Here is a 131,625-nt window from a genome sequence, read left to right on the forward strand (position 1 = left end):
TTCACAGTAACACAGGGAGCCATAACAGAGACAACAGAGGGGGACAAGGGGGAGACAGATTGGGAAGTGGAAGGCAGTCAGTATAATCCCCAGGAGGGTGGTGACGATGGGATACCTTGGAGACACGAGGGCCAACCGTAGCAGTAGTAACTTCTTTACAATGTAATGCGCACGGTCACATCACCAGTAATCATACTGGCTCACGGCCCATACCACGGCGGGTAGCCACAAGTTGGGACCCATTACTAATGGGGCCAACCCACTGGGAGTTAACAGGAGGTGGACAAATTTCAGGAAAAGTCACCGAGTTAGGAGAGAGAGATTTAACATGAGTCCTTCCCTTGGCCTGTTCCACTTCCCGAAAAGATAATCTGCCAGACGCAGCCCTCCAGCATAGCACAGCGGCCGATGTTGTCATGACTCAGATCCTAAATCATTTAGGGATCCAAAACTTAAACTTAGTGGCTCTGCTTAATCAGACCAAGCAGCGCCCAGAAGATACCCCCAGAGCCTTCAGTTATCGCCTGTATGATATCTATCAATGTACGCAGAACCAGCCACCCGCAAATGCTGCAGTAGGAAAGAGTCAGGAACAATTTAAATCTATGTTCCTGTGCCAACTCCACTCTTTAGTTAAAACCACCCTGGGCATAGCCATGAGGCCCACCAATCAGTGGACAGATATAGAGACCAGCACTCAAATAGCCTGGGTGGTGGTAAAAGACCAGTTAAAGGTGAAGTCACCAGCCACTGCAAATAAACCAGTGTCAACGGTGGAGGGATGTCAAAACTACCCCTTTCAGGGACAGTGCTTTAATTGCAAGAAGGTAGGCCACCTAGCAAAAGACTGCATCAGACCCAGACAGGCACTGGACCATGGTGCAATGCACAGATACCTCCCGAGGGACGAATCCAAGCTCTCTGGGACAGATCAACAATTGGACCAATTGATAACCCTTATACAAACCCAAATTGCCACGGGGGGAGGGGGGGATGCAAAATCATTTACCGGTGCATGCAATGGCCGATGCACACTCATTAGAGAGACCTCTTCAAGAATCCACCCTATGACAGGTTTCGGCCCCCAAAGATTGGTCGGAAATGGGGTTCCGACGTGATGGTAGCGGGAGACCAGTAGTCCTTGTTGTCTTAAAAAGGGGGCCGGCAGCAGATTATGCTTATCGATTCTGGTTCAGCCGTTACCATCATCCACACCCCATACCCTGAACACCATGCAGCGGCGGGTAAGGATTATATGACCCTTAAAGGGTTTAACGGTGATACAAATACCGCGTATACAGGGAAGGCCACTGAACTTCAGTTGGGAGGCCTCACCTGTAAGGTCCCAGCACCTATGCTGATGACCATCCCTGACGGAAGGGGAATTGTCAGGACTGATGTGCTGGATCAGTATGGCGCGGTGATAGATTACAATTGGGACTGTGTTTGGATGGGATTAAGAGATAATGCGAGTGATAGAAATTTCAGATGTTCACTCGGTTTTTGCTATTAAAAAGCCATCTGAGTATGACACTCCGAGGAGCGAAAATGAAGCTGTGGCAAAACTAATTCAGGAACACCTCGCGCGTTTGCCACAAGCAAGCATGACTGTGGAAAAATGGCAGGCAAAGAGTCTATTGGGGGACACCCCCCCCCCCCCCACTCATTGACTAAACAGTATCCCATCCCAAAGGAGAGTCACCCTTACATCCGAGACACCATAAAATCCCTAGTCCAACAGGGTGTTCTTAGGACAGGCACTTTCACGACCAATTCACCCACATGGTCAGTTAGCAGCTGGCGACTGACTATCGATTACAGAAAGTTAAATTCTGTAACACTAGCCTGCTCACCATATTATCTTAAATTCCAGTTGGTTCCAAATACTTCTCGACCCTTGACATTGCCAATAGATTCTGGAATATCCCTGTACAAGTTAAAGACCAGTACAAATTCGCATTCACATTTGAGGACCTGAGCTACACCCGGACATGCCTGCCTCAGGGGTTCCACAATGCTCCGACAATTTTTCACAAAAGAATGGCTGTAATTTTAAAAAGACTTTTCCCACCCTACCTGCTTGCTGCAGTACGTAGACAACCTATTGCTGGCAACTGACAGCATGGAGGAACATCTGTCCCTTTTGCACGAACTTTTGACATTGTTGGCTCAGGCGGGACTAAAGGTGAATCCCCGTAAGACTCAATTAGTAAAATAACAGGTCACCTTTCGAGGAGTGTCCATTTCTCCAGAGGATCACCCCCCGATTCTCACAGGGTGGAGATAATATAGCAACTGCCATTACCCACTTCCAAAACAGCCCTACGGTGGGGTACCAAAGAAACTTTGTCCCAGGCTTTGCAGAGTGCGCAAAGCCCTTGTATATGATAAAACAGCAGTGTGATGACATATGCCCAGCATAGACTGATGCTCATACCATTATTGTTCTCCCTTACCTTAAACCAGAGTTTTCAACCCATTTCCATTCCTAATATGATACAGTGCTCTATTAAAACTAACTACTGCATTTTTCATTTGGTACATGTATAGATCTCTACCTATAAACACTAGCTATTTAAGAACTATAGCAAAACATAAAGTTAATCCTTGTACAAGAAAATGTCATTATAAAACTCCCTTTAAAATTAAATCTCACTAATATACCTCTCCCATCATCTTCAATGCAATTCCCAAAAAATAAAACAATTAAGTCTCAGAGCTCCAAAGCCACAAGTCATTCAAACAATTTGCATTAGTGAAACTACACTGATAATAAAATGTCAATGTGGGAAACATTTTATCATAAAAGGGGTTCCAGATGAATGTCCTGCAAAATGAAATCTGAATTTTTCAATTTAATTTTTCAAATAGGTTTAATCCCCATTATTCCATTTCATATTGCTGGCGCTGAAGAAAAATCAAGCTCTGTAACACATTTGATACAGTTTAAAACATGTGCCTGCCGACAGCAAGCAGACAGATTTTCCTTCAACTGGATAGGACAACCAAGGCAATTGTTTCCTGCTCCCTCACACTAACTTCATACCCAGCTACTTGCACAGAATGAATCTTTAGCATCCTGTGTGAAATAGAGCTGAGCTTCAAACCCACATCCCATCCATTATCTACATCGTCCTCCACAACATTACCTGCCTCCGCCTGTCATCCCTACTGCCGCTGAAACCTTTATTAACATTTTTGTCGCCTCTAGACTCAATTTCTCCAATGTCCGCTTGCTAGCCTCCTATCCTTCATCCTCCATAAACATCTTATTTAAAACTCAGCTGCTCATATTCTGTCTTGCACCAAGGCTGGTTTGCCCAACAATCTCATTCTTGCTTACTTACATTGGGTCACTGTCCCCTAACAGTCAACCTTCAACTATCGTGTACCTACTCTCTGGAATTACTTCCCTAAACCCCTCCGCATACCCACTTATCCTTCCAATTTGAAAAAATTTTGAAAACCCATTTTTTCCAACCAAACTGTCAGTCACCTCTCCGAACTCTCACCCCATGGCTCAGCACCTGTTCCTTTTCTTAGTTTCCTTCTCCCTTCCTCTCAAGTGCTTTAGGGCATTTTCTATGTTAATGGCACTGCACAAATGCAAGTTGCTGTTAATCACAGTAGTCTTTTCCTCTCATTAATTATATGAAATTAGGTGTGAAATCATCCAAATATTTAGAAATAAGACATCTCTTTTTTCTGCAATGATTTTCTCACAGAAAGTCATGCTGTTTTGTGCTATGTACATACAATAATCACTTACTCATAGTATTATGGGAGCAATATCAGTGTCTTATTATTTTTGTTTACCTATGAACTCAATTAATTTTTTATCTCTATTTTATATATGAAGTTTCTAATGCTGGTAGCTAGGAAGAACGCAGAAGTAGAAGGGAACAGTCCAGGGATCTGGGAGTGCAAGATGTGCAGAGGTGTTGGGATCTGGGCGTTCCTGGATCCAGGAGTACTGAGAAAGGGTTCTGGGATCAATGGGAATATTGTGTTCACAGTATGGAAATTGTAAAGGGGCATTCTGGAGTGTGACAATGGTGGAAACGTCTTGGACTTTAGGCGCACTGGAGAAGATGGATTATTAATACATAAAAATATACGTTTTTGATCAAGTGAACGTGTGATCGTCAGAAAGACATACGCAAAACAAAAATCACATCCCTTATCAATACTATCACTACTTACACAGGCCCAATGTTGTAGTGAAAGGTTGTCACTGCATTAGATACACTGTTTGAATGTTAATGCGGCCTGAGAGGTGACCTCAGTACACTTGGGACAAGGTGCAGCGGACTACCGCAAGTGAGCAGCTTTTGGCCGCACTCACACGCCTACATATCTTTCAGAAACCAGCAACCCACCTGAGCTGAGCACACACACTCATCCCCAAACAGTTACACCAATTTCCCAGTCTACCCGCAGCTCTCAAAGCGGCTCCGTGCTGACCTCATCACGCAGTCGGATCACCATCGCTTACAAGAGCGTCACCTGCCTCTGTCCTCTGCCTGCTACATCGCCACCTAGGGGATGAATGAACTACAACCGGAGTAACGAGTTTAAAAAAATGTACAGCATTACCTAGGTCAAATAACTGGAAACGGTGAGATTGAGGAAAAGCGGTGACGTGACTTGCAAAACTACAGAAATTACTAAAATATTTTTAAAACACAAAATAAGTTAGTTTCCCACACGAAACATATTAAGTACTGGAAGTAAGTGAGACTTTGTAAACTTACTGGATGCTGATGACTTTGGAAGTAAACAAATCTAATTTTGTAAATTCAAACATTAATGAATAGGGCAACAATTTTAGAGAACTGCCTCACCATCTGTCTCAGCACATACACGTATCTGCCTTAGACAATCTTTTTGGTGAGGGAAGAGATGATCATGAATGCCCTCTACACCCTTCACACTAGAAACCTTTCTAGGGAGTAGCATTGACATCCCAGATGAAAAAAGTATACACTATCATCACGTCTTTTTCTTTGCCCCCAAAATCGTGAGAAAAATATCCTGGAAAAGATGCAGATAATAATACATAATCTAATAGAAGGTGATACGTCCTTACTACACAGGACAAATGCACACGAGGCCCATGCTTGAGAGAAGGTCAGTCTGTGACCTGTCCTTTATTCCTTAGCACTCAAGTGATGAAGGTGGGTGGAGCTTCCCCTTTTATACCTGAAGGCCCAGGTTAGGAGTGTCTCCCACCTAGTGGTCAGTGTTCTCACGGTGTACAATTTAGATCAGTTTATACATGGGTTACAATGCTGGTTGAATACATGACATCACCTCCCCCCCAAAGTCTTATTGGGATCACAGGTTGAGTCTCTCTGGTGGTTTACGCTCCCTTGTAGAGCGCCTGAGTTGGGGCTCCGGTTGTTGGGCGCTGGCCTGAGTGCTGTTTGCAGTGCCTCAGGCCTGTCCGGACTGCCCACAGTGACTGGGCTCTCCTCCCTTTGGTTCCGGTGTTCGGTCACCTGTAGTGGAGTGAACTCTATATCATGTTCTTCCTCTGCTTCTTCTATGGGGCTGCTGAACCTCCTTTTTGTTTGATCCACATGTTTGCGACAGATTTGTCCATTGGTAAGTTTAACTACCAGAATCCTATTTCCCTCTTTGGCAACCACATTTGGGCCCTGCAGCATAGTTGAGGACAAAAACAGGATCATTTACATCAATACATCGCGCCCTCGCATTCCTGTCATGGTAGTGATATTGTGACTGGCGCCTGCTCTCGACAATTTCTTTCATGGTGGGGTGTATAAGGGATAATCGGGTTTTGAGCGTCCTTTTCATTAGTAGCTCTGCGGGTGGAACCCCTGTGAGCGAGCGTGGTCGGGATCTATAGGCCAACAGGAGGCGTGATAAGCGGGTTTGTAGGGAACCCCCTTGGAATCTGAGCATCCCCTGTTTGATTATCTGCACTGCTCGTTCTGCCTGGCCGTTTGAGGCCGGCTTGAACGGTGCCGTTCTAACATGGTTAATTCCATTGCCTGCCATGAAGTCCTGGAATTCAGTGCTTGTGAAGCACGGGCCATTGTCGCTGACCAAGATGTCCGGTAGACCGTGGGCGGCGAACATTGCCCGTAGACTTTCTACTGTGGCAGAGGATGTGCTTGAATTTAAAATGTCACACTCGATCCATTTGGAGTAGGCGTCTACTACAACCAAAAACATTTTCCCCATGAAAGGACCAGCGTAGTCCACATGGATGCGTGACCAAGGCTTGACGGGCCATGGCCAAGGGCTAAGGGGGGCTTCCTTGGGCGCATGGCCCAGCTGGGCACACGTGTTGCACCTGCGAACACAAAGTTCCAGATCTGCGTCTATCCCTGGCCACCAAACGTGTGACCTGGCAATTGCCTTCATCGTGACAATGCCCGGGTGCTCATTGTGGAGTTCTCTGATGAACACCTCTCTGCCCATCTGGGGCATGACTACGCAGTTTCCCCACAGTAGGCAATCGGCCTGAATCGAGAGTTCATCCTTGCGCCTGTGAAATGGTTTAAATTTCTCAGGGCATGCCCTGTACGTGGCTGCCCAGTCCCCATTCAGGACACATTTCTTGACTAGAGACAATAGCGGGTCTCTATTTGTCCAGACTTTAATCTGACGGGCTGTCACGGGTGAGCCTTTGCTTCCGAAATCTTCAACAGCCATGACCATCTCAGCACCATGCTCGGTAGCCCCCTCAGTGGTGGCTAGTGGGAGCCTGCTGAGTGCATCGGCGCAGTTTTCGGTGCCCGGTCTGTGCCGAATTGTGTAGTCATAGGCAGCTAACGTGAGTGCCCACCTCTGTATGTGGGCCGATGCGTTTGCATTTATGGCCTTGTTGTCGGCCAAAAGGGACGTTGGGGGTTTGTGATCTGTCTCCAGCTCAAATTTCCTGCCAAACAGGTACTGGTGCATTTTCTTTACCGCATATACACATGCGAGCGCCTCCTTTTCTACCATCCCGTAGTCCCTTTCTGCCTGGGACAGACTCCTGGAGGCATAAGCTACCGGCTGTAACGGACCCTTGGCATTGACATGCTGCAACACACACCCGACACCATAGGATGATGCATCGCACGTTAACACAAGTTTCTTACATGGGTCATATAGCGTTAACAGATTGTTGGAACATAACAAATTGCGTGCTCTATTAAAAGCCCTTTCCTGGCTGTCCCCCCCAGACCCATTCGCGACCTTTGCGTAGGAGCACGTGTAGCGGCTCTAGCAGCGTGCTCAATTTGGGAAGAAAGTTTCCAAAATAGTTCAGGAGCCCCAGGAACGAACGCAGCTCCATCGTGTTACGGGGTCTGGGTGCTCTCTGGATCGCTTCCGTCTTGGATGCAGTAGGGCTGATCCCGTCTGCTGCTACCCTCATCCCCAGGAATTCTACCTCTGGAGCTAGGAAGATGCACTCCGCCTTTTTCAGTCGCAGACCTACCCGGTCCAGTCTGCGTAGCACCTCCTCCAGGTTGTGGAGGTGTTCTTCAGTATCATAACCCGTAATGAGGATGTCGTTCTGAAAAACCACTGTCCCTGGAATCGACTTGAGGAGGCTTTCCATATTTCGTTAGAAGATCGCGGCGGCCGAGCGAATCCCGAACGGACATCTGTTGTACTCAAACCACCCCTTGTGTGTCGTGATGGTGGTCAGCTTCTTCGACTCACTCGCCAGCTCCTGGGTCATGTAAGCTGAGGTCAGGTCCAATTTTGAAAAAAGTTTGCCACCGGATAGCATCGCAAAGAGGTCCTCCGCTCTCGGTAGCGGGTACTGGTCTTGGAGTGACACCCGATTGATGGTGGCCTTGTAATCGCCAGATATCCTGACCGACCCATCCGTCTTGAGCACCGGCACAATCGGGCTCGCCCAGTCACTGAATTCGACTGGCGAGATGATGCCTTCCCTCAACAGGCGGTCCAATTCGCCTTCTATCTTTTCCCGCATCACGTACGGCACCGCTCTGGCCTTGTGGTGTACTGGTCTGGCGTCCGGGTTTATGTGAATCACTACCTTGGCCCCCATGAAAGTGCCAATGCCGGGTTGAAATAATGAGTCAAATTTGTCCAGGACCTGTGAGCATGATACTCGCTCCACAGAGGAAATTGCATTGACATCGCCCCATTTCCAGTTCATGACAGCAAGCCAACTCCTCCCCAGTAGTGCGGGACCGTCCCCTGGGACAATCCAGAGTGGCAACCTGTTCTCCGAATCTTTGTGGGTCACGACTACCGTGGCGCTGCCTAGCACTGGAATGATCTGCTTTGTGTAAGTCCGTAGCTGTGCGTCAATCGCTGATAATTTTGGCCTCCTGGCCTTGGATGCCCACAACTTTTCAAACTGTTTGATACCCATCAGGGACTGGCTGGCACCCGTGTCTAACTCCATTGATACTGGGATGCCATTGAGGAGCACTTTCATCATTATTGGTGGCGTCCTGGTGTATGAACTGTATACGTGCTCCACATGAACTTGCTGAACTTCAGCTTCCAGCGATTTCCCCCAGTGTCCATTTCTGCAATTTCTGCAGGTATTTTGCTCATCTCTGCAAACTCCGGCTGAATGTATGCCTCCACGCCTCCAGCATGAGTTGCGGTTTGAAACAAAAGGTCTCTTGCAGGTCGATCGTCCCTGACTGCCCCTGTTATTGTCCTTGAGTGCACCATTAACAGGTGTTGATGGCCCCATTACTGGCCGCATTGTCCCTTGCAATGGCGTGAATCGCTGTTCAGCTTGCCATTGTCTCTGTCGAACTCCCCCTCTGGGTTCGACTACGTGTTGGGGCATGCCTGACTGCCCTTGTCTGTCTGGAGAACTGTGTGCTGCTTTAACAATGTTGAATCTCTGTCCCAACCATTCCTTAACACAGTACCTCTCGTCTGTTCTGCTAGTGGCCATGCTCGCGTGGTTTAAATCCCAGTTTCTTGTCGCCATTGATACGTCCTTACTACACAGTATAAATGCACACGAGGCCCATGCTTGAGAGAAGGTCAGTCTGTGACCTGTCCTTTATTCCTTAGCACTCAAGTGATGAAGGTGGGTGGAGCTTCCCTTTTATACCTGAAGGTCCAGGTTAGGAGTGTCTCCCACCTAGTGGTCAGTGTTCTCACGGTGTACAACTTAGGTCAGTTTATACATGGGTTACAATGTTGGTTGAATACATGACAGAAGGTTTCCTATAAAGCCATAAATACAATACCAATGCATAACTGCAGCACAACTCATCTATATACTGTGCATGCAATAGTGCTGGTTTTGTTATGTCCTCAGCCTTTTTTTTTTACCAATTGCAGCTATCATAGGGTAGATGTCAACATCCTGTGCACTGTATGTCGCCAAAGCATTAACAAGTTCACTTTGATGGATTAAAGCCCATGGTAGAAATAGTTTATTGAGTGATAATCTGCATTGATTACAATAAAACAGCACTGTTGGTACATTAATTTTATAATATACTACTTTTGTTAATTTCCTGGTAATCAGCTGCAAATTAAATTTCAGTAAACTTGTAGTGATTAAATATAATTTTAATTCTCTAATGAAGATGTCCTCATTCATCGACTCCATCCATGCATTATGCCATAACCCAGGTAGACATGATATAGGATAATTGCCTATTGGAAGTAAGTGAGACTTTGTAGGTTTACTAGATGCTGATGACTTCGGAAGTAAACAAATCTAATTTTATAAATTCAAACATTAATGAATAGGGCAACAATTTTAGAGAACTGCCTCAGCACATACTGCCTTAGACAATCTTTTTGGTGAGGGAGGAGATGATAATGAATTACTATGTTTCGTGAGGGAAAGTAACTTATTTTGTGTTTAAAAAATACTTTCGTCATTTCTGTAGTTTTGCAAGTAACGTCATTGCGTTTCCTCAATCTCACTGTTTCCAGTTATTTGACCTGGGACTACTGTACATTTTTTAAAACTCATACTCCGGTCGTGGTTCATCCATCCCCTAGGTGGCAGCTCCTTCCGCTCCCCGGCCTGCTCTGATGGTGCTCGCAGGCCGGGGAGCGGAAGGAACAGCATGGCGGCATGCCACTCCAGAGAGCAGCACATGCTGGAGCAGGAGAGCATCGGCAATGAAAAGGGACATCATCCAGTTCGGTGATTGGAGCGTGGGCAGGAACAGCAGGAGCGGCAAGGTCAGGGTGAAGGAGCGGCGAGAGATAGTAGAGGGACGTGATCGGGGCCCAGGAGAGGTGTGAGTTCGGGACTCAGAAGAGGCGAGGACCCATGGGCAGCACGGGCCAGCCCACACTGCGATATGTGTGCTCACTAGGTCCATGCAGCAGAGCTGGTCTCCAGTCATCTTGGTTAATCCTTGCTACTGGGCCAAGACTGAGCTCTGTCAAACCCGTGTGGTGGCTGGTGTGCAACAGTCACCACACGTTAAAAAAAATTCACGCACAGGCATCTTCCACCCTTCAAGATTTAGTTCGAACCTGGAATTTTAGGTCCTTCATTGAAACATCTGTGAACTTTTGGACGTGGAAGCAAGTCATCCTCGATTCGAGGGACTGCCTATGATGATGATGATAATGGGATGATGAGATGGCAATGTAACAGGCAGGGGTGAGGGAGAGGGACAGGGCAGTGAGGTCAGCACGGAGCCGCTTTGACAGCTGCGGGTGGAATCTCTGGGTAGAATAACGATGTAACTATTTGTACTGCACTTTTTTTTGACAGACATGCACCCCCGCTCCCCCCCCCCCCCCTCCCCAGGCTGTATCTGTCAAGCTTCGCTTCCCCCCCACCGAATCATTCCCACCACGTGGTGCCGAGAAGCAGGACCTGAGGCCCAAGACTGCCGACCTGATCTCGGAGGGGCCGAGAGCAGCAGCTGCGGGGCAAAGAGGGTCAGCGAGCGGCCGAGAGTGGCGGCGCGGGACCGAAAGCGGCGGCGGCGGCGGGCAGAGAAGCGGCGGGGTGCCGGGAGGGAGGTGGAAGAGAGAGAGAGAGGCTGGGGGAGAGAGAGACTGGAAGAGAGAGGCTGGGGGAGAGAGACTGGGGCGGGGGGTGGGGGGGAGAGACATGGGTTGGGAGGATCGGAGGGGAGAGAGGGAACTCAGGGAAGACGGATCACGTTCTTCCAACCCCCTACTAGGGACATCATTGGAGTGGTTGATATTTAGAAGTCACGACACTGTCACTATTCACTTCATACCCAATAAACCTGTTAACAATCCGTACACAATGGCCCATCTATGGTGGGGTGGGGGGAGGAAGGATGTACTTGCACTGGGATACAGCACTTTGGCTGGGGGAGGGATGTACTTGGACTGGAGTAAGACACTTTGGCTGGGGGAAGGATGTACTTGGACTGGGGTAAGGCACTTTGGCTGGGGGAGGGATGTACTTGGACTGGGGTAAGGCACTTTGGCTGGGGGAGGGATGTACTTGGACTGGGGTAAGGCACTTTGGCTGGGGGAGGGATGTACTTGGACTGGGGTAAGGCACTTTGGCTGGCCCTTGCTGACTTCTGGGATGCTCTGTCCTCTGTTGCTTCAGGAAGTCAAAGTGGATTGAGTTATAATTTGCAAAATCAGTGCGACTTTGGGATGGGCGGTTCCAGTTACACATTCCAGTGAAACTTCAGGGTGTGGCTTATCCTCCAAGGGGGTTTTACAGTACAAATAAGCGCGTCCATAGAATAAGTAGGCAATAATACAATTTGAGACTTCAAATGAAAATAAAAAACTGCTCAAACTTCCCTAATTTAGTCTATGATGTCTTCTAAATCATCAATAGGATTATAGCCAAATAGTCACTCATTGTTCAATATCGAATCTACAATTTTGTTGACTTTTTAAAATTCAAACACCAAAATGGAAGTTGTAATTGTTGATTTGTATTAATAATTACTTACAGCCAAGCTAGCAAAACAGTGTAATGTATCACTGTTTTTAACAAAAAAAATTCTCCAAGGTTTAATGGATACTTCATGAAAATCTGTGCGACATGACCTCATTCCCAAAAAGGAAATGACGGGTAAGTTTTGGTCATCTTCACAGGTGTCAATACAAGTCATATCACACAGCACATTTAATAAATTAATAAACTTATTTGTTGCACTAAAACAAAATAATTTCCAATGATTTTAAGTTTCCTTTGTTTTCTGGAGTTGGGAAATCAAAGTAAGTTAATTGGTGGTGTCACTCATTCATTTGTGATATTGTAAGTATGGAAATATGACTTTTATTTCCATATCATTGCTGCCAAGTATTAAAATAGGTTAATATAGACATAAATAACATTTGTTTTTTATTTACCTCAATTTTGATGAAATGGTAGACTTTACACTGATCAAAATGTTTTTGAATTACAGGTTGAACCTCCCTTATCCAGAATCCTCGGGATCTGGCCTGTTCTGGATAAGGGATTTTTCCGGATGAGGGGTGGTCACGTTAAATTGGATGGTACAGGTAGTGAGCAAGGGGATATCGGGATTGGCTGGCTTGGGACTAGGAGTGCGGCAGACAGATCATGGTGGGGGGAGGGGGCGCGGTGAATCATGGGGTCAGGCCAGCGAATGCGGGAGTCGGTAGCGAGGAAGGTTTTCAATTTGTTCATGTCAGAGTTCTGCGCATACGCCACCCAGTGGCCCGAAATAGTTCTGGACGAAGGATGCTTCCAGATAAGGGAGTTCTGGATAAGGGAGGTTCTGCCTGTATTACTGAACGATCATTGACTGCATGCTCTCTACAATTTATTGATCTGCCAAAAGTCTATGAAGGAAAAACACAAGACTAGAATAAACAAAATACCTCAGTCACAAATCTGAGAATTTTTTTTCATATGTGTGAAGAAACATCATTATTTAAAATCACACCAGTTATGTTAGGAATCTACATATGCAAAACTCACAATCCAGAAGCTAAATTTGTTTATAAAAGTCCCCCAAAAATCTGAATTACCAGCTAGACTGGTGGTGTTTAAATCGTAACTCTGTACCATGCTTTTTAGATTGATTTGAAAATTTAACAACAGTTCACCGAGAACTAAAAGAGCAGGACACCAAAAAAGATGTTTTAACTACAATATAATGAAAATTGACCCTTAACCAGTGAAACTGCAATTCTCATGCCGGCCACAAAGAATCTCCTTAATAATGACATGCACCCAATTGAACTGTGGATATGGATATCCAGAATAGAGACTTTGTTTTAATAAAAGAGAAGTTTGGCATCTCTTTCATTCTACAAGCAGTATACCCTTCCATGGTACAATATGGGTCCTCGGGTACTGCAGAATTATTAGTCATACAGTCACTGGCCATACAATTTTGCATGAAAAATGCAGTGGATTGTACATCAGAGCAGTGATGATGCAGTGGATAACTGATTTTCCAGAATTTGTATACATTTATCAGAGTGCAAAAATAATTAATTTTGGAAAATGCTGTCAGATATACAATAGTAGCATAATCTAGGTCCGATTAAAGAATTTAAGAACCATCAAACTTTACAACACAGAACCAGACCATTTGACCCATCAAGTCTGTATCTATGTTTTTCTCTATATGAGCCACATAGTCTAATCCCACTTTCCTACTGGATTCCCATTCCCTTTAATATTACTCTTTTTCAAGCAATTATGTAACTCCCCTTTAAAGTCCCTTTTAAAGTTCTTATCAACTGTGGTTCAACCATGGGTTCATGGCAAAGAATTCCACATTCTAACTAACCGCTGTGTAAAGAATTTTTTTCCCAACCTCACTCAAATTCTTTTTGTAATTGTCTTAAATTTTTGCTGTGCCCTCTTGTTACCAGCTTGCCTATTCATGGAAATAACCTATTGCTTAATATCTTATAACACTCCATAATCTTGAAAACCTCCATCAGCTCACCCCTTAACCTTCATTAACTAATAAAAAAACCTTAATTTCCCAAGTCTCCTCATAACTGTAACTCATCATCCCTGGCATCATTCCATAATTTTATATCCTTCCTGTGAAAACTGTATGCAATAGTTTAGCCAAAGTGGAAGAACCATGGCTCAGTAGGGAGCACTCTTGCCTCTGAGTCAGATGGTTATGGGTTTGAAGTCCCACTCCAGAGACTTAAAGAAAGAAAGAAAGACTTGCATTTATATAGCGCCTTTCACGACCACCAGACGTCTCCATGTGAGGAGCATTCGTAATAAGGTGGATGAATTAACTGCGCAGATAGCTGTTGATGGATATGATGTAATTGGGATTACGGAGACCTGGCTCCAGGGTGACCAAGGCTGGGAACTCAACATCCAGGGGTATTCAATATTCAGGAAGGATAGACAGAAAGGAAAAGGAGGTGGGGTAGCATTGCTGGTTAAAGAGGAGATTAACACAATAGTAAGGAAGGACATTAGCTTGGATGATATGGAATCTGTATGGGTAGAAGTGCGGAACACCAAAGGGCAGAAAACGCTAGTGGGATTTGTGTACAGACCACCAAACAGTGTTAATGAGGTTGGGGATGGCATCAAACAGGAAATTAGGGATGCATGCAATAAAGGTACAGCTGTTATCATGGGTGACTTTAATCTACATATTGATTGGGCTAACCAAACTGGTAGCAATACGGTGGAGGAGGATTTCCTGGAGTGTATAAGGGATGGTTTTCTGGACCAATATGTCGAGGAACCAACTAGAGAGCAGGCCATCCTAGACTAGGTCTTGTGCAATATGAGAGGATTAATTGGCAATCTTGTTGTGTGAGGCCCCTAAGGGAAGAGTGACCATAATATGGTAGAATTCTTCATTAAGATGGAGAGTGACACAGTTAATTCAGAGACTAGGATCCTGAACTTAAAGAAAGGTAATTTTGATGGGGTATGAGACATGAATTGGCTAGGATAGACTGGCAACTGATACTTAAAAGGTTGATGGTGGATAAGCAATGACAGGCATTTAAAGATCACATGGATGAACGTCAACAATTGTACATCCCTGTCTGGTGTAAAAATAAAACGGGGATGGTGGCTCAACCGTGGCTAACAAGGGAAATTAGGGATAGTGTTAAATCCAAAGAAGAGACATATAAATTGGCCAGAAAAAGCAGCAAACCTGAGGACTGGGAGAAATTTAGAATTCAGCAGAGGAGGACAAAGGGTTCAATTAGGAGGGGGAAAATAAAGTATGAGAGTAAGCTTGCAGGGAACATAAAAACTGACTGCAAAAGCTTCTATAGATATGTGAAGAGAAAACGATTAGTGAAGACAAATGTAGGTCCCTTGCAGTCAGAATCAGGTGAATTTATAATGGGGAACAAAGAAATGGAAGACCAATTGAACAAATACTTTGGTTCTGTCTTCACTAAGGAAGACACAAAAAACCTTCCGGAAATACTAGGGGACTGAGAGTCTAGCGAGAAGGAGGAACTGAAGGAAATTCTTATTAGTCAAGAAATTGTGTTAGAGAAATTGATGGGATTGAAGGCCGAAAAATTCCCAGGGCCTGATAGTTTGCATCCCAGAGTACTTAAGGAAGTGGCCCTAGAAATAGTGGATGCATTGGTGATCATTTTCCAGCAGTCTATCGACTCTGGATCAGTTCCTATGGATTGGATGGTAGCTAATGTAACCCCACTTTTTAAAAACGGAGGGAGAGAGAAAACAGGGACTTATAGAGCGGTTAGCCTGACATCAGTAGTGGGGAAAATGTTGGAATCAATTCTTAAAGACGTAATAGCAGCGCAGTTGGAAAGCAGTGACAGGATCGGTCCAAATCAGCATGGATTTATGAAAGGGAACTCATACTTGAAAAATCGTCTAGAATTTTTTGAGGCTGTAACTAGCAGAGTGGACAAGTGAGAATCAGTGGATGTGGTGTATTTGGATTTTCAAAAGGCTTTTGACAAGGTCCCACACAAGAGATTAGTGTGCAAAAATTAAAACACATGGTATTGGGGTAATGTATTGACTGGTTGGCAGACAGGAAGCAAAGAGTAGGAATAAGCGGTTCCTTTTCGGAATGGCAGGTAGTGACTAGTGGGGTACCGCAAGGTTCAGTGCTGGGCCCCTAGCTATTTACAATGTACATTAATGATTTGTACGAAGGATCTGAATGTAATATCTCCAATTTTGCAGATGACACTAAGCTGGGTGGCAGTGTGAGCTGTGAAGAGGATGCTAAGAGGCTGTAGAATGACTTGGATAGGTTAGGTGAGTGGGCAACTGCATGGCAGATGCAGTATAATGTGGATAAATGTGAGGTTGTCCACTTTGATGGCAAAAACAGGGAGGCAGAATATTATCTAAATGGTGACAGATTAGGAAAAGGGGAGATGCAATGAGACCCGGGTGTCATGGTTCATTAGATATTGGAAGTTGGCATGCAGGTACAGCAGGCAGTGAAGAAGGCAAATGGCATGTTGGCCTTCATAGTGAGAGGATTTAAGTAACCGAGCAGGGAGGTCTTACTGAGGTTGTACAGGCCTTGGTGGGGCCACACCTTGAATATTGTGTACAGTTTTAGTTTCCTAATCTGAGGAAGCACATTCTTGCTATTGAGGGAGTGCAGTGAAGGCTCACCAGACTGATTCCCGGGATGGCAGGACTGACATGAAGAAAGACTGGATCGACTAGGCTTATATTCACTGGAATTTAGAAGAATGAGAGGGGATCTCATAGAAACATATAAAATTCTGACGGGATTGGACAGGTTAGATTCAGGAAGAATGTTCCCGATGTTAGGGAAGTCCAGAACCAGGGGTCACAGTCTAAGGATAAGGGGTAAGCCAGTTAGGACCGAGATGAGGAGAAACTTCTTTACTCAGAGAATTGTGAACCTGTGGAATTCTCTACCACAGAAAGTTGTTGAGGCCAGTTCGTTATTCAAAAGGAAGTTAGATGTGGCCCTTGCGGCTAAAGGCATCAACGGGTATGGAGAGCAAGCAGGAATGGGGTACTGAAGTTGCATGATCAGCCATGATGATATTGAATGCTGCTGCAGGCTCGAAGGGCTGAATGGCCTGCTCCTGCACCTAATTTCTATGTTTCTATGTTTCTATCCCAAAGTGCTTTACAGCCAATGAAGTACTTTTTGAAGTGTAGTCACTGTTGTATTGTGGGAAATGCAGCAGTCAATTAGCACTCAGCAAGCTCCCACAAACAGCAATGTGATAATGGCCAGATCATCTGTTTGTTATGTTGATTGAGGGATAAATATTGGCCAGGACATTGGGGATAACTCCCCTGCTCTTCTTCAAAACAGTGCCATGGGATCTTTTACGCCCACCTGAGATAGCAGATGGGGCCTCAGTTTAACGTTGCATTCAAAAGACGGCACTTCTGACAGTGCAGCGCTCCCTCAGCACTGCACTGGAATGTCAGCCTAGTTTTATATGCTCAATTCCCTGGAGTTGACCTTCTGACTCAGAGGCGAGTGTGCTACCCACTGAGCCACAGCTGACACAGCACAAAAGTCTAGACTGGCACTCCACTCCAATGCAGAGTTAAGGGAGTGCTGCAGTGGTGAAGGTGCTGTCTTTCAGATGAGATATTAAACCAAGGCCCTTTCTGCTCTCTCAGGTGGATGCAACAGATCCCATGGCACTATTTAGAAGAAGAGTAGGGGAGTTATCTCCGGTGTCCTAGCCAACATTTATCCCTCAATCAACATAACAAAAAAAGGTGTTTCTCTCTCCACAGATGCTGCCTGACCTGCTGAGTATTTCCAGCATTTTCTGTTTTTATTTCAGACTTCCAGCATCCACGGTATTTTGCCTTTGGAAAAAAAAACAGATTATCTGGTCATTATCAGATTGTTATTTGTGGGAGCTTGCTGTGCACAATTGGTTGTCGCGTTTCCTACATTACAACAGTGACTACACTTCAAAAAATCCTTAATTGGCTGTAAAGTGCTTTGGGAGGTTGTGAAAGGTGCTATATAACTGCAAGTCTTTCTTTCAGCCATGATCTTATTGAATGGTGGTGCAGGCTCGAAGGGCCGAATGGCCTACTCCTGCACCTATTTTCTATGTTTCTATGTTATTGTCCATCCATTGTGGCATTCAATTGTTTCTTGAGTAATTGTTGGATCTTCATCTCCACTATGCTACCCAGAAGTTCTTTCTTTACATCGGAACATTGGAACAAGAGTAGACCATTCAACCCCTCGAGCCTGTTCCACCATTGAATTAGATCATGGTTGATCTGTGCCACAACTCCATTTGCCTACCTTTGATCCATCTGTTGAGGTAGCACTTCAGAGCCCGGACCTCGTCCGGGTGAAATGCGCCCACGCTGTCTCAGTTGCTTTTCAACCGAGACCACCTCTGGTTCTTCTAATGAGTCGAGTCGGGTAGGTCTTAATTCAACATCAGGTCTTTATGTCTCGAGCATATGCACGGAGAACCTCTCTCTACTGCTTGATGTGGAGCACTCTGCAGAATCTAGAAATGGTTACATTCTTATACCTTTCTTGGTCCCTGTCCATGTGCTCCTGAGGGTGGTCCCCAGGGCATGGCTCACATTCTTTCTCCTTGATTATATTATAGTTGCGTATCTATCGATAGTCGAAGGTACTTGGCTTGCTTTTAATCCATTCAGTACGTCTAGCTTATTTACCTTGATTGCCCACCTGACTCCACATTCTTGAGCCATTACCTCAGAAATAGCGACAATGGTAGTTTGTTAATTAGATCAGTATCCTGTCTGTGTTCTACAACTAGATCAGTATTTCCTGAACAACTTTCTTGATTGAATTTCCATCAAGCTATTTTCCTACAACAATCCCCCCTTTTGGCCGTTGGTCAGCCTGACCCAAGATGGCCAACCTATCTACACCCAACATGGCTCTGTTACTCTCCATCCGGGCACTCGCTATACTGGCCAGACATGCAGTCCGTAGGGTAATAAAGGGGTCATGCTACTTATACCTGTTCCTGGTTTCCCCGTCTCTTCTTCCTCCTTTTTTTTTCCTGATTTTTCCTAAGTCTGCATACTTCTCTTCAATTTTCCCCAGCAATGTGTCATACTCCTCACTCATCTGACATCTAATCTGGCTAATGTCTGTGCTTCCCGCTTTCCACATCTCATACGGCAATCAATTAGCAATATTATTACCAGTACACTTTGTACCACCACTAATATGTGGGAGGCAATTCAAATCCATGGGTGAATGTTAATGTCAAGTCCAAAATTCCAAATATCTTCCCACCACGTGCTGTCTCGGAGGTCTTCTCCGGTCTTCTTCAATTCCTTACTTTCTTCTTTAATGATGTGGTAGTGGTTAACAATAGTCTGAGCCCGATTCTTCAGGTGTTCCTTCAGATGTGGAATTGGCGCCATCGTTGGGGCTATGAACCGGCTCACATCGCCCAGTCCGCCGCCAGTATGTATGCCTTCCATATGTGGACAATGTGCTGTCTGACAATGACTGTGGGAAACTGTGGATAAAGCAAAAGCTTGAGTTTTCAATCACGCATATTGCAATATTGTTCATGAAGGCAGTTTCGATTGTGGACACACAATATTCTCCCTCATCGCAAGGTGCAACAAGGGTTTCATGGTATGTCAATTCCCGGATCTTGGGAGTACTGTTTATCGCCTGGGCAAATCCGTATTTATCCTTATTTTCCGTACCGACCGGGTGTGGACAGACAACCGTGGTACCACAAGTGTGACAACAACTTAAATCCACTCCCACTGTCTCATTGCTCACGATTGTAGCATACTGGTGAGATTGGAAGTGCCGTATCAGGAATTCGTCCCGTACCACTCTCATCGTTTTCCACGGCCCACGGAGGGGCTGGCTTCTGTCCATCTAACTGGGGTACTGCTAGTACTATCCCCAGTACTCCGCTTGCGGGTGATTGCATGCCTCTTTTATATTATATACCTTGGTCGTGGCCCGCAAGGTGCAAGCTTCCGTTTGGTTCTTGCTGTCTTCCTGATTCCCCCTGTCCGTGAGGTTTCAATTTGATATTCAATTTGGTACTTCTCCATGGTTAATCTGTCTCAGGTTATTCCTGATATCCTCTACTAACCATGTTGCACACATGTTACATGTTGGAGTGCGGCCTTGTCGGACTGAGGCATTTAGTAATTGCTCAGTTACTTGATTTATGGCCCGGGCGTGTGCCTCTAAAACTATCATCTGGTCTCCTAATAATAGAAACATAGAAAATAGGTGCAGGAGTAGGCCATTCGGCCCTTCGAGCCTGCACCACCATTCAATAAGATCATGGCTGATCATTCACCTCAGTAACTTTTTCAGGCTTTCTCTCTGTACCCCTTGATCCCTTTAGCCATTGGGCCATATCTAACTCCCTCTTGAATATATCCAACTCTCTGCGGCAGGGAATTCCACAGGTTAACAACTCTCTGAGTGAAGAAGTTTCTCCTTATCTCTGTCCTAAATAGCTTACCCCTTCTCCTATCTGAGCTGCACTCTGTTGTATCTCACTACTCTGTGTCCATAAGCCTCACAACCTGGCCCTTAGGTCATCGAGATTATACTGGACCTCGGCAACATCAAAAGAATTAACAGTAGAGACCCCAGTGTTGTATCCTGTTAGGGCATTGTTTGTAATCCCCCTCTTAACCATTGATCTCCCCTTGTTTCTTCCTTGCTTCTAATAGAACTCGCTTCTTCATAGCCTTATTTATATTTTGTATGTGGTCTGGGCACCAAATAAAGCTTGGTCAGGTTTATTACTGCCTGCACCATTCGATATGGTACATTAGAATACAGCTGGTTTTCCATATTTTCCCCCATGGCCCAACTAAAAGTCAGGGTAAATGAAGTGCAACCCACACATATCTGCTTCCCCTTGGTTACATTCAAATACCCTTGCTTACACGGCACTTGTTTCGTTACGGAGTATACCAGTATCGGGTAACTGTCTGTGTCCGTGTTGGTGCATTTAACATCTGCCTCTCCGCGGAGCATCCCATGGGTTACGATGAGTATTAATATCTTCAAGACGATCATCCTGTGGATATCAAAACACACGCAAATCTGATGATATTATTCAACCGTTAATTGCTAAGGTTACTGTCGCATCATTCACCAGGCCGCCATTGCGCCATGGATCTTTCTGAAACAAAATAGTTAAGCGAGCTGCTGTTTGCATTTCTGCTGGTAGAAGCAGAAGGTGAGTCATAAGGTTTAACCTGAGACCAATGTTTCCATCGCTTTTTTCCATGCCTTTCTACACAGGCGCATGTATCACTAGTCTTATTACCTCGTATGATCCCTGCCATCTAACACCACATAGGCGGGTAGGATTTTTACCATTACCTGACTTCCTACCTCTGGTACCTCGATATCTGTCCCGGTGTTCTGGCTTTCTAGGTCCCGTATTATCTGCTGGTCTTTTACTTCCTTTCGCAACCCATGTAATTGTTTATTGACCCGAAACGTTAACTTTGCTTTGTCTCCACAGATGCTGCCTGACCCACTGAGATTTCCAGCATTTTCTGTATTTATAATTGTTTACACAGTTCCATAGCGCAGCCCTTCCCTGTTTCTGTTATTGCCTTTGCCATTGCCGTATTAAGCATCCAGTTCGTTCTTTCCACTACCCCAGAGCACTGTGGGTGATATGGGATGTGAAGCTTCTGTTTTACTCCCAATAGAGCCCAAGCTTGTTTCAGATCCATTGATAGAGAATTCAAACAGGCTGCAGACAGGTTGCAAAGTTGAGAAAACACAGACTCCATGTCTACGTGCGAGTGAGCACATTGCATTAAGTCATCAATCAACTTGACATTTCAGGACCTTTTGGCAGCGAGCCAATTAGGGGTTAAAAATATATCAATTGAGCCAATAAGGTCAAAGAAGGCGAGTTCATTTCTGTAAATTGAGCTAGGTATAAAAACAGCCATGTAAAAACAGAAGGACAAAGGAACTGGCAATCAGCCAAAAGCTTGTATGCTGCTGTTGGAATAAAGTTATGTTCAACCTACAACCGGAGTTTGCATTTCATTGAAAATTAAGAGATCGAACAATTTTGGCGTCACGAACAGGATCGCTGAGGGAAGAAACTGAATTTTGGACATCAGACCTACATACTGAGGTAAGGACTCCTCTTTATAAAAGTCCTCGGTCAATTGTCTAAATTCACCTCCCCTTCTAGGCGATTCCGAAAGCCTCCGGTTTGCGAACCCTCCGGTTGGTGATCGGCTCGAGATCCCATAGACGTCTAAACTTCGGCGGTGTGTTACTTAATTCATCACCGACCCACTGATTCGGCTGGAAAGCCTACGACTCGAGACTCCAGTAAAGAAATTAGTAATATGGCAGCAGAAGATAAGAGCAAAGAATTGCCTACAACTGTTAAAGGCGGGCGAGCAACACCTGAGGTTTCAATAGATGAAATCCTCGAACAGTTGAAAGAATACATAGAGCAACAATTCGACTTATCTAAAACCTGTATTAAGATCGAACCAAAATACGGTACCTCCAAAGGACAATGGTCCTTGGACGAGATCAAAAGGGTCTGGGGAAAAGCGACCCGTATGAAAAATAAAGAACGAACCAGATGGTCCCTAGCTGTTATGGGACAGATTCGACAGCGGAATGAAATAATAACGCGTTCCCAACATGATAGGGGCCTGACCAGTACAAAGGACCAATTGCAAGCGGTTTGTGAACAGCTGAGTCAGAAAAAGCTTGAACTTGAAAAGTCGGAAGCTGAAGTTAAAGATCTTAAAGGTGAAATTAAAGAATGGAAAAAATCATTAGGTCAAGAGACAGTAATAGGAAAAGGAAAATGTATCGGTCAATTCCCAGGGTACCCATGTTTGAATAAATTAAAAGCGCAAACCCGAAGACACGACCAAGAAATAGAAACGGATTCTGAATCCTCCAACGATACAGGGTCGGAGGATGAAGAATTAGGGGTGCGCTTTGCCCCGTTTAAAAAAAGACGAGTTGTAGTCAAATCAGAAGAGACTGCGGATGAGAGCGGAACCAAAAAAACTAAGAAAAGGGTGTATGCAGAATACTTATTTCATGATCCGGCAGACCCAGAGAAAATTGATAAATGGTCCAAGGAGTTGCCCAATCCAAAGAAAGGGGGAGTGAAAACGTGGGACCAATTGGACCGCTTAAGAAATATATATCAACTTCATCCCTGGGACGGAGTGCAAATTTTGACCATAATAGTGCCAAAAACACAGGGAAGAAAATTGCACGACAAGGTAGAAGAAGCTTTGGGGCAGAATGAGCAAGAATTAAACGCAGGATGGGAGGCGATTAAACACTGGCTGCAAGACTTCAGTCCAGCTAAGACAGACTCGGGAAAAATTGCAGCCTGCCAACAGAAAGGAACAGAGGAGGTCCTGGAGTATGACGAGCGGTTCAGATGCACGTGGCTAGAACATTCAGGTATGAATAATACGGATGAGGAAATGGATGAACAAGTGTTTGGCCCCCTGAAAGCAGCTTTCGTGGCAGGTCTAAAGCCAGAAATGTCCAAAATGCTTAAGGTAGTGTTACCGGACTGGGAAGGTAGAGGAACTACCTTTGCAGCATTGGTGGATCGATGTAACCAATTAGACAGGGATATGGGAGCTAAAGTCCGAGCTGTGCAGGCTTTGGGATGGAAATCCCAGGATTCCGATAAACAGTCATTCGGAAAATTACCCGGAAAATGTCATTATTGTGGGAAAGAAGGTCACTGGGCCAAGATGTGCAGGGTGGAACATCAAGTTCACGGCCGGGGAAGAGGACGCAGCCAGGGATACAATTCAGCCAACAAACCAGGCTTGTCACAAGATAACGACTTCATAGAAGCATTTAAGCGACAGACAATACAACAACAGAAGGAGTTACTTGGGATAGCAAAAAACGATTAGAGTCCGCCCTGGCCCCGCTTCTCGCACTAATACAACAAAGGGGAGATGGGCTATATATAACTGTGAGGGTGGGCAATAAGGATGTGGACTGTCTTTTAGACACAGGGGCGGAATTAACATGCTTACCCCTACAATATGGAGACTTTTTGCTGTTGGGTGGTAGGGCACGTACAGCCTATGGAGTTGGGGGCCATAAAATGGAAATTAAAAGGACAACACCGGTACTTATAGGGCTGGGTCCACGTGACCTAACCATGCCGGTCTGGATAGGCCCAGTAGATCAACCCCTTTTGGGAATAGACGTTCTAATCCAAGTAGATTCATCGTTGCATTTCGAGGATGGTCGGGTGACATGGTCAATTAGAACTTTGAAGAAAGAAAAATTGAAGGAACACCCGATATGGGCTAAAGATAAGAGCGATTGTGGCCTACTCCAGATGGAGCCTGCGTCATTTACCGGGACCAAGCCTCCATGCACTAAACAGTATCCCATCAGTCCAACTGCCATCGCGGGAATCTTACCGGTTATTCAGCAATTGGAGAAACAAGGGGTGCTTATTAAAATGCATAGCTCCTCCAATAGCCCCGTGTGGCCGGTACAGAAATCTAATGAAACTTGGCGTTTGACTGTCGATCATAGGAAATCTAACCCGTGTATTGATCAAAAAGCTCCTCTGGTCCCTCCACCATTTTTAATGCCCTCAAACCGGAACATAAATATTTCTCGGTTATAGATATGGCCAACGGATTTTGGTCGGTGCCTCTGGCACCGGAGGTTCGACAGTGGTTTGCTTTCACGGTCCAAGGACAACAGTATACTTGGACCCGGTTACCGCAAGGTTTGCACAACAGCCCTACGGTATTCCACATGGCTTTACAAAGCCATTTGCAAGAATTACCTCCCCTGTCATCCACAGTCATCCAATATGTAGACAATATCCTGCTAGCTTCAAACACGGAGGAACAGCATGAACAAGATTTATGAACTTTGCTGGACAACCTTTGGCTGAAAGGACATAAAGCCAGCATTGACAAAGCACAAATATCCCAAGAAGAAGTTGTATACCTGGGATAAAAGATTTCACAAGGAAAGAGAGAACTTACCCAGGATAGAACTGCAGCCATTCGGGCTGCTAAAAAACCCACCACTATTCAGGAACTAAGATCCTTTTTGGGATTGTGTAACTTTAACAGAAATTGGATTGCCTCCTTCACACAGCATGCTCAGCATTGAATGATATCTTACAGGGGAAACGTGCCTCGAAAGAAGCCATCACCCTCACTAAGGAACAGCAAGAGGCCTTCCTGAGTTTGAAAAAGGCTTTGTGTTCGGCACCGGCTCTGGGAATCCCCGACAGTGGGAAGCCATTTACCTGTTTGTCCATGAGAAAGAAGGATACATGACAGCTATACTGACACAAGAACATGGGGATCGGCAAAGACCTATTGGCTATTATTCGGCAAAACTGGATGCGGTAGCCCTCGGATGGGGAAGTTGCCTAAGGGCCATGGAAGCTACATGTCGAGCAGTAATGATCACTGCGGGTCCAGTCCTCGACCAAAAGCTGATTGGCAAGTGTCCCCACACCGTACACGCTTTGCTGTCTATGAATAGAATGTCTCAAGTGATGGCAGCTAGATGGGCCCGCTGGACAGCAGTTTTGGAAGCTCCTAATCTCCATATCGTCCGGGCCAGCCCGGTTAATCCCGCAACTATGCTCCCGATGTCAGAATCGAGGGAGCAAGAGGGGGGAGAATGTGAAGAGCATGACTGCGTGGAGATTTTAAAAGAAACAGAAGAAGCAGCCTTAGCAGCAGAGGAGCCTCTACACAACCCAGACCTCATCCTGTTTACAGATGGTTCCTCCTTTGTTGACAATGGTACCAGAAAAGCAGGATGGGCAGTTACAACCTTATATGAGGTAGTGGCAAAAGGATGTTTACCTTCAGGAACATCAGCACAACAGGCCGAGTTATGGGCCCTGTCAGAAGCATGTCGAATAGCAGACGGACAGACAGCTAATGTCTACACAGATTCGCGTTATGCTTTTTGAGTCACTCACGACTTTGGTCTGTTATGGCGGAAAAGAGGATTCCTCACTGCTGCTGGTACACCTATCCGAAATGGAAAAGAAGTCCGAGACTTACTAGAGGCCATACAATTACCTCAGGAAGTGTCCATCCTGAAGTGTAAGGCCCTTACCAAGGAAAATACCACGGAAGCACAGGAAAATACCCGAGCCGACCAGGCAGCTAAAGATGCTGCCTCACAAGGCGCTCCCCCAGAAGAACCAACACAGATGTGCAGATTGAAAGCACTCAGGACTCTGACACGAGACCTTCAAATAATGCAAGGCGAGTGCTCCCGAGAGGAAAAATGGACATGGATTGAAGCAGGAATTAAGCTATGTGAAGATGGTGTCTGGAGATAAAGAGTTACCGACAAGCCAGTCGCGCCACAAGCGCTTATGCCTTTTTTAGCCCAACACATCCACTCGTGGGGACACTTGGCCTCACAACAGATGACGGCACAGTTCCAGAAAAGCTGGTGGGGTCGGGGATTTAAAAAACATGCCCAGCTGGTAGCAGACCGTTGTGTGGTCTGCCAGAAAAATAATTCTGGACCCATCATGGTAATGCCCCAACTGAGGCCCCCTGCCCCTGTCGGACCATTCCAGCATCTGCAGGTTGATTATATATCTCTTCCTTCATGCCAAGGATACACTAACATTCTTGTCATGGTCGACAGATTCTCTAGATGGGTAGAAGCAGTCCCAACTAAAAGAGCTACAGCCAATCACACTGCAAAGGTCTTGTGTAAGGATTACATTCCCCGATGGGAAGTCCCGCGTAGCATTGACTCAGATCAGGGAACACACTTCACAGGTGCTGTCTGCCAAGAAGTCTGTAGGTTACTGAACATTATGTGGGATTTACACTGTCCTTATCATCCACAATCATCAGGACAAGTAGAGAGAATGAATCGAACTCTGAAACAACGGCTTGCGAAATATCACCAAGAAGGAATACCATGGCCCCAGGCACTACCAATAGTGCTATGTAGCATTAGGGCAACCCCAAACAGAACTACAGGTCTAAGCCCATTTGAAATTAGAACAAGAAGACCCATGTCGCTGCAGGAACTATCGATTTGCGGAAAGCTGATGTTCACTTAATGAGTGACACTTTGTTATCATACTGTCAGGACCTAACCAATGCTATTAGTTCTGGCTCCCAACAGGTATCGGCAGCTTGGGGTAATCCACCCGAAGGAGGACACGACATCATCCCGGGAGTCTGGGTCTATGTGAAAAAATTGCATAAAGAACCTTTGGGTGCCAAGTGGGAGGAACCTTACCAAGTGTTATTGACCACCCAGGCAGCTGTTAAAGTCCAAGGAAAGAAAGCCTGGATCCACGCCTCACACATTAAACGAGCACCCGTAACTGAAGCTGAAATCTGATAAGGACAATTATTTTTTGCCAAAATGTATACATTTACTGTATTACTGACTACAGTTATTCTAGGCATTTGCCTACTTCTTACTAGCCGACCCTCTGCACCAAAGGGAAATAGTAGAGTACCAAGGGAATTACATGTAAATACCTTTTTACATATGTCATACATTTATGCCAAACAAAGTAACATTTCTAGTTGTTGGATGTGTGCGCATATTCCTAATCACTCAAAGGGAGGGATTCCCTTGAGGCCAGTTCCCTTGAATATCTCGGAAATGCTGAGTGGATAATTAATCAGGCAATGCGTTTCAGGATACGGAAAACTGGGCACGTAAATGGAAGTCAGCAGGTTACAATCTGACTACCTTTGAACGGGGGTACCAACCATGCTACAATAATTCCAAACGGCCCCCATTTTTTGTTATCACTAATACAACGGTGATAGGAAGACTGGGGGAATCGATCTGTCTGATTAGAAACATCAAAGGAGGCCAAAATATGAGGTATAGTAACTGCTCCCGGAATTATAATGTAATCAAGCCACGGAACTGTCCAAACTGTGCCGATGTGGGAATTCTTAACGTAACAGGAATTCTGAATAAAACAGATGGAAAAGCCTGGACAGGCCCTGGAGTGTTGCTGACAAAGAAACAGCTAACATTCATTGCCTATAATGGCACCTATTGAGTGTGTAGCCACAAGGCCTACCCTTGGCTGCCCCAGAATTGGATGGGATCCTGCTATTTAGCCTACATTGTGCCATATATGTATAATATAAAGTCACTGTCGGAACATTTACACCGTCCTAAGAGAGCTATCACAGAAACAGAGAGGTTCTTTGCCATTCTGATCCCCAGGTATGGGACCGCCAAACTGGCAAGGGAATCCATTAACATGGCATCATTTGTGGAATGGGTAGCCAATGATACTTCAGAGGCGCTAGTTAAAATCAATGCAGAAATGGTAGCAATCCGCACAGTAGCCCTACAGAATAGACTGGCCCTTGACTACATTCTGGCTGAAAAGAGAGGTACTTGCGCCCTACTCGGAACTGAGTGTTGCACATATATCCCAGATAGCTCTGAAGAAATTACCCACTTAGCGGAGCATATCCAAAAGCAGGTAGAAAAACTTAAGCAACCCCCATCATTCACTTTGTGGAGCGGAGCCACTGAATGGCTAGGTTCAATAGGAACTTCATTGCTGGAAGGTTTAATTCTATTCATTGTAATTATTTTACTTTTATATTGTTTGTTTATGTTGATTAAATGTTGTTGCAACCAGGCGGCTGTAGCTGCTGTCCCGCAGGTGAGATACCTTGCAGGTCCCAGCAGACCATCTGTATGTGGCATGGGGGTATGTTATGCTTATGGGAAGGTTGTTTACTGGTTGAATTAAGATATTGATTTTGATTAAATTGGAATGAGGTTAATTAACCTCCCAAAACCAGACTTCCATTGTGGCCACGATGGAATTTGGGTTGATGTAAATTTGTGTGCAAGCTTCTAGTCCGGATATGTAGCGAAACACATCAACAAATTTTAGAAGGAAATTCTATTAACATGTATGAAATTATTTTGTAGAATGTTTAACCAGTGATACCTGATGTTTTATGATTCAGTTTGTGAAAGAATCAAAGGGGGGATTGATAGAGAATTCAAACAGGCTGCAGACAGGCTGCAAAGTTGAGAAAACACAACTCCATGTCTACATGCTAGTGAGCATATTGCATTAAGTCATCAATCAACTTGATATTTCAGGACATTTGACAGCGCGCCAATTAGGGGTTAAGAATATATCAATTCAGCCAATAAGGTCAATGAAAGCGAGTTCATTTCTTTAAATTGAGCCAGGTTTTGCCATGTGTCTCAGAAGGACAAAGGAACTGGCAATCAGCCAAAAGCTTGTATGCTGCTGTTGGAATAAAGTTACGTTAAACCTATAACCGGAGTTCGCATTTCATTGAAAATTAAGAGATCTAACAGCCATTGTTCATAGATGACTTAATTTACACTGACCTTTCATATAATCCTTTCACTACACATCCCATATTTTGTACGGTCTCATTTTACTTGTTTTGATATGACTGCCTTAATCCATTCTAATGTGGCATCATGATAATTTAGATACTTTATTATTCCCCCAACATTCAAATATGTTTCCACTCATCCTGGGACCCCTGCACTAAATATTATTCCCTTTTTGTTGTGTATGCAATAACTGGTTGCACGTGCGTGCAGCCCAAATGCCTCCAACAGTGACGCCATCTTGTGGCCAGTGATCCCAAAAGTACATACATGACAATACCCCCCTCTGATATATTAACACAGTCTTTTGCAAATTGAGACGGTCCGGTGTTTTACACTCCCGGTTGACCGTCTCAGTTGAACTCCAACCTTGGGTGAGTGTTCAGAGTCTGTTGTGACTGGTGGCTGGTGGCTGACCTGGTGGGAGTGGCAATGGCCATGTCAGGGATTGAAAGTCCATTTTCATTGAACATGTCAGTGATTGAAAGTCCCGATTCACTGATGACCACTGAGACCTTAGATGACTGGGGGTAATTTGGTTGGTCATCAATTGTCTTTTCCTCCGACTGTTCCGGTTCGTCTGTGTGCCGCAGTTTTGTCTGATCCATATGTTTCCTGCATGTTTGTCCATTTTTGAGCTTGACAATAAATACTCTGTTGCCCTCCTTGGCCATGACAGTACCAGCGATCCACTTGGGACCCTGACCATAATTCAGAACATATATAGGATCATTTACAGGAATATCGTGTGACACAGCTGCGCGATCGTGATACCCTTGCTGACTTTGTCTTCTATACTCAACATGATTATTCAAGTCAGCGTGTACAAGAGATAGATAGCTTGGTCTTAAGACCTCTCTTCATCATTAGTTCAGCAGGCGAGACCCTGGTAAGCATGTGTGGTCTTGTCCTGTAACTCAGCAGTATGCATGACAGGTGGGTCTGCAGTGACCCTTGGGTCATATCTGCTTTATGATTTGGACAGCACGTTCCACTTGCCCATTGAATGTAGGTTTGAACGGTCCTGACCTTACATATTTGATACCATTGCGTTTCATGAACTCTTAAAACTCCTGACTGGTGAAGCACAATCCGTTGTGGCTAACAACGATGTCAGGCAGACCATGTGTCGCGAACATGACACTGAGATTCTCAATGGTAGCTGTGGATGTGCTGGATGACATGATTATACACTCTATCCACTTCGAATATGCATCCACCACAAATAAAAACACCTTTCCCAGGAAGAGACCTGCAAAGTCTATGTGGATCCTGGATCATGGTTTGGACGGCCACGACCACAGACTCAGCGGCGATTCCGCTGGTGCTTTGCTGAGCTGCATGCAAGTGTTGCACTGATGCATACATGATTCCAGCTCAGAGTCATTTCCCGGCCACCATATATGAGACTGGCAATGGCTTTCATCATTACAATGCCGGGATGTGTGCTATGTGACTCACGTACAAATTTCTCTCTCCCTTTCTTGGGCATAACAACATGATTGCCCCAAAATATACAATCCGACTGAATAGACATTTCGTCTTAGCAATGAATGTAAGGTTTGGTCTCCTCACACATTTGCTTGGGTATGGCAGACCAATCACCTTTGAGGATGCAACTCTTCACCACTGATAAAATCGGGTCCTGGCTGGTCCAGGTCTTAACTTGTTGAGCCTGATGGGGGTTCCTTCACTCTCAAAAGCATCCATAACTAACAAAAGGTCCACCGGTTGTAGCGTTTCCACCTCCAGTGTGGGCACCGGCAGATGGCTCAAAGCATCGGCACAATTCTCGGTGCCAGGTCTATGGTGAATGACATAATCATGAGCGGATAATGTCAGCGCCCACCTCTGGATGCGAGATGAAGCATTGGTATTGATACCTCTGTTTTCAGAGAACAGTGAAATGAGCGGCTTGTGATCTGTCTCCAGTTCAAACCGAAGACCAAACATGTACTGATGCATCTTTTTAACTCCATACACACAGGCTAGTGCTTCTTTCTCTACCATGCTGTAGGCTCTTTCCACTTTAGACAAACTTTCTGAAGCATACGCGACTGTTTGAAGTTTACCCGACTCATTAGCTTGTTGGAGTACACACCCAATTCCATATGACGAAGCATCACAGGCCGATACTAAACGTTTACATGGGTCATAATGTACACTCAGCTTGTTAGAGCAAAGCAGATTAGTGGCTTTCTCAAAAGCTCTGTCTTGAGATGCATCCCACACCCAGTTGTCGCCTTTTCTTAGCAGCATGTGCAGTGGTTCTAATAAGGTGCTCAATTTAGGTAGGAAGTTACCGAAGTAGTTGAGTAGACCCAGGAACGAAAGTAGCTCCGTCACATTCTGCGGCTTGGGTGCATTCTTGATGGCCTTGGTTTTCGCGTCCGTGGGCCTGATGCCGTCAGCAGCAATTTTCCTCCCAAGGATTCGACCTCTGGTGCTATGAAGACACATTTCGAGCGTCCCATTCAGTCCAGAAGATGTAGAACCTCTTCCAGGTTGTTCAGATGTTCTTTGGAGTCACGACCTGTGATCAGTCTGGGAACAGACTTCAGTAGACTCTCCATGTTCCTCTGAAATATTGCTGCAGCCGAGCGAATTCCAAAAGGGCACCTGTGATAAATAAACAGTCCTTTATGCCTGTTAATGCATGTAAGTTTCTTCGACGTCTCGACCAGCTCCTGTGTCATGTAGGCCAACGCCAAGTCCAGTTTGGTGAACGACTTCCCCCCAGCTAGTGTTGCAAACAAGTCATTGGCCTTCAGTAACGGGTACTGATCCTGTTTCGAAACCCTGCTGATTGGTCTCCACAGATTTTGATTGTGCCATCACGTTTCAGCACAGGAACAATGGAGCTGGCCCATTCATTAAATTCAACTGGTGATATGATCCCTTCACACTGGAGTCTGTCCAGTTTGATTTCGACCTTCTCCCTCATCATATACGGAACTGCCCGAACTTGCACCTTGGCTCCCGTGAAGTTGCCGATGCCTGGTTCAAACAGCGAGGGAAACTTGCTCAGTACTTGGGCACATGTATCTTTCTCCGCAGACAATGCCTTGATGTCGTTCCAATTGCATCTAATTTTTTCAAGCCAGTTCCTGCCGAACAGCGTTGGGCCATAGCCTGGGACAATCCAAAGCGGTAACTCATGAACTGCACCGTCATACGACACTTTAATTGTGGCACTGCCAATCACCATTATGAGTTCTTTGGCGTACATGCGCAACTTGGCATTGATTGGACTCAGCCTTGGCCTCACAGCCTTAGTATCCCACAGCTTGTCGAATGCCTTCTGACTCATTATCGATTTGCTCACCCCCGTGTCCAGTTCCATCGATACCGGCACCCCATTAAATTTCACGTTGATCATTATCGGTTTGCTCTTATTTGGGAACTAGTACAGTCCATACACTTCCTCCTCTGGTATCTCAGATTGCTTATCCGGATCCGCGCTAGTCTGACCATCATCCTCCACGTGGTGTGTCACAGCACACTTGCTCATCTGCGGACACTTGCGCTGGAGATGCCCCACTCTCAGACAACCTTTGCAACTATATTGCTTAAATCGACACTGCTGGTGCCGGTGATTTCCCCCACAATGCCAACTCGGAGAAATCGGATGCATTCCCGCTGGTGGACTTTGGGCAGCCACAGGTCTCGTGTGTGCAGTCGGGTAGGCCCTGCCATGTACCGCTTTGCTGATTGCCAAATCAATCATATTTATATTACTTGCCGAGTTTCGATTTTTCACTGATACCTGCTTTAGACTTCTATTCGTCATCATGCATGACTGAGCGATCGTGATGGCCATATTCAAGTCCAACATCTCTACCGCCAATAGTTTATGCAGGATCACCTCGTGGTTGATGCCGATTACAAAGAAGTCCCGCAGCATGTCTGCCAACACAGCCCTGAACTTACACTGTCCCGCTAGACATCTCAGGTCGGCAACGAATTCCGCCGCATTCTGGCCCTTTGAGCGAACGTGCGTGTGAAATCTGTATCTCGAGATGATGATGCCTTCGTCTGGCTTAAGATGGTCCTGTACCAGTGTACACAATTCTTCATACGTCTTCTCTGTTGGACTCATAGGCAGGAGTAGATTCTTTATCAGACCATACATTTTTGGACCGCAAATCGTGAGCCCCGGCGCCAATCTGCGTCGCCGACCTCCTCCATTTTGTTGTCCATGAAGAACTGGCTCAAACAGCTCACAAAGTCTGCCCAATCTTCTCCTTCCAAGAATCGCTCCAACAATCCAATTGTGCTCATTTTTGCATGCAAAGGTTCTTGTTGCCTCGTTGCCAAATGTTGTGTATGCAATAACTGTTAGACTGAGTACTGTTTAACTCCAAGAGGTATGACCTTGGCTCTGCCTTATTAAGGCCCAAAGTGACTAATATACAAAATGGCTGGCCTTTTATACTTGTTGCAGCCCAATGGGCTCCAACAGTGACGCCATCTAGTGGCTAGTGATCCCTAAAGTACAAACATGACACTTTTCTTCCTTAGCCTTGCTCTGGATGCCCCACCATTCTCTTTGCCTGGCTGGACTATCGTTGGGACTCCAGCAGACACTGGGCGATGTATTCATAACACTGGCACAAGATTATTTTGACAGCATTGCCCGTGATGCTACCTTTCTTTAGCTGATCGCAAAATGCTTTAAGTTTGGATGGTGTCCAGTCCAGATCCCACCCCAACTTCTTCATTTTAGTCACGGTCTTCTCATACACTTTTCTTCGGGTCTTGGTTAGACTTTTGTCCCCCTTATCTTTATCCTTTTCTGCCACTTTGCTCTGCCGGTTTAACTCTATCGTGCCTGGTGCCTTTTTGCACCCAAGTAAGTGCATCCACTTTATCATCATCATCATAGGCAGTCCCTCGAAATGAGGATGACTTGCTTCCACACCAAAAAAAAGGATGAGTTCATAGGTGTTTCGAATGAAGAACCTGAACTACATCCTCAAGGGTGGAAGATGCCTGTGCGTGGATTTTTTTAACGTGTGGTGGCCATTGCACACTAGCCAACACACGGGCTTGACAGAGCTAGGTCTTGGTCCAGTGGCAAGGATTACCCAAGACAACAGGAGACCTGCTCTGCTGCATGGACCTAGTGCGCACACATATCGCAGTGTGGGTTGGCCCGCGCTGCCCCTGGGCCCCTGACCCCGAACTCTCACCTCCCCTGTGCCCCGATCACATCTCTCCACAGTCTCTCACTGCTCCTTCACCCCGATCTCACCGCTCCTGCTGCATCTGCCCACGTTATCCCATTCACGTCAGCATTACCATAATGACTTAATATAAGTGCATCCATTTACTGCCTGAGTGACTGCCTACCCCGACCGCTCTTATCCTATTTCCGTAGTGCATCCAAACCTAACGAACACTCATTTAGGCTCTGGTAAGTATTCAAAAATGACTACTTTACCCCCAATGATCTGTCCGTGCAGGTTGTCAGTTTGAAAATCCTGCCAACTATGCCATCTGTTGAGATAACACTTCAGAGACCTGACCTCGTCCGGGTGAAATGCGCTTGCGCTGTCTCAGTTGCTTTTCAACCGAGACCACCTCTAGTTCTTCTAATGAGTCGAGTCGGGTAGGTCTTAATTCAACATCAGGTCTTTATGTCTCGAGCATATGCACGGAGATCCTCTCTCGACCGCTCGATGTGGTGCACTCTGCAGAATACAGAAATGGTTATATTCTTATACCTTTCTTGGTCCCTGTCCATGTGCTCCTGAGGGTGGTCCCCAGGGCATGGCTCACATTCTTTCTCCTTGATTATATTATAGTTGCGTATCTATCAATAGATTAAGGTACTTGGCTTGCTTTTAATCCATTCAGTACGTCTAGCTTATTTACCTTGTTTGCCCACCTGACTCCACATTCTTGAGCCGTTACCTCAGAAGTAGCGACAATGGAAGTTTGTTAATTAGATCAGTATCCTGTCTGCGTTCTGCAACTAGATCAGTATTTCCCTAACAACTTTCTTGATTGACTTTCCATCATGCTATTTTCCTACAACACATATCATAGGATTACATATGATATACAGCACAGAAACAGGTCATTCGGCCCAATCAGTCCATGCCAGAGTTTATGCTCCACCCGTTCTTCCTTCCGTCTTTCCGCATCTAATCCTATCAGCATAACCCTCAATTCGCTTCTCCTTCATATGCTTATTTGGCCTCGCCTTAAGTGCATTGATACTATTTGCTTCAACCACTCCCTATGGTAGCGAGTTCCATTAAGATAATGGTGATAGATCAGGAACGATTTCACTAGTTTAAATTTGTATCCCTGTCTCCTATTCTCACGAATTAATTTGATATAATTTTCCAGAGTTAACATTTCTATATTGGGTCTCAGGCAAAACGCAGCAGTAACAGAGCAATGCAACGTCGATTCCCCCAAATTAGCAGTCAGACATGAGCAGAGCAGCAAAATCCAGCTTTAAAACACATACTATGAGGGAGACTGGCGACCAGAAAAGGTGATTGGTAAAATGGTAAAGATGGATAACATGAACCGACATAGAGTGAACTGTTGTGTTCCTAACACAGATGAGACTGCACACAGGGAGGTGAAAGTAACAGTGACCTCAGTCTTTATTAAGACACTCCAGAGTGAGTAACAGGCCTTAGGGGCCGGCTTATATACAGTGCTCCCAAGGGATGCTGGGATCCCTTAGGACTTCAGGGGATGCGCTCCCTGATGGCAGAACATGGGAGTGCAAGCTTTACAGATACACAACATCACTCCCCCCCAAAGTGAAAACTATTTACAAGGTGAGGCAGTCGGGAGCCTTTCTTTCCCTGGTGGACCGCCTCAGTACAAATGTCTGTCCTGGTATGTTGGCTGTGCCCTCGTTGGGCTGGCTTGTTGTTGGCCCTGCAGGGCTGCTGGGGGAGCCTGGCCTTGCTGGGCTGTTGGGCGTGATAGGTTTGATTTCCTGGTCCGGCATGGTGTCGTTGATCCTTTGGGTATGTGTTATGGTCTGCTGTGGGTTGTTCAAGGCAGTCTGCGAACCACAGTCTTGTTTGGTCCAGGTGCTTTTTGCAAATTTGTCCATTGTCTAGTTCGACTACAAACACCCTACTCCCTTCTTTAGCTATCACCGTGCCCGCGATCCACTTGGGACCATGTCCATAGTTTAGCACATACACAGGGTCATTCAGATCAATTTCCCGTGACACAGTGGTGCGACCATCGTTTACATTTTGTTGCTGCCGCCTGCTCTCTACCTGATCATACAGGTTGGGGTGAACCAGCGAGAGTCTGGTTTTAAGTGTCCTTTTCATGAGTAGCTCAGCCGGGGGCACCCCTGTGAGCGAGTGGGGTCTCGTGTGGTAGCTGAGCAGTACTCGGAATAGGTGGGTTTGCAGTGAGCCTTCTGTAACTCATTTGAAGCTCTGTTTGATTGTTTGTACTGCCCGCTCTGTTTGCCCATTGGAGGCTGGCTTAAACGGGGCCGAGGTGACATGTTTGATCCCATTGCGGGTCATGAATTCTTTAAATTCGGCACTGGTGAAACATGGCCCATTGTCACTGACCAGTATGTCAGGCAGGCCGTGGGTGGCAAATTTGGCTCTCAGGCTTTCAATGGTGGTGGATGCTATTTCAAAAGCATCCACCACCACCAGCAACATTTTACCGAGAAACGGGCCCGCACAGTCGACATGGATCCTCGACCATGGTCTGGAGGGCCAGGACCATAAGCTTAGTGGTGCCTCTCTGGGCGCGTTGCTCAACTGAGCACACACGCGGCATTGCCGTACACAGGACTCTAAGTCAGAGTCGATACCGGACCACCACACATGGGATCTGGCTGTTGCTTTCATCATAACTATACCCAGGTGTGTGCTGTGGAGATCCAAGTTGAACGTCTCCCTGCCCTTTTTGGGTAGCACTACGCGGTTACCCCACAACAGACAGTCTGCCTGAATGGACAGCTCGTCCTTTCGCTACTGGAACGGCTTGATTAGCTCTTGCATTTCAACGGGGATGCTGGCCCAGTTCCAATGCAGTACACAGTTTTTTACTAGGGACAGCAGAGGATCTTGGCTGGTCCAAGTCCTAATCTGGCAGGCCGTGACAGGTGATTTATCATTTTCAAACACTTCCATGACCATCAACAAGTCTGCGGGCTGCGCCACCATCAACAAGTTTTCAGGCTGCGCCATTTCCACCTCCGTGGTGGGCAATGGTAGCCGACTGAGAGCATCCGCACAGTTCTCGGTGCCTGGCCTGTGGCGCATGGTATAATTATACGCTGATAGCGCGAGTGCCCACCTTTGTATGCGGGCTGAGGCATTAGTATTTATCCCCTTGTTTTCAGCGAACAGGGATATGAGGGGCTTGTGATCAGTTTCCAGCTCAAATTTGAGGCCAAGCAGGTACTGATGCATTTTCTTTACCCCGAACACACACGCTAATGCCTCTTTCTCAATCATGCTATAGGCCCTCTCGACCTTAGACAAGCGCTTGGAAGCATAGGCAACAGGTTGCAACTTCCCCGCAACGTTAGCTTGTTGTAATACACACCCGACTCCGTACGACGACGCATCACATGCTAGCATGAGTCTTTTACACGGGTTATATAATACAAGCAGCTTGTTGGAGCATAAAATGTTTCTGGCTTTCCTAAAAGCAATTACTTGATTTTTTCCCCATACCCAGTTCTCACCTTTACGCAATAACACATGTAGGGGCTCTAAGAGGGTGCTTAACCCTGGTAGGAAGTTACCAAAATAGTTGAGGAGTCCCAGGAACGACCGCAGATCTGTGACGTTCTGTGGCCTGGGCACATTCCTGATAGCCTCTGTCTTGTCGTCTGTGGGCCGAATACCGTCCGCCGCGATCTTTCTCCGCAAAAACTCCACTTCTGTTGCCATGAAGACGCACTTTGACCCCTTCAGCCGCAGCCCTACGCAATCCAGTCACTGAAGGACCTCCTCCAGGTTTTGTAAGTGCTCGACGATGTCCCGACCCGTGACCAATATGTCATCCTGAAAAACCATCGTGCGTGGTACTGACTTGAGTAGGCTCTCCATGTTTCTCTGGAAGATCGCTACAGCCGACCGAATTCCAAACGGGCATCTGTTGTAGATGAACAGTCCCTTGTGCGTGTTGATGCAGGTGAGGTCCTTCGAAGACTCCTGCTAGCGTTGCAAATAGGTTGTCTGCCTTAGGTAGCGGGTATTGGTCCTGTAGCGAGAAAAGATTAATAGTTACTTTATAATCGCCGCAAATCCTGACCGTGCCATTGCTTTTGAGTACTGGAACAATCAGGCTGGTCCATTCGCTGAATTCCACTGGGAGATGATGCCCTCGCATTGCAGCCTGTCCAGCTCGATTTCCACTCTCTCCCTCATCATGTGAGGTACCGCTCACGCCTTGTGGTGAATGGGTCGTATCTCTGGGACCAAGTGGATCCGCATCTTCGCCCGGAAAAGTTTCCAATGCCTGGCTCAAAAAGGGAAGGAAATTTGTTAAGAACCTGGACACAAGAGGCCTCATCGACATGTGATAGCGCTCGGGTGTCATCCCAGTTCCAGCGGATTTTGCCCAGCCAGCTCCTTCCAAGCAGTGAGGGGCTATCGCCTGGGACAACCCAGAGTGGCAGTTCATGCACCTCTCATAGGTGATCTTGACCATGACGATGCCCAGGACAGTGATAAGCTCTTTGGTGTACGTTCTCAGTTTCGTGTGGATGGGGCTCAGGGCTGGTCTGAGTGCCTTATTGCACCACAGTCTCTCAAACATCTTTTTACTCATGATGGATTGGCTAGCACCAGTGTCCAGTTCCATGGCTACGGGTAAGCCATTCAATTTTACATTTAGCATTATAGGTGGACATTTCGTCAAAAATGTATGCCACCCGTGTACTTCAGCATCTGTCTCCTCGCTCTGAGGCTCGAAATTGTTTGATCCACCATGGACCAATATTCCGCTGCCACGTGGTGGTTAGCAGGTTTTGCAGAGCTTGCAGCTCGTCTGCAAGCTCGGTGGAGGTGCCGCATTGTTCCACAGCTCTTGCAAACATACTCTTTGAAGTGGCATGTATAGGCTGAATGGAAGTCTCCACAGCGCCAACAAGGTGTTAATTGCCTTTCATACATCCTTTGTTGCGGACGCTGACCTGGGTCACCTGAGGTCTGCTGGCAGTTGCAGACTCGTGGGTTCTGTACATTTTTGCTCGCAAACACAGTTCCAGTTAATTTATGAACATTGCTAGCACTTGTGTGCTGAGAGATTTGTTTGGTGTTATCACTGGTGGACATAAACGCCTGTGCTTTCGCAATGGCCTTACTGAGGGTCAGTGTCTCTACAGTCAAAAGTTTTCGTAGGATGGTCTCATGGCCAATGCCCAGTACAAAAATGTCTCTGAGCATTTGCTCCAGATAGCCATCAATCTCACATTGTCCTGCAAGTCGCCTTAGCTCAGTGACGTAGCTCGCCACTTCCTGACCTTCAGATCGCTGGCTCGTGTAGAACCGATACCTCGCCATCAGCACGCTCTCACTCGAGTTAAGATGCTCCCGAACCAGTGTACACAGCTCCTCATACGACTTATCTGTGGGTTTCACCGGAACCAGAAGATTCTTCATGAGGCTGTAGGTCGGTGCCTCACAGAACGTGAGGAGGACCGCTCTCCTTTTTGCAGCGCTTCCTTCTCTGTCCAGCTCGTTGGCTACAAAGTACTGGTCTAGCCTTTTGACATCGGCTTCCCAGTCCTCACCCTCCAATACCTTCTCCAGGATGCCCACAGTTTGCTGCATCTTTGCGTTGGATTTGTATTCTCGTCACCATTTGTTGTGTTCCTAACACAGATGAGACTGCACACAGGGAGGTTAAAGTAACAGTGACCTCAGTCTTTATTAAGATACTCCAGAGTGAGTAACCGGCTTTAGGGGGTGGCTTATATACAGTGCTCCCTGCTGGGATCCCTTGGGACTTCAGGGGATGCGCTCCCTGGTGGCGGAACATGGGAGTGCATGCTTTACAGATACACAACATGAACCTCTAAATGTACCATCCTGTGTATCTGTCTCCGAAATGTTCCAATATTGCATATATTGGGATGATTGGAAGAGAGTAGCATTTAAAACAGAATTGATTTATTTGTATAATATAATATAAATGATTTTCTGTGACCTCAGAACTGCTGTTGAAAGTTCTGATGAAAGGTCTTTGACCTGAAACGTTAACTCTGTTTCTCTTTTCACATTTGCTGCTTGATGTGCTGAATCTTTCCAGCCTTATAAATATGTGAAGAGAAAAAGATTAGTGAAGACAAATGTAGGTCGCTTGCAGTTGGATTCAGGTGAATTTATAATGGGGAACAAAGAAATGGCAGACCAATTGAACAAATACTTCGGTTCTGTCTTCACGAGGGAAGACACAAATAACCTTCCGAATGTACTCGGGGACAGTGGGTCTAGTGAGAAGGAGGAACTGAAGGATATCCTTATTAGGCGGGAAATTGTGTTAGGGAAATTGATGGGATTGAAGGCCGATAAATCCCCGGGGCCTGATCGTCTGCATCCCAGAGTACTTAAGGAAGTGGCCCTAAAAATAGTGGATGCATTGGTGATCATTTTCCAACAGTCTATCGACTCTGGATCAGTTCCTATGGACTGGAGGGTAGCTAATGTAATGCCACTTTTTAAAAAAGGAGGGAGAGAGAAAGCGGGTAATTATAGACCGGTTAGCCTGACATCAGTAGTGGGGAAAATGTTGGAATCAATCATTAAGGATGAAATAGCAGTGCATTTGGAAAGCAGTGACAGGATCGGTCCAAGTCAGCATGGATTTATGAAAGGGAAATCATGCTTGACGAATCTTCTGGAATTTTTTGAGGATGCAACTAGCAGAGTGGACAAGGGAGAACCAGTGGACATGGTGTATTTGGACTTTCAAAAGGTTTTTGACAAGGTCCCGCACAAGAGATTGGTGTGCAAAATCAAAGCGCATGGTATTGGGGGTAATGTAATGACGTGGATAGAGAACTGGTTGGCAGACAGGAAGCAGAGAGTCGGGATTAAAGGGTCCTTTTCAGAATGGCAGGTAGTGACTAGTGGAGTGCCGCAGGGCTCAGTGCTGGGACCCCAGCTCTTTACAATATACATTAACGATTTAGATGAAGGAATTGAGTGTAATATCTCCAAGTTTGCAGATGACATTAAGCTGGGTGGTGGTGTGAGCTGTGAAGAGGATGCTAAGAGGCTGCAGGGTGACTTAGACAGGTTAGGTGGTGGGCAAATGCATGGCAGATGCAGTATAATGTGGATAAATGTGAGATTATCCATTTTGGGGGCAAAAACACGAAGGCAGAATATTATCTGAATGGTGGCAGATTAGGAAAAGGGGAGGTGCATCGAGACCTAGGTGTCATGGTTCATCAGTCATTGAAAGTTGGCATGCAGGTACAGAAGGCAAATGGTATGTTGGCCTTCATAGCTAGGGAATTTGAGCATAGAAGCAATGAGGTCTTACTGCAGGGCCTTAGTGAGGCCTCACCTGGAATATTGTGTTCAGTTTTGTTCTCCTAATCTGAGGAAGGACTTTCTTGCTATTGAGGGAGTGCAGCGAAGGTTCACCAGACTGATTCCAGGGATGGCTGGACTGTCATATGAGGAGAGACTGGATCAACTGGGCCTTTATTCACTGGAGTTTAGAAGGATGAGAGGGGATCTCATAGAAACGTATAAGATTCTGATGGGACTGGACAGGTTAGATGCGGGAAGAATGTTCCCGATGTTGGGGAAGTCCAGAACAAGGGGACATAGTCTTAGGATAAGGGGTAGGCCATTTGGGACTGAGATGAGGAGAAACTTCTTCACTCAGAGAGTTGTTAACCTGTGGAATTCCCTGCCGCAGAGAGTTGTTGATGCCAGTTCATTGGATATATTCAAGAGGGAGTTAGAGATGGCCCTTACAGCTAAGGGGATCAAGGGGTATGGAGAGAAAGTAGGAAAGGGGTACTGAGGGAGTGATCAGCCATGATCTTATTGAATAGCAGTGCAGGCTCGAAGGGCCGAATGGCCTATTCCTGCACCTATTTTCTATGTTTCTATATTTTCTGTTTTTATTTCAAATTTGCAGTATTTTGCATTGTTTTAGTGTACCATCAACAAGATGCACTGCAGCAATTCGCCAAGGCTTCACTGGTAGCACCTCCCAAACCCGAAACCGCCAGCACTTAGAAGGTCGCAGGCAGAAGGTGCATGGGAACACCATCACCTCCAAGTTCCCCTCCAAGACACACGCCATCCTGAATTGGACATATATCTCCATTCCTTCATTGTCACTGGGTCAAAATCGTGGAACTCCTTACATAATAGCACTGTGGGAGTATTTCCACCACCCAGACTGCAGTGGTTCAAGAAGAAGGCCCACCACCACCTTCTCAATGGCCACTAGGATTGAGCAATAAATCAACATCTCCACAATGAATTTTTTTATACTGACTCGGGAGAATTCTATTTCACATTGAGTGTACTTTTAAAGTAATTAGTAAAACTGCATTTAGGAATGAGTTGAGCAAAATTGGAAGCTGCTATTTTTGTGGGGATTATTCGTGAATCATCTGTGCAGTGCACTGAGGGTGGTGTTCATAACTCGCCCTCTGGGTGGCAGCTTTGTTGTGCTGGATCCTCGATACTTGCAGCAGAGCAGCCTATGGCTTTCAGACAGCGACAGTACCTATCCATCACAAGAAATAGTCGTGAGTGTGCTTGTCAGCGAGATCGATCGCTTCTTCTCTTTCCCCTTTCCGCAGACCACGCCATTTCAACCGCTGGCCTTTTGCATGCTCGTACTGACTGTGCAGCCAGCTCCGGGTCAGAGAATGGCCTCCTGAGCTGTTGTCCCACCGGAGATCCGAGCGTTGTGGTGTTGGACGGACCACCACCGACCAGCCAAGGTAATGTGACCCGACAGCTTGCATGTGGGTGTTTGGTAGGAGATCCGAGAACCTCTGAGGAAACGAGTGCTGATATCGCTTGGTCTAATATGCCAGAATGAACATTTTGGAGACCTGATAGAAAACTGCTATTGTAAAAGGCGATTTGCAGAAAAAATAGCGCTGAGAACATCCGCCTGTTTTTTTTTAATTGCGCGCTTTGCTTTTCACCGGCTTTTTTTTCTCAACTGTACATTTTGGGATGTTCGGCGTTGGGGATTGGTGAGGGTGGAGTCTGAACAGGAGGTAAACTCCTCAAAAATCAGATCAAAGAGGAGGGCGGGGGGAGTGAGCCTAGAGGGCAGAGATTCTGACCAGGACTGGTTCAGTGTTATCCGAGTATCTACTTCTCTACAATAGACAATTTATTCCCCCTCTCCCCCACACTCCCCGCTGGTTATTGGGAAGTATACCCTCGCACGGATTCCATATCCTCTCTCCCTGCTGCAATGCAGGGAGGCAAGAACCGCCTTCACTGCACATGGGAAGCTGCTGTGCTCCACCACTCACATTGGGTGGTTCGACTGTGCTGCGCATGCCCTCAAATTATATTTTTATTCGATACATATGTTAAATGTGCTTATCTTCGGTGTGGGAGAATAGCCAGTAGAGACATATTTTTTTGATTTTCGCAAGAACAGCACACGCAATTGACACATCAACGCCCTTATTCCCACTGTTAATTTTCTTTGCTGCTTCCTTGGCGCACAGTAATATCCTTTGCCATAGAGGCAATTATTTATATGTGAGCTTGACAGTGAATGCTAGCAAGATGCTCAACTTCAAGGGTCATCACAAGTCAGCCCACTCCTGCCGCTTGACATACACATTTCCAGCAGGGATTACTTGACAGTCATAGACTCTTTACGGCACAGAAGGAGACCATTTGGCCCATCGAGACATGCCTGCTCTCTATAGAGCAATCCAGTCAGTCCCATTCCCCCGCCCTATCCCCATAACCCTGCAAGTTTATTTCCCTCAAGTTTCAATCCAATTTCCTTTTGAAATCATTGATTGTCTCTATTAGCCATGAACTCATTGAATGGCGGTGCAGGCTAGAAGGGCCGAATGGCCTACTCCTGCACCTATTTTCTATGTTTCTATGTTTCTATGTATACAAGGACTCCACGAGGCTGAATACTGTGAGCTAAACTTAGTGTGACCTTAGTCTTTATTACAAATCCAGAGTGCCTGAACAACATGGCAGGCAACCTTTTATACTGGCCCTGCACATGTGTGCAGGTGACCATTAGGACTCCGACAGTCGCGCCCTCTGGTGGCAAGTATTACATAGTTACATATATAACATCACTCCCCTTCAAAGTTTTTGGCACAAGTTGAAGCGATCCGGAGCCCTTCGCTCCCTGGTTGATCGTCTAAGTTCAAACCCTGGCGTGTGTGAGTTGGTCGGATCATTGCTGCACTGCACCGCGGCTGGTCTGACCGGACTATCAGGAATGGTGGGTTCATCGTCGTGATTGACAGCGAGGTCGACTGTTGGTTGGGTGTGTGTTGGTGTATCGTCGATGGCGATGTCCTCTTCAAGTCATTCCTAGTTGTCAGTAAATCGCAATTTGGTCTGATCTAAATGCTTTCTGTATGATTGGCCATTTACCAGTTTGATTATAAACAACCTATTCCCTTCCTTGGCCAAAGCAGTGCCAGCAACCCACTTGGTACCGTGACCGTAATTCAGGACAAACACAGGGCCGTTAACATCAATGCCATGTGAAACAGCCGTGTGATCGTGGTACATGTACTGCCGGTGTTGCCGGGTTTCCACGTGATCATTAAGATCCGGGTGGACTAGGGAGAGCATGGTTTTGAAGGCTTTCTTCATTAACAATTCTGCTGGGGGAACCCCGGTAAGCGAGTGGGGTCGCGTCCGGTAACTGAGCAGAATGCGAGACAAGCTGGTCTGCAGGGAGCCGTCCTGTTATATATGCAAATCTGTAAATACCTTGTTTAACCACCAGAGGGCTCATCCCCTGGAGTCCCAAGGGATCCCATAATCGCTTGGGAGTACCTGTACGTAAGGAGGCCTCACAGGCTGGAGAGGCACTCTGGAGACCTGTAATAAAGGACTACGGTCGCACATTACTTTAAGCTTACAGTATCTCGTCAGATTCTTTATTCAAGACATAACACTTCGGTCATGCGTTTCATGCTCTGCTTGATTGTTTGGATTGCCCGCTTCGCTTGACTGTTAGACGCAGGCTTAAACGGAGCAGACCTGACATGCTTGATGCCATTGCGGGTCATAAACTCGTTGAATTCCGAGCTGGTGAAACACGGTTCATTGTCGCTGACAAGGACGTCGGGCAAGCCATGGGTGGCGAACATGGCCCGGAGGCTTTCAATGGTGGCTGTGGACGTGCTGGGTGACATGATTACGCATTCAATTCATTTGGAGTAAGCGTTCACTACTACTAAAAACAACTTTCCTAGAAAAGGGCCGGCAAAATCTACTTGGATCCTGGACCGTGGTTTGGAGGGCCATTATACAAAGACTCAGTGGAGCCTCTCTTGGTGCATCGCTCAGTTGCGAGCAAGTGTTGCACTGATGCACGCATGACTCCAAGTACGAGTCAATGCCAGGCCATCAAACATGCGACCTGGCAATTGCCTTAATCATGACAATGCCTGGGTGGGTACTGTGTAGGTCGCGTATAAACGTTTCCCTGCCTTTTTTTGGCAAAACCATGCAATTACCCCATAAGAGACAATCCAATTGGATGGACATTTCATTTTGGCATCGGTGAAACGGCTTAATTTCATCTTGCATTTCCCTGGGAACTGCCGACCAGTTCCCATTTAGGACGCAACTCTTTACGAATGATAGCATAGGATTCTGGCTGGTCCAGGTCCTGATCTGGCGAGCTGTGACGGGTGACCCCTCACTCTCAAAAGCATCCATGACCAGTAGCAAGTCTGCGGGCTGTGCCATTTCAACCCCAGTGGTGGGTAATGATAGCCGGCTGAGAGCATCGGCACAGTTTTCAGTACCTGGTCTGTGGCGGATAACATAGTCATAGGTGGATAATGTTAGTGCCCATCTTTGGATGCGGGACGAAGCATTGGGGTTTATATCTTTGCTTTCTGAAAATAGCAAAATGAGCGGCTTGTGGTCAGTTTCAAGCTCAACCGAAGTCCAAATAGGTATTGGTGCATTTTCTTAACGGCATATACACATGCTAACGCCTCTTTCTCGACCATACTATAGGCTCTCTCAGCCTTAGACAGACTTCTAGATGCGTATACAACCGGTTGGAGGTTGCCCGATACATTGGCTTGCTATAACACACAGCCGACACCGTACGATGAGGCATCACAAGCTAGCACTAAATGTTTACATGGGTCATAGTGTACAAGTAACTTAATTGAACATAGCAGGTTCCTGACCTTCTCAAAGGCTATGTCTTGAGATTTGCCCCAAACCCAGTCGTCAACATGTTATGTAGCAACATGTGCAAAGGCTCTTAACAACGTGCTCAACCCCCTCTATGGCAAATACCTTTCTTAGGTAAGGAGACCAAAACTGCACACAATACTCCAGGTGCGGTCTCACCGAGGCCCTGTATAAGACCCGTTTATTCCTACTCTCTGTTTCCTGTCAGTTAACCAATTTTCAATCCGTGCCAATACATTACCTCCAATTCTATGTGCTTTAATTTTGTACACTAACCTCTTATGTGGGACTTTATCAAAGGCCTTCTGAAAATCCAAATACACTACATCCACTGGTTCTCCCTTATCTAGTCTATCAGTTACATCCTCAAAAAATTCCAGTAGGTTTGTCAAACATGACTTTCCTTTCATAAATCCATGTTGACTTTGTTTAAGCCCGTTAATATTATCTAACTGTGCCGTTATCACATCCTTTATAATAGACTCCAGCATTTTCCCTACGACTGATGTCAGGCTAACCGTTCTGTAGTTCTCCGTTTTCTCTCGGCCTCCTTTTTTAAATAGTGGAGTTACATTTGCCACCCTCCGATCTGCAGGAACTGTTCCATAATCTATAGAATTTTAGAAGATTAATGCCGCTACTATTGCCATGGCTACCTCTTTTAGTACTCTGGGATGCAGATCATCAGGCCCTGGGGATTTATCTGCCTTCAGTCCCATTAGTTTCTCCAGCACTATTTTCTTACTAATAATCATTTCCTTTCATTCCTCTTGCTCACTAGATCCTTGGTTGCCTTGCATTTCTTGGACGTTATTTGTGTCCTCTTCCGTGAAGACAGAACCAAAGTATTTATTTAATTGTTTTGCCATTTCCTTGTTCCCCATTACAAATTCTCCCGTTTCTGAATGTAAAGGACCTTCATTTGTCTTGGTGCTCCTTAGTTCCACCCAGACTGATTCTACATCTTGATTTTTTGAGCCAATATCCTTTCTCACTACTGCTCTGATTTCATCCTTCACTAACAATGCCATACCACCCCCTCTTCCTTTTGCCTGTCCTTCCTAAATATAGAATATCCTTGGATATTAATTTCCCAACCCTGGTCACCCTGCAACCATGTCTCCGTAATTGAAACACTATCTTATCCATTTACATCTATTTGCGCTGTTAATTCATCTATCTTGTTACAGATGCTTCGTGCATTCAGATACAATTCTTTTAAATTTGTCTTTTTAACATTATGAGACATCTTAACATTATTTTGTACTATAGCCCTAATTGTCGTTTCGCTATTTTTTCTTACCTGGACCCTATTTGTTAGTGCACTCTTTTGTTTGTGTGCTCTGTCCCTTCCTGACATAATCTGGTTATCCTTACCACAATCACTTTCCTGCATTGCTTCCTTTTCTTGTCTCTTTAGCATTCTAGATTGTTCTCTACTGCAACCGTCCTTCCCCCCGCCCCCCCCCCACCCCCTTATTTGGTTTACAACCCTGTCTACCTCCCTAGTTAGTCGGTTCGCTAGAACTCTAGTCCCAGCATAGTTCAGGTGTAGTCCATCCCCACGGAACAATTTTCTCTTTCCTGAGTATTGGTGCCAGTGCCCCACGAATCGAAATCCACTTCTCCCGCACCAACCTCTGAGCCACGCATTCATCTCCCTGATTCTATTGACCCTATGCCAATTTGCTCGTGGCTCAGGTAATAATGCAGAGATTATTATCTTTGTGGTTCTGCTTTTCAATTTAGTCCCTAGCTGTTTAAACTCTCTCAGCAGAACTTCTTTCTTAGTCCAACCTATGTCATTGATACCTATGTGTACCACGACAATTGGATCCTCCCCCTCCCACTCCAAGTTATTTTCCAGCCCGGAGATGTCCTTTACCCTGGCACCGCGGTGGTAGGCAACACACCTCACACTTCTCTGTATTAAATTCCATCTGCCACTTGTCTGCACTATTTGCCACACCTCCAAGTTTGGTATCATCAGTAAATTTTGAAATTTTACTCTGTATTCCAATATCCAAATCATTTATTTATATATATATAAGCAGTGATGACTTGCTTCCACGAGATCACAGGTGTTTGAATGAAGGACCCGATGTTCCAGTCTTGAACTCCAATTGAGGGGGTGGAAGATGCCTGTGCGTGAACTTTTTTAACGTGTGATGACCATTGCACATCAGCCACCACACAGGCTTGACAGAGCTAGGCCTTTATCCAGTGGCTAGGGTTAACCAGGACGACTGGAGACTTGCTCTGCTGCACGGATCAGTGCGCACACATATCGCAGTGTGGGCAGGCCCGTGCTGACCCTGGACCTTCGGCTCTTCAGGGCCCCGTACCCTAATTTGCCGCACCTCCGCCACAATCTTTCGCAGCTCCTCTGCCACAAACATTCAACGCATCTCGCTACAAACTCTCACCGCTCATCCAACCCGACCTTCCCACTCCGCATCACTAACCCCTGGGGAACACCACTATTTACCATCCGCCAGTCTAGCAAAACAACCATTCACCACAACTCGCTGTTTTCTGTCCTTAAGTCAATTTCTTAACCAAGCTGACCCTCCTATTCCATGAGCCTCAATTTTGTTAACCAGCCTTTTATGTGACACTTTGTCAAATGCTTCCCTAAAATCCATATTGACAACATCCATTGCATTTCCTTCATCAAACATCTCTGTTCACAAAAAATTCAAATAGATTAGTCAAACACGATTTACCTTTTACAAATCAGTGCTGGCTCTCCTTAATTAACTTAAACCCCTCCAAGTGCCTGTTAATTTTTTCCCTGATTATTGTATCTAAAACCTTGCCCACTGAGGTTAAACTGACCAGCCTGTGGTTACTAGGAAAGTCCTTACATCCTTTCTTGAACAAGGGTGTCACATTTGACACTTTCCAATCCTCTGGCACACCTCCTGCATCTAGGGAAGATTGGAATATTATGACAAGCTATTCCACGATCTCCACCCTCGCTTCCCTTAGCAAGCTGGGATGGAAGCCACCCGGACCAGGTGACTTATCCACTCTAAAGCATAGACAGCCTTTTCAGTACATCCTGCCTATCCATTTTCACCCCATCCATTACCTCTACCATCTCTGCTTCTACTAATTTTTTTCAGCATCCTCTTCCTTAATAAACACTGATACAAAGTACTCATTGAGTATTCTGGCTTTGCCCTGTGCCTCTAAGCATATCATCATCATCGGCAGTTCCTCGGAATCGAGGAAGACATGCTCCCACTCTTAGAATGAGTCCTTAGGTGGCTGAACAGTCCCTGTCACAGGTGGGATAGATAACCGTTGAGGGAAAGGGTGGGTGGGACAGGTTTTCCGAATGCTCTTTCCACTGCCTGCATTTGATTTCTGCATGCTCTTGGCAATGAGACTCGAGGTGCTCAGCGCCCTCCCGGATGCACTTCCTCCACTTAGGACGGTCTTTGGCCAGGGACTCCCAGGTGTCGGTGGGGATGTTGCACTTTATCAGGAAGGCTTTGAGGGTGTCCTTGTAACGTTTCCTCTGTCCACCTTTGGCTCGTTTGCCATGAAGGAGTTCCGAGTAGAGCGCTTGCTTTGGGAGTCTCGTGTCTGGCATGCGAACGATGTGGCCTGCCCAGCGGAGCTGATCAAGTGCGGTCAGTGCTTCAATGCTGGGGATGTTGGCCTGGTCGAGGACGCTAATGTTGGTGCGTTTGTCCTCCCAGGGGATTTGTAGGATCTTGCGGAGACATCGTTGGTGATATTTCTCCAGCAACTTGTGGTGTCTACTGTACATGGTCCCTATCTCTAAGCCATACAGGAGGGCGGGTATTACTACAGCCCTGTAGACCATGAGCTTGGTGGTAGATTTGAGGGTCTGGACGTCGAACACTCTTTTCCTCAGGTGGCCGAAGGTTGCACTGGCGCACTGGAGGCGGTGTTGAATCTTGTCATCAATGTCTGATCTTGTTGATAAGAAGCTCCAGAGGTATGGGAAATGGTCCACGTTGTCCAGGGCCACATCGTGAAGCTTGATGATTGGGGGGCAGTGCTGTGCGGCAAGAACAGGCTGGTGAGGACTTTTGTCTTACGGATGTTTAGCATAAGGCCCATGCTTTCGTACACCTCAGTAAATATGCCGACTATGTCCTGGAGTTTAGTCTCTGTATGTGTGCAGACGCAGGCGTCGTCCGTGTACTGTAGTTCGACGACAGAGATTAGGGTGGTCTTGGACCTGGCCTGGAGACGACGAAGGTTGAACAGCTTCCCACTGGTTCTGTAGTTTAGTTCCATTCCAGCGGGGGAGCTTGTTGACTGTGAGGTGGAGCATGGCAGCGAGGAAGATTGAGAAGAGGGTTGGGGCGATGACGCAGCCCTGTCTGACCCCGGTCCGGACGTGGATTGGGTCTGTAATGGATCCATTGGTAAGGATCACGGCCTGCATGTTGTTGTGGAGCAGGCAGAGGATGTTGACGAACTTTTGGGGGCATCCGAAACGAAGGACGCTCCATAGACCTTCGCGTTTGACAGTGTCAAAGGCCTTTGTAAGGTCGAAGAAGGCCATATATAAGGGCTGGTGCTGTTCCCTGCATTTTTCCTGCAGCTGTCGCGCTGCAAAGATCATGTCTGTTGTGCCCCGTAGGGGATGAAATCCGCATTGTGATTCCGGAAGGAGCTCCTCGGTCACAGGGAGAAGACGGTTGAGGAGAACTCTAGCGACAACTTTCCCAGTGGCTGATAACAGGGAGATTCCCCTGTAGTTGCCGCAGTCGGACGTCCCCTTTTTTAAAGATGGTCACGATCACTGCATCTGTGAGATCTCCCAGCATGCTCTCATCCCTCCAGATGAGAGAGATGAGGTCATGTATCCGCGCCAACAGTGCCTCTCCGCCATACTTTCGTGCCTCAGCAGGGATTCCATCCGCTCCCGAAGCCTTGTTGTTCTTAAGCTGTCTTATGGCTTTTCCTACCTCGCGCAGTGTTGGGATTTTACTGAGGAGCTGGCGAGTAGCATGCTGCGGGATGGAGTCGAGAACACTCGTGTCAAAGGCAGAGTCTCGATTGAGGAGATCTTCGAAGTGCTCCTTCCAGCGGGCCCTGATTGCCTCGGTGTCCTTGATGAGTATTTCCCCGTTCTTGGCCAGCAGTGGGGTTGGGCCTTCGGAGTTTGGACCGTAGGTGGCCTTGACTGCGATGAAGAATCCTCGCACATCATGGCTGTCGGCCAGCTGCTGTATCTCCTGTACCTTCTTCATCCACCACCTGTTCTTTAGGTCCCGGGTTTTTTGTTAGACCTCAGCCTTGAGCCGCCTGTAATGCTGCTTTGCTGCTCCCGAGTTGGGTTGTTGCTTAGGGTTCAGAAATGCTCTGTGCTTGCGGTCTATTAGCTCTTGTCACCTTCTTTGTCCCTAATAGTTACAGTTTTTCCTGTCAATATTCTCCCACAGACACTTGGTCCAATTGTCCCACCTCATTCCTCAGCACCAGATCAGCAATGCCTAGTTCCTAGTTAGGCCAAGAACATACTGGTCAAGGAAGTTCTCCTGAACACATTTCAGAAATTTCTCCCCCTCCTTTCCCTTTACTCTAACATTATCCCAATCAATATTTGGGTAATTAAAGTCCGCCAATATCACCTCTCTATAGTTCTTGCGCATCTCTGTGATTTTCCAGTAGATTTGCACCTCTATATCTCACTATTTGGAAGTATATAAAATACTGTACACCCAATAGCATGATCATGCCCTTTTTGCTTCTCAACTCTAACCAAATGGATTATGTCCTTGCCGCCTCTCTTTCCAACACTACGATGTCTTCCCTAATCAGTACTGCTACCCCACCTGCCTTTTTTTTCTTCCCTATCTTTTCTGAACACTTTGTATCCATGAATATTAAGCACCCAGTCCTCACCATTTTTAAGCCATGTTTCCGTTATTGCCACTACATCATATTCCCACACGGCTAATTGTGCTTGTAGCTCACCAACCTTATTCGCCACACTTTGTGCGTTTGCATACATGCATTCTAACCCTGTCTTTATATTCCTCGTAGTCCTTCTTAGTCTGTTCCTATCTAATATGGCACTACATCTTTCTCTAGTACTATCCAACACTCTGTGCACCCTATTGCTCTTTTCTACTTCTATATGCTGGTGCCCACCCCCTTGCCAATTTAGTTTAAATCCTCCCCAACCACACTAGTGAACCTTCCTGCCAGAACATTGGTCCCAGTGATCAGAAGCGAGGAATCCTGGCTAATTTCTCCTCCTGAACACAGAGTTGCTGAGGCCAATTGTAATGCCTGTACCGCGTTCAAGGTCAGTACTGGTCAGGAAAGCAACAAACTTAAACAAAACCGTTTTACAATCGACTTCACTCCTTCATTGTGTTGTATCGTGTGTGGTGCCTCAGGGCGGCCAAGTAAATACCTATGTAGCCAGGCTGATTGTAAGAAAACAAGCAGGGATCAATTAAATGAATAATGTGCACCGTTCTGGTCTCTCCATTACAAAAAAGAGTGAGTTTATCCATTTACTGATAAACTCACCGAACCATCAGGGAGCACTCTCATGTTTTTACTACTGCTGTACTATTATTATTACTTTACTATTTACTGAACTATCATGTTTTTAGTGGCATTTTAGGGGGTACAGTATTATAGTGGTTATGTTACTGGACTAGTAATCCAGAGGCTCAGACTACTAATCCCAAGAATGTGATTTCAAATCTCATTATGGCAGTTTGAGAATTTGAAAAAAATGGTACCAGACGATGAAGCTCTTGGATTATTGTAAACATCTCAACTGGCCCTCTCAAATCTCAAACTCTATTGTCCTTTAGGGAAGAAAACCTGATATGCTTTTATATGTGACTCCACCCTCACACCAATGTAGGCATTGAATCAGGACATGATAAGGCAGATCCAGCCCAGTCAACCTTGCAAAGGCCTCCTCATTAACATCTGGGGATTGGTGTCATAGTTGGGGGAGGTTCAAGCAACTGGCTGACATAGTCATAAGCACAGAATCATACCTATCAACCAACATTCCACATTCCTCCATCACCATCCCTGACTATGTCCTGTCCCACCAGCAGAGATGGGTAGACTGTCAGGGGGAGTGGCCCGGGGGGATCTTAACATTGGCTCTGGATCCCATGCAGCGTTATGACTTCAGGTCAAACATGGACAAGGAGACCTCTTGCTGATTACCACCGAGTGCCCTTCCTCAGCCGATAAATCGGTACGCCTCCATGTTGAACACCACTTGGAGAATGCACTGAGGATATCAATGTTTTCTGAGTGGAGGACCTTAGTGTTCATCGCCATGAGTGGCTTGGTAGTACCACCACTGACCGAGCAGGACAAGTATATAGCTGCCAGACTGTGTTTACATAAGAACATAAGAAATAGGAACAGGAGTAGGCCATGCAGCCCCTCAAGCCTACTCCGCCATTCAATAAGATCATGGCTGATCTGATCATGGACTCAGCTCCACTTCCCCACCCGCTCCCCATAGCCCCTTATTCCCTTATCATTTAAGAAACTGTCTATTTCTCGCTTAAATTTATTCAATGTCCCAGCTTCCACATCTCTCTGAGGCAGCGAATTCCACAGATTTACAACCCTCTGAGATAAGAAATTCCTCCTCATCTCAGTTTTAAATGGGCGGCCCCCTTATTCTTAGATCATGCCCTCTGGTTTTGCGGTAGGTGGTAAGAAAACCAATACAAGGGAACAAACCTCATTGACGTTGTCCTTACCAGTCTACCTGTCGCTGATCCATGACAACATTGGTAGGAGTGATCACCTCACAGTACTTGTGGAGACCAAGTCCTATTTTCACACTGAGCACACCCTCCATTCTGTTGTGTGGCACTACCATCGTGCTAAATGGGATAGATTAAGAACAGATCTAGCAGTTAACAACTGGGTAGGCATGAGGCAGCAACAGAATTGTACATGACCACAATCTGTAACCTCATGGTCTGGCATATCCTTCACTCCTCCATCACTATTCAGTCAAATGGCCAAGCCTGGTTCAATGAGGAATGTAGAAGAGCATGCCAGGAGCTGTATCAGGCATATCTGAAAATGAGATGCCAACCTGATGAAGCTACAACATAGGACTGCATGCATGCTAAACAGCAAAAAGGAGCATGCTATAGACAGAGTTAAGTGATCCCACATCCAATGGATCGGGTAAATGCTCTGCAACCCTGCCATATTCAGTCATGAATATTGGTACACAATTAAGCAACTAACAGGAGGAGGAGGCTCAGTGAATGATGGCGGAGCCCAGCAGGTGAGTAGAAAAGACAAGACTAAAGTGTTTGTAACCATCTTCAGCCAGAAGAGCTGAGTGGATGATCCATCTCTTTCTCCTCCTGAGGTCCCCACCATCATAGACATCAGCCAATTCAGTGCACTCCATGTGACATCATGGAATGACTGAATGCACTGGACACACTACGGGCCCTGACAACATCTCGGTTGTAGTACTGAAGATCTATGCTCTAGAACTGGCTGTGGCCTTAACTAAGCTGTTCCAGTAAAACTACATCACTGGAATCTACTCAGCAATGTAGAAAATTGCCTAAGTATATTCTGTCTGTCAAAAGCAGTACAAATCCATCCGACTAATTATTGCCCTATCAGCCTATTCCCAATATTCAGCAAACTGATGGAAGGTGTTTTCAACAATGCTATCAAGCAGCACTTACTCACCAATAACCCGCTCACCGATGCTCAGTTTGGAGTCTGCGAGGACCACATGGCTCCAGGCTTAATAACAGTCTTGTTCAGGGTATCAGGCAGGGATGCGCTCCAACAAGAGAGAGACTAACCACCTCCTCATGATTTTCAATGACATTACCATTGCCAAGCTCCTAACCATCAACATCCTGAGAAGTCACCATTGACAAGAAACTCCACTGGACCAGCCACATAAATGCCGTGACTACTAGAGTAGATCAAATGCTAGGTAGTCTGTGGTGAGTCGGTCACCTCCTAACACTTCAAAGCCTCTCTAACAACTACAAGGCACAAGTCAGGAGTGTGATAGAATACTCCCCATTTGCCTGGGTGAGTGCAGCTGCAACAACACTCAAGAAGCTCAACACCATCCAGGACAAAGCAATGTGCTTGATTTGTGTCTAAACATCTACCCCCTCCACCACTGGCATACCATGGCTGCAGTATGTAGTATCCACTGGAGAAATCTTTGGCAGACCCTCCCAAACCTGCGACCTCCATTACCTAGAAGGACAAGGCAGCAGGTGCATGGGAACACCATAGTTCACCTTCAAGTCACACCATTATTACTGAAACATATAAAGCGCCATACCTCATCATTGGTGGGTCAATATCTTAAAAATTCCCTACCTAACAGCATTGTGTGAGCACCTTCACCACACAGACTGCAGCAGTTCAAGAAGACCCACCAACACCTTCTCAAGGGCAACTAGGGATGAGCAATACATGCCAGCCATGCCAGAGACCCCCACATCCTGAGAATGAATTAAAAATAAACATTAACATAATCTTGCTGAGTATTTGGCCAGCAATTAAAAAGATTTGTATGATACATTTGTGTAAAGTTAAACGACTTGCGTTGACACATTGGTAGTTTGTGGTGATAGTTCTATTTTTAATTAATAATATAACAATATAATTGAATTGTGCTGACTAGTCAAGAGTTCTATTAGAGATGAATCACAGATAATCTGACATTACAACAAATTAAATGTACAGTCCATGTCATTTGTGGCATATTTCTTGCATATTTTGCTTTTTAGCAACCATCAGTCATTGCCTCAATGACTTCACATTCAAAATTGTTCCTGTTTTTGTTAAAAATAATGGGCTTGCAGTAGGGAGTTACTTTTTTTTAATTGCTGCTTGCAGTGCGAATTATACCCAAGTTATTGCAACAAATTTGTGCTGATTGATAAGATTCAGTCTCTATTTGCCAATGTAAATTAATGCAGGTGAGAAAACTTGAAGGAAATGTACAATTTATTAGGTTTCTGAAAGTTGCAGGTGACAGATGTGACACCTGACTTTGATTTCCCATCACCATAAACAGCAGGGGCAGTAAAGGCTGCCACCAAGCAGTCTTCCCACAAGTCTTATAAAAACAAAATACTGTGGATGCTGGAAATCTGAAATAATAACAAAATGCTGGAAATACATAGAAACATAGAAACATAGAAAATAGGTGCAGGAGTAGGCCATTCGGCCCTTCTAGCCTGCACCTCCATTCAATGAGTTCATGGCTGAACATGCAACTTCAGTACCCCATTCCTGCTTTCTCGCCATACCCCTTGATCCCCCTAGTAGTAAGGACTTCATCTAACTCCTTTTTGAATATATTTAGTGAATACTTGGGTCAGGCAGCATTTGTGGAAACATTAACTTTGTTTCTCTCTCCACAGATGTTGCTTGACCTGCTGAGTATTTCCAGCATTTCCTGTTTCTACCCCAAGTCTCGCTGCTCCTCTTGAACCTGTAAATGCAAAGATTCTACTACAGTGCCTCTGCTGTAAGCATTCAAATTTATGTGATGGAAAATAGCTCGGCATTTCTGCTTTGGGCGTAATTGGCGATCTAAATTGCCCTTGTTTTGTGAAGTCACTTTTCAAGGTTTCTGCTCAAATTCATTTGCATATTGCCAAACATAAAATCTGCTACGAGCCAGTGCAATCGGGCACTGTTTTAAGATGTAATTTTTTTTACATTTGCTTTAAAAAAATATTCCTTGATATATTTATAGTGGTGCAATTTACTGAAAATGGATTTATCACAAAAAATAAGCATTTTAATCAGAGTGTCTGGTCCACAACTTGTGAGTAACTCGATTTTAAATAATTGAAATAAAAACACAAAATGCTGGAAATATTCAACAGGCTAGGCAACATCCGTGGAGAGAGAAACAAAGTTAACATTTCAGTTCGATGACCTTTCATCAGAACCGGAAAAAAGTTTGAGATGTAAAAGGGTTTATGCAAGTACTGAAAAAGGGGAAGGGGAGGAAAGATCAAAAGGGAAGGTCTGTGATAGGGGGATGGCAGGAGAGATTAAATGACAAAAGGGATGATGGTGCAAGGCAATAAGGGGTGGTAATGGGACAGGAAAGAATCAAAAGATGGGTCTAGAGGAAGTATAAATGGAAATAGCAGAATTATTACCGAAAAAAATGGGAGCAGAGGTTATGATCTTAAGTTGTTGAACTGAATGTTGAGTCCGGAAGGCTGTAAAGTGCCTAATCGAAAGATGAGGTACTGTTCCTCGAGCTTGTGTTGAGCTTCATTAGAACAGTGTAGGAGGCAGAGGGCAGATGGTCAGAGTGGGAGTGGAGTGGAGAAATAAAATGACAGGCGACTGGAAGCTCAGGATCACATTTGCGGACTAAAGGGTTGTGTTCAACAAAGCCATCACCCAATCTGCGTTTGGTCTCCCTAATGTAGAGGAGACCGCATCGTGAGCAGTGAATACAGTATACTAAATTGAAAGAAGTACAAGTAAATCGCTGGTTCACCTGGAAGGAGTATTTGGGGCCCTGGACAGTGGGAAGGAAGGAGGTAAAAGGGCAGGTATTGCATCTCCTGCGCTTGCACGGGAAGGTACCATGGGAAGGGGAGGGGGTGTTGGGAATGATTGAAGAGTGGACGAAGGTGTTGCGGAGGAAACGGTCCCTTCGAAATGCTGAAAGGGGAGGGGAATAACTGAAAATGACTTAAAAAAGCTATACAGAACCATGTGCTAGTTATATTGGTGTACTATAGTAGTCAGCTTTGGAGTAAATTAAAAGAAAATTATATTCAAACACTTATAAAAGATGCCTAAGCTCCGAAAAAAAAAGCTTAATTTTAAGAATCTCTTCGAAGGCCTGCAAACGGGCGAAATTGGCAGAAACTCGCCATGGTGATTAATTCAATCGAGGTCATGGCCAGTTTTATGGGCGGGACCAGCTCCTAGCATAGTGTTTTTAAATTAGTGCAAAGGATTGCGGAAACTCAATTTGTGCTGGTTGTAATTTGCGCTTGAAATTCTGCGATCTTTTGCGCTGGTTTGGCTGATTTTAAACAAATTGTGCTGAAAACACCAGCGCAACCTGACCGAAACTCCAGGCCATTATATTTAAAAATCTGTGCATGTACAAATGGAGAGTGCCTCGTGCATAAACAGCTCTTTAAAACAAAATCCCACGGATGATACCAGTTTGGAATATTTTTACATTGAAAGTAGGGGGAGAGGCACTTTATTTACATTGGTGGTCTCTAGCAGGTACGATGTACAAACCTGTCAGAACTCCTCAGAAGGTCGATTGTAGTATACAATGTACAGTCCAGTGTCCCATCAGTCACTTTTTGCACCGAAAAAAAATGTCACCCAGTTCATACTACCTTCATCTGTCTTGATCATCTATGGAGACCCTTTGGTGCTTATTAGATTGCAGCATAAGTTTGTTTTGAATTTGGTGGCCCTGATAACAAAATTAATCTAATATCCTGGAAATGTCAATCTGACACTCAGTTGGACATATGTTGGATTGCAGAAGTTCAATACGAAGGCTTGCCAGCAGCTTCTCGTGGACAATAAATGCTGGTCTTGCTAGCGACACCCATATTCCAATAATTAATAATTTAAAAATTGCCATCTGCTGAAAGAGAACCAAGTCATTGAGTGCCTGTCGAGGTAAAAATGGAACTTTCCATAAGTCTAGAAACTTTGAACATTGCCAAGAATTCCAGAGGAATGTGCTATTGGACTGCAAACCTTTTTAATAGAATCTGACTTCTTTCTCCTTCCATCACCTGATTCAGGCTATAAAGTGATGATTCTTGAATCTTTTTTGTCTTTTTTCCTCTGTCTCTCTCATGATTGAGATCGTTCTATGTGATATCAACTTGCTTTGCTTGTTTTGCAAGTTCTGTAGCTAGATATTTTCACAATTGGTCTTTTTAAAATAATGTTATTTGATGTTGCTGCTATTCATTGTGTTGTGTGTTAGTTTGTATTTTATTTTTTCTGTGTATTTTGTACTTTAAAAGTAACTAACTTTGAGGGAAAACATAGGATTGAGATTATATCATTGCATGGTTTCACACATACTACAAATTAAGACGCTTCTAATAACAAAGAAATTAAAGGTTTCTTGTGACAACCGCTGAGAAAAGTAGCTGCTGATGTTGTACAAAATGTGTTTTTTCTGGCTGATCTAAGATTAAGCATGCTCATTAAAAAAAAAATGATCTGCTGACAACACCCTTGCAAAAGTTGTGGTAATGTGAAGGTAAAAGTGCATGTCTCAAGCAGCTGAAAACACATTGCCGAATGGATGTGGTGGCCACTTGCTGATATATGAGCTTCAGTAATTCCACACCAAATCTCTAAGGGTTACCACTTAAGGAAATATTGCAACTGCATCTGTCTGTAGATTGTAAATATACCTCCTGTTGACTGAACTAAAGGGTGACATTGTAGTCAAAAGGTCCAAAGGAGTGTGTTCTCCTTTTTCTCACCGCCAGAGCTGACAACTGTGAGAGAGGATTGGAACAAAAAAGAGAAACCAAAAATGGTAATTGCACTTTAAAAAATCTTCATCCAAAATGATCTACAGCAGGTTAAAAATATTAGGTTCAGATCTTGTGGGTGGCCTTAGTAATTATGTTTGACACTCTGACATTTGCATGATCAGCCATGATCATATTGAATGGTGGTGCAGGCTCGAAGGGCCGAATGGCCTACTCCTGCACCTATTTTCTATGTTTCTATTTTCAACATAATGGAGGATTGGATGAAATGTCTGTTTCCATTTGGAATAGTTTTATGTTGACATTTGAAGACTGGTAACATTTATAAATGAAGTCGGATGATTTGAACGAAACAGCTAAGATCTAACACAAAGCACTGATGCTGGAATCATTGGACAGTGACTCTTAGAACAGTGCTATTTAAGAATGCCCTTGGATTCACTTTTATTTGGGCACATGAGAATGACTGGCTGAATGCAAATACAGTACTCAACATTTATTGACAGATCAAACACCTGCAATTGGTTGAGATTCTGCCAAAATATATTGAGATGAAGCCCTTCTATTAAATACTGTTCTTAAGAATAAAAACTTTGCTTGATTAGCAGTCACTCACTGCAGTACAAACTAGACTACAGTTGGGTAGATTGATAGATACCATTGCAATGCGCTGCTGAAATTCATTCTACTGTGGACCTTTTAATACTTGTACCCAAACCATGCTGAGGTTAGTTAAAGATTAATTTGTAGCAATTATGGCATCATTGTTCTGCATAGCTCTCTCTGTGTTAAAATGCAATTGTCTTCATTTAAAAAGATGTTATGAAGCCTTTATTCCTTTGTCCACAAACAAATGATTTACATCATCTCAAAATGTGTCATGATGTCAGTTGCATATGATATCATGACCCAAATAATGCAGTTCTTCTTGCTTTTTTCTCAAATGACAAGCATGCCAAAACATTTTTTGTGTCAGCAGTGCCCCTTTAATGATGAGATCAATACTTTGGCAATGTTGCAAAATCTTGCAGTCTAAAGTAACAAACAGCTTTTTCAATGGAAGTTATTCAATGGAGGGTATTGCTATTAAGATTAAAATGGATTTTGCTTTATGTCAGAGTTTATGTTGCAATTAATCTTCAGTTATGTTATGTAGGTGGTGAGTCAACCAATTGTTGAAGGAAAAGGGAAAGGTTTATGTCTACTATGAAGTTGTGTCAAGTTATGAAGTTATATATATATTGACTGGATTGAGAAGTCAGGTCATGTAGTTCAATTGCTGCCCCTTGTCAAAAAGAGATGCAAAAGTTGCAATTTCTTTGAAATGATTTTCAGCTTGTGATCTGGATGCTGGGTTTTCTTTTATTTATGGTAAGTTGTGCTGCAGCTCTTAGACTGAGTAATAGTGTTTTGTTTTATCTTAAACGCCAATCTAAATTGGCCGAGGGTGTAATTTTTCCCTCATTCTTTAGGGAGGAAGTATAAATTCTGAAAAATTATCCTCTTGGCTCGGCTTGACAAGAAAATGATGCTCAGATAGTTGTGTTTCAAATAATTGAACCTGGGCTGTAGTGTTGCAACACTGGGGTTTGATTCAGAAGGACCTCAAAATAAAAAGGCCCTAGATTGTAGCACTTTGCTTCGTGAACAGTGCGACCATTGTGAAACTTTGTTCTGAACTACCATAATTACAAGCTTTAAAAATTTCAATAAATTCTTGCTCTTTAATTGTCTTCTGTATGGTGTTCGCTGATTAACTCACTGAACATTTGTATAATATTGTGAGGCTGAATGCTCTGTTTTTAAAGCTTGTAATTATGGTAGTTCAGAACAAAGTTTCACAATGGTCGCACTGTTCACGAAGCAAAGTGCTGCAATCTAGGGCCTTTTTATTTTGAGGTCCTTCTGAATCAAACTCCAGTGTTGCAACACTACAGCCCAGGTTCAATTATTTGAAACACAACTATCTGAGCATCATTTTCTTGTCAAGCCGAGCCAAGAGGATTCCCCTAACTTCACCTAGGGTTATGGTTACCTATTCTAAGTAATTCTATTTCTGACAAACACTTCTTAAAAGGAAGTAAAATGTGACAATTCTGTATTAAAGCATAGGCCTGGTATTCTACTGGCGCCTATGTATCTGTTACAGCATACAAATTGGCCAGAAATAGCAGTCAACCAGGGACTGGGAGAAATTTAGAACTTAGCAGAGGAGAACAAAAGGTTTGATTAGGGCAGGGAAAATAGAGTACGAGAGGAAGCTTGCAGGGAACATTAAGACGGACTGCAAAAGCTTCTATAGATATGTAAAGAGAAAAAGGTTAGTAAAGACAAACGTAGGTCCTCTGCAGTCAGAATCAGGGGAAGTCATAATGGGGAACAAAGAAATGGCAGACCAATTGAACAAGTACTTTGGTTCGGTATTCACTAAGGAGGACACAAACAACCTTCCGGATATAAAAGGGGTCAGAGGGTCTAGTAAGAAGGAGGAACTGAGGGAAATCCTTATTAGTCAGGAAATTGTGTTGGGGAAATTGATGGGATTGAAGGCCGATAAATCCCCAGGGCCTGATGGACTGCATCCCAGAGTACTTAAGGAGGTGGCCTTGGAAATAGCGGATGCATTGACAGTCATTTTCCAACATTCCATAGACTCTGGATCAGTTCCTATGGAGTGCAGGATAGCCAATGTAACCCTACTTTTTAAAAAAGGAGGGAGAGAGAAAACAGGGAATTATAGACCGGTCAGCCTAACATCGGTAGTGGGTAAAATGATGGAATCAATTATTAAGGATGTCATAGCAGTGCATTTGGAAAGAGGTGACATGATAGGTCCATGGATTTGTGAAAGGAAAATCATGCTTGACAAATCTTCTGGAATTTTTTGAGGATGTTTCCAGTAGAGTGGACAAGGGAGAACCAGTTGATGTGGTGTATTTGGACTTTCAGAAGGCTTTCGACAAGGTCCCACACAAGAGATTAATGTGCAAAGTTAAAGCACATGGGATTGGGGGTAGTGTGCTGACGTGGATTGAGAACTGGTTGGCAGACAGGAAGCAAAGAGTAGGAGCAAATGGGTACTTTTCAGAATGGCAGGCAGTGACTAGTGGGGTACCACAAGGTTCTGTGCTGGGGCCCCAGCTGTTTACATTGTACATTAATGATTTAGACGAGGGGATTAAATGTAGTATCTCCAAATTTGCGGATGACACTAAGTTGGGTGGCAGTGTGAGTTGCGAGGAGGATGCTATGAGGCTGCAGAGTGACTTGGATAGGTTAGGTGAGTGGGCAAATGCATGGCAGATGAAGTATAATGTGGATAAATGTGAGGTTATCCACTTTGGTGGTAAAAACAGAGAGACAGACTATTATCTGAATGGTGACAGATTAGGAAAAGGGGAGGTGCAACGAGACCTGGGTGTCATGGTACATCAGTCATTGAAGGTTGGCATGCAGGTACAGCAGGCGGTTAAGAAAGCAAATGTCATGTTGACCTTCATAGCAAGGGGATTTGAGTACAGGGGCAGGGAGGTGTTACTACAGTTGTACAGGGCCTTGGTGAGGCCACACCTGGAGTATTGTGTACAGTTTTGGTCTCCTAACTTGAGGAAGGACATTCTTGCTATTGAGAGAGTGCAGCGAAGGTTCACCAGACTGATTCCCGGGATGGCGCGACTGACATATCAAGAAAGACTGGATCAACTGGGCTTGTATTCACTGGAGTTCAGAAGAATGAGAGGGAATCTTATAGAAACATTTAAAATTCTGACGGGTTTAGACAGGTTAGATGCAGGAAGAATGTTCCCAATGTTGGGGAAGTTCAGAATCAGGGGTCACAGTCTAAGGATAAGGGGTAAGCCATTTAGGACTGAGATGAGGAAAAACTTCTTCACCCAGAGAGTGGTGAACCTGTGGAATTCTCGACCACAGAAAGTTGTTGAGGCCAATTCACTAAATATATTCAAAAAGGAGTTAGATGTAGTCCTTACTACTAGGGGGATGAAGGGGTATGGCGAGAAAGCAGGAATGGGGTACTGAAGTTGCATGTTCAGCCATGAACTCATTGAACGGCGGTGCAGGCTCGAAGGGCCGAATGGCCTACTCCTGCATCTATTTTCTATGTTTCTATGTTTCTAAAACGTGGTGGGCCTTGGCATCCAGCATGGTGGGCTGGAGGTGCTCTGCCCATCATATTGATAAAGTCTCCTGCCCAGGTGTCCAGGGACCATGCCTGAAACAGGCATTAGGCCATTTGCATATGCAAGTAGGGAGCTTGACACCTGTTTCTGATCTACTTTTACAAAATCCTTTAACAAATGACCACAGCACATGCCTTGCACATTGCAGTCTGTATTCTTAGGCACTTGGCAGCCAAACCTTAAAGGGACTGCTGGAGGCTGCCTCCTGAAAGGTATGTTTTAAGAGGAGGAGTGCTTCCCTCAGTTCCACAATGAATTTGCAGGCAGCTGCTGGCTACCACTTGTCTCCCCCCATCCTCCCCCACTCATTACTACCTCAATCCGCGTCCAAAACATATTTATTTTATGTCATGCATGAAAACCACGATGATCTTTTGCCCAGTGTGTGGTACACTAACCAAGCAAGGGTCCAGCCTTGTCTGGATCTGAATGACGTGAGTGTATCAATACTGGCTCTGAAACCCAAAAGGTATTGAAGAACATGAAGAATAGTACAGGGTACCACAAATTGAAGCTAGCCACCTAGGTAATGCAGAATTAGAACTGCATATGCACAACATCCACTTCAATTCCTATTTGTCAGATATGACGTGCCTTTTACAAATCCATGCCAGTTATCTTTAATTAATCCATATTTTACTAAGTGAGTGTTAATTTTATCATGTAATATGGCTGCTATAAACTTTCCAATTTTTTGCTGACTGGTCTATAGTTCTGCGGTTCCTTCCTTTTTAAACAGAGGTGTTACATTGGCAAATCTCCAGTCCTCTGGTACAATTTCCAAATCTGAGAATGTTTGATAGATTGTGATCAGAGCATTTGCTATTCCCTGTTTGACTTCCCTCATATTTTGGGGTGCATACCATCAGGGCTTTGAAGGATGCTTCCGAAAGCAAGGATACATGCACAAAGGGGGGGCGGGGGGGGGGGGAGTGTATTGGGCTAGTCTCCACTCTATTCAGAGAGTATCCAGAGTTTCAGCTGCAACAGTCTTCCCTGACTTCTAGTCTCTCACCTAAGGGAGCAAGAACATCAGGGTCAGCAGTCCCATACCCACTGATGCACAGAAGTAAATGGTTCATGGATGGCTCGGAAGGCACATTGAAGAGGAAATTATTGGGAAGTTATAGGCCACATGCACAAAAATACGACCATATATATATAAAGATATATTCTATCGTTAAAACTGCATTCTGTTGTTTTATTACAAAGAAAGAGGAGTCAAACTTGGCTACTTCAAATGGATGAAAACATATTCCCCAAGAAATAGAATAAAAAGGTGTTGGCCTGATTAGAAATGAGGAGGGAAAGTCCTTTCAAACTTTGTCAGGCTTCTCATGGAAGTGAACAGGCTATAATGGCCTCCCATAAAGTCTGCTTTGCAGTTGGCTCTTTAGCATCGTCTTCCTTATCCTGTTAAAGAAAGAAAATAACTTGGATTTCTATAGCGCCTTTCACGACCTCAGGGCTTGTTAAAGCACTTTACAGCTACTGAAGTACTTTTGAAGTGTAGTCACTTGATCCTCCAGTCCTAGGCCTCTGTTGATGTCAGTGTTGTGCGACATGGAGAACACTAACAATTTTTTCAACTTTCACAGGAAAATATAGCATTGGTCCAGTTCAAGCATCAGAAGTAACAATTGAGCACTCGAAAAGCTTGCTTGATAAACATCCAAATATTGGCTTGTGCATATTTATATATTTGCTGAAGTTGAATATAGGGGTTCATCAGAAGGGATATGAGCTACAGGTACAGTGCAGATCCCTTGCCTGTTAGGAGCCAATCTTCAATGTGATTTTCACCTCCAAACAATTCAGTCACATTAGACAGTCGAGAAATTAATGAATCACGCCTCAATTTGGGGTAGTGTACATTGACATGGAGGGCTTTGAGCTGCTGGTGGCAAACCAGCTGCATGTTCGGGGTTGGAAACTTTCTCTATTCATATACAACCCTGGATTATGGGAAAATGCATGTATGACCACATGGGTCCAGTTGATAATGCCCCCTGCATTTGGGAAAGTGTGGTAATGCCAAGCTCCTTTGGCTTCTGCTGTCTGGGATCCATACTGAAATGAATTACTGTGCCTTCTGGTAGAGAGTTTCTGGCATATGAATGGAGAGTTCACTGCATTGCAGCTAATTCCTGTTAGGCGTTTGGCGGTGTCTGTTGAATGTAGGGATCAGTTTGGAAATGACTGGGAGATGGTCATTCCTTGGAAAATAAGAGTCCTTGCTTCAGATAATATGAGCTGCTGTGTCGGGGGATATATTTTCCTGTGTGGATGTGGATAAATACAAATTGTTTCAACTGTTATTGGTTTATGATAGTGTTTTAATAAAAAGTACTTTTACTTGACATAAGGAAAAATACACTCCTTGGATAGCTTAATCTTTGTAAATTAGCATCAGGTCTGATAGAAAACAATGTCTTTGAATTGTTTCTAAACTGAGGAAAACACCAACTGTTTCTGTGCTAATATATTCAACAAGCATATTCCCTGTTTTAATAACCATGAATAAGCCCGTAACAAGTTACTTTTACTCTGCACTTTTACTATGTATATAATCAGCACTTTGCAACCATGAGGAAATCACCTTTAGATAATGCAGTAAAACAATTTGCAAAAGCAATGTTTCTTGATAGTTTACAAACAGTACCATTTTTATATGATTTACACCATGAGTAAAATGGACTCTAATCTCCTTATTGTATAATTGCCAGTTCAAAACATTAAGGACTTCATCACTGATGCTTTTAGAAAATCTCCCTGCTCGTTGATTTACAAGCATTTGTATAATCAGGGAAGGGATTGCAAGTTCATTCAGTGAGCAATTATATTTAGGGAGCCCTTTATCATTGATCAGAATTCAGACTATAATTAATTTAAACAGCCTCAACTGAAAGAAATATCCAGTTTTACGTAAACAGCTATCATTATCTCCTCATACAGCAACAAGCGACGTCTATGTTGTGCAGCTCCTTTCTGAAGGAGCTTAAAACTTCCAAACTGTGTTTTTACTCTGTATCAGAGATTTGAGTAACAGGATGACTGAAGATAACAGGTATAAATGAAGCTGATGGAAGTGTATATAATATTGGTGTTGCCACTGCATCCAAAGACGTACAAACTTTGATAGTTTACACCGGTGAGTATTCAGTTGCCTCCCTGGATTCAGACTTGTGTTGCAACCTTCTCCTTCAAACAATTCAGTCACATGGGACTGCTTCAAGATGGGTGAATTAAGTACTTTCTGAGTATTGAGTATATACATGGGCATGATTTTGCTTATGCCCTTTATGCAAATAAGGGTAGTTTTTGCATGGTGTATCAGGCTGCCTTTTTACTTTTCATTCTTGGTGATTATGTATAGATATCCGGCTCTCAAGATGTCTGAATTTTTGACTGCACTCGTCCGTGCCTCAGAAAAATCTGCAAACATTGCTCGTGCCTGCAAGCAAGAGGAGACGCTCTTTCACCTTTTGGTACAGGAAAAAAAAGGGGACGAGAAAAATAAGAAATTTGTTAGTGATTTCAAAACACTAGCAGATGTATTGGTTCAAGAAGTAATCAAACATGACGTGGGAAAGAAAGTAAGTACCATGAACTAAAAATTTTATTAATGTCTGTCCTATCTGGAAACAATTAGTTTGAATCCAGACAGTTTTGATATAGCAGCTGTTCTGGTGCTCGGTTAGTACACTGACTATTTGTTATAAAAACAGAACCAATACAAGTTTGGACTTCAAGCCTTTTATACTTCGTAATTGCTATAGGACATTAAGAACATCATAGCATTGAAATAAGTGCACTAGGTCTCTTACAGCCATGGTGATTAGCACTGGAATTTTGGGATTAATTGGGAGTAATTTTGTTCAGACCATTTTAAACTAGAACAATATGGTACATTTTAGATTTTTATTATTTTTAAGGGTGATGCTCCATTTGAAAACTTCCTTTTTTCCTCTTATTATGGAAATTACCTTTCCATGGTGGCATGGCTGAAAGCTCAGCATATAGAAATTTGTGACGTGAACCCCAGCCTACTGTTCCATAGCACAGTGCATTAGAAGTTCAGTGTGTTGTGAATATATGCCAGCAGCCACACTCTGCACTAACAGCTGAAAAGTGGCCTTCAGGCATGATCATTATATTCTAGAAAAGACCTAAAGATTATACTAGACAAAGTATTAGAACTTTCGCCATATCAGCAACGGTCTTTACATGCTGAAGGAGGCAAATATTACAATATTGATGGACCCAATGCATCAGTAGTGCACCATGTTAGTGTACTTTTGTAGAGTGCAGTGGGATGATGGGTTAACGGTCCACACCTATAATCACAGTGGCCCTGAAAACCTGTAGCCTGGCAATCCTTGTACTTATACCGCAGTTGTACCTGACACTGAACTCTGCAGCAGAGAGTATGTGAGGTCAGCGGAAGTCACTTAATTTCAATTCATCCAGTGGAGGCCCAACCATTAGGGCTACAGCTAGGGCATCCACCCTTTGCGGAGCCTGCATATTGCAGTGTTCTTACTTGGATGACGAGTGGGGGAAAGAGGTTTCGAGCCTCCCTGCCCTCACTGAACCACCCTGAGTTTGCCCCTGGCAGTTCCGTTAGTGAGGGAGAAAATTGCATTTGCATTCTAGTCGGCAGTCCTGTTCAGTCTTGGACTAGATTGCCCCAAGTGGATCCAACGCTGTCATTGAGTCACCCAGTTGCACCAGGTATATCAGTGCTCACCCTAAGCTAGGTCCCTCTGGGGACCGAGATCATGGGAACTCCAGGGTTAGGAGCCCCCTGCCTCTCCATCCCACCCCTTTAAGTCAATGACCATGTTTGGGCTCAGTGGATTTGCCTCCCCTAACAAACCACGGCAGGGATTTTGACATTAAGCCACGATCCAACCTAGTATCCAGGGAAGAATGCCAGAGGGGCTGAGGTTTCTCGGCCCCAGTGAATTTCCATTCTTGGCTGACATGTCAGGGTCAGTAAACAGAGATTTGAAACTCCAATATGACTGTTTTTCAATTTGCTGGTTAAACTGTCGGCAAAGAAAAATTTGTGTGCTGGTAAAGATGCAAAACGTACCAAATTGGGCAGAGTTTGACAATAACCTGTATGTGTGTGTTCCTTTAGTGATTTGAAAGGTGTGAATTTAGTTATTAACTTTTTAAGCTGGGCACATTTATTTGATTAATTTTTGTGTTAATGCAAGCGAGGCTGTTAGAATTACTTTCTGACCGGTGTTGTTCTTATATGGCTGCATAATGTATTTGTACTGGGCTCCTCTGTGTGCCTACTCAAGTCAATTCAAATTAAAAGGGTTAATGTCTGCATTAAGAAAGCACGCAGAAGAATTTGGCATGAGTAAGTTCAATCTTCACGTGGGGAGAGCAGCGGTTAGAAAATGTAGACTTATAAATTCAGGGGTGTAGCGTCACCTGTTACCGGCAGATTCAGATGAAAAAATGGCGGCCACTGCTCTTCCGCCCGCTGCTGGTGGGTCCCATGGCAGCCGCCATTGCCGGATGGCTGGCAGCGCTGTTGATGTCAGCGATCGCGAAAATCATGTAGATTGTGACATCAGAGAGTCTGCAATGTTCACTTGACTCCCGCTCTGCGGGTTTAGAGTTCGCCGCTCAACTTACCGGCCTGCATTAAGTGTGATGAGCTGAGCAAGTGTTGACAAGCAGGAAGGAGGCTCAAGCAGCGGTATTTAAAGGGATCATCAGCAACAACTGTAGTTGACATGTTTGTTCAGTTTGACTGGATCTGTGCAACTTTCTGCAACTCCAGCAGCTTTATTAACTTCTTTCAAAGTTCTAAGGTAACAGGGAGTGTTGCTGCAAGTGGGGACGCCTTAATTTATATTTAAAGGCTTCTGCCCACAACACTTACTCACAGTCCTGAGGGCTCAACTGGCAATCCCCCTTGTGCTCGAGTATCTTCGGGAGAGGGAGTGTAGACAGAAAAAGGTCATCGACCTGAAACGTTAACTCTGTTTCTCTTGCCACAGATGTTGGAGCACAGATTGCTGGGCTGCTACGACACCCTACAAGCCTCAGTCGACACTGGTAAACACAGGCACGATGACAGCGATCTGAGCTTGGGTGACATAAAGCTGAGACTGCATGCAAGCGGAATGTACTTCTCCTGAAGCACTAACACATTGGGTTGCTTCCACCTATGCTGCAATGGCAGCCGCGACATTTCCCATCACATGCACCATCATGTCTGGGTCGACACAGTCTCTTCAAGAGTCTTCCATCATTTCCAGCCTGGGAATCCTGGGCTCCAAGCTCTGCGCTGAGCCCCATGCAATGTTGGAGGCGAGCTCCTCCATGCTCCTTGACTTTGCCAAGAGGCTCTTTGGCAGGCTTCTCATTGCACCTATAAATTCGGTGTACATGCCCATCACCCTTCTTCTGACGGCCGCCCATCGAGGTCCTCATCTGAGTCCTGTGCAGCAGAACTCTCGCGCGAATTCGCCCTCCAGGGAGCTGGCCCCGAACTACCCTATGCCCCTGGCCTTGCTGTAGGCCACTTGTGTCCGGTGCCTCATTCTGTGCAGATCCTGCTTCTACACTAACCTTTAAAGTATGCGCAGTGGCAGTTTATGAGCTGGTGTCTACGATTGACAGATGCAGTGACACTTTGTCTTCTTCTACCCCCTTGCTTTCCTCCATTGCCTCGGGGACAGGCTGCTTGGGTGCTTGGTCTTGATTATCTGAAAGCAGAAAGGCACAAGAGTTGGGTTATGGTGAGGTGGGAAGCAAGATATGCATGCATACAGCATCAGCAGCTTGAAAGTGAGAAGAGATTGTGGGATGTTAGTGAATGTGGTGCAATGTGTATGCGTGATGTGTCAGTCATGGTTGAATAGCTGTCAGTGTGTGCAAGGTGCGAGATGTGGGTATGAGTGTTGCAGAATGTTGAGGGTGAAGTGAAGCTCTGATTGTGAGGTATGAGTGGAGATAGGTAGAGATTGTTGGGAGATGAGTGGTTGAGGTGTGGTGTATTAAGCAGTGTGTGAGGCAGATGGAGGGATATGGCATTTTCTGAAGCCTTCCCTCATCTTGACCAGCTACATGAGGTCATTAAACTTCTTTCGGCACTAGATGGCTGACCTTGGACGATAGTGCTGGCCGCCACATATGTGATTATCTCCTGCCAGAGCCTTCGAAGGGTGTGTGGTGAGGGCTTCCTTCCAATGTGTGGGAAGTGCACAGCCCGCCTCCTCTCCACGGGCATGACCTGTACCTTAAGATCTGCATCGCAGAATCTGCGAGCTCTCTCCCTGTGCTGAGTCTCCAGCATATTGCACTGCCATATTCTTCAAGCTGAAGTTGTGAGTGGCTTGACAATGAGGTGTTGTAGCATCAATGCGCCTTCCCTTTACGTACTGAATAAAGCCTGTGCCACATATGGCTGCGAATTAGACTGGACCCAATATTGGCCTCGGACTATTTTCAGACATCCCGGGCAGCTACATTTAACAGGTGTTGGGCTCCTTGCATATGCTAATGAGGGGCCTAACACCTGTTTAAGGACCCCTCAGCAAAATCTGTTGACTGTGAGCCCCACGTAGATTTTGGTGTGATTGCTGCGCTCTAACTAGCAGCCGTCACTGAAAAGTAAGTACTTTTGTTTTTACTTGCCTTCCTGTGGAACTGTGAAGAGCACTACTGGTCATCCCAGCTCCACAACACACCTGAGGGACACTGCTGACTCCCGATTGCCCTCTTCCCATTCTTCGTCTTCTACTTCTAGGACTTGGTTTAGGGCGACTGCCGGCGATGCAAGTGGCTCAAATTAGATCGGGCCACCTGTTGTGCCACGAGAGGCAGCTCAGCCCGAGTTTTAAAAATGATGCCTGAGGCTCAATATCAACCGAGCATTGGGCCTTCTGGTTCAGGTGCATGTTGGAAGTGCTACATGCCTTAAAAACGCGGCAAAACAATTCTTTACCCCAAAGGACATACTGCTTTATAAAGACATGAGAATTATATCATGTAAAGCACACAAGGTGTTATTCTGCTACCAAAATAGGCCTGTATGACCCCCGACCTGGCTCTTTAAGTCTACAAGCTTGGATTACTGTAAATAGGCACACCCTGAGATCAGTCAGAAAGTAATTCTCTTGTTGCTTGTAAATTTCCGACTGCTTCCTAAGGTCAGAAAAAACAGCTTTCTTTTTTTATATACTTTTGATACTTTGTGACGTCAAAAATGTGATGAGCACACATCAGGTACAAGACATTTTTAATATATCGATGTGTCATTTTTTTTCTCCAAAGTTCTATTAATAATGTGTCTCTTTATGTTGCCAAAGTAGTCACCTTTACCAATCACTTATTCAGTTTCCAGGGCTGGAAGATCACATCTTTGGTGAAGAATCTAATCAAATCACTAACAGTCTGGGTAAGTAAAATAAAAAGTTCAAAGACACAAAATCAGAACTTTTAGTGACAGTATCCAAGCTAGGTAGATTACTCCACCAACTTGCTGAATTTGGCTGTGTGCAGTGTGACTAATGTGCATCTCTATGTATGTTCATCAACAGTTTTACTCTACCTACCATTTGAAATTTAAAAAAAAATAAACCAGGATAGAATTTGCTGAAAAAAAAACAGCATTTCAACGTTGCAGTCCCTTATTAATGTTTAAATCGGCCAGCAACTTTAGTGAGGAAGAGATACCCCATGAATTGCGAAGCTATTAGCTTCGCGGAAACGGAATCGCGCCTTTAACATCCCCATAACGTCCCCATATAGTTTTTGCATTTGTGCTTTAATTGTTCAGTAAACTCGTCACAGAAAACTAAGTCTAGTAATTAGTAGCGTAAATACCCTTTTAACAAGGTGGTAATTTTGTTAATGACTTCCAATCAACATTTCTTGCCCATAAAGTGCACAATTAAAAGTGTGGAGTCTCATTCCTTCAGGTATTGAATTGTTAGGAATTATAAAAACGTCATTTTTAAAAAAATTATTTTTATTTGTCTTTTTTTCTCTCTTAATCCAATCTTTCTTTCCCTCTCTTTCTTTATTTCTCTTTCTGTACCTAATTTGACATTGAATTCCTCCCATTTATTTTACCCTGCTTCTCAGTCCTTGTGCTATTTAGTTCTCAATCCTTTAATCTCATTGGTTAAGGAGATAAATTGTTTGTCCCGTTGTTCACCAAAGTCCCAGATGCCCTGTTGCCTCGCCCGTTATCAGCTCACACTTCCAGAAACTCTGTGGGCACAACTTTTTTGTGCTGAAGGGTGCAGGAACATGTCTAATTATCAGGGCATGCAATGAGATGCCACGCTCCAGCAAGATCTGGGCCAGGATGTTTAGCAATTCTACAAATTCTGAAAAAGGACATATATAAAGAACAATGGTTTCCGGTTAATTAAATTATGCATACAATTAAAGTTAACACACTTATTTCTTTTTGCAAGCCCAAGTGAGCATGATTTCTTTCCTATAACTTATATAAATGTTTACATAGTTTAAAGTAAAACAACAGCTGCAGCAAGTAATAAAATCAATAAATCCTGAACTAAAATTTCTTCTCAAAAACATTGAACGTGAATCACTTCTTTTTTCTGCGGCCTTCACTAGTGCCAAGTTTGTCTCTTTCAACAATACTTAATAATTAAGAAGTTCTCATCAAGCATATTGTTACTTGACCCAAAGATTGGGCTGTGCAAACAAAGGAAGGTTGTAAGCTATGTGATCTGAGTGCAGTACATGTGACTGGTGTTTGTCTTTGTGAAATCACCATCAGGATCTCAGCACCACTGCAATACAAAGGTCACAGTTTATCTGAGAAGATGCACATTCTTTGCTAGAGATGGGTTTGTGCACTGTCGTATATGCAAAATATTTTGGGTCCTTGGAATTAGTAGGCCATCAATATGAGTACAAAATTGAAAAAGGAATTTCCTAATTATAGTGATAAAATAATACACTATAAATTTAGAATAAGAGATGTTTGGGAGGGTCCTATTAGGTTGCAAATTAATTGATGATGTAAACCTCAAGTAAAAGCTTATATGCCTTTTATTCCATTTACACGTGACAGTGTTTTAAACCATGTATGTCAGCACTGTCAACTATTTTTTACAGTCATAAATTCTCCAACAAGGGTCCCCTGTTGGCAATAGTTGGGACATTGTATTTTGCCAGAGCTTAGGTGCAGGTCAGGGACAACACTGATGCATGCTTGATGTTATACTCTCTTTCTGGCAATTCTAATGACAGCAGAGTTCAGGTTATAATACACCCCAATAACCTGAGTTTATCTATTGAATAGCTGAGCCATACCAACTGTGCTGAGTTAGTTGATTCTCAGTCAGGATAGCATAGGGCACCAGAATTAGCCTCAGCACCCTGGGTTAGTGACAAGAGGAATCACCAGGATTCCTGCTCCTAATGCTTTCCTGCAACCCCTAGAACTGTGTGTGTGAGAGTGTTGGGTGAAGCCAGGTTAACTGGGAGGACCACTGCAGTTGGATAGCCTCTACCAGAGAGTGACTGGTGACTATGAAATCATACCCCAGGAGAAGAGAGAAAGAAAGAACAATGGGCTCAAGTTTTGGCCTGAGTTGCTCCTATTTTTTTGGAGCAAATAGTTTAGAATGGAGCATCTTAGAAATTACAATTCTCGGCATTTAGTTTGCTCCAGTTCTAGTGAGTTAGAATAGTTTCATTTTAGAACAGATTTTTTTTCAAAAGGAGGCGTGTCCAGCCACTTATGCCTGTTTTGCAAGTTTAGGCAGCGAAAACTTACTCCAAACTAACTTAGAATGGAGTAAGTGTAGATTTTTGTACACTCAGAAAAACTTTGCCTACACTTATAACTCAGGCATAGGGAACGAGAGATAGGGGGCGGGAGGGAAGTTTACAAACATTAAACACTTTACTTTTACAAATAAAGAGCCTTCATCAATAATAAATGATAAATAAATCAATCAAAAAAAATTAAAGAATTAAAAATTTAAAAAATAATAAAAAATCAATCAATAAATAAAAAAATGTAAGTTTCTACTCACCTACTGCAGCACCGGGAGCCCTCCAACAGCGTGCTGGGATGCCCTACCCCCCCGCCATTGTCGCTCTCTCTGTCTCTTTCAATGTCTCTGTGTTTCTGACAGCGAGGGGTCGGAGGAGAGAAGGGGGGGGGTGAGGGGGTGGTGGAGGGGGGAGGAAGGGGGGGAGAGGAGGAGGGAGGGGGTAGAAACATAGAAAATAGGTGCAGGAGTAGGCCATTCGGCCCTTCGAGCCTGCACCGCCATTCAATGAGTTCATGGCTGAACATGCAACTTCAGTACCCCATTCCTGCTTTCTCGCCATACCCCTTGATCCCCTAGTAGTAAGGACTACATCTAATTCCTTTTTGAATATATTTAGTGAATAAAGGTGGAGGAGGGGGAGGGAGCGTGGAGGGAGGGGGAGAGCAGGGGGGAGGAGGAGGGGGAGGGGAGGAGAGGGAGGGGGCGGGGTGGAGGAGGGGCAGGGAGCAGGGGGAGGAGGGAGAGGGAGGGGGGAGGAGGGAGAGGGAGAGGAGGGGGGAGGAGGGAGGCGGGAGGGGGAAGAGGAGGGGGGAAAGAGGGGGGAGGAGGGGGCAGGGCTGAACGGGAGGGAGGGGGGAGGTTGAACGGGAGGGAGGCTGAATGGGAGGAGGGGGGGTGGATGAACGGGGGCGGGGGGGAGGAGGATGAACGGGAGGTGGGGAGGGAGGCTGAACGGGAGGGAGGGAGGGGGGGAGCTGAACGGGAGTGAGGGAGTGGGGGAGCTGAACTGGAGGGAAGCCCGAGTGCTGATCTTCAATGCCCGATGATCCCGTTCGGCCAGGGCTAGAGACGGCGTTCTTCGCGCCCCTCCCACACAGCCTGCACAGATTCGGGCTGTGAGGAGCTACTGCACATGCGCGCACACTCTAGCGCGCATGTGCAGAGCTCCTGGCACTGTTTTGAGTGCCGGGACCTGGCTCCGCCCCCGACCCCTTGTGCTGTGCCACGCCGAGGCCGAAGACGTCCTGCGGAGCTCGGAGAATCAAAAGGTAAGTTTTCGGCGCCCTTTTTATTCCAGAAAGTCAGCGCACCTTATGGAGGTGCGCCATTTTTATAGAGGACGGAAACTTGGGCCCATATGAATGGAGAAAAGATAGAAAATGTCATATAGAGGCTGGTCTTATTTCTTCCACCAGTAAAAGGTGTGTTTCCTGGATTACTGTGGCCATGATCAGCAGGAAAAGACTCCAGCAACATCACACTTTTGAAGTTAAATTAAATAAAAATAATGCTTTATCGCAAATGTTGCTCTTGTGGGCAGTTGAAGATATTAGCAAATCATAAAAGTTGTTTAGTAGATGCCTATTTGAATTTAAATTAGAGGCATTGGTCAGAGGAGGATTAGGATTTTGGACAGCAGTGGATTTACAATTACAGAATCTTTAGGAATCTGACCCCTACAAAACAGGTGGGATGGAGAATTTGGGTAATAATTTCGAATGAATGTGGAAGCGTGTTAAGGAATTCACTGCTGACATTGGCTTTCCTAAAACCGCTCAGCCTTTAAAATGTGGACGACAGATGTCAACAACATCTGCATCACCTGACATCTCCCCTTCTGCTAAAGCATATGTTGAAGTACAGTATCAGCGAATTACCCTTACTGCAACATTCAGTGTATCAACATTACTTTGATGCATTTTACTTTTACTTCCATTGTGGAAATATTGATGGACGGTGGCACCATATAAATAGCATGAATTTGCATGTTCTTTTATTAGGGACCTGTATATTCATTAGAAAAAGTGGGAAGAAGGTGTTCAGTTGGTTTGTTAAATCCGAGCCTTTTGATTCACATTGTTATTTTCATTCTTGTATGTATTCTCTTTTTGTGTGAATGCTTTTAAAATTATTTAAATAACCTTTTATGGGAGGTTTTGTTTTTGTGGGATCTTTTTATTTCAAGATAATACATACATTGCAGTTTAGCCAATGCACCCACTTGTGCTATAACCTTTGCACTTGGCCATTTGCAAAATAAAGATAATCTGGTTTAAGAAAAGAAAAGACTTGCTTTTATGTAACACCTTTCATGGCCTGGCGACAACCCAAAACACTTCACTTTGAATTACTTTTGAAATCCACAATTGTTTTGTGGGCAAACATGGCAGCCAATTTTGCACAGCAAGGGCCCACAAATGGCAAATTAGATAAATTACCTTTCAATCTGTTTTGCTGGTGTTGGGGGATGCTTGTTGGTCCGGGTTGCAGAAGAACTCTCTGCTGTTCTTTGAAAAAGTGCATTGGATCTCTTACATCGGTCTGAATAGGCAGATGTGGGCCTTGTTTTTACACCCCATCCATTGCAGCACTCCCTCATAACTGCACTGAAGTGCTGGCTTAGATTGTGTGCCCAAGGCATGAAATGATGCTTGGACCTCCAACTTTCTGACTTGGAGGCAAGATTGTTACCACTGAACCAAGTGAATACATCATTTACCATATAGGTAAAGACAGCCCTGTGATTTACACCAGTTGCAATGTGTTTGAGCTGATGGCCTTTATTATCACATTTGATTTGCTGCTAATATTGCAACTTCGGCACTGAGCAACTGCCATTGCTTTTCATCCTGTGAGTTGGTAAGCTCTGATGTACTGTTCCGTTTAGTTGAGATAGACCCTCAGTTAATAAACAATTTTGTTCCCAATTAAGGATCCTTCTAAGGTATCTTTAATTTGTCATCCATTTTATCATTTATTCACAGAATGAAAGGACCTCTGCCCTAGTGCTGTTTCCTTCACAGGATCACGTGGCCTCTATGTTTAGCACATGTAAACCCAAATAGAACTTAAAAATAGAATATAATTCGTTGAAGATTCCTGCTGTACCAAACACCAACTGCAGTTTTATTTCCATTATAGGAGAGAAGATTAAAGTTGAAGTCTGTACAACAGAGCAAGATACTACAGAGCTGCTGAGCAAAGTGCTCGATGGTAATATGGCAGCAGCCAAACTATTGGCCAGCATTGTTCATCTTGATGTCTCCATTAAGGATCCTACATTGGAGGAGGTTGAGGCAGCTATTCCCCAGGATTCCATGGCAGTTTGGGTAGATCCTATAGGTATGTCTACAAATATAAAAATAATGAAGAGGAACTGATGAGAAGAAGAAAATGTAAGAGCCTTAAGTAAAAGAATCAATTTAATTTATTTAAATTCAGCTTTGGAATGAGGTTTATTTTCATTTAATATTAAGGAACAATTTTTATAGGAATACATATGATCATAAATCAGGATTACAATTGGTTAAGGGCTATGGTAAAGCCCCTGATAATAAAATAGTTAAATTTAACTTGAGAAACTTTCATAATTACATGCAAGTCACCGGCAGAGCCAACATTAAGGCAACCTGCCTTGCTTTTTCCCCCCTGAGTTTAGGAAGGTTGCATGTGCAAGGATAATCATTTGCGAAAATGCACATATGATATTGCAGTTTAATAATAAAATGTCAAAAACACTGGGTGACTGTTGGCTAGTGGCAGGGCAGCCATGTTGTCTCACTAAAAAAAGTGAACTCAGCTTTAACCCTTCTAGTAAAAGTGTTTCAAGTTGGGATCATTTCAGCGGCCAACATTATTATGTCAAAAAAATGGAATGCATGTATGTTCTTTCAAAGTTCAGCTGATTTCCAAGTTGCAAAAGTTAAAGGTGCAGAACACAAAAAAACTGCAATGGTAAAAGTATGAGATACATTAAGTTGAACCATTAAATTACACACAAGAAATGCATAATATTTACTTAATGTGCACAGTATACTGGCCATAGACTGTTTTCAGTAATTAACTGCAAATTATGTCTCGATAAATTTGCAGTGCAGTTGATACAGTTCCTCCCCTTCACTGGTAGGTTTGGTTTTAAATTTCAGCAGATTACAAAAGAATCTTCAATAACAGCCTCTACACCTCGCTAACCACGACAGGAACCTGTACGTACAAGTAAATGTCAAACACTGCCAGTTTGGTACAGTTCATACCGTTGTGGTTATTTTATTTTGTTTTGCAACTTACATTTTTTCAACTTGGAAATCAGCTGAATGCCTTCCATGTACTCCATTTATTCCACTCACCCTTCCTAATAGCTTCTTCATTTACTCAGCATCTATTTGTTCTGATTACGCTTCTGTGAAACACCACCGTTGGACATTTTTAAACATTAAGGGGCCTAAATTTCCGCTTTCCATAAGGCTTCTGATTGCCGGAAAGCAGTGGCCGTGGGCGGCGCGGAATGGCCGCCGACTCTCTGTGGAGGGGCCGCCATTTTTGAAACTGCCTTTCCTCAGGAGCGGAGCGGTGCCCGGGTCCGATCCACCCATTTTCCTGCCCGCTAGTGATGCCCACTCCGTCCACTCCCACTTCCACCCCCATGATGATCCACTTCCGCCTCACTGGGAAAAAAACCCCAGAGGAGCTGAATTTCGCCACATGGCTGCTGCATCCATACATTAATGATTTGGACAAAGGAATTGAATGTAGTATCTCCAAGTTTGCAGATGACACTAAGCTGGGTGGCAGTGTGAGCTGTGAGGACGATGCTCAGAGGTTGCAGGGTGAATTGGATAGGTTAAGTGAGTGGGCAAATGCATGGCAGATGCAGTATAATATGGATAAATGTAAGGTTATCCACTTTGGTGGCAAAAACAGAAAGGCAGACTATTATCTGAATGGTGACAGATTAGGAAAAGGGGAGGTGCAACGAGACCTGGGTGTCATGGTACATCAGTCATTGAAGGTTGGCATGCAGGTACAGCAGGCGGTGAAGAAGGCAAATGGCATGTTGGCCTTCATAGCGAGAGGATTTGAGTGTAGGAGCAGGGAGATCTTACTGCAGTTGTACTGGGCCATGGTGGGGCCACACCTTGAATATTGTGTTCAGTTTTGGTCTTCTAATCTGAGGAAGGACATTCTTGCTATTGAGGGAATGCAGCGAAGGTTCACCAGACTGATTCCCGAGATGGCTGGACTGACATATGAAGAAAGACTGGATCGACTAGGCTTATATTCACTGGAATTTAGAAAAATGAGAGGGGACCTCATAGAAACATATAAAATTCTGACGGGATTGGACAGGTTAGGTGCAGGAAGAATGTTCCCGATGTTGGGGAAGTCCAGAACCAGGGGACACAGTCTAAGGATAAGGGGTAAAACATTTAGGACCGAGATGAGAAGAAACTTCTTCACTCAGAGAATTGTGAACCTGTGGAATTCTCTACCACAGAAAGTTGTTGAGGCCAGTTCATTAGATATATTCAAAAGGGGCCCTTACGGCTAAAGGGATCAAGGGGTATAGAGAGAAAGCAGGAATGGGCTACTGAAGTTGCAAGATCAGCCATGATCATATTGAATGGTTCGAAGGGCCGAATGGCCTACTCCTGCACCTATTTTCTATGTTTCTATGTACCACTTCAAAAACGGTAGATGCGCCCCGTTTCCGGCGGAGGGAAATTTCTACCCCTAAAGGTGCTATATAAATGCAAGTTGTTATTCTATCAACAACCACACTGAACTTGCTTATTCATGTTGGTGCTGCAGTATGTTGGGCCTTTGTCTATCCCTTGATTTTGATATACCACCTTAGAATGGCTTGTGATGTGTTTGCTGTCTGCACGCCATGCAATACAACTTCAAAGCAAATTCACTCCTAATATTCATCATAAAGGTAATTTTGACTTTGGGTTATAGTGTAAAACAAATTATACCGATTTGGCCGACCAATATACATCTTCTCCCCTCCTCATTTTCATTTCCATTTCCATGAAAGCCTCTTACTCTCTGCAGCTCGCTCGGCGGAGCGTGTTTGAAGATCGGGCCACTGCGACGCGGAGCGGCGACCCTTTGGAAACACAGGGGGGAGGCAACCAGGTCAGGAGGTTGTGGTGGACCGGGGGTGGGGGAGGCGGGGATTGGTGGGCAGAGGTGGGAGCCTGGCCCATGAGTTGGGGGGGTGGGGTAAATTGGTAGCTGGAGCGACAGCAGCCTACGTTCTTTTAATGCACGGTGGGAGGATCTCTGTTGGGCCGCATGTAGCCCTGGTTTTCCTGAGTGCAGCCGGCACTGGCTGCCTCATAGCAAACAAATCTTGCAGTGGGGGCCTGAAACAGGTGTTAGGTCCCTTATTTGCATGTACCTTATCTGTCAATTTTTTGGCCTTTACCAATATAGCAGGTGGCGCACTACTAGCTCATAATGAGCGTGGATTTCCTGCCTGCCATATTATAGGCTTAGGAGGCCTTTCAGTGCCGCAAAAAGTGAGCACTGTGCAGTCTAATCTCTCGGCCCATATTTGAAAGCTGTGTGGTTCTGCGATCTCATTAGCAGATTGTAAATTACAAAGAAACATATAAATTTCTCAGACTTTTCTTCACACAGAGGATTATTTATTTTTCAAGGACTGTTTAAATTAGTAAGTGGCTGTAATAAATATTAGCCATCAAGTTCTAATTTTGCACATGTGAGTTTCATATCAACTTGATACACAAGCAGTTTTATCCTGCTGCCGAGGAAACAGAACTGAACAGAAAGTGAGACATTGAGGTAAAATGTACCTCATAAGCAATAGTTGTTTCAATACTGATCTCATTGGACAAATGATTATAGCATTTTATCTAGGGCACTGGTACTATTTTTAAAAAGATATTTACATTTGAAAGCCTCTTCCTGTGAACGGCAATACTGCCTAACCCAACTACCCAAGCACTTCCTTCAAAATAAGGTTGGCCTTACTGTCATATCTGACAATGAATTTATTAAAAGCTTTACTTTCAATAAAACTGAATGCCTTGGAATCTGATCACATAAATAATTAGCGAACTTTAGTGTTTTATTGCTTAAAATTGCAAATTATATTTTTTAACTTTGTAATTTATGTGTTTATATATTTTAAAAATGTATGCCATATTATAACACCACACTTTTACTGAATTTAACTAATTATACTTGGAAAAATTATTTTCGAGTCAAGGGCAAGTATTTAATTTAACATTTGGCCCTTATCACTGTAGTTTAGTCCATACTTCCTGACATATTCAGCCTTGGAATGGCTTGACTGATAAACATTATGACTGCTTTTGGCAGCCCACTGCCGCAGTCCAAAGCAATTCGCTCTTCCTTCTCATCAGATTTAAACTAAGATAGCTTTGGTGCAGACGACATGACTGGCTCATCAATGATTATCATGTGATGCAGCTGTTCCATTGTCTTAAACCATTGTGTTGAAAATAGATTAGACTGGGTGACTCAGACAAACACAGTTCCAAATTTAGAATCCAATAATCTCCCATATGTAGAAAATAATGATTATCGCAAGATAAATTTTTACTATCTAATTTCTGAGTTTTGGCTAACTAACAGAGAACAGAGAGTCAGGATAAATGGTTCATTCTCTGGTTGGCAACCAGTAGCTAGTGGGGTGCCACAGGGATCAGTGCTGGGACCCCAAATATTTACAATCTATATTAACGACTTGGAAGAAGGGACTGAGTGTAACGTAGCCAAGTTTGCTGATGATACAAAGATGGGAGGAAAAGCAATGTGTGAGGAGGGCACAAAAAATCTGCAAAAGGACATAGACAGGCTAAGTGAGTGGGCAAAAATTTGGCAGATGGAATATAATGTCGGAAAGTGTGAGGTCATGCAAGTTATTATTTAAATGGAGAAAGATTGCAAAGTGCCGCAGTACAGCGGGACCTGGGGGTACTTGTGCATGAAACACAAAAGGATAGTATGCAGGTACAGCAAGTGATCAGGATGGCCAATGGTATCTTGGCCTTTATTGCAAAGGGGATGGAGTATAAAAGCAGGGAAGTCTTGCTACAGCTATATAAGGTATTGGTGAGGCCACACCTGGAATACTGCGTACAGTTTTGGTTTCCATATTTACAAAAGAATATACTTGCTTCGGAGGCAGTTCAGAGAAGGTTCACTAGTTTGATTCCGGGGATGAGGGGGTTGTCTTATGAGGAAAGGTTGAGTAGGTTGGGCCTCTACTCATTGGAATTCAGAAGAATGAGAGGTGATCTTATCGAAATGTATAAGATTATGAGGGGGCTTGACAAGGTGGATGCAGAGAGGATGTTTCCACTGATGGGGGAGACTAGAACCAGAAGGCATGATCTTAGAATAAGGGGCCGCCCATTTAAAACAGAGATGAGGAGAAATTACTTCTCTCAGAGGGTTGTTAATCTGTGGAATTCGCTGCCTCAGAGAGCTGTGGAAACTGGGACATTGAATGAATTTAAGACAGAAATAGACAGTTTCTTAACTGATAAGAGGATAAGGGGTTATGGGGAGCGGGCGAGGAAGTGGAACTGAGTCCATGATCAGATCAGCCATGATCTTATTGAATGGCGGAGCAGACTCGAAGGGCCGTATGGCCTACTCCTGCTCCTATTTCTTACGTTCTTATGTTCTTATGTTCTTATATAAAATGGGTGTTATTTAAACTGACAGCATGATCTCCAGTGGGAATCCCTCTGTAATTATGTTAACTAGAGGAAGAGCAAAGGAAGAATGTCCAGCAGCTGAGACTGTACCAGAGCTAGAATTACTGCATCCATTGTTACCCTCCAACTTGCAGCTATCGACAGAGGCATACTTACTTGGATTTGTCTGAGGAACTGTGTCTTTATAGGCTGTGTTTCTCAAGGAGATGCCAATGATAATCTCACGACTGACCCTCCTGCTGAGATAAACAGAGAATTCTTAAACTCCTCTGTCTCACTCTACTCCGCTGAAGTTCCAGGCCACCTACAAAAAAACTTCACTATATTGATGCAAGCTCAGTGCCCCAATCTCAGCCAGTGCGCTCCAGGTGATGTAAACTTCCACTCTGCAAAAGCACCAGGACCTGATAGCTACCGTGCCGAGTTTTATAATGCCCTGCCCTCGGAGATGTCTTTATTCTATTCCTACAATATGCCATGGAGATGAAGCACCTTTCAGATATCTTCAAGGTTTCCACAATCATGTTAATGCATTAAAAAAGGCAAGGATCCCTCCTAGTGCTTGTAAAACAAATCTGCCCCTCCACAATGCCGACTGCACAATATTGGCCAAGATTCTGGCCTACAGATTAGATGTAGTCATTTTGGTGCTGGTCGATCGAGACCACACATGCTTTATACAGGACTGGCTCTTGAGGTACAATATAATAACACAGTGGCCCTGGTACTGTCACTCGATGCAGAAAAAACATTCAACCAACTGGAATGAAAATGCACCTCATAATACTCAAGCCCTTGGTGACACATTCAGGAAATGAATTAAATTACTGTACTCACACCTCACATGCAGAGTGGAATGTGAGTGCAGTATTTTAATCCACTTCCTGAATGTGTCACCTCACTTCTACAATGCCACTCCACTGAGGGAAGATCTTTATATCCCTTTCTCTTTGTCCTAACTGTAGAAAATCCAGGCATCCACAGAATACAGACAGAAGGAACTGAACATAAAATATCCGCCTAAGCTTTTGGCACCACTATACATAATAAACACAACCATCTCACTCCCCTGCATCTTTCAAAACATGAGAGAGTTTGCAAAGTTTCCGGTTACAAACTCATCTACTATAAAACAAAGGGCATATCCCTCACATAGTATGTCTCCACACCCCTCTTCATTGCCAACATCTGGCTTTAAATATCTTGGTATACACGTTGCACTGAAACTGCACAACCAGGTACAAAAGGCATTTCCCTACCCCCCTCCTCCCTTGCCCATTATTAACCCTCTGTGCAATGTGTTGCAAAGGGAACCTTCCTGAGAGACTCATCGCAGGTGAATTCAGAGCCTGACATAAGAACAGGATAACCAGGCTAGGTGGCCACCTCCATGAGGCCCAGATTGTGGTTTTCCACCAGCTAGCTGATATATTTCACCTTCACTGTAAGTATTACTTAGTGGTAGCACTCTTGCCTCTGAGTCAGAGAGTCATGGGTTTAAGCCGTCTTTCAAACCTTGAGCATATAACCTTGACCGACACTTTAGTGCTATACTGAGTGAGCACTGCATTATCAGTGGTGCCATCTTTTTTTATGAGATATTAAGCTGAAGTCCCATCTGCCAATGGAAACATTCAGCAAGCACAACCAGCAAAAGAGATTAACTGGCCATTCACCTCATTTCTGTTTGTGGAGTCTCACTGTGCACAAATTGTGTTTCTTTACAAGCCAATAACTGACTATACTTCAAAAGAATCATAAATCATTGGCTGTGGAGTGCTTTGGAATGTTCTGAGAAAGAGTTTGTTCTTTATTTCTCTGAGCAATACCTCTGTCTCCAGATAAGGCATTATCTTCAGAGTCCTGCAATACTTTGCAGACTTCAGCATACGCCAACCCCTTGGAACTCTTCTACCACTCACCAACAATCTATACATCAAACAGGATTTATGCAGGACTGGCTGAGGGTTTCAGCAGCAGATGGGCGGAGGCAGGGACAGAGGAGAGCGATGTTACAGAAGTGGAAGTAGGCAGTCTTTGTCTGGGGGGCACATATGTAGCCAGAGCTCAACTCGGGGTTAAATAGGACACTAACATTGTGAACAGACTGGTTCAACCTGATACAGTAGCTGGGGAAGGCGATGGCAAGTGCATGATATTTATGTTTGGGGGGTGGAGACAATGGCTTTAGTCTTCTCAATGTTTAACTGAAGGGAATTGCAGCTGATCCAGAACTAGATGTCGGTCAAACAGTCTGACAACACAGAGGCAGTGGAAGAGTCGAGAGACATGATAGAGAGATAGAACTGGGTGTTGTCACCATATGTGTGAAAGCTGACATATCTTTTCAAATGATGTCGCCAAGCATGTAGAAGAAGGGGCCAAGCATAAATCTTTGGGGGACTGCAGTCATTGCTGGAGATATTCTGGCTACAATCGGAGAGGTAAGACTGGAACCGAGTGAGGGCAGTCCCACTGAGCTGGACAACAGAGGACAAGCTTTAGATGAGTATGGTATGGACCCAATAGTACTTGATGTAATCCAGTCAGATCTGGTGATGGAAGGTCGAACCAGTTGTGCACCAGGTACGCTCTCAAGTCTGCATATCTTGAACTTGAGGGAGTGGGAAATGGGGGTCATACCAGAGGGAACGACTAGAGTGGGAGAGAGTAAGGGTTTTTCTGGCGCAAGAGCATGATAAGTGGAGGTGAGTGAGTGGTTGAGCAGATCGACAGCCGCAGAGGTTTTGGGGGTGAATAGAGCAGTGGTTCTCAAACCTTTCTGCTTGATGGACTCCTTTTCAAATTGATTAGTAATCACGGATCCCCAAAGGACCCCTTTTCAAATCGGTTAGTTATCATGGACCCCAAATCTAAATTATAGAATATCAAAGTGCTGCATTTAAGAAGCATTTTAACAATGCTTTTAAGCAAACCGGTATTTACTTATAGTCAATGAGATAGGTGTCTGCTTCTCACTGTAGAGTCTGTCTATCCTTGGTGTGATGTTTGATCATTTATTTCTAGGCTCCCTTTCACTAACCCTCCAGTATGCCAGATGTCACTTGAGTTCCTCCAGTGACTCCATGATTAAATACTGTACACTCAAGTGTGACACTCTTCATATACCAGGAAGGTTGCAGGTTAGATCCCTGGTCTCCAATGACTTGGCTGGTGTCAAAGAGTGCGGAGGATCACTACAGCACTCTACCCGAAGAAGAGAAAACTAAAAGGGACCACATTTCCCAATCCTGATTACTATCTAAAGTGTACTTGTGTGGGCACTGCTGAGAACAACAGTTCAGTTGTCATAGCATGCCAAAACTTAGTATCTAATTTCACACGAAAAATGGAAAATGAACAAGGTATCACAGGGCAGGCATTACCTATATAAAGAATAAGGAGAAAGCAATAGATCAGGATAGCACTGGGGGAAATGAAAATCAGAGCATGCCAGGAAGGGACAGAATGTATAAACATAAAGGTGAATCAGAAAGTGGGGTCAAAGCAGGAAAAAATGGTAAAAAAAACAAATTTAAAAGCTCTTTATCTTAATGCGCGTAGCATTCGTAACAAAATAGATGAGTTGATGGCATAAGTAGATATAAATGGGTAAGATCTGATAGCCATTACAGAGACATGGTTGCAAGGTGACCAGGACTGGGAACTAAATATTCAGGGGTATTTGACAATTCAGAAGGACAGACAGAAAGGAAAAGGAGGTGGGGTAGCTCTGTTAATAAAGGATGAGATCAGTGCATTAGTGAGAAATGATATTGGCTCAGAAGATCAAGATGTTGAATCAGTTTGGGTGGAGATAAGGAATAATAAGGAGGAAAAGTCGCTGGTGGTCGTAGTCTATAGGCACACCACCAATGACTACACTATTGGACGGAGTATAAATCAAGAAATAATGGAGGCTTGTAAGAAAGGAACGGCAATAATCATGGGCGATTTTAACCTCCATATTGATTGGATAAAGCAAATTAGCCAGGATAGCCTTGAGGAAGAGCTCATCGAGTGTAACCAACCAGGGAGCAGGCTATCTTAGATTTTGTACTGTATGATGAGACAGGATTAATAAATGATCTCAAAGTAAAAGATCCTCTAGAAATAAGTGACCATAACATGGTTGAATTTCTAATTCAGTTGGAGGGTGAGAAAGTTGGACCTCAAACCAGTGTCCTAAGCTTAAATAAAGGAGACTACAAAGGTATAAGAGCAGAATTGGTTAAAGTGGATTGCGAAAATAGATTAAAGTATGGGACGGTTGATGAGCAGTGGCAGGCATTTAAGGAGATATTTCATAACTCTCAACAAAAATATATCCCAATGAGAAGGAAAGACTGTAAGAGAAGGGATAACCATCCGTGGCTAACTAAGGAAATAAGGGATGGTATCAAATTGAAAACAAGGGCATACAATGTGGTCAAGACTAGTGGGAGGCCAGAGGATTGGGAAACTTTTAAAAGCCAACAAAGAACGACTAAAAAAATAATAAAGAGAGGAAAGATAGATTATGAAAGTAAACCAGCATTAAATATAAAAACAGATAGTAAGAGTTTCTACAGGTACATAAAAAGGAAAAGAGTGGCGAAAGTAAATGTTGGTCACCTAGAGGATGAGACTGGGGAATTAATAGTGTAGAACAGGGAAATTGTATCGGTCTTCACGGCAGAAGACACTAAAAACATCCCAATAGTGGCTATAGGGAGGGAGGAACTTAATACAATCACTATCAATAATGAAGTAGTACTCGGTAAAATATTGGGACTAAAGGTGGACAAGTCCCCTAGACCTGATGGCTTACATCCTGATGGCTTACATCCTATAGCCACTATTAGGATGTTTTTAGTGTCTTCTGCCGTGAAGACCGATACAATTTCCTTGTTCTCCACTATTAATTCCCCAGTCTCATCCTCTAGGTGACCAACATTTACTTTCGCCACTCTTTTCCTTTTTATGTACCTGTAGAAACTCTTACTATCTGTTTTTATATTTCATGCTGGTTTACTTTCATAATCTATCTTTCCTCTCTTTATTATTTTTTTAGTCGTTCTTTGTTGGCTTTTCAAAGTTTCCCAATCCTCTGGCCTCCCACTAGTCTTACATCCTTAAAAGAAGTGGCTGCAGGGATTGTGGATGCATTGGTTGTAATCTACCAAAATTCCCTGGATTCTAGTGCGGTCCCAGCAGATTAGAAAACTACAAATGTAACACCCCTATTTAAAAAAGGAGGCAGACAAAAAGCAGGAAAGTATAGACCAGTTAATCTAACATCTGTTATTGGGAAAATGCTGGAGTCCATTATTAAGGAAGCAGTAGCAGGACATTTAGAAAAGCATAATTCAGTCAAGCAGAATCATTGTTTTATGAAAGGGAAATCACGTTTGATAAATTTGCTGGAGTTCTTTGAGGATGTAATGAGCAGGGTGGATAAGGGGGAACCAGTGAATGTGGTGTATTTGGATTTCCAGAAGTCATTCGATAAGGTGCCACATAAAAGGTTATTGCACAAGATAAAAGTTCACGGGGTTGGGGGTAATTTCTTAGCATGGATAGAGGATTGGCTAACTAACAGAACAGAGGGTCGGGATAAATAGGTCATATTCCGGTTGGCAAACAGTGACTAGTGGGGTGCCACAGGGATCGGTGCTGGGTCCTCACTATTAACAATCTATATTAATAACTTGGATGAAGGGACCGACTGTAATGTAGCCAAGTTTGCTGATGATACAAAGATGGGTGGGAAAGCAAATTGTGAGGAGCACACAAAAAATTTGCAAAGGGATATAGGGTTGGAATTTCCCTAACCTGTTTTTCTGGCACCCTCACTCGAGCTGCGCTGCTTTTGTCCACCTTCAAACGCACCGAAAAAAGACCTCCATATTCTGGCCACTCCCTAGTCTCTCCGCCGTCGTGGCGCAACGTGGCCCAATGGATTGGGGGCGGAGCCAGGTCCCGGCACTGAAAACAGTGCCGGGGCCTCTGCACATGTGCACTAGAGTCTGCGTGCATGTGCAGTAGCTCCTGGCAGGCCATTTCTGGAAACACGCGCTGCAGGTTGTGTGAGAGGGGCTCAAAGCACGCCATCCCGAGCACTGGCCAAATGGGCTCCCTCATCGGCGGCCGAGGGTGCTCTGCAGGCTGTGTTATCTGATTGTTTTCTTCCCTTCATGTCAAAAGATGATTTGATCCCTTTCCGCCTTGGATTGGGGGATTTACAGGTTAGAAACACTTTAAGAAAATCAAGATGGAACTTTGGTCTGGGAGGGGCCCATGGTGATGGTTCTTGAATCCACCAGTGGTGACGCCTCTGACCTGATTGTAAAACTCCTGAAGAGTTTCTGGGGGTCTGGGTTTGTAATTCGCGACCAGATGAACCGGGGATTCATGCGGGTGTTTGATGCCATCAGTCGAGACGTGCTTTGCAAGAGGGTACTTCCACCTCCCCCCCCCCTCTCCCGCACCCCCTCATCTCCCCCCCCCTCCTCTCCCCCCGCCTCCTCTCCCTCCTCCTCTCTCCCCCCATCTCTCACTCACCCCCCCTCCTCCTCTCTCCCCACCTCCTCTCCCTCCCCCCACCTCCTCTATCCCCCCCTCCTCTCCCCCCCTTCTCTCTCTCCCCCTCCCCCTCTCCTCTTCCCCCCCTCCTCTCCCACCCACCTTCCTCTCTACCCCCCTCCTCCTCTCCTCCCCCCTCTCTCCCTCCCCCCTCTCTCCCCCTCCCCCTCTCCTCTTCCCTCCCTCCTCTCCCCTCCTCTCTCTCCCCCCTCCCCCCCTCCTCTCCCCCTCTTCTCCCCCCCACCCATCCTCCTCTCTCCCCCCTCCTCTCCCCCTCTTCCTCTCTCCCCCCTCCTCTTCTTCTTCCGCCCCTCCTCTCTTCCCCCTCCCCCCTCCTCCTCTCTTCCCCCTCCCCCTCTCCTCTTCCCTCCCTCCTCTCACCTCCTCCTCTCTCCTCCTTCCTCTCCCTCCCCCCCTCTCTCCCCCACACCCCCTTCTCTCCCTCCTCCCTCCTCCTCTCTCCCCACCTCTCCCTACCCCTCTCCTCCTCTCTCCCCCACTCCTCTCCCTCCTCCTCTCTCCCCCCACCTCCCCTCCCCCCCATCTCTCTTTCTCCCCCCCCTCCCCTTCCCCCCGTCCTCTTAGCCCTGGCCGAATGGGCCCCCTCATCGGCGGACCGCTGCATTCCCTAAGGTAGGACTTCTATTTTTTATTTGTTATTTACTGATTGATTTTGGTGCTTTAGGTGCAGGGTTCCTTCTGTTTTTTTATTTGTTATTTATTGATTGCTTATTACTTTGGTATTGGTGCATTAGGGGCAGGGTTCCTTCTATTTTGTTTGTTCATTAATTGCTCATTACTTTTTGTGCTTTGTTTGGTGCTTGGTGGTGCTTTAAATGTAGTTACTTGCGCCGATTCCTTAACTGTAAGTAAGGTCTTTCTGTGCGGACAAAAGTGGACACATACGCTGCCCTAAGTTAGTTAAGTACAACTTTTTTCTGGCAAAGTTGGCATAAATGGTGTAAATGGCTGGGAAAAAAACTGACCGAACAAAACACCTAACTAACTCACTTACACTGGCACAACTTTAATGGCCATATTTGCAACTAAAAAGATACACCAGAAAAATCAAGTTACACCAAAAAAAACGGTGCAACTCATGGGGAAATGTGGGCCCGTAGACAGGCTAAATAAGTGGGCAAAAATTTGGCAGATAGAGTATAATGTGGTAAAATGCGAGGTTATCCACTTTGGCAGAAAAAATAGAAAAGCAAAGTATAATTTAAATGGCGAAAAATTGCAAAGTGCTGCAGTACAGATGGACCTGGGGGTCCCTGTGCACGAAACACAAACTGTTAGTATGCAGGTACAATCAGGAAGGCAAATGGAATATTGGCCTTTATTGCAAGGGAGATGGAGTATAAAAGCAGAGAAGTCCTGCTGCAACTATACAGGGTATTGGTGAGGCCACACCTAGAGTACTGCGTACAGTTTTGGTCTCCGTATTTAAGGAAGGATATACTTGCACTGGAGGCTGTTCAGAGAAGGTTCACTAGGTTGATTCCTGAGATGAGGGGATTGACTTATTAAGACAGGTTGAGTAAGTTGGGCCTATACTCATTGGAGTTCAGAAGAATGAGAGGTAATCTTATTGAAACATATAAGATAATGAGTGGTCTCGACAAGGTAGATGCAGAGAGGATATTTCCACTCATAGGGAAACTAAAACTAGGGGACATAGTCTCAGAATAAGGAGCTGTCCATTTAAAACTGAGATGAGGAGGAATTTCTTCTCTCAGAGGGTTGTAAATCTAAGGAATTATCTGCCCCAGTGAGCTGTGGAGGCTGGGTTATTGAATATATTTAAGGCGGAGATAGACAGATTTTTGTGTGACAAAGGAATAAAGGGTTATGGGGAGCAGGCATGGAAGTGGAGCTGAGTCCATGATCAGATCAGCCATGATCTTATTAAATGGAGGAGCAGGCTCGAGGAGCCAGATGGCCTACTCCTGCTCCTATTTCATATGTTCTTATGTTCAGGTCAGGAAAGGAGAAAATTAGGTGAAAAATTAAATCCACCTAGTTATTCCTTCATGTTTCATTTCAGTAAGCCCCCATTTACAACTCGGTGTCTGGTTACAAAGATGTGTTCATTTGTCTCCCCGATCCCTAAGACCCCAGTGATCATTCCTTTTGGTTCAATTTAGCTAGATTCCCCACACTCACTTCTAAATGCTTGGATTCGTCCAAACCCCCAAAAAATAGTTTAATTTCTGAAAAAAGCCATTCCAGCAAATCGGAAATATCAATTCACATACATAAAATTTCATTCAATGGTTTGTTTATTTCTGCTTGCGCATCTTGAAATCGAAATAAAAACAGAAAATGCTGGAAATATTCAGCAGGTCAGGCAGCTTCTGTGGAGAGAGAAACAGAGTTAACGTTTCTGGTCGATGACCCTTTGTCAGAACACTGGGGTTGGAAGGAGCTAGGGAGATGTAGGTGGTGAGGAGTACAGGGAAGTGTTTGGATATGGCCTTGTCTGTGATCAAGTCAATGGGTGTCGAAATGCTGTGTGAGATGGCAAGATCAAGGAGGTGGCTGTGAATATGGGTTAGAGAGTTTATATGGAGAGTTTTATGTGGCACAGGGAAAGCTAACTAGGAGAATTTTGTTAAATGGCACAAAGTATGCAAGTTAAGAGAGCCAAAAACCAAGCAAAAAAATACTTCCACATAACCATTTCCTCAGCTGGTAGCACTGTTATAGTTGTTCTCAGTGGACCTTCAGTATTCCAGTTAAGAGTCCAGAACTAGGGGTCACAGTCTTAAGGATAAGGGCTAAGCCATTTAGGACTGAGATGAGGAGTAACTTCTTCACTCAGAGAGTTGTTAAGCTGAGGAATTCTCTTCCGCAGAGAGTTGTTGATGCCAGTTCATTAGATATATTCAAGAGGGAGTTGGATATGACCCTTATGGCTAAAGGGATCAAGGGGTATGGAGAGAAAGGGGTACTGAGATGAATGATCAGCCATGAATTTATTGAATGGTGGTGCAGGCTTGAAGGGCCGAATGGCCTACTCATGCACCTATTTTCTATGTTTCTATGTTAATTATTTAAGTTTACTTTAATTATTTTAAATATTACTGATAACCATGATTTTTCCCCCCAATTCCTGTTGTGTCAGCTTTATTTGTATTTTGTTTATGGCATGTCTCACAGCTGTTAAATGTTCTAACTGAAAGCAAATACGAATACTAACAGTAGCAAATCCAGCCTTATACTTCCAAGAACGCAGTTTGTTCAAACCTAAATTTAGATTTGCACCGGTGAAAGCTTTAATTGAGATACAAGTCCTGATTATTATTGTCATGTATTCAACTATCTTTGTAACCCATGTATAAGCTGACCTAAGTTGTACACCTTGAGAACATTGACCACAGGGGGCGAACTTGTGGGAGACACTCCTAACCTGGACTTTCTGGTATAAAGGGCAAGCTCCACCCACCTTCGCTCTCTTGAGGTCTTGGTAATAAAGGTAACTGGTCACGGAGAGTGACCTTCTCTCTAGTGTGGGCCTCGTGTGCATTTATACTGTATAGTAAGGACATATCATTGGCGACAAGAAACTGGGATTTAAACCAGGCAAGCATGGCCACTAGCAGCACAGAAGAGAGGTACTGTGTTGGTGATGATTGGGACGACTTTATTGAGAGACTACAGCAAAGTTTTGTCACTAAGGAATGGTTGGGACAGGATTCGGCCGACAAACGCAGGGCTCATCTCCTGACGGTTTGTGGATCCAGAACGTACTCCCTGATGAAGGATCTTCGAGCGCCAGAGAAGCCGGCGGACAAGACGTAAGTTGATCGGAGAACACCTTAAACTGGCGAGCAGCATGCACATGGCGAGACACCGGTTTTACACGCACCGGCAGCAAGAAGGGAAAAGCGTTCCAGACCTCGTGGCAGACCTCCGACGACTGGCGAAACTATATAAGTTCCCAGCTGCATGTAGAGCAGAGATGGTGCGAGACTTTTTTATTGAGGGCATCGGGCACGCTGGGGTTTTCAGGAAACTGATTGCGATCAAAGACTTGACCTTGGAAGCGGTGGCTCTGATAGCCCAGACAATTATCTCAGAGAAGGAAGAGACCAGAATGATTTATGGCAAAAATCTTGGCTCAAATGCCGCAAACGACCAGGGAGTCAACATTGTTAACGCAGCACACAGTTCTCTAGGCAGACAAAGGCAATCGGACATGCCCCAGCATGCAGTCGAACCCAAAGGGGGAATTCAACAGAGACAATGGCGAGCTGAACGGCGATTCATGCCATCGCAGTGGACAATGCGGCCAGTAATGGGGCCATCAACACCTGTTAATGGTGCGCTTAAGGACAGTTACAGAGACAGTCAGAGATGATCGACTGGTAATGGACCTTTTGTTTCCAACAATGGGGCCTCCAGCTCATGCTGGAGGTGCGGAGGCAAACACCCAGCCAGAGCTTGCAGGTATCAGCAATATACCTGCAGAAACTGCAACGTCAGCGGTCACTTGGCGCGTATGTGCAGGAAGCCTGCAGCCAGGTTGATGTACGAGGAGGACGGGCCCGATGTAAGCCCTACGAGGCCAAATGAATACTGGAGGAAATCACTGGAGGCTGAAGTTCAGCGAGTTCATGTGGAGCACATATACAGTTCATATACCAGGACGCCACCGATAATGATGAAAATGCTCCTCAATGGCATCCCAGTATTAATGGAGCTAGACACGGGGACCAACCAGTCCCCGATGAGTATCAAACAGTTCGAAAGGTTGTGGGTGTCCAAGGTCAGGAGGCCAAAATTATTGCCGATTGACGCACTGCTACGGACATGTACAAAGGAGATCATTCAGTGCTAGGCAGCGCCACGGTAGTCATGACCCACAAAGATTCAGAGAACAGGTTGCCACTCTGGATTGTCCCGGGGGACGGTCCCGCACTACTGGGGAGGAGTTGGCTTTCTGTCATGAACTGGAAATGGGGCAATGTCAATGCAATTTCTTCTGTGGAGCGAGTATCATGCTCAAAGATCGTGGACAAATTTGACTCATTATTTCAACCCGGCATCGGCACTTTCATGGGGACCAAGGTAGTGATCCACATAAACCCGGACGCCAGGCCAGTACACCACAAGGCCAGAGCGGTGCCGTACGTGATGCGGGAAAAGATAGAATGCGAATTGGACCGCCTGCTGAGGGAAGGTATCATCTCGCCAGTCGAATTCAGTGACTGGTCGAGCCCGATCGTGCCGGTGCTCAAGGCTGATGGGTCGGTCAGGATATGTGGTGATTACAAGGCCACCATCAATCGGGTGTCACTCCAAGACCTGTACCTGCTACCGAGAGCGGAGGACCTCTTTGCGACACTATCCGGTGGCAAACTTTTTTCAAAATTGGACCTGACTTCAGCTTACATGACCCAGGAGCTGGCGAATGAGTCGAAGAAACTGACCAACATCATGACATACAAGGGGATGTTTGAGTATAACAGATGTCCATCCGGGATTCGTTCAGCCGCCGCGATCTCTCAGCGAAATATGGAAAGCCTCCTCAAGTCGATTCCAAGGACAGTGGTTTTTCAAGACGACATCCTCATCACGGGTTGCGATACTTAAGAACACCTCCACAACCTGGAGGAGGTGCTACGCAGACTGGACCGGATAGGGCTGCGACTGAAGAAGGCGAAGTGCGTCTTCTTAGCTCCAGAGGTAGAATTCCTGGGGAGGAGGGTAGCAGCAGACAGGATCAGACCTACTGCGTCCAAAACAGAAGCGATCCAGAGAGCACCCAAATCCCGTAACACGACGGAGTTGCGTTCGTTCCTGGGGCTCCTGAACTATTTTGGCAATTTTCTTCCCAAATTGAGCACGCTGTTAGGTCGCGATTGGGTCTGGGGGGACAGCCAGGAAAGGGCTTTTGATAGAGCACGCAATTTGTTATGCTCCAACAAACTGTTAACATTATATGACCCGTGTAAGAAACTAGTTTTAACATGCGATGTGTCGTCCTATGGGGTCGGGTGTGTGCTGCAGCATGTGAATGCCAACGGTCAGTTACAGCCGGTAGCTTATGCCTCCAGAAGTCTATCCCAGGCAGAAAGGGGCTACGGGATGGTAGAAAAGTAAGCGCTTGCATGTGTATATGCAGTAAAAAAAATGCACCAGTAACTGTTTGGCAGGAAATTTGAGCTGGAGACAGATCACAAACCTCTAACGTCCCTTCTGACCGACAACAAGGCCATAAATGCGAATGCATCGGCCCACATACAGAGGTGGGCACTTACATTAGCCGCTTATGATGACACAATTCGGCACAGACCGGGCACTGAAAACTGCGCCGATGCACTCAGCAGGCTCCCACTAGCCACCATTGAGGGGGCAACTGAGCATGATGCTAAGATGGTCATGGCTGTAGAAGCTTTCGAAAGCGAAGGCTCACCTGTGACAGCCCGTCAGATTAAAGTCTGGACAAATAAAGACTCGCTACTGTCTTTAGTTAAGAAATGTGTCCTGACTGGGGACTGGGCAGCCAAGTACGGGGCATGCCCTGAGGAGTTTAAACCATTTCATAGGCACAAGGATGAACTCTCGATTCAGGCCGATTGCCTACTCTGGGGAAACCGAGTTGTCATGCCCAAGAAGGGCAGAGAGGTGTTTATCAGAAAACTTCACTATGAGCACCCGGGCATTGTCATGATGAAGGCAATTGCCAGGTCACACGTTTGGTGGCCAGGAATAGATACAGACCTGGAACTTTGTGTTCGCAGGTGCAACACGTGTGCTCAGCTGGGCACCATACCCAGGGAAACCCCCTTAGCCCCTGGTCCTAACCCGCCAAGCCATGGTCACGCATCCATGTGGACTACGCAGGTCCTTTCATGGGAAAAATGTTTTTGGTTGTAGTAGATGCCTACTCCAAATGGATCGAGTGTGCCATTTTAATTTCAAGCACATCCTCTGCCACGGTAGAAAGTCTACGGGCAATGTTCGCCGCCCATGGTCTACCGGACGTCTTGGTCAGCGATAATGGCCCGTGTTTCACAAACACTGAATTCCAGGACTTCATGGCAGGAAATGGTATCAACCATGTCAGATCGGCACCGTTCAAGCCAGCCTCAAACGGCCAGGAGGATCGAGCAGTGCAGATAATCAAACAGGGGATGCTCAGAATCCAAGGGGGTTCCCTACAAAGCCGCTTATCACGCCTCCTGTTGGCCAATAGATCCCGACCACACTCGCTCACAGGGGTTCCACCCGCAGAGCTGCTAATGAAAAGGACGCTCACAACCAGGTTATCCTTTATACACCCTACTATGAAAGAAATTGTTGAGAGCAGGCGTCAGTCAAAATGTGACTACCATGACAGGAATGCGAAGGGGCGATGTATTGATGTCAATGACCCTGTTTTTGTCCTTAATTACGCTGCAGGGCCCAAATGGCTTACAGGCACTGTGATTGCCAAAGAGGGGAATAGGGTTTTGGTGGTTAAACTTACCAATAGACAAATCTGCCGCAAACACTTGCATCAAACTAAAAGGAGGTTCAGCAACCCCATAGAAGAAGCAGAGGAAGAACACGACATAGAGTTTACTCCACCACAGGTGATCGAACACCGGAACCAAGTGGAGGAGAGCCCAGTCACTGTGGGCAGTCCGGATAGGCCTGAGGCACCGCAAATAGCAGACACTCAGGCCACCGCCCAACAACCGGAGCCCCAACTCAGGCGCTCTACAAGGGAGCATAAACCACCAGAGAGACTCAACCTGTGATCCCAATAAGACTTTGGGGGGGAGGTGATGTCATGTATTCAACTATCATTGTAACCCATGTATAAGCTGACCTAAGTTGTACACATTGAGAACATTGACCACAGGGGGCGAACTTGTGGGAGACACTCCTAACCTGGACTTTCCGGTATAAAAGGAGAAGCTCCACCCACCTTCGCTCTCTTGAGGTCTTGGTAATAAAGGTAACTGGTCACAGAGTGACCTTCTCTCAAGTATGGGCCTCGTGTGCATTTATACTGTATAGTAAGGATATATCAATTATGATCATCACTGACCATGTAAAAGTAACCATATGCTTCTAAGCACCATATTTAGGTCTTTGTGAAAATGAATTGCCAATAAAACTTCATATAAGTGGTAAATGGCTAGACCGTGTTTGTGGCAGACTGTTTGAATTCTGGCCTCAGCTAATATTTGAACTCTGCAATCCCAAATGGACAACTTTGCTTGTATTCAACTGAGCTGTCAGATGTGTATCACAGCATGAGAGCATTTTAGCCTGCAGGAAGGAAAATTCAGTACAGGAAACCTGCTGTGCACATCACTGCTTAGATTCTATGAAGTGCAGATGACATTGTTGATGGAAAAGTCCTTGGCTTAATCAGTCCCAGCGACAAAATCCAAAGGAGGACAGCACACATCCTAAAGGCAGCAGAAACAGGGAAACAGAAAGATAATTCACAAAAATCAAATAAAATGTGTATATTTTTAGCGATTTAATTTCAATTGTTTTTATCTGTGTTTCCCTCCCCCCCCCCCCCCCTTCGCACTTCCTGTAATATAGATTATTCTCTGGGTGATAGTGGTACAGGGCTGCAATGAATGGCCTGGACTTAACCAACCTTTGACTTCCCCTCCCTTTCAGTGTAGATGTGCTCCACCTCTACCTGTTGTCTTATCCTCCTGACTAAAAGGAAAATTCCAGGTAAGAAATCACAATTGTGAACCTGCATTCAAAAGGGCATTCAATTTCATAAATCATGGAATGAGAAAAGGCCATTCAGTCCAAGTACAAACAAGTCCTGTCCGAAGGAACATTCTGTGTAAATACTACTCATAAAAATCAATCTTAAGAACAATACATTAGTTAAATACTGTATCTCATATTTTCCTTGTACAATAAATCAACTATCACTGTCCATTTTACTTTCCAGTATGTGTAAAGATAGAGAAAGTTTCTTGTTTATTTTACACAAATGTTCTTGTCTCTTCAGACTCGACATTTCAGTACATAAAAGGATATGCTGACGAGAAGCCTAAAGATGGAATTTACTCCAAAGGCCTTCAGTGTGTGACCATTCTGATTGGAGTATATAACAGAAGCTCTGGGCTACCAATAATGGGTGTGATCAACCAGCCATTTGCAACCCGTGACCCAGATAGTCTCAGGTAAAAAAGACAATAGATGGAGTGTACCATTATATATTTACTGTGTAATGTATTGTGCTGGGCCTGACCATATCAATCATTATGCTGTCTCCCTCTCCACAGCTAAATCCAGGATCATCCTGGAGGATAAGGAAAATCAGCTGTTCCTTTATACCTCCTTCAACCCCCTCCTTTCACCACCTCCACTCGCACTTTCAACACCAAGTCTGAGGAGATGAATCTCAGCTCAAAGGTTGAAACCATCACTGCAGTTACCTCAGTTGCAACCAGCCCCTCCCCTCCCTTGTCCTAACAACCCTCCAGCTCCTCGCACTAGCCTGCTTTCCCGCCACTCCAACATTTTGCTCCATTCTTCCCTCTGCCTTCTTTAAGCTCTTCTCTTCCATGAAACTCAAATCCTGCTCCCATAATTCATTCCCAGCCAACTTTGGACCTTTCCATTAGCATTCCTGGCCCCATGCGGCTGACATCATCAATAGTTCCGTTTGGCACTGCCCTTCTCTCTTTCAAAACCGCCATCATCACCCCACTTTTCAGAAATTTGGCCTGCTCGCTCTTATATTCTAATGTCGCCAAGGCATCTCCAAAAATGACTTCCCCTACCCATGTATAGTCACCTCCAGACTTTCCATCATGATCCGATCTTGCCTTCTTCCTTTTCCTTATTTACATACTGACCTCTGCATGGGGTCAGCTTTCCTGTGTGTGCTGACTGCACCCAGATTTACCTCTCCACCATTGCTCTCATCCCTGTGACCACACTGGACTGTCTGCCTCATGTTAAGTCATGGAATTTCCTCAAAATGAAGATCGGGAAAACCGATCAATTTCTCAAATACTCAAAAAATGAAATTCTCACAATGCGTGTTGCGCACTCCATGAAACGTGTAATACTTAACAAGTGTATAAGTGTATGTAACAGAATGAATCCAAATTCAACATATGATGCCAGCCTGTTCTGTGGACCTAAGGACTGTAGATGGAGCTGTTGTAAAATAATTAGGCTTTGTCTTCTGCAAAACCATCTTTAAAGATGAACTGAGCAGTCAGAATAACTGACTCCAACAACAGTGGCACCTAGATCAGGAGGTCAGTGCTAAGTACAGCAATTTGCATTTTCTTGTTATTTTTAGCAAGTTGAACATCTGACTCCATTGCTGCTCCTGAAGCTATAACTACACGAGAAGAAGTGTTGGGACTGATCCTTAAATTAGGCTGTCAACAATATACACATGGACACACTCATGTATGTACACCCACACATTCACCCTCTCTTCTGCCCCCCCGCCTCCCCCCCCCCCCCACACACACACACACACACACACGTTATTCATAATGGGCCCAAGTGTGTTTCTGAAACCAATATTAATATTTAACAAGTGGTGTTTTGGGGTGGGTAACATCACAATATTTTTTTAATTTCTTGATTTTCCCTCCTCCGATGGCACCTATTCACCAAGATAATTGGTGGAGGACTGCACTCCGGCCTCTGTCAATGCTACTGTATAATGACAATACCAGTTATTGCATGAGGGAGTCATAGGATGACTGAATTCTGACTCCTCCACCTCTGAGGGCACTCTTCCTCTTCTGAACTGAGGGATAGATAATTCAGAGGAAAAGAGCCAATGCATCTTTTGTCTTACCACTGGAAATAAATACAATTACCTTGGCATTAATGTACCATTTGTACCAAATCATCTAGATCATGTCAACACAAGTCCAGAACAAAACATGTTGAAAGCATATGTACTGAGCTCCTGAGTGCTTAAATGCAGGGACTATATTGTGAAATCTTATATGCACACATACAAAATAAAAATGCTCTATGCTTCTTCAGATATTTGAAATTTGGATTTAACATTTAGTTTCAAGTCCTCTATGTACTACTGTTGTAAATAGCCAATTTCTTTTACTTAAAAATATTAAATCGTTATGAAAATTTGGGAGGGGTTACTTGTACAAAAAAACAATGTATTCACAAGAGTCTTATTTGAAGCTTTTGTAAAAACTTACTTTTGATTACCCACATAAAGACGCTCAGATTTGGTCTCCCTTCTTACAGTGTCAGCCATTGGCTCAGTTGGTAGCACCCTCGCCCCTGAGTCAGAAGGTTGTGGATTCAAGCCCTACTCCAGAGACTTGAGTACAAAAATATAGGCTGACACTCCATTGCAGTACTGAGAGAGTTCTGCACTGTTGGAGGTGCCATCATTCAGATAAGACATTAAACCGAGGCCTCATCTGCTCTCTCAGGTGGATGTAAAAGATCCCATGGCACTATTTCAAAGAAGAGCAGGGGCGTTATCTCTGATGTCTAACCCATTTCTTATCTCTCAATCATCAGTTCATAAAACAGAGTATCAGGAAATTGTCACATTGCTGATTGTGGGAGCTTGCTGTGCGCAAACGAACTGCCGCGTTTTCTTTATTACAGCAGTCAAAAAGTACTTAATTGACTGTAAAGCACTTTGGGACATCTGGAGGTCGTGAAAGGCATCATATAAATGCAAATCTTTTTTCTTTTACTAGGCTGTTTTGGTGACATGGCCCAAATCCTAATGTGTCTGGAACAATGAAATAAATAGCAGATGGATTTTAACGTGGATGTAAATGTACTGATTTGCCCTGGCTGTTAGGTAGTGAGCCCAGTTCTGGTGGGATAATCTACAAGTAGCTCCAGCTATAGAACCACAATAATTTGAGGGATAATTTAATGCAGATATTGTGGTAATGCATGCTGGAACATAAAACACAAAACAGCTATATATATATATATATATATATATACATCATGAAGGGACCTACATTTGCCGAGGTAGAAAAGGAAGAGGGCTTAGATGTGATTACTGGCAGTTTACTGAAAGTATACAATCAATGTGAAGATGTTACTAACCAAGCTTAATCAAAGTCTGGAACTTGGGAGCAATTGAATATAATTCAAAACATGAGGGGCCGTATTTTTGAGCATTTGCGATTTCGCCTGTTTTCAGGCACAAATCGCGACAAAATCTTTTTATTAGTGCCGGGTTAGCATTAGCGCCAGAGCGCTTAACTTTCACCAAATGGTAATGAGCATTAGCACTAGCGCTAACTCCAGCGTTGCACAACAGATTTAGTGCACTGGAGCCGAATTTTCCGCCGTCAGGAAAAAATCGCCCCTTCAGCACATGCGCAAATTCTTTTTTGTCAAAATAGGCCCTTCTGCGCATGTGCAACATTTTTTTTCTTCTTCTTCCTGCACTTCTGGTCAGCTGTCCGATCGCAAACGCTAATGCAGGCAGGAAGCACCTGCATGGATGCATAGTACACCCAAGGCTGAATCAGCCATTTGACTTTTGATTTTGAGCATGGAGGAGCACAGCAGCATGGAAGAAGATAGACAGAGGGCGAGGAGCTTTACGAATGAAGCAAACGAGGCACTAGTTACTGTTGTGGAGAGCAGATGGGACGATTTGCATAGGAGGGGTGCAAGTAGACCCCTCTCAACAATCTTCAGAAAAATATGGGGGGAGATCGCGTAGGAGGTCTCTGGCTCTGGCACTGTTGCGAGAATGCCCAACTGATGTCGAAAAAAATGTAACTATCTAACGAGGGCCGTCAGAGTGAGTACCATTTTCATTCATGCACTCCTTCATTACTGAAATTATAAATCTGACATACTATTTGTTCTGATGCTATTGCTGGATCTCAGCTCTCTGTCAGTTGCCTCCTAAAATGTATGACACAGAAGTAGGCTTAGTTTGGCACCCTATTTGCCATGAATGATCTTTACACATTATTAATATTGCTTTCTGAGATCTCATAAGATGTTTCTGCACTTAGATGTCCTCCTGATGAACCACATGCAACTTCCAAGGCAATTAAACAGAGGACTGTATTACATTCACACAGTATGGTATAAGTGATTTGGTAGCTATCTTTGTGTGCCACAAGAGCAGAAGGGCCCTCTGGTAACCATTCCCATTTTCATCTTTACAGGCAAAGAAGTCGCATAACTGGCGCAAACATTTGCACACAGTCGGTGGTCGGGCTCGCACCCTGCCACTCACGCACGTGGAAGAGTGATTGGCAGGCCTCATTGGCACTGGCGATTGGGCAACTGCCCGTGGGGGTGCTGACCCCTGCTTGGAAAGTTGTGGTAAGTCCTGCACACTCCCTGGGCTGGGTTAGGGCAATGTGATGCACTGTCTCTGGAGTAGGGTTGGGGCAATGTAATGAAGTGTCTGTAGAGCAAGATTGGGGCAATGTCATGCAGTGTCTCTGGACTACATATAATGGAATAGCGGCGGTCCTTCAAATGAACCTGTGTTATGTGACCTTCCTCATGTCACCCTGTCCCCTCCCCTGCTGTTAACCGCTCGTCTGTTGCTTTCTATTTCCAGATGAAGAGTCACAGACGCCACATGCCTCTGATGAACCCTCCACATCAGGCCATCATGTGGAGGGGGAGGAGGAGGAAGAGGAAGACACCAGTGATGAGCCGACTGCGGGTGGGGGGGGAGGGGCGCAGATGCACTCCACACATCTTTTGGCACCGGGAAACATCTCGTCTGAGATGATCAAACATTCTCGGGCTTTGACACATCCGAGGCTCCTGGGACTAGTGGCGTGCAGCAACGCTGTTCTGAGGTCGAATCCCGTATGCCTTCTCTACGGAGGGTGAGAGGGTGAGTCGGCAAAGTCAGTCTGATAACAGACAGGCAAAGATCCAATAGTGGGACTGTCCAGGGAGGGTGTCCAGCTCACCCGACAGCTCCTGCAGGTCCTGGATAGGATTCCTGCGAGCATCGAGAAACTCACTGCGACCATCACGGAGGTCGGGGCGCAGATTGTCCGTGCGAGCCAAGAAACCTGCGAAGCTGTCAATGCCCAAGCGCAATTGATGGCCTCCACCAGTGACACTACAGTCTCCAATGTCAGACCCAGACCCACATCACCTGTGACTGGTGACGCCGAGTAAGAGACTCATCAGTCAGAAGCCGGACCTTCCATACCCTGAGCTTCTCCAGTTGATCCCCACATGGCGTCTCAAAGGTCTCTCCCCCCCCACCAATACAGCTGGACTCTGACTGCCTTGCTGCACGATCTGGTGCCATGTTGGGTAGGGGCAACAGGTGAAGGAAGGGGCGAGGGGTAAGGGGAGGGGGGGAACACCCAGTGCTAAAAGACGTTAGGGTAGGTGTGTTGTTCTTGTTATTTTATTAAAGTTTTAAAAATTTTCAAATTATGTTAATGTTAAGTTATAAAAGTTGTCAATGTTTATTAAAGTTTTTTTCATCGTTTACAAAATTCGAAAAGTTTACATTTTTGAGAAAATCTGTTGTTTACCTAAACCATTCCTGTGTAGTGTCTCATTTGCAGAATAAGAGGGGGACTAGTCTACATGGTGGGATAGAATGGTCAGGCAACGGTCAAACGTGCTGTTCATTCTTCAAGCAAAGTGTTCAATTATCAGCTGCTGACGTAAGGCTTTTGCAGCGGCAAAATTCCCACGATACCTCCCCTGTGGTTGTGGGTGGGGGTGGTGGTGGCATGGTTCCTCGCCAGGCTCCTCATCCTCCTCCCCCCTCCCCCCTCTCTCCTCAGGTGGTCCTGCAATCCCCATTGGCAATTCCTAACCCCTCATGATGGCCAAGTTGTGTAGCATGCAGAACACCACAATGAACTCAGGAGACCTGCTGAGGGGAGTATTGCAGGCAACCTCCAGAGTGGGAAGCGCTGCTTGAGCACTCCAATTGTCTGTTCGACGATGTTACGTGTGGCTGCATGGCTCTCATTGTAACGATGCTTGACTTCTGTCTGAGGGTTCCGGAATGGGGGGGGGGGGGCTGTAACCTTTGTCCCCCAGCATCCAGCGCTTGCCTTGTGGTTAACGCTGCGACAGGCATGAGACACTACTCTCATGCAAGATGAAAGCATCATGGATGCTCCCTAAGTATTGGACATTGACTGCCATGATGCGCTGAGTATGGTCGCAGACGATCTGTACGTTCATGGAGTGGAATCCCTTTCAGTTTCAGTAAACCTTTTGATTGTGTAAAGATGCTCCCAGGGCGATGTGCGTACAGTCAATGGCACCCGTAACCATGGGGAAGCCAGCAAATCTTCCAAAACCTACAGCCCTCTCATTCTGGGCCTCCTTGGTCATTGGAAACTTTATGAAGTCCATCCTGCGTGCGTACAGTGCAGTAGTCACCTGGCGAAAGCTATAATGTGTAGCGTGCTGGGAGATGGAGCATATGTCTCCTGCTGATGTTTGAAAGGAGCCGGAGGCATAGAAGGCAAGTGCCGCAGTCACCTTCACCTCGAGAGGCAGTGCCGTCCTGTTGCCGCTGGTAGGCTGTAAATCTGCATTTATGAGCTGGCACATCTCTGACAGCACTTCTTTTCAGAAGCGCAGCCTCCGAACACACTGTGCCTCAGAGAGCTGCAGGTATGAGCGCTGTTCCCTGTATACTCGTTGGGGGTAAGGCCTCCTCCCCATATGTCTGCGACTTCTTCGATTACATTCAAAATTATCTTCAATAAGCCTTCTTGCAGCTCCACACTGTATAAATATAGCAGCCAGGAATAATGGCTGACATAGTACAGCCCCCAACTTTTAAAATGTCCTTTACAACAAACTATAAACTGACAATTGTAAACTATAAACTTCAGTATAATAAACATAGCCTTCTTTTGTGAATCCTTTTTGATATTGAATTAGTCAAGACAGCAATGCCCAACATATAATTGGCTTATGTCCCAAGACAATGGCATAGTTTAGTGAACATTCTAGAAATTGCACATGTATGGATGTTGAGTGCGAACAGGCTGCACCTGACCGTGCATTTCCCTCCCCCTTCACTCACTTTCACTAGATGAATAAAATGTCAATCACTTTCACTAGATGAAGAAAATGGAATATTACAAACGGGTCTGCAGATCATAAAGGTCTCGGGTTTAACCCACTTGCCTGCGTGAAGTTTGCTGATCTCAGCCAGGACAGTGGTGAGCCATTATTGGCTTTGAAGAGAAGAAAATAGTCCAGTAACGCCAATGAAGTGAGCAACATCTGTTTGACAGTGTGATCCATAAACACAAGAAAAAATTTGCACAGAACAGAAAATTTAACAACATATCCTTAGTCACTAAAGCAAGGTAAAAAGTGACATCTATTCCTTCCAAATGCCACGGATATACTCAGGTTTTGAGTTACAGAAAAAAAGATCAGCACTGTAGTAAACTACATTTTTATTAACTTCAACAATTTTATAGCCTTACAAAAGAGCATTAAACTTATCTATCCTCACTTTTCAACATGCCGACCTAGGTGCGACTGCTTTTTGTTGGCGGGTTTACGGGCGGACGCTAAATCGGATGATATGCTCGAAAGTTCCGCCCGGGGCGCTAGCGCAGCGTTACACGATGATTGACTTCATCCAAACACTCAAAACATCGGGCGGGTGCTAAGTTTTAGTGTCCCCGCAAAACCACTGTTGAAAGTTTCGCCCCGGCGCAAAATTTTGTTTGCCTCATTTAGCGCCAAAAAACTCGTTTTAGCGCTTCGCCCAAGCGCTAAAATGGTCGCAAACCCCTCGAAAGTCCAGCCCGAGATTGCAATCTTATACAGATAATTGGTGAAGCCAAATGTGGAATACATCACACCTTATTTTTAAAAGAACAATATAGAGGGTCTGAGAAGGGTGGCAAGAATTTGGGACTTGGGGCTTAAATGATGAAGAAAAAGGCACAGAATTAAACTTAATTTTAGTGTAAAAAGGATTGAGGAGGGATGCGATCAAAGGGCGTGAAATTGGTCTTTTATGGTAGTGTGAAACAGGCGGTAATGAAATGGCAGCCCATTTTACAATCCGCCCAATTTTCTTTTTATTTGTTGTATAGCAAATTTGGCGGGGCGTAAATCGGTTGCGGATTTGTTATCACTCGTTTAGCGCTACTGCCAAAGACTACTTTCACCCCTCAATCTTTACAATATTGAGCGGAATGAATAATGTCGATGGAAGCAGATTATTTAATTTTCACTGTGTGCAGAACTAGAAGTTAGGAGTATCATATCAACACGTCTTAGACAAGATTATATCAGAAGAGTTTTTATCTGCACAGGATAATGAATATAGGGAATAGACCACATCAAACACGGAGTCTATACAGTATACTCTTTAATTATCCAGTGGGAAGGCGTTTAGAGAATGTCTACCTTACATCACAAGAGACAGTTTGCAACACAGTTTTGATTAAGAAAAGTTTACACAATGTTAACTCCTCACAATACATTTTTAAAGTCTTATTTTCTTCTGTGATCTCCCTCTATCACTTCCTGTATGGCTATACAGACAGACTGGTAACTTATTCTCAGGCTTACTCCTGCTGCCAATGTTACTATATCACCAGATGCTAGGAGATGCATGAGCTCCCGAGATGGATCTTCCTTCAGATTTAATCTCCATTCCTGTTGGGATCAGGCCTCAATCCATAAGGATAGATTTTCCAAGTTTTTGCTCATAAGAAGATATCTGACCTTCTCCATGCTCCTCAAGTTCAAGGGGTGCAGACTTGAGCAATACAAGTTGTTGTTGTTGTAATTGGCACTCAACTGGTTTAGCCATCCTTCAATGGACCACATCCTGCGCTATGAGGCCTCACTCTGCTCTGGCAAGGCCATCCAATACTCCAGGATAATTCTGGAAAGCAAAGATAACCCTTGTTTCTTTTCTCCACTACCAACCATCTCCTTAATCCCTCTCCTCTGCCCCCTCCATCTTTTTCATCAGCAACAGGTGCAAGCAGCTCATGGACTTCTATGGTATGGTGATTGAGATCATCCAGTCATCCAACTCCGCTACTTTCCCGCATTCCTGTTGCCATTCTAGCCCTGAACCCACATCTCTCTCTACTTTCTCTCCCGTCTCTCATCATGCCTTCTCTGAGCCCATCTCGTCCATAAAACCCACCTCCCTTCAACCTATTCCCACTAGACAGCTGACCATCCAACTTCACTTTCTGGCCCCCATGCTAGCTGGCCTTGTAAATAGTTCCCTCTCCTCAGGTACAGCGCCCTCCCTGTCAAAACCATCATCATCACCCTGCCCACAAAAAACGCACTGCTGCTCTATCATTCCTTACAAATCAGCCTCCATCTCCAATTTCTCTTCAAAGTCCTTGAACCTGTTGTAGCCTTCCAAATCAATGCCCATCTTTCCCGCAACTCCCTCTTTACAAAAACACAAGAAATAGGAGCAGGAGTAGGCCATTTAACCCCTCGAGCCTGTCCCGCCATTTAATAAGATCATGGCTGATCTGATCATGGACTCAGTTCCATTCCCTGCCCGTTCCACATGATCCTTTATTCCCTTACTGCTCAAAAATCTGTCTATCTCCGCCTTAAATATATTCAATGACCCAGCCTCCACAGCTCTCTGGGGCAAGGAATTCCACAGATTTACAACCCTCTGAGAGAAGAAATTTCTCTTCATCTCAGTTTTAAATGGGTGGCCCCTAATTCGGAGACTATGCCCCCTAGTTTTAGTTTCCCCTATGAGTGGAAATATTCTCTCTGCATCCAACTTGTTGAGCCCTCATTATCTTATATGTTTCAATAAGATCACCTCTCATTCTTCTGAACTCCAATGAGTATAGTCCCAACCTACTCAACCTATCTTAATAAGTCAACCCCCTCATCTCCGGAATCAACCTAGTGAACCTTCTCCAAATAGCCTCCAATGTAAGTATATCTTTCCTTAAATAGAGGCCAAAACTGTATGCAGTATTCTAGATGTGGCCTCACCAATGCCCTGTACAGTTGTAGTAGGAGTTCTCTGCTTTTATACTCTATCCCCCTTGCAATAAAGGGCCAACATTCCATTTGCCTTCCTGATTACTTGCTGTACCCACATACTAACTTTTTGTGTTTCATTTACAAGGACCCCCAGGTCCCTCTGTACTGCAGCACTTTGCAATTTTTCTTCATTTAAATTATAATTTTCTTTTCTTTTTTTTCTTCCAGAGTGGGTAACCTCACATTTTCCTACATTATACTCCATCTGCCAAATTTTTGTCCACTCACTTAGCCTGTCTATATCACTTTGCAGATTTTTTGTGTCCTCCTCACAATTTGCTTTCCCACCCATCTTTGTATCATCAGCAAACTTGGCTACATTACACTCGGTCCCTTCATCCACGTCATTAATATAGATTGTAAATAGTTGGGGCGCCAGCACTGATCCCTGCGGCACCCCACTAGTTACTGATTGCCAACCTGAAAATGACCCGTTGATCCCGACTCTCTGTTTTCTGTTAGTTAGCCAATCCTCAATCCATGCTAATATATTAACCCTCAACCTGGTGAACTTTTATCTTGTGCAATAACCTTTTATGTGGCACCTTATTGAATGTCTTCTGGAAATCCAAATGCACTATATCCACTGGTTCCCTCTTATCCACCCCTGCTTGTTACATCCTCAAAGAACTCCAGCAAATTTGTCAAACATGATTTCCTTTTCATAAAACCATGCTGACTCTGCTTGATTGAATTAAGCTTATTCAAATGTCCTGCTACTGCTTCCTTAATAATGGACTCCAGCATTTTCCCAACGACAGATGTTTGGCTAACCGGTCTGTAGTTTCCTGCTTTCTGTCTGCCTCTTTTTTTAAATAGGGGCGTTACATTTGCAATTTTCCAATCTGCTGGAACCTCCCAAGAATCCAGGGAATTTTGGTAGAATACAACCAATGAATCCACTATTTCTGCAGCCACTTCTTTTAGGACCATAGGATGCAAGCCTTCAGGTCCAGGGGATTTGTCCGCCTTTAATCCCATTATTTACCGAGTACTACTTCTTTAGTGATAGTGATTGTATTAAGTTCCTCTCTCCCTATAGCCCCTTGATTATCCCCTATTAGGATGTTTTTAATGTCTTCTACCATGAAGATCGATACAAAATATTTGTTCAAAGATTCTTGCCATTTCCCTGTTCCCCATTATTAATTCCCCAGTCTCATCCTCTACGGGACCAACATTTACTTTAGTCATGCTTTTCCTTTTTGTGTACCTGTAGAAACTCTTACCATCTATTTTTATATTTTGTGCTAGTTTACTTTCATAATCTATCTTCCCTCTCTTTATTATTTTTGTAGTCATTCTTTGCTGGCTTTTAAAAGTTTCCCAATCCTCTGGCCTCCCACTAGTCTTGGCCACATTGTATGCCCTTGTTTTCAATTTGATACCATCCCTTATTTCCTTAGATAGCCACGGATGGTTATCCCTTCTCTTACAGTCTTTCCTTCTCATTGGGATACATTTTTGTTGAGAGTTATGAAATATCTCCTTAAATGTCTGCCACTGCTCATCAACCGTCCCATACTTTAATCAGTTTTCCTAGGCAACTTTAGCCAATTCTGCCTTCATACCTTTGTAGTCTCCTTTATTTAAGCTTAGGGCACTGGTTTGACATCCAACTTTCTTACCCTCCAATTGAATTTGAATTTCAACCATGTTGTCACTCATTCCTAGAGGATTCTTTACAAGGAGATCGTTTATTAATCCTGTCTCATTATACAGTACCAGATCTAAGATAGCCTGCTCCCTGGTTGGTTCCGCAACGTACTCTCCATTCATAGTCACAGCACTAAAATGGCCCTAACCATTGGCATAAATGACATCCTCTATGTTGTGCATTATCCCTCCTTGGCCTGATCGATGTCTCTGCAGCCTTTGACACTATCCTTCTCGATTGTCTCTCCCCCATTGTCCAGCTCATGAGTCTGCCCTTGATTGGTTTCAACTTACTTATCCAATCATAGCCTCAGCAACTCCGAAAGTGGCTTATCTTCCCGGCCCTGTGCTGTTATCTCTGGAGCCCCACAAGGGTCTATTTTTACCCCCTCCTCTTCCTGGTCAACCTGTTTAAAAACTAGGAAGACCGAATCCATTGTCTTCGCCACCGATTGTATCCCCCTCTCCAGCCATTGCTTCAGGTTGAACCAGACTGTTTGCAGTATCAACTTCCTATTCGACCCTGAGCTGTGCTTATGACCCCATATACTGTCTATCTCAACCACAGAAAACTGCCTACTTCCACTTCTCTAATGTCACCCGATTCTGCCCGACCTGAGCTCATCTACAGCTGAGGGCCTCATCCATGCCTCGCTATATGCAGACTCAACGTTGCAATGCTCTCCTTCCCAGTCTCCCGCAAACTGCCCAATCTTTTTTTGATTATGTCCTGTTATGCAACTTGGAATGTTGTCCTACGTTAAAAGTATTACATAAATGCAAGTTGTCATTGTAGTAAGCTCAGTAAAGGAACACCTCCTGACTGAAAAATGATAAATATCACTTTTTGTTTGCCAAATATTATGACATGATGATGCAATTTGTGGGAACCTGCATCATTGGATGATGTTGTGAAATCAATAGTGTGTGTTACAGCAGTGGAATTAATGGGTGTCTGGTCTCTTCCCCACAGAAAAGTTAATGTGTTATTTTTCTTTTGAAAATTTATATAATGTATGTAATTGCAGAAACAAATATGATTAATGATTTCAGAACAGCTACTTCATCTAGTAATTTTGAACAATTGTACTACTATTTTTGTTAGGCAAGGGTATTAAGGGATATGGAACCAAGGTGGGTAAATGGAGTTGAGATACAGATCAACCATGATCTAATTGAATGGTAGAACAGGCTCAAGGGGCTGAATGACCTACTCCTGTTCCTATGTACATTTTTCCATATAAATGAGTCAAATTAACAAATCTTCAGTTAATATTGTTTTTCTTCTCAGATGGAGCGGGCAGTATTTCTGGGGGATTTCTTATAAAGATGTCAACATATGTTCACTGCAAAATGACGATGTAAATGCTACTTCTCAACTAGCTGATGATCCGTGCGAAGATCTAGGACAGAATGAAGACCTGCAACCTGGAGACAATTTGTCAGCTGTCATTAGTACGAGTGAAAATGAAAGCATCAAGACGGCATTGTCCATGCTACGGTTGTACTATGCAGCTGGCGCTGGCTACAAGAGCCTCTGTGCTGTGCGAGGCTTTGTCAGTGTCTATCTTTTGTCTGAGGACACCACTTTCAAATGGGACTGTTGTGCACCTCATGCCATATTGAGGTCCTTGGGTGGAGGTATGGTAGACTTTAGAGAATGCTTGAAAAGAAGAAAAGATGGTAATTTGGATGAACTTCCTGAGCTGATCTATAATACACCAATAAATGGGGCCACAGGAGTAGATAGATGGGCCAATAAGGGGGGCTTAGTAGCTTACAGGTGTCCCAGACATTTGGATACCATTATGAACATCATTTCTAAAGCAACCCCTTGATAACAGCTACATTTTTAATTGCCTTTCCATTTAAAAGAACATTTGAGCATTCAATAAAGAAAGCATACTTTAGCTTGTTGAAGTGTATTAAAGATACAGTTCATGCATCAGGTTTGGACTTCATATGCTTCAGTTAGCAATATAACAAAACCAAAGGAAATGTTACATTATAGTCAGGTTCACAGTACAAAATTTAAAAAGAGATAATATAATGTTTGTATGTGCAAGAATTAAGAGCACTAGCACGGAGACAAACTCCAAGCTTGTAAGATGATATATTCAAGTACCATGCAGCCACTAACACTATAGATGCTGCATTTCAGTTCTTGAAATATATATATATTCTATGATAACATGAATTCCAGTGAATCTCCGGCACTGGGTATAAACCAGAAATTGGGCAGTGTAAAGGACTAGACCATTTCACTATGGCTTGGCTCAGTTATAAAATGAAATTGTTGATATTTTGTTTTAAAGTTCACACTCAGGTCAGTTAGCTCATTATGATCTATATATAAACTACACTCGAAGACTTGGGTTAGTTCTGAATTAAAAAGTACCAACTAAATAGATCAAATTCAAATGTGCCAATGTTCATTCAGATTAAAAGCTGTCTGATTCAGATCCTTTCTCATTTCCAGCCTGGAACACCTTGGCGCATGGATTAAACTATGCCCTTTAATGCATGCGTGGTGCTATGAATATATTGTGCTTTAGATTGAAAACATAGTTCATTTTGATCAATTTATGTATTTCAAATTCACTTAAGTGCAAACATAAAATAATACTGCTTGGATTTATATAGAATGTTCAAATATCTCAAAGCAATCACTGCTTTGTAGGCAATCAAGGTCCACCAGGGGGCTGGACACATGCTATGCCAATTCAAACATGCTTCCTACAGATGAATAGTAATTGGGATCAGAAGGCCTGGCTGAGTTTCGTTTTGTTCTTCTTTAGTCATGGGACGCTACCCAATTGCAGCATCCCTATAAGTAACCTGGCGGAGATCAGCCAAATGAGCACTGACCAGGGATTGAATCTGGGAACTTACTGGTCTCTCAGCTCAGTTCTGCACCATTCAGTGCACTTTCCCACTCAGCTAAAAGGGAGTTCTTTGAATTGTTTGCATTGTACCTAAAGAAATTGTTGTAGGGATGCCTTGTTGCGATTATGTAGTATAACTGGAACGACTTCACAGATTCAAAATTCGATCCCACGTTATGCTTCCCGTGGAAGATGCATTAGTTGCTGTTTTTGTATCTTCATACTCTATCCTAGGTGTGAAGTAGTGGATGGATTTTCAGGCTGATTAATAGATAGGCCACAATGATACCAACCAATAGGGTGGTTTAGTCCTATACGGCGAGAAGGTTTTAAGGGCTCCCACAACCCATACGATGAGGGGGTGGGGGCTACCCACACCCACCAGGCACAAGTATCCCCGCCGGATGTCAAACCAGAATTCAGAGCCGGAGCTCCAATCTCCACACACCAGGACTATCTGGAACCTTCTGACTCAGAGGCAGGAATACTACCACGAACCTAAACGCTCGCCCTGCATAAGATGCAGTGTAAACAGCAGATAACAATGAATCAATTCAGTTCAATCAAATCAAATGTATTGATTGGTGCTGATAATATGGTGCACCAGATCTAAGGGACCAAATTTTCCTCTACATTCTTAATTCACGAACCAGACTATCCACTAGCATTCTCCAAAAGGATTTTAATGTGCACAGATCAATAGAAAAAGATCTGTTACCTTTGTTATCAACAATTGAGCAGTCCTATTTACTTAAGTTTTACAGTATGTTTGTATTTATGGTGTATAAGTGAACTGTAATCTTTACTGACAGTGAATGTTGCTTTACTGAACATTATGCAAGGAAACAGGAAAGACGTGTTGCAAGATGCTCTTTCACAGGCCAAATGGGTAAAGGAAAATAGGTCAGTTGTTTGCTCTAGTTCATGTGAACTTTTCGTGAAAAATGTACATGTATAATGATATATTATAATTAAATAGTGATGTTACCAATATTGACGTGCAACATATGTGTAAGATACTCTAAACTATGTAAATAAATTTGTACTGAGTGTTCGTGGGAGAAGGTGAATTGTGAAATACAAATAAGAATTAAGGATACAGGGTGCAGTAAAGTTTGCAGACTATCTCCTGTGTACTTACTCCTGGGTGTTGTAGGCATGTGATAATATTGAGATTTTTCTCACAACTGAAGTCTTCCGCATTCTACTCTGTAGCTATTCTGTGCATTTTATATTAATTAATTCACGTTTCTGCCTGTCCTCCACAAATTTCTTCCTCTGAACTCTCCTTTCCTGATTTGAGGTAGTGACTTATGCTGGTTTGTTGCTCCATAGGTGTTGACCGCTCCCTCCCAAGCAGACATTCCCCTTGTACACATCTAGATCTGATCTTGATCCTGCTTCACCTGACATATGAGCACGCACTTCCCTTGAAAATTCCCCACATCGTGATCAGGAGATAAAGGATTAGCTGCTTTTACCAGTCCCTACCCCAGAAACAGCGAGATCATCTGGCACCCTGGCTAAGATCCATTAATATCAGCACAGACCAGGGATTGAACCTGAGGCCTTTCTGGGATAACATTTTTAATACATTTTAAATGTTTTGGGACTGAATCAACCAATGAGCAAGTGTGTTTATGTCAAACGTAGCCAGAGATTGGACATCTATGTCATACTCACACTGTGAAAGCTTCTGCTGACTCCTGATGCCATATGAAATTGCTTTATTGAAAATGTCCTTGTGGAGTTATATTTGGAGTCCATCTGTGAAGAATATTCTCATGGAGAAGCACTTATGCATTTACATGTGTTATAATAATTTTTCTTTATTTGGTTCAGACATTAAAATGCAAAATTGCAATAGGAGGCAATAGTGGAAATCTCAATATAAATTAACATCAATGCATGTTACTGAATAAGAGCAATATTGTATCAAAAAAATGGTAACTGGAATTCAATCCAGAGAAGTGTGAGGTAATGCATTTGAGGTGGGCTAACAAGGCAAGGGAATACACAATAAATGATAGGATACTCAGAAATGTAGAGGAACAGAGGGACCTTGGAGTGCATGTTCACAGATCCCTGAAGGTAGCAGTACGGGTACATAAGATGGTTAAGAGGGCAAACGGGATATTTTCCTTTATTAGCAAAGGCATAAAATATAAGTTGGCTCCTTAGAAGATGAGATTGGGGAATTATTAATAGGAAATGGTAGAGACTTTGAACAAATATTTTGTATCTCTCTTCACGGAAGAAGACACTAAAAGCATCCCAATAATAGTAGATATCAAGGGACAAAAGGGAGGAAGGAAATTAAAACAATCACTATCACTAGAGAATAAGTACTAGACAAACAAATGGGACTAAAGACTGACAAGTCTCCTGGACCTGATGGCCTGCATCCTAGTCTTAAAAGAACATAACATAATAACACAAGAAATAGGAGCAGGAGTAGGCCATAAGGCCCCTCGAGCCTGTTCCGCCATTCAATATCATGGCTGATCTAATCATGGACTCAGTTCCACTTCCCTGCCCGCTCCCCATAACCCCTTATCCCCTTATCGTTTAAGAAACTGCCTATTTCTGTCTTAATGTCCCAGCTTCCACAGCTCTCTGAGACAGCGAATTCCACAGATTCACAACCCTCTGAGAGAAGAAATTTCTCCTCATCAGTTCTAAATGGGCGGCCCCTTATTCTAAGATCATGCCCTCTAGTTCTAGTCTCCCCACCAGTGGAAACATCCTCTCTGCATCCACCTTGTCAAGCCCCGTCATAATATTATACGCTTCCATAAGATCACCTCTCATTCTTCTGAATTCCATTGAGTAGAGGCCCAACCTACTCAACCTTTCCTCATAAGTCAACCCACTCATCCCCGGGATTAACCTAGTGAACCTTCTCTGAACTGCCTTTTCGTAAATATGGAAACCAAAACTGCACGCAGTATTCCAGGTGTGGCCTCACCAATACCCTGTACAGCTGTAACAAGACTTCCCTGCTTTTATACTCCATCTCTGCAATAAAGGCCAAGATTCCATTGGCCTTCCTGATCACTTACTGTACCTGCATACTATCCTTTTGTGTTTCATGCACAAGTATCCCCAGGTCCCGCTGTAGTGCAGCATTTTGCAATCTTTCTCCATTTAAATAATAACTTGCTCTTTAATATTTTCTGCCAAAGTGCATGACCTCACACTTTCCAACATTATACTCCATCTGCCAAATTTTTGCCCACTCACTTAGCCTGTCTATGTCCTCCTGCAGCCTCTTTATGTCCTCGCACATTACCCTTTCTCCCATCTTTGTATCGTCAGCAAACTTGGCTATGTTACACTCAGTCCGCTCTTCCAAGTCGCTAATATAGATTGTAAATAGTTGGGGTCCCAGCACTGATCCCTGCGGCACCCTATTCATTACTGCCAACCAGAAAATGAACCATTTATCCCGACTCTCTGTTTTCTGTTTGTCAATCAATCTTCTATCCATGCTAATATATTACCCCTAACCTCGTGAACTTTTATCTTGTGCAGTAACCTTTTGTGTGGCAACTTGTCAAATGTCTTCGGAAGTCCAAATACACCACATCCACTGGTTCCCCTTTATCCACCCTGTTCGTTACATCCTCAATGAATTCCAGCAATTGATAAGTCTCTGTCACTGGTTGGACAGACGGTGGTTGAAAGGACGTTGGTTGAAGTGTCGGTTTATTGCAGTGCTTGGGTTGTCATGTGCTCCTTTCGCCATTTGCGCTTGGCCTCCGCTTGCTCCCGGCGAAGAGACTCGAGGTGTTCAGCACCTTCCCGGAATATTCTCGTACTTTGAGCGATCTTGCACCAGGGATTCCCAGGTGTCGGTGGGGATGTTGAACTTCTTCAAGAAGGCCTTAAGGGTGTCCTTGAAGTGTTTCTTCTGCCTACCTGGGGCTCGTTTGCCATGTCGAAGCTTCGAGTAGAGCGCTTGCTTTGGGAGTCTGGTATCGGGCATACGGATGATGTGGTCCATCCGTCGGAGCTAATTGATCATTGTGGATGCTGAGGATGTTGGCCTGGGTGAGAACACTGATGTTGGTACGCCTATTCTGCCAATGGATTTGTAGGATCTTCCGGAGGCAGCGTTGATGGTACATCTCCAGTGCTTTGATGTGCCTGCTGTATATCATAGGCAGGCTCTCGGAATCGAGGAAGACTTTCTTCCACTCCCAAACTGAGTTCTCTGGTGGCTGAACAGTCCAATACGAGAGCCACAGACTCTGTCACAGGTGGGACAGACATTCGTCGAGGGAAGGGGTGGGTGGGACTGGTTTGCCGTGCGCACCTTCCACTGTCTGCACCTGACCTCTTCACACTCTTTGCGTTGAGACACGAAGTACTCAACGCCCTCCCGGATGCACTTTCTCCACCTCAGGCGGTCTTCGGCCAGGGTCTCCCAGGTTTCAGTGGTGATGTCGCACTTTACCAGGGAGGCTTTGAGGGTGTCCTTGTAACACTTCCGCTGCCCACCTTTGGCTCGTTTACCACGAAGGAGCTCCACATAAATCATTTGCTTAGGGAGTCTCGTATCTGGCATGCGAACTATGTGGCCTGCCCAGCGAAATTGATCGAGTGTGGTCAGTGCTTCGATACTGGGGATGTTAGCCTGGTTGAGGACACTGATGTTGGTATGCCTGTCCTCCCAGGGGATTTGCAGGATCTTGCGGGATATCGTTGGTGATATATCTCCAGCGACTTGAGGTGCCTTTTATACATTGTCCATGCTTCAGATCCATACAGGAGGGCGGGTATTACTGCAGCCCGGTAGACCATGAGCTTGGTGGTCGGTTTGAGGGCCTGGTCTTCGAACATTCTTTTCCTCAGACGGCCGAAGGCACGAGGTGATGTTGAATCTCCGCATCAATGTCTGCCTTTGTTGATAAAAGGCTCCCAAGATATGGGAAATGGTCCATGTTGTCGAGGGCCGCACCATGGATCTTGATGATTGGAGGGCAGTGCTGTGCAGCGGGGACAGGCTGGTGGAGGACCTTTGTCTTACAGATGTTAAGCGTAAGGCCCATGATTTCATATGCCTCAGTGAATACATTAACTATATCCTGGAGTTCAGCCTCAGAATGTGCGCAGACACAGGCATTTTCCACATACTGCAGCTTAACGACAGAGGTTGAGGTGATCTTGGACCTGGCCTGGAGGCGGTGTAGGTTAAACAGTTTCCCACTGGTTCTGTAGTTTAGTTCCACTCCAGCGGGGAGCTTGTTGATTGTGAGGTGGAGCATGGAGGCGAGGAAGATTGAGAAGAGGGTTGGAGTGATGACGCAGCCCTGTTTGACCCCGGTCCGGAAGTGAATTGGGTCTGTAATGGATCTGTTGGTAAGGATCACGGCCTGCATGTCGTTGTGAAGCAGGTGAAGGATGTTGACAGACTTTTAGGGGCAGCCAAAACAGAGGAGGACGCTCCATAGACCCTCATGGTTGACAGTTTCAAAGGCCTTTGTAAGACCGAACAAGCCATATATAAGGGCTGGCGCTGCTCCCTGTATTTTTCCCTTAGCTGTCGCGCTACAAAGATCATGTCCGTTGTGGCTCTAAGGGGACGCAATCTGCATTGTGATTCCGGGAGGAGCTCCTCGGCCACAGGCAGAAGATGGTTGAGGAGAACTCTAGCGACAACCTTCTCAGTGGCTGATAGCAGGGAGATTCCCCTGTAGTTGCCGCAGACCTTTTTAAAAAAATGGTCACAATCACTGCATCCCTGAGATCTCCCGGCATGCTTTCCTCTCTCCAGATGAGAAAGATGAGGTCATGTATCCACACCAACAGTGCCTCTCCGCCATACTTTAGCGCCTCAGCAGGGATTCCATCCGCTCCCGTAGCCTTGTTATTCTTGAGCTGTTTTATGGCTTTGCCTACCTCGTGCAATGTTGGAGTTTCACTGAGTTGGTGGCGGGCTGCATGCTGCGGAGTCAAGAACACTCAAGTCAAAGGCAGAGTCTCGATTGAGGAGATCTTCAAAGTGCTCCTTCCATTGGGCCCTGACAGCCTCGGTGTCCTTGAAGAGTGTTTCCCCGTTCTTGGCCAGGAGTGGGGTGGGGCCTTGGGAGTTTGGACAGTAGGTGGCCTTGACTGTGATAAAGAATCCTCGCATATCATGGCTGTTGGCCAGTTATTGTATCTCCTGTGCTTTCTCCATCCACCATCTGTTCTTTAGGTCCCAGGTTTTTTGTTGGACCTGAGCCTTCAGCCATCTATAATGTTGTTTTGCAGCTCCCGAGTTGGGTTGAAGCCCAGAAATGCTTCCTGCTTGCGATCTATTAGTTCTTTGACCTCCTGATCATCTTCATCAAATCAGTCCTGATGTTTTCTGGTTGAGTGACCAAGTGTCTCATCACAGGCACTAGAGGCCTGGAGGGCAGACCAAGCGCTGTGGGCATTCAGCATCTCAGGGTCATCAAGGCACACCAATTGGCTGTGAGGCGCTGACTGTATAGGGCTTTCTTAGCTGGGTCTCTCAGTGCCCCAGCATTAACTTTTTTGTGGCACTGCTTCTACTGTCCCCTCTGCTTTGGGCTATGTTAATGTTGATGATGGATCGGATTAGACGGTGGTCCATCCTGCTGTACATAGTCTATGTCTCAGAAACATATAGGAGGGTGGGTATCACTACTGCTCTGTAGACCATGAGCTTTGAGCGAGTATTAAGGTTCTGGTCTTCAAACTCTCTCTTCCTAATGGCGACCAAAGGCTGCACTGACACACTGAAGGTGGTATTGGACCTCATCATCGATGTCTTCCCTTGTTGACAGTAGGCTCCCGAGGTATGGATAATTAACCACGTTGTCCAAGGCCTCAACATGTATTTTGATAATCGGGGGCGGAGGGGGGGGGCGGCCGGGAAGGGCAATGATGTGTGGCAGGGGCAGGTTGATAGAGCACCTTTGTTTTTGCAGGTTCAGCAAGTAATCCGGAAGGCAAATGAAATGTTGGCCTTTATTGCAAGGGGGATGGAGTATACAAGCAGTGAAGTCTTGTTGCAACTGTACAGGACATTGGTAAGACCACACCTAGAATACTGCATACAGTTTTGGTCTCCTTATTTAAGGAGGGATATATTTTATTGGAGGCAGTTCGGAGAAGGTTCACTTGGTTGATTCCTGAGATGAAGGGGTTGACTTATGAGGAAAGGTTGAGCAGATTGGGCCGATACTCATTGAAGTTTAGAAGAATGAGAGGTGATCTTATTGAAACATATAAGGTCCTGAGGGGGCTTGACAGGGTAGATGCAGAGAGGATGTTTCCCCTCATGGGGGAATCTAGAGCTAGGGGGCACAGTTTCAGAATAAATGGTCACCCATTTAAGACGATGAGGAGGAATTTCTTCTCTCAGAGGGTCTTGAATCTTTGAAATTCTCTACCCCAGAGAGCTGTGGAGGCTGAGGCATTGAATATGTTCAACAACAATAACAACTTGTATTTATATAGCGCCTTTAAAGTAGTGAAACGTCCCAAGGCGCTTCACAGGAGTATTAGGAGACACTGAGCCGCCTAAGTAGAAATTAGCACTGGTGACCACAAGCTTGGGAAGAGGTATGTTTTAAGGAGCGTCTTGAAGGAGGAAAGAGAGGCAGAGAGGTTTAGGCATGGAGTTCCAGAGCTTGGGGCCGAGGCAACAGAAGGCGCGACCACCAATGGTTGAGCGATTATAATCAGGGATGCTCAAGAGCGCAGAATTAGAGGAGCGCAGACATTTCGGAGGTTCTGTGGCTGGAAGAGATTATAGAGATAGGGAGGGGCAAGGCCATAGAGGGATTTGAAAATAAGGATGAGAATTTTGAAATCAAGGCGTTGGTAAACCGGAAGTCAATGCAGGTCGATGAGCACAGGGGTGATGGGTGAACGGGACTTGGTGCAAATTAGGACATGGACAGCCGAGTTTTGGATCACCGCTAGTTTACGTAGGATAGAATGTGGGAGGCCATCTAGGAATGCTTTGGAATAGTCAAGTTGAGAGGTCACAAAGGCATGGATGAGGGCTTCAGCAGCAGATGAGCTGAGGCAAGGGCGGAGACGGGCGATGTTACGGTTATGAAAATAGGCGGTCCTGGTTATGCTGCGAATATGTGATTGAAAGCTCATTTCAGGGTCAAATATGACACCAAGGTTGTGAACAGTCTGGTTCAGCCTCAGACAGATATTGGAGAGAGGGATGGAGTCAGTGGCTAGGGAATGGAGTGGGTGGCGGGGACCGAAAACAATGGCGGAGATAAATTTTTGAACTACGGGGGAGTAAAGGGTTATGGGGAACAGGCAGGAAAGTGGAGTTGAGGCCAAAATCAGAGCAACCATGATCTTATTGAATGGCGGAGCAGGCTCGAGGGGCCAAATGGCCTACTCCTGCTCCTATTTATTATAAGAGCAGAGAGGTAATGCTAGAACAGTATAAACCACTAGTTAGGCCACAACTGGGTACAATTCTGGTCACCACATTACAGGAAAGATGTGATTGCACTAGAAGGTACAGAGGAGATTTACGAGGATGTTGTCAGGACTGAAGAATTCTAGCAATGAGGGAAGATTGGATAGGCCGGGATGATTTTCTTTGGAACAGAGGAGGCTGAGGGGAGACTTATTTGATTTATATAAAATTATGAGGGGCCTAGATAGAGTAGTTAGGAAGGACCTATTCCCCTTAGCAGAGAGGTCAATAACCAGGGGGCATAGATTTAAAGTAATTGGTAAATGATTAGAGGGGAGTTGAGAAATGTTTTCACCCAGAAAGCGGTGGAGGTCTGGAACTCATTGCCTGAAAGGATGGTAGAAACAGAAACCCTCATCACATTTAAAAGGCAGTAACATGCAAGGCTACTCACCAAGAGCTGGAAAGTGGGATTAGGCTGGATAGCTCTTTTTTGACCGGCACAGACACGATGGGCTGAATGGCCTCCTGTGCTGTAAGTTTCTATGATTCTAGGAAACTCTTTTTGGATCTATGATTCTAGGAAGTGGAAGGAAGGGCCTGCAGCTGCTTCCCTATTCAGGGATCAGAGTCAAAGGCCTTTGTAAGGTCAAAGAAGGCCATGTATAGGGGTTGGTGCTGTTCCCTACATTTCTCTTGCAGTTGTCACGCCATAAAGGTCATGTCCGATGTACCCCGTAGTGGACGGAATCTGCACTGTGACTCTGGGAGGAGCTCCTCAGCCACAGGGACAAGACGGTTGAGGAGGATTCTAGCAATGACTTTCCCAGTGGCCGACAACAGGGAGATTCCTCTGTAGTTGCCGCAGTTGGACTTGTCCCCTTTTTTAAAGATGGTTACGATTACTGCATCTCTGAAATCTCCCGGCATGCTCTCCTCCTTCCAAATGAGAGAGATGATGTCATGCATTCATGCCAATAGTGCCTCTCCACCATACTTTAGTGCCTCAGCGGGGATTCCATCTGCTCCCGATGCCTTGTTGTTCTTCAGCTGATGGATGGCCTTTTCTACCTCGTGCTAACAAGGGAAATTAGGAAGAGGCATATAAATTGACCAGAAAAAGCAGCAAACCTGAGGACTGGGAGAAATTTAGAATTCAGCAGAGGAGGACAAAGGGTTTAATTAGGAGGGGGAAAATAGAGTATGAGAGTAAACTTGCAGGGAACATAAAAACTGACTGCAAAAGCTTCTATAAATATATGAAGAGAAAAAGATTAATGAAGACAAATGTAAGTCCCTTGCAGTCAGAATCAGGTGAATTTATAATGGGGAACAAAGAAATCGCAGACCAATTGAACAAATACTTTGGTTCTGTCTTCACTAAGGTAGACATGAATAACCTTCCGGAAATACTAGGGGACAGAGGGTCTAGCGAGAAGGAGGAACTGAAGGAAATCCTTACTAGTCAGGAAATTGTGTCAAGGAAATTGATGGGACTGAAGGCCGATAAATCCCCAGGGCCTGAAAGTCTGCATCCCAGAGTACTTAAGGAAGTGGCCCTAGAAATACTGGATGCATTGGTGGTCATTTTCCAACATTCTATAGACTCTGGATCAGTTCCTATGGATTGGAGGGTAGCTAATGTAACCCCACTTTTTAAAAAAGGAGGGAGAGAGAAAACAGGGAATTATAGACTGGTTAGCCTGACGTCGGCAGTGGGGAAAATGTTGGAATCAATTATTAAAGATGTAATAGCAGCGCATTTGGAAAGCAGTGACAGGATCTGTCCAAGTCAGCATGGATTTATGAAAGGGAAATCATGCTTGACAAATCTTCTAGAATTTTTTGAGGATGTAACGAGTAGAGTGGACAACGGAGAACCAGTGGATGTGGTGTATTTGGACTTTCAAAAGGTTTTTGACAAGGTCCCACACAAGAGATTGTTGTGCAAAATTAAAGCACATGGCATTGAGAGTAATGTATTGACGTGGATAGACAACTGGTTGGCAGACAGGAAGCAGAGAGTTGGATAAAACGGGTCCTTTTCAGAATGGCAGGAAGTGACTAGTGGGATACCGCAAGGTTCAATGCTGGGACCCCAGCTATTTACAAAATACATTAATGATTTAGATGAAGGAATTGAATGTAATATCTCCAAGTTTGCAGATGACACAAAGCTGGGTGGCAGTGCGAGCTGTGAGGAGGATGCTAAGAGTGACTTGAACAGGTTAGGTGTGTGGGCAGATACATGGCAGATGCAGTATAATGTAGATAAATGTGAGGTTATCCACTTTGATGGCAAAAACAGGAATGCAGAATATTATTTGAATGGTGACAGATTAGGAAAAGGGGAGGTGCAATGAGACCTAGGTGTCATGGTACATCAGTCATTGAAAGTTGGCATGCAGGTACAGCAGGCGGTGAAGAAGGCAAATGGCATGTTGGCCTTCATAACGGGAGGATTTGAATATAGGAGCAGGGAGGTCTTACTGCAATTGTACAGGGCCTTGGTGAGGCCACACCTTGAATATGGTGTACAATTTTGGTCTCCTAATCTGAGGAAGGACATTCTTGCTATTGAGGGAGTGCAGCGAAGGTTCACCAGACTGATTCCCGGGATGGCGGGACTGACATATGAAGAAAGACTGGATCGACTAGGCTTATATTCACTGGAATTTAGAAGAATGAGAGGGGATCTCATAGAAACATATTACATTCTGACGGGATTGGACAGGTTAAATGCAGGAAGAATGTTCCTGATGTTGGGGAAGTCCAGAACCAGGGATCACAGTCTAAGGATAAGGGGTAAGCCATTTAGGACCGAGATGAGGAGAAACTTCTTCACTCAGAGAATTGTGGAATTCTCTACCACAGAAAGTTGTTGAGACCAGTTCGTTAGATATATTCAAAAGGGAGTTAGATGTGGCCCTTATGGCTAAAGGGATCAGCGGGTATGGAGAGAAAGCAGGAATGGGGTACTAAAGTTGCAAAAATGATCAGCCATGATCATATTGAATGGTGGTGCAGGCTCAAAGGGCCAAATGGCCTACTCCTGCACCTATTTCTATGTTTCTATGTTTCTATGTGCAGGGTTGGGGTGTTGCTGAGATGATGGTGGGTAGCATGCTGCGGGATGGATTTAAGGACACTCGTGTCAAAGCCAGAGTCTCGATTAAGGAGATCTTCCAAGTGCTCCTTCCAGCAGGTCCTGACTGCCTCGGTGGGCTTGATGGGTGTCTCCCCATTCTTGGCCAGCAGTGAGGTATGGCATTGGGTGCTTGGGCTTTGGTGGACTTGACTGCGCTGAAGAATCCTCGTATGTCATGGTTGTTGGCCAGCTGCTGAATCTCCTGTGCTTTCTGCACCCACCGTCTATTCTGGAGGTCGCAGGTTTTTTGTTGGAGCTCGGCTTTAAGCCATCTATAAAGTTGCTTTGCTGCTCCCGAGTTGGGTTGTTGCTTTAAGTTCAGAAATGCCCTGCGCTTGCGGTTTATTATTTCTTTGGTCTCCTGGTCATTCTCATCAAACCAGTCCTGGTGTTTCCTGGTTGAGTGACCGAGTGCCTCTTTGCAGGCACTGGTTATGGTGGCCTGGAGGGCAGACCAAGCCTTGGAAGCCTACTATCAGCAAGGTAGACATCGACGACAAGGTTCAACACTGCCTGCATTGTGCCAGCACAGCCTTCGGTCGCATGAGGAAGAGAGTTTTTGAAGATCTGGCCCTCAAATCTGACACCAAGCTTATGATCTACAGGGCTGTAGTGATACTCGCTCTCCTGTATGGACCATATACAGTAGACACCTCAAATCGCTGGAGAAATACCACCAACGATGTCTCCGCAAGATCCTGCAAATCCCCTGGGAGGATAGATGCACCAATATGTTCTCGATCAGGCCAACATCCCCAGCATCGAAGCACTGACCGCATTCGACCAGCTCCGTTGCACGGGCCACATTGTCTACATGCCCGACACAAGACTCCCAAAGCAAGCGCTCTACTCTGAACACGGCAAGCGAGCCCCAGGTGGGCAGAGGAAATGCTTCAAGGACACTCTCACAGCCTTCTAGATAAAGTGCAACATCCCCACTGACACCTGGGAGTCCCTGGCCTGACTGTTCTAAGTGGAGGAAGAGCATCCGGGAGGACGCTGAGCACCTCGAGTCTCATTGCCAAGAGCATGCAGAAAATAAACGCAGGCAGCGGAAGGAGCATGCGGCAAACCAGACTCCCCACCCACCCTTCCCTTCAACGACTGTCTGTAACAAAGACTGTAATTCCTGTATTGGACTGCACAGTCACCTGAGAACTCACTTTTAGTGTTGAAGCAAGTCTTCCTCGATTTTGAGGGACTGCCTATGATGATGATATTCAGGAATTCACCAACTAAATTGATATACCCTTTCCTAAGAGTGTATTGTCAGCAGATACCTCATGGTACACTCACATGAATAGGTGTGAATTTCTGATCTAACTTTCATTGTCTGAAGAACTCTTATTCAGACTCTTCACCTGAATCCTAATTTACATTTTCCAGCTTTGATGTTCCGTAAATTTAACCCTTTGGGATCACAGTTAACTTAACAATAGCATTTTTAATATAGATTGCACTACGATCCTTCTATAACATAACCAGAAGGCCCAACATGTGACACGAGTTTGCAATCTGTTATACTCTTATTGATTTTCAGTGCCATTCCTCATTTTTCCTCATGAATAATAACCATTCTAATGTAGTGGTGCGTAGCAGCATGAGAGATCGGCTATTATTCACAATAAAAATATTTTTGTGATTTTTCAAGGTGATTTATGCTTATCAAAGATCATCATCATAGGCAGTCCCTCGGAATCGAGGAAGACTTGCTTCCACTCTTAAAATGAGTCCTTAGGTGGCTGAACAGTCCAATACGAGAACCACAGTCCCTATCACAGGTGGGACAGATAGTCATTGAGGGAAAGAGTGGGTGGGACAGGTTTGTCGCAAGCGCTTTCCGCTGCCTGCACTTGATTTCTGCATGCTCTCGGCGATGAAACGCGAGGTGCTCAGTGGCCTCCTGGATGTACTTCCTTCACTTAGAGTGGCCTTTGGCCGGGACACCCAGGTGTCAGTGGGGATGTTGCACTTTATCAGGGAGGCTTTGAGGGTGTCCTTGTAACGTTTCCTCTGCCCACCTTTGGCTCGTTTGCCGTGAAGGAGATCCGAGTAGAGCGCTTGTTTTGGGAGTCTCGTGTCTGGCATGCGAACAATGTGACCTGCCCAGCGGAGCTGATCAAGTGTGGTCAGTGCTTCAATGCTAGGAATGTTGGCCTGGTTGAGGATGCTAATGTTGGTGCGTCTGTCCTCCCAGGGGATTTGTAGGATCTTGCGGAGACATCGTTGGTGGTATTTCTCCAGCGACTTGAAGTGTCTACTGCACATGGTCCATGTCTCTGAACCATACAGGAGGGCGGGTATTACTACAGTCCTGTAGGCCATGAGCTTGGTGGCAGATTTGAGGACCTGGTCTTCAAACACTCTTTTCCTCAGGCTGCCGAGGGCTGCACTGCTGCACTGGAGGCGGTGTTGAATCTCGTCGTCATTGTCTGGTCTTGTTGATAAGAGGCTCCTGAGGTATGGGAAATGGTCCACATTTTGATTGATTGAGATGATTGTGAGGAGATTTGATAAAAAGAAGAAAGAAAGAACGATAATGTGCATCTGTATACAACTTGTGGGGAAGAGCATGATACAATTTTAAATTTCCCACCAATATGCACTTACCTCTGTTCCCAAAATGTTTTCTTGAGACAATATGTCATTCTATAGTATATACATAGGTGTGCAATGTCCTCATAAATTGCTTTGTGCTGTAGTCAATGCCATCCTATGATGCTTTTCCTATGTCATCGTATGATACCACACTGCGATATGTGTGCGCACTAGATCCGTGCAGCAGAGCTGGTCTCCAGTCGTCTCGGTTAATCCTTGCTACTGGACCAAGACCTAGTTCTGTCAAGTCCGTGTGGTGGCTGTTGTGCAACGGTCGCCACACGTTAAAAAAATCCACACACAGGCATCTTCCACCCTTCAGGATTTAATTCGCGACCTGGAATTTAGGTCCTTCATTGAAACACCTGTGAACTTTTTGACGTGGAAGCAAGTCATCCGCGATTTGAGGGACTGCCTATGATGATGATGCTTTTTCTATTACCTCGGGGTTTCTCATGATTTTGCTCTCTTCAACTGTGTTCCTCGTTCACTCATAAACCACTCTTTCTCTTATGATTTCATTCAACATTCATCAATGTCCTTCAGATCACACACACTCGGTGCTTGAAGTTTTGCAGTGCAAGGTTAAAAAATTGCATTTTGATCTCCTTTAAATCCTTCGGTAGGACAATGAAATATTAGCCCTGAAATTATTCTGTGGAATATCAGCATATGAACTCTTCATACATTTATTTGAAATTCCCCTCTCTGTTGCTTTAATGGTGGTCATAACCTATTTATTGTAAATGGATTAATGCCCCCATTAAAATAGTAGAAGAAGGAATTTCAGAAAAATGCATGAAGTGTTCATATGCTGATATGCTATGCCTTAAGGCCTTAAAGAGGGTGCAGAAAAGAGTTACGAGAATGATTTGAGGGATGAGGGACTTCAGTTATGTGGATAGACTGAAGAAGCTGGGGTTGTTCTCCTTAGAGCAGAGAAGATTGAGAGGAGATTTGATAGAAAGAAGAGAGAAAGATTTGTATTTATATAGCGCCTTTTATGGCCACCAGATGTCTCAAAGCACTTTACAGCCAATTAAGTACTTTTGGAGGGGAGTCACTGTTGTAATCTGGGAGGCGCGGTAGTCAACTTGTGCACAACAACAATGTGACAATGACCAGATAATCTGTTATGTTGATTGAGGGATAAATATTGGCCAGGACACCGGAGATAACTCCCTTGCTTTTCTTCGAAATAGTGCCATGGGATCTTTTACATCCACCTGAGAGAGCAGACGAGACCTCGATTTTACGTCTCATCCAAAAGACGGTACCTCCGACAGTGCAGTACTCCCTCAGCCTAGATTTTTTTTGTGCTTAAGGCCCTGACATGAGACTTAAACCCACAATCTTCTGACTCAGAGGCAAGTATGCTACAAACTGAGCCACAGCTGACACTGATAGAGGTGTTCAAAATCATGAGGGGTCTGGACAGAGTAGTTAGAGAGAAACTGTTCCCATTGGCAGAAGGGTCGAGAACAAGAGGACGCAGATTTAAGGTGATTGGCCAAAGAACCAAAGGCGACATAAGAAAAAACTTTTTTACACAGCGAATGGTTAGGATCTGGAATTCATTGCCTGAAAGGGTGGTGGAGGCAGACTCAATCACTGCTGTCAAAAGGGAGTTGGATAAGCACTTGAAAGAAAAAAATTTGCAGGGCTACAGTGAAAGAGCAGGGGAGTGGGACTAGCTGAAGCGCTCTTGCAGAGAGCTGGCACGGGCTCAATGGGCCGAATGGCCTTCTTCTGTGCTGTAACCATTCTATGATTCTATGATTTCAAGACCTTTTTCAATTCTTCAAAGGCACAATTTCTTCATATTTTTCAAAAATGTAACTGACAGCTTCTTACCTTTCATGTTTCCACTCATACTCTTGCTTGATCTCTCGATATTCTCTGTCTCACTGTCCTTTCTGATATTAAGTGAACTGCTACATTTCCTCTATTGCTAAAGCTGTCTCCAGGAAGGTTGGTTTCCTCTTTCATGCCAAACATTTATTTTCTCTCAACAGTTCTTGAACTTGAAATCTGTGCAAGACTTGAATACTGCTTCCATATCTTAGGGAGGCTCTTCTGGCACCTACTGTTTTATAGGTGTATTTATGTTTGTGTAAAGTTCTGCCTCCACTTTCACAAGAGTGTCATTTGTGCACTGCTCTCCCACTTTTACATTTAGATTAGAGATCCAACCTCTATAGGGGTGCTGTGCTCTGCTTTTATATGGAGTCCCACAGAGATCAAATGTATGACCTTGACTCCCTATGTTTACATTACTAAAATCAACTACCGACAGCAGAATTGTAGATTGATATTTTCATCAGTCTACAGTGCCAATGGAATAAGAAGCCTGGCTTGCTTTACACTCTGAAATGCAGCTGGCAAAGGAAAACTGTGACTCCCTCCTTTGGCTCTGCTCATACAGGCCTGGAATTTCCTGGAAAGTTTCAGCGTAGCTAAGGCATAAGAGTAGAGTTATGCCGTTTTATCCCCCGAGGAAATTGATGTGTAACTGATTTACACCGGAATACTGCTACACGTGAATTTAGTTTGCGCTGTTTTCAAAATACACCCACCGAATCCCTCTAATGCCCATTTACATATCGCTGCCCCCATGCAAAAGCCAGTTAATTCAGGCTTCCTGGATTCACACAAATATTCCGCTGGCATAGATTTAAACCCAAAAATGTAAGCGCAGAACGATCAGAAATCACCTGATATTGACTGAAATAAATTTGAAGTGATTTACTCATGATCTTTTGTTTCCTCTCTTGAGACCTGAACTATACTTAACCTAATTTCTGACAAAAGATCATCGACCTGAAACATTAAGTCTGTTTCTCTCTCCACAGATGCTGGCTGACCTACTGAGTATTCCTAGAATTTTCTGTTTTTATTAATCAAAGGCCTGTCAGTCTTGTTGCAACTGAAATTTTTCAGACCCCCATCCCTCTGTTCACTCAGCATTCAGAAGCACCACATTACAATAGTGACTACACATCAAAAAAACTTCAACGACTGTAATGCTCTTTGGGTGGTCCTGAGGTCGGGAAAGGCTTGGTGCATGGGATTCATGTGTTATGTGGGGGAGTGCATGGGATTCATGTGTTATGTGGGACGGTGCATGGGATTCATGTGTTATGTGGGACGGTGTATGGGATTCATGTGTTATGTGGGGGAGTGCATGGGATTCATGTGTTATGTGGGGGAGTGCATGGGATTCATGTGTTATGTGGGATGTGCATTTTTTAAATTTCACTAAGCAGCTGCAATGTTCTACCCAATGTTCTACATAGCAATAGAATAGAATGAGGAGCAGATTAAGCAAGAAGCTCTGAGAGTGGGGCACAATAGATAAAGACAGCAGCCCAATATATTTCCCTACACAAACACAAAAGCAAAATACTGCAGATACTGGATCGAATAAAAACAAAAAATGCTGGAAATCTCAG

General features: G+C 44.7%; 2 protein-coding genes across 4 annotated transcripts in view; one reads left to right on the top strand and one right to left on the bottom strand.

Annotated features, from left to right (window-relative positions):
- Positions 1 to 4,487, bottom strand: part of hibch (3-hydroxyisobutyryl-CoA hydrolase) — a 231,163-nt gene extending 226,676 nt beyond the window's left edge. For 2 of the 3 annotated variants that reach the window (XM_070875870.1, XM_070875872.1), the window contains exon 1: positions 4,380 to 4,487. In XM_070875870.1, the coding sequence (XP_070731971.1) occupies positions 4,380 to 4,402 (23 nt within the window). In that variant the 5' untranslated portion in view covers positions 4,403 to 4,487. The other variant, XM_070875871.1, reaches the window with a different exon arrangement.
- A 38,549-nt stretch (positions 4,488 to 43,036) lies between these two features.
- LOC139258891 (inositol polyphosphate 1-phosphatase-like) lies at positions 43,037 to 113,050 on the top strand. Its single transcript, XM_070874821.1, has 6 exons — positions 43,037 to 43,236; positions 67,780 to 67,999; positions 72,774 to 72,834; positions 78,341 to 78,541; positions 99,464 to 99,638; positions 112,427 to 113,050. Exons 2-6 carry the CDS (start codon positions 67,796 to 67,798, stop codon positions 112,971 to 112,973), a joined length of 1,188 nt encoding a protein of 395 aa, XP_070730922.1. The 5' UTR covers positions 43,037 to 43,236; positions 67,780 to 67,795; the 3' UTR covers positions 112,974 to 113,050.
- Positions 113,051 to 131,625: the final 18,575 nt, after the last annotated feature.

The sequence above is a fragment of the Pristiophorus japonicus genome, chromosome 3 (genome assembly GCF_044704955.1).
Source record: "Pristiophorus japonicus isolate sPriJap1 chromosome 3, sPriJap1.hap1, whole genome shotgun sequence".
In the NCBI taxonomy this organism is placed as follows: Eukaryota; Metazoa; Chordata; class Chondrichthyes; family Pristiophoridae; genus Pristiophorus; species Pristiophorus japonicus.

Bases quoted from the DNA above. Each gene is read 5' to 3' on its own strand.
- LOC139258891 (XM_070874821.1), top strand. From the start codon at position 67,796: ATGTCTGAATTTTTGACTGCACTCGTCCGTGCCTCAGAAAAATCTGCA. The intron at 78,542-99,463 runs GTATGTCTACAA...TTGTCTCTTCAG, and splicing joins AGTTTGGGTAGATCCTATAG to ACTCGACATTTCAGTACATA. The intron at 99,639-112,426 runs GTAAAAAAGACA...TTTTCTTCTCAG, and splicing joins CGTGACCCAGATAGTCTCAG to ATGGAGCGGGCAGTATTTCT.